This window comes from Aethalodelphis obliquidens, unplaced genomic scaffold (assembly GCF_003676395.1).
Source record: "Aethalodelphis obliquidens isolate GAN/ISIS:26980383/991018 unplaced genomic scaffold, ASM367639v1 scaffold72, whole genome shotgun sequence".
Lineage (NCBI taxonomy): Eukaryota > Metazoa > Chordata > Mammalia > Artiodactyla > Delphinidae > Aethalodelphis > Aethalodelphis obliquidens.
The window spans coordinates 9736350-9844416 of NW_020838016.1; the positions used below are offsets into that span (position 1 = coordinate 9736350).

At 38.7% G+C, this 108067-nt stretch overlaps 1 protein-coding gene across 1 annotated transcript; it reads left to right on the forward strand.

The window, feature by feature from the left end:
• The first annotated feature begins 224 nt into the window (after positions 1 to 224).
• On the forward strand, positions 225 to 105306 carry PLS1 (plastin 1). The gene is made up of 16 exons (XM_027091613.1): positions 225 to 302; positions 55339 to 55444; positions 60298 to 60461; positions 62292 to 62421; positions 67268 to 67400; positions 68839 to 68920; positions 76782 to 76947; positions 77029 to 77171; positions 78078 to 78173; positions 80879 to 81074; positions 85989 to 86067; positions 89169 to 89283; positions 96318 to 96451; positions 96896 to 97019; positions 104420 to 104544; positions 104779 to 105306. Exons 2-16 carry the CDS (start codon positions 55375 to 55377, stop codon positions 104912 to 104914), a joined length of 1893 nt encoding a protein of 630 aa, XP_026947414.1. The 5' UTR covers positions 225 to 302; positions 55339 to 55374; the 3' UTR covers positions 104915 to 105306.
• Positions 105307 to 108067: the final 2761 nt, after the last annotated feature.

Below are 108067 nucleotides of genomic sequence, written 5' to 3' on the forward strand. Positions count from 1 at the left end.
GGAGGAAGGTGCGTCCTGGGTAGCTTTGGGCAGTAAGGATAAGGTTGCCGCAGCGCCCCTCCACCACTCCCCGCCTCTCCTCTCCCAGCACCTGCAGCTCCACTTCAGCTCTTGGCCTCGGGTCCTTTCCGCTGGGAGCCGCAACCAAAACCCGGCAAGTGGATTTCAAGTTTGCTGACCCGGGTGCCGGCCGGGCATGCGTAGTGACGCGAGCGCAGCAGCTGGGCGGGCGCGGCCAGGTAGCCGCAGAACTGACCTGCGGGTGCCTGGATCGGGAGCGGAAGCTGCGGACTGGAGGGCAGGTAACGCGGCGCGGCGGTGGGGTCCGAGAGGAACCCTGAACCGACAGGCAGAAAAGAAAGCTTTACTTCCTCGCAGGCGCTCCGCGGCGGCTCCAGGAGAGTCTCTCCGGGTTTCCCTCGCTGGAGAGGTGGCTCCCGGAGCCCGCTGTGCAGTACGGCGCCCGCCGACCTCAGGGCGCGCTCCTGCTCAGTCTGGGCAGCGTGTAGTGCGGGCAGGTGTTAACTTGTGTATTTATGCTATTTACCCAGTAAGCCTGAGAACTGCATTATGATTCTCTGCATGAAGTTAGGCATTGCGTTAACTTTTCTATTTTCCTCTCTTTTAAACTTTGAGTGGCCGCTGGTGAGGCTTTCTGATCCAGCCTGTTTCGCTGGACTTCTGTGACTGGTTTATTTGCCTTTGGTCTTTTGGTGCATAGGATCAGTAGGACTAGAGTGAAATCAGCATCCGTGGTTTCTGGTTTTGGTGCCTTTCCTGGAGCAGGGGGCCCCTGGATGCGGCATAAAAAAAAAAAAAAAAAAAAAGCTAACTTTCAGGACATTTCAGTGCCCAAAACTTTCTGCATTTCAGCTGCATTTTTAAGTAGAGACTTCGTAAAGTTGAAGATCCCCCCCCTTACTTTTCTACATTACTGTTATTTCAGGCATCGTTTGGTCTTAAAAGGAAGTGGTCTTTTATTTTATTTTTTAAAATTTTTATTGGAGTATAGTTGATTTACAGTGTTGTGCTAGTTTCTGATGTACAGCAAAGTGAATCAGCTCCACATGTACATATATCCATTCTTTTTTAGATTCTTTTCCCACATAGGTCATTAAAGAGTACTGAGTAGAGTTCCCGGTGCTATACAGTAGGTTCTTATTAGTTATCTATTTTATATACAGTAGTGTGTATATGTCAGTCCCAATCTCCCAATTTATCTCTTCCCCCCTTACCACTTAGTAACCATAAGTTTGTTTTCTACATCTGTGACTCTATTTCTGTTTTGTAAATAAGTTCATTTGTACCAATTTTTTTAGATTCCGCATTTAAGTGATATCATATATTTGTCTTTCTCTGTCTGACTTCACTCAAAATGACAATCTCTAGATCCATCCATGTCGGGAAGCGGTCTTTTAGATGAGTAACAGAAGTCTCACTTTTCTCCCCTTTATTTACCCTGTCACATTTAATAGTTCACAGAGATATTTTACCCTGGGGCTGCGGTATTGGAAACACGTGTACGAGGTTAAGGTTATGCTGCACAAATTTCTTGGATAACCTGTAAGCCATAAACAAAATTTGGGGACCCCACACTGAACATTCTTTAAGTGTTAAATTTATGATGTGGGAGGCGTGTACATAGAATTAATAAGTTTAGGAAAAAAAATTTCTAGTTCAGGAGGAGAAACCTATATGGAAAGGGAATACAGATATCTGCCTTTTCCTTCACCCCCCTCCTGCCCCCGCCCATGATGAATGTTTTAATGGCAGAAATAATATACAGTTGGTTTAGTTTTGGCCTGTGGAGACCTTCGAGGTCAGCCAGTTCAGCTGCTTCAGTTTACAAATGAGAAAACTGAAACCAAGGAGGTTAAATGACTTGCTGTGGCTGCTGGAGCCCCTCCTTGGCAAAGCTGGGCCCAGGCCCCAGGTTTTCTGATTTGCAGGGCTCTTTTTACCATCCCCGGCCAATACTCTCCTCAGAGTTTGGTTAGATTATTACACTTTCTTTTTCTCTTCTACCTCCTTATACTTTGTAATCTGGCTTAGGCAGAAGATTAGCTATTCCTGCTACTAAGCTTGCTAGTACCTTGTAAACTCCTTTCAAAGAGTACCCTCTCATTCAAGCCCCACCTAACAATTGGCTGGTCTTGAAGACGCCCTCCTTCCTTGCCTCAGAATGCTTGTTTGCCTCCCTCCCTGTTGAAGTCCTGCGTATGCTGCAAGGTGTAGCTCACGTGTGCCTCTTCCTAGAAGGCTTCCTTGATTACTGCAGCCAGAAAGTAGCTCTCCCCCTTCTGAACCCTCTAACGTTTATTACTGTTGCCTGTGCTAGTATCCCTCGTCTTCAGTATCCAGGATTGTTGAATTTTAGTACATAACCCAACTTCCTGACCAGTGTGTGTAAGCTCTTGGAGCTTCAAGCCTATGACTTAGACAACCCACCCAGAACTAAGCACCAGTAATGTTCTTGGTACTGTTTGTGGGAGGGAGGAAGTGAAGTAGGGACGGTTTGGTAAAGGGATTTGATGTGGATGCTCTGTGAAATGAGGGAGGCCACCTTAGAGCTATAGCAAGACAGTGGCCAAGTCAAACCAGCCTGATGGGATGATTCTCATATCTTCGTGAGAGGTCATGATGGATCATTTAGGGCAGTTCTGGGGACAGGAATCAAATCATAACAGGGGAGAGTTGCCTAAGGCCTGGACTTAAGCATGTGATTCTAAATGCAGAGTGGAGGGCACAGATGTGAGAAGTGTTGTAAAGGGGAAAGCATTTGTAAGAGACTAGATGCTGGGACTTGCCTGGCAATCCAGTGGTTAAGACTTTGAGCTTCCACTGCAGGGGGCACTGGTTCAATCCCTGGTCGAGGAACTAAGATCCCGCATGCCGCGTTGCCAGAAACTAGATGCAGAGAAGAAAAGATACTCTGAAAGTTGCTTTAGCTTCAGGTTTGGGGTGTTGGTAATGTTCTTTTTATTTTATAAATAACCTCCAACGGTGACATTCTCTCTTTCTATTTCTTACAGTTGTTGATGTGGTTGTCTCATTTGCCATTCTAGATGATAAGTTCTTTGGGAGATGACCTTTAATCCCTCACAGTGCCAGGCACGTAGCTTTGCAGTATTAGATACTCAATAATTATTGCATTAATAAATAAACAAGTGTACTTTGACATGGGGAGGGTGGGAGTTTAGGATCTTAGAGCTATAAGGTAGCACTTTATCCAGACCATCCCTCATGATGTAGAGGTGGAGCTGAGATGTGCTTAGCTAAGCTAGTTAGTGGTTTAGCCAGAGCCTCTGCCCTAGTTTCATTGCTACTAGTCCTTAACTTTTCAAGGTTGATGACCCCAAGATTAATTTGAGTTGGAGATGTTCTGTGGATCAAAAGCCCTCAGAGACCTAATCTAAAGAGGGGAACTTGGTGGCCAATGGGAGGATGTCTGTGTCATTGGAAGAGATGACACACAAAGGATGACTGGCCAGTTCAAGGTTGAATGAGGGGCAAGGCTGCAGACCTGGGGATCTGGAGTCGAGGAGGAGTCTGGAAAGGGCATCGTGGCTTAGCTTGTCAGTGGCAGAAGATACAAACGGGTGGGCCCCCAAGTCCGTGGACTGAGAGTGTATTTGGGAGAGATATTTTACACTACGGGGAGGTAGTGAGTGATGGCCGTGGTGTTTATGACCCAGGAACGTGAGGTAAGCTTGAGAGAGAGAGAATTGTGATCAGACTCTCCACCTGGAAAAACAAGACAGAAGGCAGGGCTTCCAAACCCCAAATCCTGGAGCAAGAAGTAGTTTGGTATATTTGTTTACTTGGAACAGATGTTGCCAATAGCCGTTTTGCAAATCAAACACAACCTTTTCACTGAGCTGCACACAGCGTTGAGGGAGCTGTTGGAGGGCACACATCCTTTCTGTTGACAATCACACTGTAGTTGATCACCATCTTCAACTGGCAGTGATGCCTCTTCTTATGAGTCAAGAAGAGAGAACACTTGGGAGGAGATACGGAGTTTGAGAGATGATTACTGGGGGGGCAGGGAAGGGTTGGCTAAGTATAGAGCAATTACTTTTTTTTTCATCTTGACGTTAGTCCAAGTTGATTGGACAGTGAAATGCAAGATCAAGCAGTATGTTGAAGTTAATGTCACATACAGTTAACACCCAGGTATTAGATTCCAGAGTAATGTATCATAACCCTGTGTAAAATGACTGTACTATGTAACTTTCTCCAAATAATAATAGTAATATTAGTAGCTAGTATTTTAAAATGTTTTCCACGGATTAGACACTGTACTAAACACTTTACAAGCAATATGTCGTTGAATCTCTACAGACCATCCGATGAAGTTGGTGCAAATGTTATTCCCATTTTACAGCCTGGAAAACTGAGACTTAGGTAAAAATCACATTTCTGAGGTCACATCATGGACAAGTGGCTGAACTGACCTTGGATTCCAGACCCACCTGACTTCAGGCACTGAGAGCTAAAGTAACTTAATCAAATAGCTTAACAAAATGCAAAATGGATAGATGTGGTAACCCTAACAGATGCTTAGAATGGCTACAGATTTTATCTGGTGACACTCCCAACATTCTTTGAGCCAGACTTTCATAAGAGAAACAAAACAACCGTGATGAATCTTTCTGGGTTTTGTTTTTAAAATTATTCCACTCAGTCTTTATCTCCTTTTCACCCTTGAAGCCTTCCTGGAGGCAGAGACAGCAGCTCTTTCTCTGGGTGCGCCGTAAAGCTCTTTTGGGGTGATGGAGGTGAGTTGGTAGGGATCCAGGAGATGCCTCTGGAGTTGGGGGGTGAGACACTCACCTTGTGTATAAGCCTAAGGACTCTAGGGTGAACAGTTCATAAGGATTTTTTCACCTGGGGTGGCAGGATCCATCGTTGGGAGCTCCTGGAAGATCTGTGGGTCCTGACCCTAACCCTGATCTCAGATCTTTGAACTGTGGTCAGAACCCCCAGGCTGAATCCAAACCTGGACACTTCCGCTGGGATCCTTCAGTTCAGGGAGTTCTGACGTCAGTGTGGACACGTTGCAGTTGGAGGTGGGTGTCGATACCTCAGGGAAGGCCCCGGGGTCAGAGACAAGTGATTTAGGGTCAGGGCTGGCAGGCGTCAGCCTTGACCAGCTGACTTGGCTGTGAGAAAATGTCCCGTACCTCCCTGCTTGGTGTGCCACATTACTCTCTCATGGGAGTCTCAGAATAGAATCCAGCTGAGGATGTTCCTCTCCTCCCTGTGCTGCCTGAGCCCCTCTGTCCGTTTCCTGCTTCTGCCTCTGTGCTGGTTCTGTGCATTCTCAGGGCCTGTCTCTGGACGCGAAAGGAAAGGCCGCCGCCTGCTTCAGGCCCTTACCCATTACGTGTTTCAACATCCAAAAATCCAAATCAACCTTTTGATGAAAATCAGGGAGAAAGAGGCCTTTGTGATGCCTGCCGGTTTATTGGTTATAAAATGGTTATACAGTTTTGATTGCTGGAACTGTTGCTGACATATAAAATCACATGAGATGTGAGGCTGTGTTAACTTTGATCGTCTTATTTCTTTTCAGTACTACCATGTCTGAAAGTGCCTACTTACTTTTTCTGGTGAGAAACATGTAGCGTGGCTTCTGTGAAAATGAGTTGCTTTTTAGTAATACTGTGGGCACAGAAAGGGCGAGAGAGGACTGATTAGGAGAGTTTTTCTCATATTTAAAAACACTTGTTTCATCAGAAAGTATTTTCTCTTCTGAGAGTTATGTGTTATTTGTTCATAAAGTCCAGTTGTGAAGGAGACTTTAAACTTTATAATAAACTAGATTTTTCTTTTTGAGCAATTCAGAGCTATAAAACTACAAGAATATTTGGGTTACAACTCACTGCACAGAGACATGCCTTCTTCAGAAAACCCAAGCCAACCACAAAGAAAACACGAGAAACTCTGATAGTAAGGTGGATGGATATCTTAGTAAGGTGGAAGCAGAAGGTTTTGGGGAATGGTTGACAGGAGAAACTCAGTATTAGAGGAAACCAGAATTACTTCATTATTGAGAAACTCAATAAATTGTTTAAAGATCCAGTCCCAGGAAATAACATTTAAAAGAAAAATGATGAAAGCCCCTTCAATTTGTTAGAGAACCAAAAAACAAGAGATTTTAGCAGTACTGTCAAAATGGAATTTGGATTGAATTTGAGTTTAAAACATTGGTAATGGTAAATGTACGTAGAAGGATTTCATGTTAATTGCCCCCTACAATGAATTCCCACATGGGGCCTCTGCATTCCATGAATAAAAGAGTAAACCTATCTCCGTGGATCACAATTGTAAAACCCAAAGTGATGCATGACAGTCTTTGACCTAAAACTGATGTTGATCAAGGAAATTTGAATGCCTTAGACAGAAAGTACTGGCTGCACTCACACTTTGTTCCCATAGCTGTTGCTCAGAATCTAGATTAAATTGTTAAAATGAAAGAAAAACGGGTTCAGAACTGACTCGTTTACAGTGAATGATCAAAGGAACAAGTAGACTTTTTGTCTCATTTCACTTTGTCATCTTAAATGCCACCTTTTATGGCTATGTTGGTTTTTTTTTCTTTTTTTTGTCCTTGATGATATATACTGTGTACTGTTTATAGGTAAAAATCAATGCAAACTAGAATTCTGAGGTTTGATAAATGTCTCTGCTTAGGGTTTTAATGCTGTTCATCAATAATTTGGTGGAATGATAATATCAAATTAGTACATAATTGAACCTTCAGCTCAATAGCAAGTTAGTATTTATAACCATTGGGAACAAATCAAAAGTTCTCAAAGACTCCGTAATTCTTTCACTTGAAAGCTCTCTCAGCATTTTGTCCTGGTCAAGTCTCCCTTTTCCTTCCTCTCCCCTCAGAGGGTCATCGGGACACTCTTTTGGTCCAAGGGGTATTGCCAAGAGTGGCCCAGTTATTTCAGAGTTGAAGTGTTATTAGGTCAATGAGGTGCCAGGCATGAAACACAGCTCACAAAAACCGAATGATGTTTTTCAGCAAAAGTTCTCATGCCAAGTGAATTAATTTTGGGAAAACAGCACTAGCAGCAATTGGCCTGATTCATCTTCCTATCCTCAAACAGCCCAAGTTAAACCCAAGATCAGCATCCGTGGCAAAAAGGTAATCTGAGAATCTCTGAATGTTTATTGCTCAATCAAAATGAGCCCCGTAGGGTAATTAAAGTTTAGATATCTGAAATCAGTTGGCCTATGATCAGGGCCGTGGATGAGAAGTCAAAGTCTGTGATTCTGTTTCTGACCCCATGAGAAGAGAGGCCTTCTCTTCAGCTGGAGTTTTGATGATTAAACAAGTTAGTAAATGTGAAAGCAATTAGTAACCTATAAGGTGAGAAGGTAAGGTATTTATTGATACAATAATTTTCCAGCTTCGCTGCCTTTCATTGATAAGTGGCCAAGACTTTGAGAATGAATGACTTGCCTGCCTGAGGTTACCTGGCTTGGAAATGGCAGAGATGGAATTCACATCTGTGTCTTTTCATTTCAACATTTGACAGACTGTTAGGGCTCAGCATTGGGACTATAGTGATGGCCAAGACAGGTATAGGGTCCCTGTCCTCATGGAGCGTCAGTCTACCCCAAATACAGTTCTCTTTCAGTCAATCCATATTTCCTTCTTTTACTGACCAGAGGGAATAATTTCTCTATGAAATTGACATCTGGCTTTTAAAAAATCTTAAATGTGTTTATGGCTAAGCCTCGACTATGGAGCTCTTTAAGTGATGTCTCTGGTCCCAAAGGTGCCTTCAACAACTGCCCCCTAAACTTCAGATCTCACTTGACAGGGTATTTATTCATCTCCATTGTGGAGAGAGAGGAGTTGGATGCCTCTCAGCATCCTTCTCATGGTGAATCAGGGGCTTGTTGTAGAAGAATACGTTTCCCTCTTCCTCTGCAAAATCAAAGGGATTTGATTACCGAAAGGGAGCTGGGCTGCAACAGCACTATAAGTGAGGCACGGTCCATGTACTCACAGGTTCTCAGTCAGTTGGGGGAGGCAGACACACGGACAGCCTGGGACACAGGTGAGTACCAGGAGGAAGGGCAGAATGAGGCTTTGGGGGAGCCCGAATGGAGAGCAGTTCATTCTGTTCAGTGGGTTGACGAAGATGTCAAGACTTCTGAGCTGAGCCTTGAAAGAAAAGCACAAGTTCAATCTACAGAGAATACCTAGAGGAAAAAGCGTTCCTTGGGGAAGGGACAGCATGAGCAAAAGCACGGAGACAGGATGGAGCTGACCTGTTCAGGAAAATACGGGTACTTTAATGTGTTCTAACAGGTGATCGGGCCTAAGAATGAGTTGGAGAGCTTGTTAACAAACAGGTTGGTGGGTCCCAACTCCAAGTTTCTCATTCTTTAGGTCTGGGGTGGGGCTGGAGAATTTTTTTTTCTTTTGAGTTAGGTCTACATTTTAGTTTTTTTTTTTGAGCAGGGAAAGTTTAGTATAAAGAATTATTAACTATAATGGGGACTGGAGTAATGAGAGATTGGGTAATAAGTAGCAGAGAGAATATAGTAATATAGGCTGCTTCCTATGTCTGCTATTCCTATATTCTTTTGTTTTTAATTAATTAATTAATTTTATATTTATTTTTGGCTGTGTTGGGTCTTTGTTTATGTGCGAGGGCTTTCTCCAGTTGCGGCGAGCAGGGGCCACTCTTCGTCGTGGTGCGAGGGCCTCTCACTGTTGCGGCCTCTCCCGTTGCGGAGCACAGGCTCCAGACGCGCAGGCTCAGTAGTTGTGGCTCATGGGCCTAGTTGCTCCACGGCATGTGGGATCTTCCCAGACCAGGGCACAGGCCCGTATCCCCTGCATTGGCAGGCGACTCTCAACCACTGCGCCACCAGGGAAGCCCTTCCTATATTCTTTTTTTAAAATTTTTTATTGGAGTATAGTTGCTTTACGTGTTGTGTTAGTTTCTGCTGTACAGCAAAGTGAATCAGTTATACATATACGTATATCCGCTCCTTTTTAGATTTCCTTCTCATTTAGGTCACCGCAGAGCACTGAGTAGAGTTCCCGGTGCTATACAGTAGGTTCTCATTAGTTATCTATTTTATACATAGTGGTATACATATGTCAATCCCAATCTCCCAATTCATCCCACCACCACCTCTGGTCCCCCCTTGGTATTCATACTTTTGTTCTCTACATCTGTGTCTCTATTTCTGCTTTGCAAATAAGTTCATCTGGGCTGGAGAGTTTCATTTCAACAAGTTCCCAGGTGATGCTGAGGCTGATGATCTGGGAATCACACTTTGAGAGCCACTGGAGGAGAGTATAGTAATGTAGGTTAGATAGGAGAGCTAGAAACAAAGTGGTTTTCTTTTGAAACGGTACTAACTTCATAAAACTGTTGTTACAGGGTTTTTTAATTGTTATTTTCTTTTTAAATTAGTTTCATTTACCAAGTGGTTGCTGCCTTGTGCCCTTTGCTGCCCTCTGGAAGTTCCTTACCCGCTCCACCCCGACCCCAACCCCCCAGTTCTCCCAAGAAACCAGCCCTTTTCTTGTATTCCATATTTTTGAAATAACTGCGGTTCAGCCAGTATGACATTCCACCTATGGAGAGCTGAACAGCTGACATCAGCCAGAAGATGTTAGGAGTTGACCCAAACCAAGCGTGAATGACTAATAAACTCAAGCAGTATGTATTTGGATTTAATTTTGTTAATCTGGATGTAATGTTAAACTTCATTTTATAAGTATTTTTGGAATAGCTTGCAAGATCTGAGGTCAGAGGTAGGATGTACACAATTGCAGGAAGTTCCTTCCTTGCCCCTCAGAAAACGTGCAGTCTCGTAGGAAGGTTAAGATATATGAATTCCTGGCTCCAGTACAGGGCAGCTGGTGCTAAGTGCTATAAGAAAGATAGGAACCAACCGTGATAGGTCTGAGAAGGAGGAAGTTTCACTTTCCATTGGAATAATTAGGGCAGGCAGGGCAGAGTTGATGGGGTGATCATTTATGCTGTCTTCTGATGTTTTACCCATCTCTGTGAGCCAGCTGGTAAGAGGGCTTCCTTTTGTCTACATAAAGAAAATAGTGGAGGAGGAAGCATATGAAGTAGGCAGTAAAGGATGGGCAGGTGCTCACCAGGTAGAGTGGGCAGCGGGGGGAGTTATGGGGAGAGGTGTTCCAGACAAAGGAGCAACTGAACCTTCAAACAGAGGTGCAGCAGGGAAACGCGGGTTCAGCCAGTGCTGAGTTCTCCAGTTCATTACGGAAAGTACAGGGAGATAAGGCTGGAAAAGCATTTTGGGAAGATGGTGGAACCTCTTGAGTATGAGGTTGCGGGATTTGGACTTTATTCTTTAGGCAGTGTGAGTCAGGTTTATCTCGGCTTACTTTCACTTCCGGTTTACTCCTGACTCCCAACACATCGGAAGAGGAGGAACCCCATTTCTTGCTGTGTATTGACCTGTGGTTCATATTCTTTTGGAAAAACACCTAAAAATGCTTTTTTTTCTGGCTCTGGTTTTAATTCTTTTTTTTTTCTTTTTGCCGTGCCGCTTGGCTTGCAGGATCTTAATTACCCGACCAGGGAGTGAACCTGCGCCCTCAGCAGTGAAAGCACAGAGTCCTAACCACTGGACCGCCAGGGAAGTCCCTGATTTTAATATGTGTATTTCAGTCATCTTACAGACTTGCAAAAATTAATCCATCGTATTAAAGGCTTCTGTGTCTTTCAAAAATATGTAAAATATAAAAGGACAGCCAATTTCAATTTCTGAGAGACAGATTATAAAAAACGAGATAAAAATAAATCACCAAGTCAAGTGATTATAGTGCTTGTTCAGGGTTGTTCTGGGAAGAGAAGGGAATTCAAAAGGGAAGGCTAAGGCTGTAAGCATGGTGTTCTACAGATACTTTCAAGCTGACTTCAAGTGCTGAAGGATTACAGAGGTAAAAGTGAAAGACGACGTGGTGTCTCTTTGGGATGCTTTAGGTATACATTGGGAGATTCTACTGGTTGAGTACTGGTTTAGAAAAGCTTGTCTCTGGGGAATAGAAGGTACTAAGGCCTTCTGTTCATCTTTTTGGGGTGACGTCCACAGATGATAAAGACATTTGTGTCTCAGTGGAGATTTTGAGAATCTTCCGTGTGTGTCTCCTAAAAAGAATCCTGTGCTTAAAACTACAGTGTGGTGGGAAAAGCAAAAAAGGTGGATTCGTAAGTAGAAGTTGCCACCCTGCGTTGTCCCTTGCTAGCTGATTGATAGAGAGGTGGCTTCTATCAATAGAAGAGGTGAGTGAGTGGGACAGAGCTGAGTGACTCGACTCATTCATAGCTGAGAGGTTCAGTGGGTAGGAGAATCTCCAAGTCATTCAGCCTGTCTGAACCTTGGTTTTTGTTGTTGTTTGCGTTTTGTTTTTCTTTTTTGTTGTGGATTAAATAAGATAAAATAGGAATGATACAATATGCATGTTAGATCAAAATCTTCCAATACGAAGATTTATTTTGTTATACGTTCTGTGGCCACACTTGTGCCCATGCAGAGTGTGAGTTTCTTGAGGGCAGGATTGTGTCTTTTTTCACTTTGTATCCTCATTGCCTGAATGCAAGGAGGCACTTGATAAATTGTTGAATGAATGGAACATGAAAAGGAATGAATGATGGATGAATCTATACCCACCCCCACCCCACTCACATACCCAATATTTTCTCGCTTCTACTTGCCTGTAGAGACTTAAGATCCATGGTGCCTTAGTTTCAGACTGCTAACTCCAGGCCTGTGTTTTATTGACCGTAAATCTTGAGAGACTCCAGCTTTACCCAGAAGACAGCTGCATAGCTTGCATTCAAAGTATAAGAATGTTTGTAGATTCATATGTGTTCTAGACTAATTCCAGAAATGAATTAAATAATAATATGTAATAGTAATGTCTCACATGTAGATAACGCTTATACGTAAAACAGATTCACCTCTGAAAGAAACTGACATATATAAATTGAGGTTATATTCCTCTTGAAGTATTTCTTATTGTTTTAAGAGAAATCAGATTAGAGGTGAGTAGGACAGTAGTTTATAGAGATGCTCAAAGAAATGTATATTAATACACTAATCTACTAGAGGCTTGGATACCTGTTTTACCTGCAGTTAAATGAAACAAGAACTAAAAGTAACTTTATTCTACCTTAGGTTTTAGAGTTTCTCTAACGTTAACAGTAATTCAGTTCTAGATTAATGAAGTTAGACTTGATTAATATGGGAAAAATTTTGTCTCTTTCATTGTGAACAAAGTAGTTTGGTTTTTAAAATTATATTTCCTGTTAATATACATCTGGAATGTGTAGGATAAAAAAGATTAAACTTTCTAAATTTTCACTGAGTTATATCCTACCTATGTGATATATATTGTGCTGTGGGAGACTAAAGTTTAATTGACGTATTTCTGCAAGATGAGTATTACATTTCTCATAGGACCAGGACAATGAATAATGGAAGAACTGAAAGCATTGTAATTTTCTAGTAATTCAGAGGAAATGATTGCATTCAGAGGTAGCATTCTAAAAGAGTACACAATGATACGCATTTTTTGTAAGTTAATTTATTGTTAAATATCAGTGGGAATATTTTTTGCATCCTCTTTCACATCTCAGGCACACTTTAGGGAGGCCTTATATTTATATAGTTTGCTCATTTAATCTGAAAAGCCTCATTCAAACCGTCTGTGTGCACAGGTTCTTTTCATTATGTTATGCCCTTAGGCATTACACTAAGGGTATTACAAAATCAAACAGAACACTTCTCAGGGAAATGAAAGGTTTCCTATCAACCAGACAGTGTCAAAATATTTGCCTTGAATAGGATTGAATTGTTCCATCAGTATTCTTGGTGTACATGATGTTGTTTTTTAAGCTAACAACTTTATTTATTAAGATATAATTCACATACCATACAATCCACTCATTTAAAGTATAAGTCAGTTTTAGGGCATTTTCATCACCCTATATCCACTAGCGCTCCTCATTTCCTCATTTTTCTAAAAATATGGTGGACAGTACTTTGTTTGGAAATGTTTGCTCCTGTAATTCAAATCCTGTTAGTCATCCTGTACCTCTCCCCAGGGAATGACAAATCTACTTTCTGTCTCTATAGGTTTGCATATTCTTTTTTTTTTCTTTTTTGTGGTACGCGGGCCTCTCACTGTCGTGGCCTCTCCCGTTGCGGAGCACAGGCTCCGGATGCTCAGGCTCAGCGGCCGTGGCTCACGGGCCCAGCCGCTCTGCGGCATGTGGGATCTTCCCGGACTGGGGCACGAACCCGTGTCCCCTGCATCGGCAGGCGGACTCTCAACCACTGCGCCACCAGGGAAGCCCGATTTGCATATTCTTGACATTTTGTATATATGGGATCAGACACTGTGTGGCCTTTTGTGTCGGGCTTATTTCACTTAGCATAATGTTTTCAAGGCTCATCCATGTTGTAGCACCAATACTTCACATTTTTGTGGCTGAATAATAGTCCATTGTGTGGATCTACCACATTTTATTTATTCATTCATCAGTTGATGGACATTTGTTTCCACTTTTTGGCTACTATGAATAATTCTGCTATGAACATTTGTAAACAAGTTTTGGGGGGCCATACGTTTTCATTTCTCTTGGGTGTATACCTAGAAGTGGAATTGCTGGGTGGGTCCTATGGTGACTCAACATTTAACACTTTGAGGAACTGCCAGACTGTTTTCCAAAGTGACTGCACCATTTTACCTTCCTACCAGCAATGTATGAAAGTTCCAGTTTCTCCACATCCTCACCAGCACTTGTTATTATCTGTCTTTTTGACTATGACCATCTTGCTATGAAGTGGTGTCTCATTGTGCCGACTTTTTTTTTTAAATTAGTAAACTTCATTTTTTGTTAGAGCAAGTCTAGCTTTATGGAGAAAATAAGCAGATAGTACAGAGATTTTCCATGTGCCTCCACACTGATACACAGCTTACCCTATCATTAACATTTTACACTAGTACGGTACATTTGTTATAATTAATGAACCAATGTTGTTACATAATTGTTAACTATAGTCTACGGTTTATTCATATTTCCTTAGTTTTTGCCTAAAGTCCTTTTTCTGTTCCAGGATCCCATCTAGGAATCCTGATGGATTCCTGATGGATCCACATTGTATTTAATTGACATTTAGCTCCTTAGGCTCCTCTTGGCTGTGACAGTTTCTCAGACTTCCCTTGTTTTTCGTTGACCTTGAGGATTTTGAGGAGGAGTAGTCAGGTACATTGTTGGATGCCCCTCTGTTGGAATTTGTCTAATTTTTCATTCCTTTTTATGATTAGGCTGCATTGACATTGATTTTTAGCATAAAAAAATGACAGCAATTTACTTGGAGCATAAAAAATACATAATCAGAATTGGAAATCAGCAAAAGTATGGTAAATAGGAAATTCTTAGGAATTTAAAAGGTTCATTTGCCTCTGGAAAATGAGCAGAAATTTAACTCAAGATATATTTTCCTAGCAAGGGCTTGATCACATTGGAAGAGGATCAGATTAAGTAAGAGAATTAATTTTTGTGACTGTCATTAGACAGCATCTAATCTAAGGATAAAGCTGAAGGTATATTTTTCACTGCTTTAAATGTACCTGAGAATGTTGTTTTGCTTGTAATAAAACATAAAGGGAATAGAAATTCCCGTTGACTTTAAGAAGAATTCCACGGTTCAGAGGCAGCAAGGGTCCAACGTGCAGTGAGTATTTCAATCTACATCAGTTCCATTAATCCTTACAGATGCCTTGTGGAGGGGTCAGGGAACTGAGGCTCTGACAGGCTGTGTCTTTGTCTTTTGACCTGACTCACACAGCTGTCAGTTGTTGAGCTGAGATTTGGACCCAGGGCTGTGGAAGTTTATACCCTGCTGTTTGCCAGGCCAGGCTCCAGAGTTTCCAGTGGTTTTAAATCAGGAATGTATCAAAGGACACAGGATTGAGTCCTTATCTTTCTGGATGTTTTTATTGCCTGCTGGAGGAGATAGCATCTCTCTGTGTCCAAAGCCCCACCGAAATGAGTCTGTCCAATGAACAGCATACTTGTTCCTGCTGACAAAAGAGAACTGGGCCAGCTCTGCCCAGGGCCCTCCACCATCTTGTCCATGGTGCAGTAACCCCACTGCCAAATGTGTCTCCTGAAAATGAAGTCTGAGAGTCATAAAGCAAGACAAGAGCCATGCGGGAGAACAACAGATTCAGCTAAGGTTTGTCAGTGGTTACATCATTTGGTGAACATAGCTCAAGGTACATAGCTCAGTATATATCTCAGTAAGTTCTTAAGTTTTATTGATAAGTGAGTGGCATAGAGGATTTGGCTTTAAATACTCATCTTGGAATAGGAGTGGGTGTGGTAATAATCTATGAATGAACTTGAAATGAAATAATAAAGTTGCACAGATACCTGTCTGAGGAAGGTTTGGAAAATTTCCTTAATTCATCCTTGTAAATGTCTCAAATTGGTTGATCACAGGATACAAGGCTTCTTTCTGCTCAGACTTTCTGTATGAGTCAAGATAGAGTGGACTATATTACAGTAACAAATCAACCCTGATATTTCCATTGATTTCTTATTCACATAAATGTCAGTGAGCATTGGCTCTATTCCAGGGTAGCTGTTCTGCATACAGTGACTCAGAGTCAGGCTGCTGTGATTTTTGTGATTTTGCTGTTTTAACATGGGACTTCCAGATTGTCGCAGCAGAGAAAGGGGAGCTAGAGGATCACGTGGCTCTGAAATGCTTTGGAAGAGGGACACAAGTCACGTCTACTCACAGCCCATTGGCTGGAACTAACCACATGACCTGCTGGAAGTGAGGGGCAGCACATGGCTATTCAGTGAACAATACGTGTCTTTGCTTCACCACTTTAGAGTAAGAGAACAGGTTAGTTTGGGGTGGGGGTGGGGAAGAAACCTCCAATAAAGAGAGAGAAGTCTACTAAGATAGTGATAATTACCTGATAGTAATTTACGTATGGCTGATTCAGTGACTTGATACCATTTGTGGATATCAAGGCTACATCTTCCAAGGGGATAACAAAGTGTACTTCTTTCATATCATAATTCTTCAGGTGATGGCGCTGGTGATCGAAGCTTGTATTTACTGAGGTGTCCTAAGTGTTTTACATGAATTAAATTAATTCAGATTGAGGACTGTGATTTCATCTCCATGGTAAATCCTCTCCAGTTTTATCAGCTTGCCTTGTTGGAAATGGTGCCTAGATTAGACCCATCACCACGCTAACAGTTCTCCTCTAGAAACCAGATTGTCACTGTACTGTCTTAAAAACAGCCTCCTTAGGTTGAAGGTGGCACTCTGGATGTTGTCTAACTAGCGTGGGTTACAGTGAGACCCAGTGTTTACTGTGATTTGGATTCATACTTGTACATGTGCAACTTAAGACTCTGCAAACCTCTTTAGCAGCTGTATCTAGAAATAAGGCTTGTGGTGAACTAAGACTTAAGACCATAGGATTTTTGTTTTTTTGGATATATAAATGTTTTTCTTCCAAAGTAATCCTCTTTGATTGTGTTTTTGTGATGCCATTTTTTTTTTTCTTAACAACATACTGCCGGTAAATGCAGAACTCCTCTGTAGTTTGTCCTTATGATCTGCCCTTTCCCCATCCTCCATTGTGGCCTAAAATTCTACCATTAGAATTACAGGATATCAAGGACAGTAGCTGGGCCGCACAGACCGGAGCAGTCCTCTCTTGTTCTGTGTCTGAAAAAGGCTCTCTGTTGTTTGAGAACAACTCTCTTTACCACACCGAAGGAGCCCCACCTCAGGTTCTTTATGTTGATGCCATATTCATTCATCAAATATTTACTGAACACAGTTTGGGCCAGGCACTGAGCTAGGCCCTACAGTCTCCGCCCTCATAGAAACAACAGTCTAGACCAAAGGTTGGCAAACTTTGTCTGTAAAGGACCAGATGATAAGTATTTTAGGCATTATGGGTCATATGGTCTCTGTCTCAACTACCTAACTCCGCTCTTGTAGCACAAAAGTAGCTGTAGACAATATGTAAGTGAATGAGCTTGGATGTGTTCCAATGAACTTTATTTGTGGGCACTAACATTTTGATTCCTTAATGTCACATGTCACAAACTATGATTCTTTTGTTTTTTTAAAAAACTGTTTAAAAATGTAAAAACCATTCTTAGTTCATAGGTAGTATGCAAGCAGGCAGTGGGCCAGATTTAGCCTGAGGGCTGAGTTTGCTCATCCCTGGTGTAGAATCAGCTCTGTACGGTGGTTTTTTGTTTGTTTGTTTTTGTTTTTTCAAAACAGAATCTCTAAAAAAGAATCCATATAAGTGGTTTGAGTTTAGTTGTAAAGCTCTGTATATTTTTCTTCTCACAAGTAGATAGTGAACTGCCTTAATGATTACTTAAATTATTCAAGTTCAGTGTTTAAAGATAATTAACTTCATCCAGGCCTTTATTTAATAAATATGCCTCCTATCAGTTATTGGGGAATGTCGTTTCTGCAGACTGAGATGATTTTTCCATCCCTTCCTCCCTTTCCTCCAAATATATTATGTGTATACCTTCATGTACACATATATGTACGTGTACACATAATATACAAGTGTGTACACAACTGTATTACTTTTGAGGACCACTAATGCTATGAAGATCATGAATCACCAATATTTAAAATAATAGCTAACATCTATTGGGTACTTACTATATGTCAGACCCTTTTCTAAGCCCTTTGCTGTTTATTTTAATTAATCCTTCCCCAAGCTCTATGAAGTTGGAATTATCATCATCATCATCTTCATTTTTTGACTGTGTAGACCAAGACTCAGAATGACTCACCCGAGGTGAGATAGTTAATAGGAAGCAGAGTCTATATTCATTCTCAAGAATTCTGACTCCAGAGTCAGGGATTCTAATGATAAATTATGCCTTCCTTGGTACTGAAATACATGCGTGAAAGTAAACTGTGATTTTAAACTACAATGGAAGAAAATAGAAGTGGTGAATAAAGATTAAAACATTATTTTTTCTAAGAAGCAAGAATGTGATTGCAAAAGGAAACATTTAGGAAGCAAGTGTTCTAGTAGTTCTCACTGATTTAATTTTAACTTGTTTCTGTCCATGAATGAAGGTAATCAACTTAAGACTCTAACTTCAGGATAAGCAGTGTGCTGAGAACTTCCTCTTTCCTGAACTGAATTATCAGGGCAGGGCTGGATTTACAGTAGAATGGTGCATCATGTCCAGCTCAAAACTCATAGTACAGATACTTTATATTTGTATAAAGCACTTATAAAACACTCTCTTGTTTGTGACACACTAGGTGGAAGCACTTTGTAACCTGCAAATTGTATTCCATAGGGATTATTGTTAGTCGTTCCAGTGGACTATTCCACTATAGATATAGCCTTAGCCCTACTTTCATTGCTCCTTAAGTTGGATCAGTAGAAAAGGTTAGATCTCAAGGGAACATAAACTGTGAAAGATTCTTAGTGGACCATTTAACATTTCCCTCATTTACTTGTGGACCCGTTTTATGTTGAACCAGGAGGAAAAGGACTACAAAATCCATTCTTGTCCTGGGAAGTTTCTGAGAAGTAAGGCCTGACACATTTTATTTTCCCATTCAGATGCTGGCTGTAGAGGGAGAGAAGTGAGAAAGAGAAGGAAGAATTCTGAAAATCAAATTTTTACCTTGACACTGACTCACTCATCTAATCTTTTTTTAAAAAATTTATTTAATTAATTAATTTATTTTTGGTTGCATTGGGTCTTCGTTGCGGTGCGCGGGCTTCTCATTGTGTTGGCTTCTCTTGTTGCGGAGCACGGGCTCTAGAGCGCAGGCTCAGTAGTTGTGACACGTGAGCTCGGAAGCTGTGGCTCGCGGGCTGTAGAGCACAGGCTCAGTAGTTGTGGTGCATGGGTTTAGTTGCTCTATGGCATGCGGGATCTTCCCAGACCAGGGCTCGAACCCATGTCCCCTGCATTGGCAGGCGGATTCTTAACCACTGCACCACCAGGGAAGCTCCACTCATCTAATCTTATGGGCAAAGACCAGGAATTCAAAAGGTATGCAAAATTGTGCCACTCTGGGGCGAGTCTCTGGCTGTGGCACTGCAGTCATTTGGTGGTAGCACAGCTGTACTTTCAACCAGTTCATTGTGCGTGCAAATAACAGCTGATTTGAGATAAGAAAAGATCTTTGTATGCTTTTATGGCACAGTGATCATATCCTAATTAGATAATAATTCTCCTCTAAGTTTTTCTGTGGTCTAGCTTATTGCTAAATAAAAAGGGACATCAGGTGACAGGGTCTTTCTGAAAACAGTAAACTTTTATTTGCTTTATATAATTTATAATTAAATGGGCCATAAAGTTCTACGTCTGGCGACTTCGGATTATGGAATTTTTGTCCTGTAACAACACAGGTTATGGCTACTTTTGCTTTCAGTGAGTCCTCATCTTTTAAGGAGCTCGAGATGTTGGGAAAGGGATTGCCTTTTTATTTTGACTCCCTTTCCCCTCTTTCCCCTCACCCTCCACAAGTCTGGGCCACTTTGGGGTAAGCCCTTGCCCATTTGTTCATGATTCCTACAATTACGGCTTCATGACTGAGAATGGAAGCAACCAACAGCTGAAGAGAAAAAAAATACATATGTTTCTTTTTCTCATGATCACAGTACTTTAATTTGAATTTAAGGTTACCTGATGAAATCAGCAGTGGCAGGTAGTAGAGCTTGTGCTTAACCACTGTTGGTTCATGTATGTTCTGCGGAAGAAAGGCTGCGGGAGAATGGGGATGGCAGGGGATTGTAAGGATTGTGGTGAACTTGAACGTTTACCCTTTATCTAAAGGGCATGACTGTCACTGGCCTAGTCCAGTGTTACCATGTGGAAATGTGGGCTCAGTGTTGCCAGACATTCTGATCTGAAAAGAGAAAATAGGAATCTGGATTTTATGTTAACCTCCTCATTTTTATATATTTGCTCCAAAAGTTAATGAACACTCAGTGGGCCACAGAGGACACATGTCCAGGCAGGATTTGGCCCATGGTACCACTTTGTCCCTTTGGCAGCCAGAAGCTCTTGTAACTGCTTTTTCACTAAACTGAGATGGGTGCCCGGGAGTATGAAGGCCACAGAATGCAAGACCTGGCTTGGATTTCACCCTCTTCTTTCTTTTTTGTTTGGCTGATGAGGTTGTTTTGTAAATTTTCTGCTCTTCTTAAGGGAAACCTTGTGCTATCCAGATTTTTCTCCTGGAGAAGGAGGACCTGGGGTTGTTGAGCCCAGCTGGGGGGCTCCAGGAGCTGAGTGGGGCTGAGCAGAGGTGAGACAAGACTGGCTGCCCTGCAGGGTTTGAAACCAGGGTGCCATCTGCGAACTGAGACTCAAACGCATCTCTGCAGGATCTGGGTAGGTGAGCAGAGCATGGCATAGAAGTAGAGCTGCCAGGCCCAAGGATGGAAAGCGGGGCTTGAAAGGGTGGTGAGAGGTTCCCAGGGTGCTAAAGAATAGCCCAAGGGCTTGACTTAGCTGCAGGTGAGGAGGGAGTTGTTGAGCCAGCCAACCCGGTCTGGACGGTTGTTGATGATTGACCCAGAGAAGTAATCTAGGCTGAATTTCCTGAAGGCCCTGTATCTTCTTGTCTCCGTGTACACCACTTTGGTGATAACTACATGTTCTTCAAGAGCAGGAACATTAGTCCTTTATTTATTATATGCACAGTTGATGTGATATGGCTTCAGCATTACGGCTTAGACAAGACAGGGTTGCTCTGCTTCCAGATTGAGGCCACAGCCTTTGGAATTTCTAGTCATATTCCCGTCATTTCCATGATTGTTATGCTGGATGCTCGTGGGTTGAGGAAGCTGATAGTTCAGACTCTTCTCTTTATTCTCGGAACTGATTGAGAAATTGACAGAGGCCTCTTTCTTACATAGAGTTCAAAATATCAACTTGATTCCTGGTGCAGCTGGATCAGGATTGCAGGCTGGGCTGGCAGCCAGATGGTCTTCCTCATACCTTTCCTCCCATCGCAGGCAGACCTGCTGGACTTTTCCTTACCATGGGTTCTTTACCATGTGGAAGCAGAGGAGAGCTAGTGTCCTGAGGACAAGCTACTTCTATTAGGGAAGGGGCAAGCAATGGGAGGACAGTAACGTGGGACACTTTAGCCCCATTCACAATAGCAGTGTTTCTCAAAGTGTGGTCCTCAGTACCCAGCATCAGCATTCCCTAAAAGTTGTTAGAAATGCAGATTTGTGGTCTCCAACCTAGACAAACTGAATCAGAGACTCCAAGTTTTAACTAGTTCTGTGTAGACTCTGTGTTTTAACTAGTTCTCCTTGTGATTCTGTTGCAGTTAAAGTTTGAGAATCATTGCCGTGGAGGAAGGAGGTTTAGTGGACCCAAGACACTTAACCCTCTCACGAGTGAGAAAAATCATTCCCCTTCTTCGGAGGAGAGTAAGAAGGGAGTGCCGAGAAAGAGGCCAGAAGTGCTGCTTTAATAATAGGCCCTGGGCTTCCCTGGTGGCGCAGTGGTTGAGAGTCCGCCTGCCGATGCAGGGGATACGGGTTCATGCCCCGGTCCGGGAGGATCCCACATGCCGCGGAGCGGCTGGGCCCGTGAGCCATGGCCGCTGAGCCTGCGTGTCCGGAGCCTGTGCTCCACAACGGGAGAGGCCACAACAGTGAGAGGCCCGCGTACTGCAAAAAAAAAAAAAAAAAGTAATAATAATAATAGGCCCTTATGGAAACAAAGATTCCATGAATGGGTTTCCCCAACAGATAATCCTGCCCTCTATAGAGGACTATATATATAGTCTGAGAAGGACTAGCAGATGCAAACATGAAGATTTTCTTCAGATGCCCCTTTCTTATCTGTTAATCTTTCCTACCTTTTCTATAAAGAATAAAAGAGAGAAAAAGGAGTGATGAAGGACTAAATACAAGCAGAGAGAGGAAAAACACTAAAAGATATAAAAGCAAAGTAATAAATAGGTATTATATTGCTTCCAACATCATTCTTTACAGTTAATTCATCATTTATTTTGTATTTTATTATTTTAGTTTTTAGTCTCTGATTTATTTTTCTAGCTGTGACCCCAATTACAGGCCATTTGACTGTGGTAGAATCATCTGTCATTGGCATGGACTCAACGGTGCTGTGCTGTTTGCTTCCTATTTGTATCTATTCATTTTCACGTTATTGAATCTTGTGTATCGTTCAGTGACATGATTCTTTATGTCCTTCATAGTCAGTTGAGACTATGGCAGTTGAGATTATTTAACTTGCGTTGTAACCTTGAGCAGAAAATTGTTTCACTCTCAGCAGTCTTCAAATCAGAATGGAGGCCCGCTCAGCCACGAAAATACTCAGTGATGACAAGGAGTGATCTCAACAATCCATATGGTTGGCATTTCATATTCGAAAGTGAAAAAAGAGATACATTTCCTAAATGCCTGTGCTTGGGAAAAATGTCTTTTTGCCTTAGCCAACCTTTCTAGAGCATTGGTATGAAATTCTGTACAACCTCAAAGAGAAATGGGTATATGGTTCCCTTTATTTTTCTCCCACAACACAACCACTTATAAACACACCCAATTCCATGCAGTCTAGAGGAGAAGCTGTTTTCCATTAAATATTGAATCTTTCCAGATACTGTTACAGGAATGGAAATTGCTAAAGAATTTAAACTACCTTTGCTTATAAATATTTTGCTTAACTTTATCCAAAGATGGAATTATGGTGGTGTTAAAATCACGGTAACTGAATAGTTGCTTAATCCCAAGAACTGTGTTCAATCTGTCACAACAACCCTGTGGGTAGGTAGGTCATTCCCTTTGTACAAATGAGGAAATTGAGGTACAGAGAACTTAAGTGACTTGCTCCAGAATGCTCAAACACTCCCTCACTAAGAGGTAAAAGCAGAATCGAATCCAGGTTTGTTTCTATCAAAGCTATACCCTGAACCATCTGGTCTGCTAGATGGGCTACCTCCTGGGCTAACTCCCGATAAGAATTGTATTTTGGCCCTTGGTCAGAATAGCAGAGATCTCTGGTGTTTGGTGGGAGAAGTGGAGAATGCTTCAGCAATATTGGTCATTTGTTAGAGGACAGGATTCAGAAATTATTCATTTTGAGCCTATTCAGATTCCTGGGCCCTACCCTAAAACTTCAGAATGAGGATCCTTGGGGATGAGATCCACGAACCTGCATTTAATATAAGCTCCACAGGTTGTTCTTGTGACTACTGATGAGAACCACCGCACCTAATTTCTGGGTAGTGTTTAATGTCTACTGCAGGGATCTCCAGGCCCCAGTATTATTAGGTAGGGTTCAGACAAAGGCACTTCTGCTCACCATTACTGAATATTTTAAATTTTGTAATCTTTTTCTCTTTAAGCTGCTAAACCGAATATTTGACTTCCAATATGTGTGTACGTATATCCTGTGGGAGGGAACATTTATTTAAGGAGAATTGTAAAGCCAACATTGGCCTCTTCCCCCAAATATACTCTTCGTCTCTCTCTGCTTCTCCTAAATGATAACCGTTCTCTCTTGTGGGCAATCCAAGGCCAAGGTGATAAGAGCATCCTGTTTGGAATCAAACTGTCTAAGCTTGTATTAGTTTTTTTTTTTTTTTTTTTTTTGCGGTACGCGGGCCTCTCACTGTTGTGGCCTCTCCGGAGGCCACAGGCTCCGGACGTGCAAGCTCAGCGGCCATGGCTCATGGGCCCAGCTGCTCCGCGGCATGTGGGACACGAACCCGTGTCCCCTGCGTCGGCAGGCGGACTCTCAACCACTCTCAACCGCTGCGCCACAGGGAAGCCCCTGTATTAGTTTTTTATTGCTCCCATAACAGAATACCACACATTCAGCAGCTTAAACAACACAAATTTATTATCTTATAGTTCTATAGATCAGGAGTCCAATATGGGTCTCATTGGGCTAAAATTACAGTGTCACCAGGGCTGTGTTCCTCTCTGGAGGTCCTAGGGGAAAATCCTTTTCATGGCTCATTCAGTTTCTTGAGGTGGTGGGCCTGACAGCCCCGTTTTCTTTTTTTTAAATAAAGTTTTTTAAAATTTATTTTGTTTTTGGCTGTGTTGGGTCTTTGTTGCTGCGCGGGGGCTTTTCTCTGGTTGCGGCGAGTGGGAGCTACTCTTCGTTGCGGTGCGTGGGCTTCTCATTGTGGCGGCTTCTCTTGTTGCGGAGCACGGGCTCTAGGCGCGCGGGCTTCAGTAGTTGTGGCTCACGGGCTCAGTAGTTGTGGCTCACGGGCTCTAGAGCGCATGCTCAGTAGTTGTGGCGCATGGGCTTGGTTGCTCTGCGGCATGTGGGATCTTTCCCGACCAGGGCTCGAACCCGTGTTCCCTGCATTGGGAGGCGGATTCTTAACCACTGCTCCACCAGGGAAGCACCCCCATTTTCTACTGAATGTAAACTGAAGGCCATTCCCAGCTTCTAGAAGCCACCTGCATTCCTTGGCTGTGATCTCTTTCCTCCATCTTCAAAACCAGCAACCACGCCTCGCACTCTCCTCCTCTTTCTATTTCATCTCTCCTACCCAGCAGGGGAAAGTTCTCTGCTTTTAAGGACTCAGGTGATTAGATTGGGCCTATCTAGATAATCAGCCCTTTCCGAAGGCCCATTCAAACCCGTAGTCACATCTGCCGAGTCCCTTTTGCCATGTAAGGTAACAAGTTCACAGGTTCTGGGGATTAGGGCATGGGCCTCTTCTGGGGGAGGGGGAATTATCCTGCCTGTCACAGACACATTGTCTGCCTTGGTTGACAAATAAGACAGCAGTGGTTATCACTGCCAGTGGAGCTTCAGGAGTTCATGCTGATGTGTATGAGAAAATGTGACTGAACTGGCTCGTTTTCTCAATTGACATCATCTCAAGGCCAGATTCGTAAACAAGTAGTTTGGGCAAGGATGTTTCAGGACTTTAGTCCAGTCAAGCAGAGCTGCAGCATCACTTCTCTCTGTGTGTCACAAAGGAGGTAGTGCACAGACTGCCTGCTTCTCTGGTGATTTAGATTCAGAAAAAAATGATGATGTGAAATAGGCACAGTCATTCAGCCAGGATATTGGCTTTCAGTTAGTCATTATGCCACATGTTCTCATGCTTCCACAGGTTTGTTGAAACCCTTCCAATTGCCTGGTCTGCCCTTCTAGCCTTCTGCCCATTTATCTGTAATAGTACATATTTATGACAAATTTTGATACCTACTCATTCTAGGAAACACTTTCCAAGGTGCTAAAATGTATGGCATCTACTCATTTTTCCCAGTCGCTGAATTCAAATGATAAAAAGAATCCATGTTATCTCCCAGTCTTTCAGAGGCTCTTTTTGAGTCCTTCTCTGTGATGTCTTCCCCCATAAGTCTTTACAGCATTGAAAAATTCCCCGTTACATCTTGGGCGTAGTTGGTACTCAAAACTACTAATTGAATTGATTCAAAGTGCAAAACTTAAATGATCGTGATTATGTTATCTATACACCCCAATTCTGCAAAATATGTGTACTTAATATTTCCTTACAATGTTGTTAAGAAAAAGAACATTGCTAGGAATGTCCTGTGTAAGTGAGGAAAACTGGTATTGTTAGAGATGAAGTTTCCAATTCTCTTTTACTGAATATATTAATTCATATTCTGTCAGATTACCTAGCAGTGTATTGGGGGCAAGGGGACTTTTTTGGCATCTGTTTTTGAATATTCAATTGATGTATAGTATACATGCGGAAATATATACATATGGTAAGTGCATAACTTGATGAATTTTCACAAAATGATACTCCCACGAAATCAGCATCTCTATCAAGAAACCAGAATTATTACCAGCACCCCAGAAACCTTGCTTCCTTCCAGTGGTTACTACTCTCAAGGGTAATCACTAACCTGATGTTTTAGAAGTTTGAGAAATGGACTATTTTTAAGATACAGAAAAAATTCTTATAATTATTGTGAAAATACTTCTTTTGAACAAATTACTAAACAAGGGTATGTGGGTTTACAGAGATTTGAAAAATCTCTCCTGCCCTGAAGGTGCATTTAAACACGGAACAGTAAATTCTTTTCTAAATATTCTTGCTTTATCAAATAGTTTGAGTTACAAAAGCAACTTTGAGTCAGATTATTTCTCAATATTTTTTGAGTATTCGTAAGGGTTCAAACAATCCTCTTGCCTCGAATACTCACAAGTTGTTAAAACTGCACCAGGTACTTGGCAGTGATGTGACACCACATCCGTTTCTACATAGTTTTTATTGAGAACAAATTAGTATATTTTCTCTCGAATTTTGGTTGAGGTTCATAGTAGGTACTCAAGAAGAAAACTATTGTCAGCAAAGGTGGCAGCCACCATACCACATATTTTTAACTGTCTGCCACAACACTTCCTAGCTGAGTGGAAGTGAAATTGCTTGAAGCAAAATAAAGTGAATAAAATGTTAAGAGAAGCTGGATTCAGGGCTGTCTTTCCCTCATTCCCTATTCATTTTCTGTGTTCAAGGATATTGAAACATAATTTCTAAATATAAAACACTGGAAACCACTTTACCTACCAACATGAGTGCTTAAATGAATCATGGTATAGTTATAACGTGGACCATTATGAAAAACAAAAGGCATGTTTCCAAAGAAAATGCTTAATGATATGAGAAATTTCTTAGTAGAGTTAACTAAAACTATATATTGAAAACTACCAACTTTGTAAAAAAAAAAAAAAAGAAAAAGTGTATTCATGCACATGTGTGTAGAAGAAAGACTGGAAATTCATAACCTGTTGGCCCTAGTTGTTTTTGAATAATGTGCTTGAGTGCAACTTAGATTTTTTATTTTCCAAATATTTATATTTTCATTTTATATATTTATATATTTTCATTATATATATATATAACTTTTCAAAAATCAGAAAATAACCACACAGTATCCATTTTTTTGAAAAAAGGATGCATTGGGCAGATAATTAACTTTTCCTGGGCAGTGAAGTCTTTGGGGGAAATCAGAAATGGCAGATACATTGGTTAGCCAGGAAGTTAGCAGAACTCCACACCACAGCTGCACGGTCACAAACATCCATCAATGAATGGTCATCCTTGAAATAATGGAATTTTCAATGCAAGAAACATTAATGTTCACTTCATCCAATTTTCTATGTAAGAAGCCCCAAAACAACACCATCTGCCTAAAATGTACTCTGAGCCTGTATTCGGCAGGCCCAGTGAAGAGAACCTCTTCACTGTTCCAGAGGTAGCCTAGGTTGGCTCTGGACCACTTGGACAGAATATTTTTCCTTATGTTGATGTGGAATTTGTCTCTGGGTATTTCTGCTTAATGGACCTAGTTCTACCATCCTGTGGCCATATAGAGCAAGAGAAAGCCTTCTTCAACACAGGTGCCTTTTAACTATTTAAATACATGTATGTGTACTTTTAACAATCATTGAGGTGTAAGTTAGGTATAATAGGCTGTACCATTTAAAGTGGACATTGGTGTGTTTTGACAGAGTATACACCTATAAAATCATCGCCACAATCAAGATGCAGAACATTTTCATCACGCCTTAAAGTTTCCTCCTGTTCCTTTGCAGTGCATCCCTCCTTCTGCCTCTATTCCAGGCAACCATTGATCTACCTTCTGTTACCATTGATTAACTTGCATTTTCTAGAATTTCATATAAATGGGACCACACAGTAGGTACTTTCTTTTTAAAACTGGCTTGTAACATAACAAACCCTTAACTTTTTCTTTCACTTTATGAAGCATTTTTGTAAAAGCCATTCTTTACTTTTATGGAGCCGTCGTAAAAGGTGTTTCAGACTTCCTCTTCAGAGAACTCACCATTCAGTGAAAATGTATTATAGAGTTAATAAGTGAACCTTCCCTCACTTAAAAAGTAGAATTGGACTATAACCCTTGAGGGCACTTTCCAGCTTTAACACTGTTTAATTCTATGTAATGTTTCTAGTTACTAATCAAAGCTAATTTTGTGCATTTGATTGAAATGAGTCCAGGGACTATTTTTTAAAAAACTCAGTAGGGTGTAGGGTTTTTGTTGTTGTTTTTTAAAGTTTAACACAGTTTCCTAATCATTTTAGGAATCTCAATGTATACGTAATTGCTTAATGATTTTTCACATGGTGAAAAAGAAATTGCCATTTCAAAATTAAAGTGACAAAGGAATATTTATAAAATTCATATAAGACCTTATAGGGCAGGCAGTCCCATGTCATAGGAAGAAGACCCGTTTGAGTGGAACTGAAGGGTGAATATCCTGTTTTATATATATTTATATATATGGTGAATATCCTGGTGTATTTTAAGCACTACAGTCATAATCAAACAGATAAGGTGATGACATCCACATTTTTGCCTTTTTTTTTTTTGTAGTTCCAAGCCACACCCATTGCAGATTGGCCTTTCTACTCCAGACCAAGTTCTTTTGAGATTAAAATCTGTAGAAGTAGGCAGAACGCTAAGTCTGGAGTTAGTTGCTTGTTTTCTTTGGTCAGATGCTGACTTTGGCAGAAGATTATTTGAAAATAGACACAGTTTAAAAAAACTGAATTTTGAATCTTCTGAATTGTTCTCTTGGACCTCCAAATCTCAGGTGATAACACCAACAGAAACAGGCATGCAGAATTTTCCCTTATGTTAATAGCAATAATACAGCCTCAGATTCTAGAGCTGCCTTTTTATATGATTGTTAAATTGAGATAAACCCCCTCATGTTTTGGGGGTTTTTGTTTTGTTTTGTTTTAGTGCATTCTTGCTTTGGGGGTCTAGGTAGCTTTGCATAATCAATGCAAATAGTGACCATGGTGTGAGGGTCACATAATTTCTTATTCTCTTAATTTTTCTGTCTTAAAAATTCTTTCTTTCTTTCTTTCTTTTTTTTTTTTTTGCGGTACGTGGGCCTCTCACTGTTGTGGCCTCTCCCGTTGTGGAGCACAGGCTCCGGACACGCAGGCTCAGCAGCCATGGCTCACGGGCCCAAGCTGCTCCGTGGCACGTGGGTTCTTCCCGGACCGGGGCACAAACCCGTGTCCCCTGCATCGGCAGGCGGACTCTCAACCACTGAGCCACCAGGGAAGCCCAAAAATTATTTATTTCTTAAACAATACTTGTTAGGTAAGAAAGAACTGTTTTGGTTTATTCAGGGTTGGATAAAAAAATAAATTCCTAATTTTTGTTTTAGCCTCAATTTTCCCTTTAGAAAGATATATACAATTTTAGGAAAACGCTAAAGTGACTGAATATACTTTTGGTGTCATCTATAATGTATATGTATTATTGCTTCGAAGATTCTTTCAATTTGATCAAACAGCACTTCCTGTCCATAGTTTAGTCATGGAGAAGCAGAACTCCTCTTTTTTCTAAAGAGATTCCACAGATACATAAAACAAATGTTAGTAGAGGATATTGTCGGTGCTAAGGCTATGGCATGATTATATCCAGCCATCTGGAGTCTGAAGAAAACATCTTAATTGAAATACATTCTTTATCATTATTTTTGCTCGTCTATATTTTCAAGTCTTGGAGATAGCACTCCTGCTTCAAAGCTTTTTTCACTATTTCATTGAATTTGGGAAGAGGCTGCAGGCTTTCAGAAAGAGCTTCCTATAAACTGTGTTCAAATAAGCAAGTTCCCTTTCACAGTGAGCCTTTGTAATTGTTTCTGAAGTTGGCTGAAGAACCACGTATCTTCACCCTACACAGTCCTGGCATCTGTAGCTGCCTTACTTTAGCTCTTTTCTCAGTAAAGCAGAAAATGAACAGTTCCCAGCCCATGTAAAGCTGAGAAGCTCTTGAATGATACATGTCGAGGAAACCTGGATACTGATACCGCTCGCAATTTGCATAGGTCTTACTGCCAAAGAATGTAAGACTCTTGAGTTTTCTTGAGAGAGGCCAGCTTTTAAAAAGTTAAGTATGTTTCCTTTGTGCAATGACCTGAGCTCTCAAACCTAAGTAGAAAGTTAAGACTTATCTGCTCAGCTTTGTGGAGCAGTCAACCGTTTAAATTTATTCCTGGGCATAATAGAATAGAGTTACCTTGGCTCTTCTTAGAGAAACAAACACATCATGACCAATTAACTCTGGAAAGTGAGTGCCATGGACAAATTCCACATAATTCTTAAAATAACAAAAAACCCCACCATCCCTTTATGGTTTTCTTAGGAGCCAGAATTCCCGTTCCTGTATTATGCCCGGAGTCCAACAAAGGCTGTGCTCTTCTGCCAGTCCTTTCATAATGAACTAGCCAAATGCTCAATTGTGTTCTTACAGAGGAGGGGGATAACATTCCTTTATGATCCCCAGTTTAGATCAGCTTACCACCCAAAGCATGATATTTGATTACCCTTATTATGTTACTTTGCTTAGCTACAAATGTTGCTAATGGCGTGGCCTTATCTAGCCGTTTAAAAGTCCATGTTCATGCTGACTTACGGTCAATGTTGTAAAAGGCCCTATTGCTAAGGACCCCAGTAATACGAGCCTGTGGAAAGGGAGCAGCTCTTGGGGTTAGGTATGCACTGCAGGCGCATACATCTTGAACTCCTGAATACGTTCTACTGAGTACCTGATGCCTGTTTTTTCTTCTAAGTGCTGATTTTAATCTCCAACGCTTCGTGTGCCTGGGCCTGAATTACTTTGAGAATTATAAAAGTTTACTGACCTTTTCTGCCTACATCCTCTTTTAGCGTTGAGGTTTTTAGGGTTCCTTCTTTCTCTTTCCTTCCAAAAGTTTCCAACCCGGTTCTCAGTCTTGCAGGATAGGAGAGAGGCTGTCATTAACGAGTAGTAGAAAATTATCCCTTTACCTACTCCAGCAGAGGTGGGAAGTTGAGCTCTTTCTCCTTGGAGTAGTGGCCTTTAGGCTTTTTCTATTTCTTTAAATTTTTATTTTATATTAGACTATAGTTGATTTATGATGTTATGTTAGTTTCAGGTGAACATAGGCTTTTTTCATTGTTCTCCTCCCACCGGTAAATAAGCTTTGTGTGTTTTGTATAACAACACTTTCAAGGTATATATTTTAAATTTATTATTCTAGTCAAGTGCTACTTCATGTGTATGTTATATACACTAGAGCCTATATAAAAATAAATTTGAAAGAATAAGGTGATTTTTAAAAAATGTATTGTTAATTAGAAGGATTTTATGATACCCTTAACTAATATCTCATGATACAAGAGGCAGTGTGGTTTATTGAAAGGAACATGGGCCTGGAACTCAGGCACACTGAAAATAGTACCAGCTTTGACACTTAGCAGCGGATGACCTAGGTCATGTAGATTCACCTCTCTATTTCCTTATATGTAAAATGGGAATAAAATAATATGAGGAAGCAGATAATACTATTATAGTGTGTGTGTGTGTGTGTGTGTGTGTGTGTATGTATGTATATATGTATATATGATCATTGTAATAATATTTTCTGTTCTGCTTAACTCACTGGATTGATGTGAGAATCAAATGTCATAATATATGTGAAAGCGCTTTGTAAGTTAGAAAGCACTTATGTGTTAAGACTTAGTGCTCTTGCATATGACACATGTTCTTTATATCGTGGTGGTCTTCTTTAGTCTTTGGTTATAGGCCATTGAAGAATCAGTTTTGTACTTATTTTTTCTGTCACAAAGCTTAGATCTTTATTAGCTAAGAATAAAATCTCTAGGGAATTTGCCTGGGACACATACTAACTGAATAAACAGACTTACAGGAAAAACCTATCACATTAAAACACACAAACAAAAAATATGGGATCAGCCAATTAAATTAAGATACTGAAATTAATTTAATTAAAATTTTCTAAGATTGCAGAAGTTGGGTAGGGTCAGACTAACTTTGTAAGCAGAAGGATTAAATTCCCTTGGGGCAGGTCCAGAGTACCTTCCTGGAGTAGTGGGAACATGGACCTTGCCACCGCTGTTTGAATTATATGACTCTAGTGCTCACCAGCTGAGTGGTATTGAGCAAGTTACTTAACCTTAGAGAGCTTGAGTTTCTTTATCAATAAAAATAGATGTAACCATTACTTTTGTGGGTTGTTTTAAGGCTTAGAGATAATTTATATCAAGTGCTTGGCAGTAGATTCTCTTCATGTGTGCATAGTATCAACTGTAAAAAAAGAAAAAGAATTGCCCTATTCCATGTTTGTGCATTCCTGTGTCCAGGCAGGTCCGTTGTTATAAACCCCATTCATCATTTAGCCTTTCATTCCAGATGCTCTTTATTTAAGCTGAAGAACAAATCCTGGCACTCTTAAGCTTTTCCTCTGTATTCCCAAATTGAAATGTTAACTTAGGGGAGTTGCTACATAATCTGCTATAAAAACAGGCTTTCCGCTATATTTTCTTAAGACCAAATGAAGAGGATGATTAAGTAAAATGCTCTATGGAAAGAAGGCCCAACCGTACATATGGTTGTGGGATGTTCCCTAATATTATTCTGTTTAAATTTTCTTTCATAGTTTTAATAATAAAATAATGAAACATGCAGAAGAAGAGTGAGAATAATATACACTCATTTTCTCTACCCTGATTTAAGAAATGTCAGCAATTTGCCATTTATTTTATGCATCAGCTCTTTATTTTCTGTAAGAAATAAAACATTAATGATATGATTGAAGGCCCTCTCCCATTTTAATCCCTTTCCTCGCCTGAAATTGGCATGTGTTAATTATTCTTTCCACCCCATCTTACTATATTTTTCCATTAACACTGTCCATTAAAAGTACTATTTTAAATACTTTAAAAATTTTACAAATATCTGCTATATACCTTTCTCATTTAACATATAGGCCCAAGATCTTTTCATATTAAGACAGATATCTACTTCATTTTAACTGTTATGGAGTATTTCACTAAATGAATATTCTATAATTATCTAGCCTTCTGATGACGGACATTCACGTTGTTTCCAATTATTTTGGATACTATAAACAGTACTGTGCTTTTACCTGTACTTTGGTTTATTTGTACAAGAGTTCCTCTAGGATGAATTACTAGAAGTGAAATTCTGGGTCATAGAGTATGCATACCTTCACCTCTTTCCGATATACCACTTTGGAGAACAATGTAGCAGCAATAGCTTCTGATCTCTTATATCCTCTCTAGCACGTGGTGTTTCCATCAGTTTCATTTTTGGCAACCCGATGGGTTTAGGATGTTAGGTCATTGTTTTCATTTGCCTTTCTCATTTTATGTAGCTATTAAAATAATGTTTAAGATCTATGGCATAACTCCATTAAAAAATCATACATGTATCTAGGTACATATATATAAATGAATACTTGTAAATTAAAATAGTCCGGAAGGATACCTCCCAAGTACTGCAGTTGCTTTAGATTTTTCTACTGAACATGAAATATTTTCTAATTTATAAACATAAAATGTACAGTTTAAACTTTTGCTTCTGGCCGAGATGGAGTACCAGAGACTGAATTTACCCTCCTGACTGAAACAATGAAAAAAAAAGAAAAAGTCAAAAGACAAAATGGACAAAATATATGAAAAATATTTTTTTAAATACTGGAAATCAGGCAGAAAAGGACAGTGATCTTGGAGAGATGGGAAATAAAGAGGATGAGCCCTACAATTGCCACATTTACAGTCTCAAGAGAGTTTTCAGGTTGCAAGTCAAGGAGGGGATAAGTATTGAAGGTCTTCAGAGCTAAGAAGGTGGGGAGCAAAGGCAGCTGGAGTTCACAGTACAAACTACTGGAGAAAAGAGAACTACACAGAAAGGACTCCACAGATCTGCAGAGCGTCCCCCTCAAGCAGTCACCAGGTTCTGGTGTGAGGAAAGTAACGTGGAGACCTGGGAAAGAACCACCTGAAAGGATTAATAAGAAAAATAGTAGGCACTCAAACCAAGCCAGGAATAGTGCCTGTTCCCGTCAGCCAGACTGAAAAACAAGTAGTAATTTACAGGGTATTGGGTAGAATACTCAGAAGCATCTTACCTCAATATCAATAGTGGGAAATAATTAGCCCTTAGAGCATGGTTTCTCCACCTCAGCACTACAGAAATTTTGGACTGAATAACTCTTTGTTACAAGGGAATCCCCTGTGCCTTGTAGGGTAGTTAGCAGCCTCTCTGGCCTCAATACACTAGATGCCCGTAACACGTTTTCACTCATGAAATGTCTCTAGACATTGCCAGGTGTCCTCTGAGGAGCATAATCATCTCCTGCTGAGAACCACAGCCCAAGACTAAACTCTGCTCTGTCCTGCCTAACAGAGCTTAAATATAAGACCCCAAAGGATCAAACTCTTTCCAAGGAATTTTACTGCATCTGAAAACAAAGATCAAGAGTAGTTATAGGGCATTTTTTTGCAGAAATAGAAAAAAAAATAAAAGATTCAAACGGGATCTCGATGGATACTAAGTAGCCAAAACAATATTGAAAAAGAAGGACAACATGGGAAGCCTCACACTTCCTTATTTCCAGACTTACTACAAAACAACAATAATCAAGATGGTATTATACTGGAATATAGACCAATGGAACAGAATAGACAGCCCAGAAATTCACCCTTATGTATATGGCCAAGTGATTTTTTTTTTCTTTTTTTTTTTTTTTTTTTTGCGGTATCCGGACGCGCAGGCTCAGCGGCCATGGCTCACGGGCCCAGCCGCTCCGCGGCATGTGGGATCTTCTCGGACCGGGGCACGAACCCGCGTCCCCAGCATCGGCAGGCAGACCCTTAACCACTGCGCCACCAGGGAAGCCCTCTATTTGTGTCTTTTACATCCCCCTCAACTGGTACGTAAGCTCCTGGAGTGCCCAGGTCAGGGATTCAAAGTCTTGATGCTCTTCCCAGTGCTTAGCTTTGGGTGGAGTGCATAGCTGGTCCTCAGTAAATATTGGCTGAATGAATAAATGAATGAATTTAAACTTTTCGAGTACATAGAATTCATCTAATATTTCTTTTATATCTCCTATGATGCTTGACATAGTGTTGAACACTGAGCAATCCCAACGATTTACTTAATTTAATTGAATTGAGAGTCATAGTATGTTAACTCTTTCTACATGTATTTCCAGTGCCCAAAGAAGCCTAGAAAAGCCGTATCTGCTACGGACTGCTCATTGAAAATGACTTAAGGCAGCGGTCCCCAACGTTTTTGGCACCAGGGACCGGTTTTGTGGAAGACAATTTTTCCACGGCCGGGGTAGGGGGGGGGTTGGTTCAGGCGGTAACGCGAGCGATGGGGAGCGGCAGGTGAAGCTTCACTCGCTCGCCCGCAGCTCACCTCCTGCTGTGAGGCCGGGGTCCTAACAGGCTGCTGGTACCGGACTGGTACCGGTCCGTGGGCCTGGGGGTTGGGGACCCCTGATTTAAGGTATTGCTTTTAATCAGCTGGGAGAGTTTTATAGAATAAGGAAGGAAGGTAAAATGAGTGTGATTGCATACATGGTGCAGTCATTTCAGAAAAAGACCTGGCCAATACTATTTGTAATGGCAATTATTCAAGAGGATGTAAGCAGACAGTGGGTAGATGAATCCAGTTCACTTCTCTGAGGCTAAAGGAGAAAAACTGCACTGAGCAGATGATTCCCCTGAGTTTATTTTGGTAGGATTTTTTTTTTTTAATGGGGAGAATTTTTTTTTTTTTTTTTTGGCTGCATTGGGTCTTCGTTGCTGCGCGCGGCCTTTCTCTAGTTGCGATGAGTGGGGGCTTCTCTTCGTTGCATGCGTGGGCTTCTCATTGCGGTACCTTCTCTTGTTGCAGAGCACGGGCTCTAGGCGCACAGGCTTCAGTAGGTATGGCACGGAGGCTCAGTAGTTGTGGCTCGTGGGCTCTAGAGTGCAGGCTCAGTAGTTGTGGCACACAGCTTAGTTGCTCCGTGGCATGTGGGATCTTCCCAGACCAGGGCTCGAACCTGTGTCCCCTGCATTGGCAGGTGGATTCTTAACCACTGCACCACCAGGGAAGTCCTATTTTGTTAGGATTTTAATGATTTTCTGCACTTACATTCATACAGCAAATTTTCATTGAGCACCAACTATGGGTAAGTGATGTGTTGGACAGTCAGTATTCAGGGTTGATCTGAGAAAAGTTGTTTCTTACATCCCTAAATGCATAGTCCTTGATGGAGGTAGGATGGACAGAAAATACAGCGTGCAAAATGGCATTAACCAGAGTGTTGGATGACTTTCTTTGGCATTACTGAGTGATAGCTGCTCAGTGAGGAAGACTCCGCAGGGGAATGGTTACTAGGAATTTGCAGGTTGAGGAAAGGAAGAAGGGAATTCTAGGGAAAGGGCATGTGTAGAGGGTTGGTATTAAGGAAGAACTAATATGTACACGATCTGCTGGTGTGCTCAGTATGTTTGGGGCATGTGGTGTGGGCAGGTGTAGCATCTGATGATATGGGTTTGGCTGGTTGTAGGGGCATTCCATTAGATACCAGTTTGGATTCATTCTTGTAGTATTAACACATCAAGGTTTATCTCCTCCATTTTTCAAAATTCTTTTAAATTGTCATGTAGGAATGGTTAAATGTGAAACTTCACTTTTTTTTCTTCCTTTTCTTCCTTTCTTGTCTGTTATAAAAGTAATATTTGGTCATTGTGGAAAATATGCAACTATATAGAAAAAATTAAATCATCCATAATCTCACCACCATCACCCCCAAAATAGTTCCTGTTACTATTTTATGTACAATATCTCCTATTCATTTTTTAAAATATACTTTCTCTCTTTTTTTAAGATTGTCTTGTTTTTTACTTGTGAATGAATTCCTTCTTTTTATCTTTGAACATTTCAGACTTATTTATTTTAAAGTCTTTTTTAATGATTCCCAGTGTGGAAGTCTCTTCCTGACTTCTGTGGTGATGGGTTCTTACATGGTTTGTAATTTTTGTCTGTGAGCTCATCTTCAGAGCATTTTCTTCAGTTGGAGTTCACTGTATACTCTAGATGGTGGAGGTCTTCCTATGGGACAGTTTTGTTTCTGCCTCTGCCAGATCCATATGGTTTCATTGGTTTCTTGGGTTCTTATAGTGGGATGGTGTGAATTCAGCCCTATGCTCGCTCCCAGGGCAGATTGGGGGTTCTGACTTCTCATGGGTGCCTTTTTCCTACTCATAGTCCGTGGTGAGCATCCCGTTTTACAGAGAGGATTGCTCCTTCCTAGTTTCTGGCTTTGGGTTCCACTTCCAGCTTTCTGCTGTGTTCATGCCCTGAGGTTTCAACTCCTGTCCCTTGAGATGTGAACGTGGACCTGCTCTTGCTTGATTTCCCACTTCATTTCTGGCATCAGGAGATTTCTTTGGCTTGCTCAGGCTCAGATGCCTATTGTCAAAATTTAAAGGTTTATATTTTATCCAACAATCCTATGTATTTGAAGCAGAATCGGGGGAACTTACCTTATTGCCTATATCATCTGGTCTATCCACTCTTTTTTCTTTGCATAGATATATGCTTTAAACAAAGTTGGGAATGCATTACACATATTGATATTCTCCTTTGTTTAAACCTGATGATATATTGTTAATTTTTTCTCATACTCATTGAGAACATGATTTTTAATGACTGCCTAACATTCCTTTTTATAAGTATACCATATTTTATTAAATCCTCTATGTTTAGAAATTTAGGTTGTTTTAGTTTTTCCATTATTGTGATAATGATGAAGTGAACATATTTATACCATTATCTCTTTGCTCATTTCAGATTGTTCTGTAGAACAATTCCTAAAAGTGGAATTCTTTTATCAACATTTTTGAGACTTTTAATTCTGTTGTTGTTAAGTTGTCCTAGAGAAAACTTGTTTCAATTTGCACCCCACCAGTGCGGTGTCTTAGTTTGCACCCCATACAGTGGGTCTTTATGTTTCCTGGAACCATTGCTCCAACTGATTCTTATACTTTTTAAAATATGGCTGCTAATTTTCTGAGCAAAACAATGAAATTCCATTGTTTCAGCTTAATTTTCATTTGGCTTAATGGCCATTTAAAAAAGATATTTTCAGTAGGTCAGTGATTTTTCAGTTAAAAAAAATTTCTTAAACAATCATATGGAGCTTATGTTACTATTAACTTGTCCTCTTTTGTTACTTGCTATTCCCCTACTGTCTTCTAAGGAAGTTGGATCCTTAGGTGGAAGTTGTGTTGGGTGATGGGTGAAAGGATACAAATTGTAGAATCTGAGGCAAGAGTTGAATTGCTCAGTGTAAGAAAAGTGATTGGGATGGTTGAGGACAGGAGGCTGAAGCCCAGAGAGGGGACAGTTCAGGAGTCCCCTCTATCCCAGAAGGAGAGAAAGGAGGCTCTCTCAGAGAGGAGTTTTGGGGAAAGATGAGGTACTTAAAGGAAAACTTGCAGAGTTTTGCCCAATGGTGTGCAATGTAAATTTTCTTCTCTACCTCTCCGTAGAGTCTTAGGTAAAATATTTCTTATTAAATGCATTGTTAGATTGGCTTCACTTGAGGGGAATATGTTGAAGCTGATGGGCATAGGGTAAGAGCCAAAGACTGGATGGGGAGAGTCAGGGAGAGCAGAAATGAACCTCCTGAAGTAGCCCTAACAAGACACCAGGTTGCTGGACTAAGGCAGTGACAAGTAAAGAAGGAGAGGAGGGGAATATTCCAGAATTTGGTGGTAGGATTTGGTGGTAAGTTATGGGTTTTGGAAGGGAGAAAGTAATAGAGTCAAGATGACTTTGAGGCTTGCAGCTGGGGAGACTACAGATACAGGAGATGTTCTAAGTGACTGGGACTGACCTTGGGAGGAAAGGTCACTGTTTCTGCCTTGTCACTGGGACGGCGCTTTTGAATGTATGATATAAACCTGGAAGAGGAAGCCTCTCGCTCACTGATGACAAAAGGGATCTTCTCATTGTTTTATTCTCATATATTCTCTGAGGTCCTGGTATAACTCAGAGAATGGAGAGGGATCTATAAAACATTGGTGTTGGTCTTCTCAAGTGATACTGGATAGGCCTTAGAGCTAATGTTGATTTAATTTAGGAAAAGAAGGAGTATAATCTGAGGGTTGTAGAAAATATTATACCATTACAACTTATTAATTTTATTCAAATTCTTATATCCTTATTTGCTTTTGACTAATTAAACTGTCAGTACTTAACATCTTCTATAGTAGTAGTGCTCTTGTTAATTTCTTTATTTCTAAACTTGTACAACTCATGGCATATAAACATTAATGCCTGTGTATCTTAATTTTGACTGTATTTTTCTTTAGTGGTTTTTCCTTTGAATTCTCTTTTGATGTAAGCCCTCTCATCCAGCATTGTCGATGACTTGTTCTGGAATTCTGAGCACATCATTTTACCCCTCAGTCTAGGTGCCAGCTCTCTTGTCTCTGGAGAGAGGAGTGTGGCCTGGATTTTAAAAGTTTTATAAATCATTAAAATTGATTGTGTCTCGATTCCTTTATTGGGGTGCCTATGTCTAAGAATGAGGTAATCAATGTGGATCTGCTTTGGAAAGTATAAGATGCTTGGCAAATATATAGTGCTGCTATTAATTTTTGTAATGCCAAGATTCTGGTGAGAGAAAATTTCCAGAGCTTGTAGTGGGTACTGCTTTCTTCCCTTCCCTGATAGCAAAGGTACCTCATAGTTCTTGGGCAAATATCTAGTTGTACTATGAGGGTGTCCATCTCTTGGGAGTAGGAAAAAAACTCTAACCTGTTATGTTTGGCTGGTAGAACCCTTCATTGGTAGCAGGCAGGCTGTTAAAAGAATGATAAAACTGTAGATTTGTTATCTAGGGGTACTTTTAAAGAAAACTGTGTTAATAATTTGATAGTTGTTAGTTCTTTGTTATATGGTATCCTTTGCAATTGTTTGAGAATATTTTTCAGTACTAATGATTTTTATCCATAATTTATAGAAACTTAGGATTTAGGAAAGATTTCTGTGGATCCTTGAAAACACCCACATATAATGATAATTCCTTCTTTTGCTTGTTTTCTTAATAAAGAAATGTCAGAGTTGGATTCTGCAGGTTGTAATATAAAGTACCTCAGAGATTCAACTCCTGAAAATACTGGTTTAATTTTTCTGCATAAAACATGAAGACTTTAAGTGTGTTCAAAGCACAACCAGTGTGTGCTTTGGAGGTTAAAGTTCAAACACTGACATGGAAACACCTGGTAGGACTCCACTGCTTACTTGGACACGTTGGACCAGAATCTCTGTGTCGCTGTGAATCATTTACATAGACATTCTTGGCTAGAATCGGGGAGAAAGGGGGTTATAAACTAGGAGGTAATGCCCGGTTTATTCCAGAGCACTTAGAAATGACTCATGGCTTCCTGTTCCCTGACAGCACTTTGGTGTTGGTATTGAGTCATTCATTCTGAATAAGATATTTGGCAATATAGGCAGTAACAATCTAGGCAATTATCTCCCTGGTGTATACTTTCCTGTGACCAAATAATACATAGAAAAAAGGAGCAAAGTACTTTTCCAGAGACAAAAAAAAATGTGTTGTGAAATAATTCATATCACTTTCCCAAAGCTCATTCAAACTCTTCCGTCCATTGCCTGAGTTTCTATAAGACACATCACACTGTGTCCACACTACATCCTAACAGTTTATACTGACAAGAAGGGTTCTAGGGCAGCTTCTAACAGGAAAAGGCCACAGGGTGTATAACTTGAGATATAGGGATGAAAGGGGATGGATGGGCACCACCACTGAGAAGGCAATGTATAATTAAGGACCTGGACTTGGCAGACTCCCTGAGTTTGGATCCCAGCTCTGCCACTTATTGTGAAGCTTTTGGCCTCAATTGCTTTAACTGTAAAATGGGAATTGTATTATTACCAACCTGATAGTATTGCTATGAGGATTACACGAGACAATATGTGTACTGCTCAGAACAGTGCTTGGCCGGTAGTGAGCGCCCAAGTCTTCCTTGCCTTGTTCAGACTGCCATTGTGTATGAATGCTGTGTATTGTGGTTTTGGGGTGGGGAAATTGGGAGAGATTTTATGAGTCAGGTTTATATGACCTTCAGGTGTTTTTGGTTGGGTGAGATGAGTTCAGGTGGAGAGAAGACTGTTAGGATGGAATGCTTGCATTTGTTTTGGTGTCAGATTTAAACTTTTATCTTTGCTTCAGGCAAACACAGAGGCGTGCAGAAGGCAAATGAGATTCTCTACAGCCGTAGGCCTTGTCTTCCTGGTATCCTCTGAGCATAGGGATGGGCATGTGTCCTGAGCTCTGCCATCCTGGGAATGATACTGTCATCCACAGATGGTGGTGGTTGAAGCAACTGGAACTAGTGCCCAAAGTGGAACATTATAGTTTCCACCGTGGGTTTCCTTAGAGCTTCCTGGCACCCATCCTTCCAGAGCCTGCGTGTTTAGCCCTCTCTTGATTCTTTGAGCCAACCCCCAGTGCCCTTCCAGTGCGGGTCCTTTTTGGGCAAATTTTGCCAGAATCAGTTTTATTGCTAACAATCAAAATACCTTAATTGGCACAAATACCAAGTAGATAGATTAAATGTTTCTATTGTCAGTAGGTAAGGGGACACAGATGAGGCCAAGAGTCCTAGAAGTCATAGAAACGTCCTCTTTAGAAAGTATGGCTTGGAGGATAATGTCATTTGTTGTCTGAGGTGCAAAAGAAGTGAATTTTGGCCTACGTGAATGGAAAGAGGAAGTCTTCAGGCTGGCCAGCATTGGTCTGTTCCGAATACAAGATGTAGCATGCAGCCATCTTTGGAGACGGCGGGTTTTTTTTTTTCATATGTCAGAGATGGAAATTACCAATAGGCAAAAGAGCTAACAGAAAAGTTAAAGGCTTTCAAAGGAGTGACACCTTTTGAATAGGATCACTCACCATCATTGTCACCAAGAAGTTAAAAGTGGATTTTTAAAATAAGTATTTATATTGTATTGCATCATTTTATCACCCTGAAAATGTTTAAGTTTCTTGAGGGCAATGGTGTATCTTACATTTCTTCTGTAATTAAAAATTACATGGTGATAAGATGCTGTAATACAACATAGATACTTAGTTAAGAACTCCATTTTGTCAGACCCAGTGCTCTGTGGGGAGACCTCTAAGACTTTTCTCCCTTAACTGGGATTTGCATCTCTCTCTCTATGCTCGCTCATTTTTCAAGGTCTCAAAGGGTGCCTCTTCTGTAAAGTCTTCCTTGAATCTTCCAGTCAGAAGATTCTTCTTTTCCTGCTCATTTCATTCCAGTTTGTACTGCGGTGCTGGAGGTGACATTCAGTTGATTTTGAGGGCTGGCCCCCTGGTAGGGGCTGTGTGTGGGGCCATGCTGAAAAGGGAATCCTGAGGCAACTCCAGGCTCCGTGGGTTTGAACTGCTATTGGAGTGACGTCGGCAGTGGGTGAAGGAGTCCTGTGCGTTTGCCATTGCTGTCATCTGTGGTTTACTGACTCCCTTCCTAGGTTGTAAATTTTTGAGAGCAAGGTCTCGGTGTTAGTCACCATTTGATTGCCTCCAGATATTGGTACAATACCTAGTACCTCAGATCTTCGCAATAAACTCGTGCTAAAATGGAATGAGGGCAATGAAGGAAGTCATGGTGGCGTTTGAGCTGTGCTTAGTGACAGTAAGTGGCAGGAAGGAAAGTGATGAGACCATCAGAAAGGGACCTCTACAGAAAGAGAAGGCCCTTCTCAGGGTAGAGTGGGAAACAAGAATTATTCACAGAGAAAGAGTAGAGTCTAGAGGTGTAGGTTAGTAATGTCCTGATTTTAATGATTTGTTGATTTTGAATGTTCATTATTATAGCTAGATTGCCCTGCCCTGCCTCATACAAGAAATATCTGTTATTTCTCATACTATATTACTACTCAGTTTGTCATCTTTAGCTAGAGATGACTTAAGAGAGAAGTGGGGAGAACCTTTGTAGATGAAGGGAAGGAAAAAAAGGTACAAAGAAGCCATAGGCTAGGAAGCCTTTAGGCTATGAATATAATCTGTAACACTGTTGATTGCTATGGGAGCAACCATAAACTGACTGTTCGGTAGTTCACTGATACACTGAATTTCTGAGATTAGGTGTGGTGGTGGTAAATAACAAATTATGAAAAAAAAAATGCTTCTTGGGCTTCCCTGGTGGCGCAGTGGTTGAGAGTCCGCCTGCCAATGCAGAGGACACGGGTTCGTGCCCCGGTCCGGGAAGATCCCACATGCCACGGAGCGGCTGGGCCCGTGAGCCATGGCCGCTGAGCCTGCGCGTCCGGAGCCTGTGCTCCGCAACGGGAGAGGCCACAACAGCGAGAGGCCCGCGTACCGCAAAAAAAAAAAAAAAAAATGCTTCTTACTAGATGTAAATCTATTCAGAAAATATAATTATGGTTAATTTTCTTTCCCAATTCGGGATCTCCAAATACTCTCTATCCTTTGAGGAATTGACCCCCCGCCTTTTTCCATTTTCTTTTTGTAAATTATGTCTGTTTCTGCTCTTTGTTATCGGTTTGGACTCATTGTTGCAAGTAATAGAAACCCAGTTTACCTGGCTTTAAAAAACATTGTTTCACAATAAACAAATGGGACCTAATGAAACTTCAAAGCTTTTGCACAGCAAAAGAAACCATAAACAAGACCAAAAGAGAACCCTCAGAATGGGAGAAAATATTTGCAAATGAAGCAACTGACAAAGGATTAATCTCCAAAATTTACAAGCAGCTCATGCAGCTTAATAACAAAAAAACAAATAACCCAATCCAAAAATGGGCAGAGACCTAAATAGACATTTCTCCAAAGAAGATATACAGACTGCCAATAAACACATGAAAGAATGCTCAACATCATTAATCATTAGAGAAATGCAAATCAAAACTACAGTGAGATATCACCTCACACCAGTCAGAATGGCCATCATCAAAAAATCTAGAAACAATAAATGCTAGAGAGGGTGTGGAGAAAAGGGAACCCTCTTGCACTGTTGGTGGGAATGTAAATTGATACAGCCACTGCGGAGAACAGTATGGAGGTTCCTTAAAAAACTACAAATAGAACTACCATATGACCCAGCAATCCCACTACTGGGCATATACCCTGAGAAAACCATAATTCAAAAAGAGTCATGTACCAAAATGTTCATTGCAGCTCTATTTACAATAGCCCGGAGATGGAAACAACCTAAGTGTCCATCATCGGATGAATGGATAAAGAAGATGTGGCACGTGTATACAATGGAATATTACTCAGCCATAAAAAGAAATGAAATTGAGCTATTTGTAATGAGGTGGATAGACCTAGAGTCTGTCATACAGAGTGAAGTAAGTAAGAAAGAGAGACAAATACCGTATGCTAACACATATATATGGAATTTAAGAAAAAAGAAATGTCATGAAGAACCTAGGGGTAAGACAGGAATAAAGACACAGACCTACTAGAGAATGGACTTGAGGATATGGGGAGGGGGAAGGGTAAGCTGTGACAAAGCGAGAGAGAGGCATAGACATATACACACTACCAAACGTAAGGTAGATAGCTAGTGGGAAGCAGCCGCATAGCACAGGGAGATCAGCTTGGTGCTTTGTGATCGCCTGGAGGGGTGGGATAGGGAGGGTGGGAGGGAGGGAGATGCAAGAGGGAAGAGATATGAGAACATATGTATATATATAACTGATTCATTTGTTGTAAAGCAGAAACTAACACACCATTGTAAAGCAATTATACTCCAATAAAGATGTTAAAAAAAAATATTGTTTCAAGTAACGAAAGAAGCACAAGGGCGTTAGCACGGTGGGATTCAAGACTCAGCCCTGCCGGGTGTGGGGTTTTCTCTTCACTCATTGTCACTGTTTTCTGCTGAGTGTTGGTTTGGGCTTCTTTCTCAGCCCTGGGTTCTTTCCTCGTGGAGGCAAGATGGCTGCAGCTATTCTGGCCTCTACATCCTCATGAATATGGGTCAAGGGGAGTGTGTGGGACTCTCATCACAGAAAGCTCCACAAAAGCCTTCTGTTTTCTTGGCTCCAGCTGGGCGATATGGCCATCCCTAAACCAAATCACTATGGCCGGAGAGTGTGACGTGCTGATTGGCTTGGACAGGAGCTTCAGTCAAATGGCATGGATAGATTATAGGGAATGAGTAGAACCCCAAAACTAAAATTGGTGCTGTTACCAGAAGTATAGAAATAGGTGCTGGAGAAGAAAACAAAATATGTTGAGAAAATTATACTTGAAGTGTTGATGATATTGGAACATTATATGATAGGAACTTGGGTAACACTTGTGTGTTGAATTTTCTTAGTCAGAGAAGTCCAAAGTCGGGGTGGGGTTGGGGGAGAGTAGATGGGATGTAAATAATAAACGAGAAGAAAAAGATCCTGGGATGGTAGGCAGATCCAGTTACCTGAGCTAGGAATCTGATTGATGGGCTCTTGACCTGTTGGACCCTCTTCTTTCAGAGGAGCTGACACTTGGAAATGTCCCTCATTGAGATCATATGGTAAGAGGTGCATAACCGAGGTTGGGTTTTGACACATTAAGGGACTAAATATTTTCCTCCTGGCCCTTAGAATGAGCTAGTTTTCTTGAAGTGTTTCTAGAGAAACACAGCATTTCCTCCAAGACCCTTTGGGAGGCCAAGTGAAGTAACAAAATTAGAGAGGTACAGAACCAAAATTAATAGACTGGGATTCTAGTTAGACACCCCTGGTGTTTATAATAATTCAGATTGTTTTCCAGATTTAAAAATCAGATGGCACATAAAAGTATGGATTTCTGCTTCCATTTAAACATCAGAAGATCAGGCGACTTTGGCCTGATTCCTCTTGGCAACAGTCCATTGGAGCTCAGCCATGGCTTCCTCTTTTAGAGCCCTGATTGGCATCGTGGAAACATCAGGAAAAGAGGTGAAGGCTAGGGAGTCGGATATAGGGACCTCATCCCTCATCTAGGACTTTAGGGACCAGGAAGAATTTTCATGGCCTTCAGAGCAGAAGTGTTGCTGAGCTTGGGACCATGGGGTATCATGGGTCAGTAGGCCCTGAGAAGAACTGACTCCCACTTCATAGATTGTAATTTCCTCAGTTTACAAGTTAGTTATATTCATTTAATGTTGAACTTAGAGTGTGAGGCTTCAGGGGGGTACTGGGGACTAAGGCCTCTTTGTTTCACACTTCCAAATGGTTCCAATCACGGTCTCCTATGGATATTCTTGACTTAAGCTTGGATCAATAAACTCTACTTTGTATCTTTTAGGCATACATTTAATGTGGTTTCCTATTTCTCAACTCAAATAATATTATTAACCTTGGCTTCGCTAACAGAGGGGCAGAGGTTTCCCTGCCCCTTGGACAGGCTGCAGTGGAGGAGCTGTGTCTAACCATTGAGGTGTGGTGGATCCATTAGTGTACCCGTCCGGGTGGAGCTAAGGGCACAGGGTGGGAGGTGAGCTTTGCACATTGTCCCTCTGCCTAGGCCATCCCTTTATCACTTCTGCACTTGTACCTACTTTAAGTATTTGGGTTTCAAACCTGAGTCAGCACCTGTTTGGTGTTAGTCAGGGATAATGGGGAGAACTCTGGAGTAAGGGCCTTGTGAGAAGAGACCAATTTTTTTTTTACACGCTGATTTAACCATTCAGTGAGCAACTCTAACTCTTCACACCTATTCATTCAACTGCACAAGTCAAATGACATTTGAACCTCTGGGCTTGAGTGACCAAATCCCGTACACAAAGTAGGGAAGGTCAGAGTTGTCGTGCCAGCAGCTTCCAGTGTCTGTTCTTGGGAAAGTTATTTTTTCCAAGTCCTTCTGTATAATCTACTTTTTTTCTTTTTGTCTGAGTCCATTTTTGGACTCTAAATATTTGTTGACTCCCCACATGCTTTTACATAGGTATTCTGGTTGGGGTCTTGCCTACCTCTGACTTGCACTTTGCTTTAATGAAGAAAGAGAGTTACATGAATTTTTCACATGCTAAATGCTTTTCCAAAAACTTCTGTTTTTGTTTTCTTCAAAAGTCTTTGGTCCCTGTCTCTTTCTCCCATTCTTATTTTCTCTTCAGTGCATATGTTTGCTTGTGCATGTGTGTAGATACACGTGCGTGTGCACACAGACACAAACCCACACATGCACACCCCTTTTAGCCTTCTCATATTGCCATTCCATATACTACAATTGCCTTGGCTACAGTTAGAAACTTCCAACCCAGGATTATATATGATATACGCTGAATAACCCCTACAATAAGTGATATATAGTATACAAGGAGGTCCCTTTAAATCCAGATTAAAACAGCAAATGAATTAGGGGATGATTCTAATTTGTTGATTGAAGAGAAGTCATCGTAAGATTACTTTATATCATTTATCAAAAAAAATCAGTTTTAGTTAAACTTCTCAGGCATTTATAGTTGAACCTGGTCAGCATTGCATTGAATGTTGTTTTAGAAGAAACTAATTCTTATTCATCTTTAAATCTCCATGCTTAGTCCAGTCAAATAGTACGTTATTTGTTGAGTACTTGAATGAATGAATTTAAACTCCCTTACTAGCGGCTTCGTACTGGGGCTTTGAAGTAAATGGATGTAGAAAGGTCTTGGTGGAAACTCTAGCAGCCACTCAATGCTCAGAAGGCAACCCAAGTCAGAGCCCAAGTGTACAAATAAACAGGACTATGACGAATTTAACTGCAGCTGGTCATGGAGGTGACCATCGCGGTGGCCCATGCAGTGAGGCAGTGGGGACAAGATGTAGGCGAGTTCTCTCTGTTCTTCTCTACTTTGCCGGCGGATTTCTTTATTTCTGTATCTGGTGTTTGCAAGAGTAACACTTAAAGGTTCCCCTAGGGAAGAATCGGGGCTATATTATTTACTCCTTTGTGAAAGGATTAGGAAAAAGTTGACAAAAACTATTTTGCAAGATTTAGGGCAAAGATTATTTTGAAAGATTTTCAACCCATGTGAGTTCAAAAACTCCAGTGCCATCTTTGTGCCCCTAATACTCAGCACAGTGAACAAGTGTTCATAAGTTGTTGTTGAGTAAATAATGAGGTGAGTGAATGAAGAAGACTGATTATCGAGGTGTGGAAGCCCTCTCTCAGTCTTTTCACTCATCTGTTGGTGGCGCATTTCCCACTGACCATTGTTTTGTTTGGCCCTTTTTTGACCTAGTACTATCCCTGCTCTATGAAGGGAAATATCCCTGATAACGAATTTAACTAAACTTTCCCTATGTACATAATACAGTAAGGCCATGGGGAACATAAAAAGAAGAAAATATGTATCTTTTACCTGCAAAGAGCAAGCAATGAAGTTAGGAAGGTGAATAAGAATAAAATAGCAAAATGTGACGATTACAAGACAACACATAATCAAGAATACATTAGTGTATGTGAATAATACATGAGAGCCAAGGTAAAGACAGAGGCGATCTAATGCGGGTGAGAGGGGTTAAGGAGATGTGGGCATTAGTGAGTGGACTGTTGGATTGAGCATAGGTGGCAGAGAGCATGTTAACTTGGTAGTGTGGGGAGTAATGAGATGGTTAAGACTTGGAAAAACTGAAGCGGAAAAAAGCCCCAACGTTTAGATAACAGTATATTGTTACTTTTTGTTTTGTTTGTTTTTGCAGATTACCAGGCCTCCCTTTGAGAGGTCACAAATGAGTCAATTCGGAGCCAACTGTCCCTTCATCCCAGGTGTTAAACCTGTCTTAACTCTTCATAATGGTGCCTAATTATGTTTCTAGGATCGTGCAGGCACTTAGGAAATTATTTTGCTTATTTGAGAATAACGGGAACTCTTTTTAACATTACCTTTTAAAAAATAGTTTGGGGCTTGGAAAATCCTGGCTGTTGGCGATCAAATTGATCACTTTTTAGGAAACCTAGCATGGCTGCCCCTTGTAGAATGAATGAGAAAGCTGAGCTCCGTTCTGTCAGAGCAGAAAGATGCTCAGGGAAAATGTGAATTACACTGTACCCATTAATAACTTGCTTAGTCCAAAGGGCACTCCAGGCTGGTGTGTAGAATAGGAGACTAATATTTAACAAAGTCAATGGTATCCCAATTCATACTTATATTAGAGAGTCAGTGGACATTCCAGTTAACTAAAGAAAATCTGATTTGAAGAAATTAACAGATTGATATGGAATATGATGTTTGCTTTTTGCAAAATGAATGACACAGCTCTCTATTGTGAAATGTAATTGAAAAAGGAGATTGATGGAAATATTATAGATAGATAAAAATATTTTCCAGGTTTCCTTTAGATTAGAAAGAAAACTCTTCAATTGATTTGTATTTCTTAGCTGTTTATTTTTTCACATAGTGATTTATTCCAGTGACCCTGTGATCTATCTTCCTTCCTTCCTTCCTCCCTCCCTCCCTCCCTTCCTCCCTTCCTTTCTTTCTGTCTTTTTTTAAAAAATTTTTCACCTGTGATCTTTCAACTTGTAGTGGAGAGCTGAATATAGGATGTGAAAGGAAAAGAGGAGGGCTGTGGTGGGAGCTCAGTTTGTGAAGAAGGGAAGGAGGAGACAGGACACCAGTAGAACTGCTACTCACCAGAGGTACTGAAATGCTCTGGAACATCTGATCCTGGTCACTTCTCTAGAGAGACACCATCAAGGCTTTTGCCATAAAAAATCAGGTAGGAAAGAAATACCACATTTCTTTATGTTCTTTTTTTAAAAATTAATTTATTTATTGGCTGCGTTGGGTCTTCATTGCTGTGCACGGGCTTTCTCTAGTTGCGGTGAGCGGAGGCTACTCTTCGTTGCCGTGCGCCGGCGTCTCATTGCGGTGCCTTCTCTTGTTGCAGAGCACAGGCTCTAGGTGCACGGGATTCAGCAGTTGTGGCATGTGGGTTCAATAGCTGTGGCTCACAGGCTCTAGAGTGCAGGCTCAGTAGTTGTGGTGCATGGGCTTAGTTGCTCCGCGGCATGTGGGATCTTCCCGGACCAGGGTTTGAACCCATGTCCCCTGCATTGGCAGGCAGATTCTTAACCACTGCACCACCAGGGAAGCCCAACAGATTTGATTTTGAATCTTTTATTTTGTCTACCTTCCTTGGGCAGGTTACCTAATCTTTGTAGGCCTCTAATTTACATTTGAAGGGAGGATGCTTGTTCCATCAGAGGAACAGATAAATGGTGAGCTCATGTGTGTGAGGAAGGTGGCATAGTTCCAGCCCCACTGAAAGTCCTCTCTAAATATTTGCCATTATTGTTTTTAAGACTAGAGAAGGGGAAAGAAGGGAAGAAGGGAATTTTGGAGAATGGGCTGGGGGAAGGCTGCCTGCCCTGGGCCAGTGGTTCCCCGGAGAACTCAGAATCTCAGGTGTCCTGGTCTAGGACCACAGTGGGAGGAGGGAAAGCAGAATAGCCGGGAAGCCAAAAGGTACCAGGAAAGACAGCTTTGATCCCTCGAAATTGGGACCTTTGGGATTGGTAGAAAGGCAAAGTCTTGTTGGTCTCAGGGTTGTTTCTAATGCCTTTTTCTTTGAAACTGTCCTCAGAGCTTTAGATCCTGCCAATCGTAAAGGCTACTTAGACTAATTTTGGTAAAGATTTTAAAGGTTCAAGGAAGTTAGAAATTTGAGGGAGGAGAAAAGATGAGATCCAATTTCATCTAAATTAAAAAGTTCATTTTTAGAATATACTTTCTTAACTTTCCAATTTTATGTTTGGTTGTGTCAGGTACACTTGAGGATTAGGAGAGGGGAAAAAAGGGGCTTTAATTGGTGAAAGAAGGTTTTACTTAAAATTATATGGGCTAAAAAAAAAAGCAGAGGAGGAAAGCAGAGTTGAAATTATTGAAGATGTATAGGGCACATGTCAAAATCCATGGGAAGATGTACCTGTCTAGAGAATTCAGCATAACCTGCCCTGTTGGTGGATCTCTGGTCAGTGATCCTGGCCACCTCTGGGCTGCATCTTTCAGGACTGACTTTGGAAAACTATGCTCTGAGCTGTATCAGGCATCCAGGTATGTATGTTTCAGTGTTTGGGTACCTGTTAGTGATGTGTTCTTCATTTCTAAAACTACAAAGTGAATTCTAGTAACTGTGTATTCTACAGTGTTTCAGGACCGACAAGTTACGTGATAAATAAAAATGAGTTGATCTAGCTAGAATATTTTCCCCAAAACTTTATAAAGAATTTTACAGAAGCTGATTTCTTTTAAAATGCAAATTCTTATTTCACAGATATATAATATATGCTTCATATGTTGTGTAAGTTATTGTGTGATTATTGTACAAACACACATTGACATGTTTTTATGATTTGATGTCAGATTATATGGGGGAGGTGGCAGAGCATATTGGCCTAGAAGTAGGAATGAGACAGTCAGGTTCTGCCATAACTCAGTTAGGAGACAATGAGAGTTATTCACTTTGGGACCTTGAGAAAGTTACTCAATCCTATGAAGCATTCCTTTCTCAATTATAAAATGAGGACAGTACCTACCTCATGGAGTGGTGAGGAGTAAGTGAGAATGGACACAAAGCATTTAGGACAGTGCATTAATCACCTAAGTCTGGGAGTAGTAAGAAAAATAAATATGAGGATACTAGTTATAGGGTCATTGAGCTTTTATTCTAAAATTTTTTGGGGGCCTCTCACTGCCGTGGCCTCTCCCATTGCAGAGCACAGGCTCCGGACGCGCAGCCTCTGTGGCCATGGCTCACGGGCCCAGCCGCTCCGCGGCATGTGGGATCTTCCCGGACCGGGGCACGAACCGGTGTCCCCTGCATCGGCAGGCGGACTCTCAACCACTGCGCCACCAGGGAAGCTCTCTTCTAAAATTTTAACATAATACTTTGAAACTTTAATTCTCGTCCATAAAGTTTTTAAACGTCAGTGCTTCTTATCGTAGCAGAAACATTTTTCCATGGAAAAATATCATAGTAAGCAATTTATTTGGGGATCATGTAACAGTCTTTTACATATCAAATATTTTCTCAGCCAACAGTGTATATTGCTCCCGATAAGTTTATTGTGCTATGTAAAAATGCTTGTTGGGACTTCCCTGGTGATCCAGTGGTTAGGACTCCATGCTCTCAATGCAGGGGGTGCAGGTTCAATCCCTGATGAGGGAACTAAGATCCTGCATGCTGCGCAGAGCAGCCAAAAAAAACGTGCTTGTTAAGGCAGACTATATACTGTACTTAGTTTCTGAAGAATCCTAATATTATCATAATTTTGCAAAACCTTAGAAAAATATTGATATTGTATGTTTATGCAGAGTCTATACTTACAAAACAGGCAATATATTTTCCATTAACCATTCTACCGCTACATCGTCATGCCTTTGTGGAAGGCTATAAATTACTTTGCTATTTTAATCATAGTATTTTGCTTTGTAAGGAAATATAGGTGCTCTTACTTAAAATTGTAACATATAGATATAGGTACGTATATATTAATCTTATTATCTGTCAGTGTTCAATAGTGTATACTTTCAGACCACTAGTATTTATTTTTTTTTTTTCCAGTGTTTTACCACAATTACTTCTATTGTTTTTCAGTTATTTTTGATTTTGATAGGCTTATAGTCTAAAAAAATAAGTTAAAAATATACATAATGAAAAGTAAGCCCCTTTATCATTGTGCCTCCAATCCCCCATTTTCCCTCGAGAGGCAATCACTGTTACCTTTCTCTGTATCCTTCTGGTACAGCTCCCCTTCCGCCAACCATATTATTCTTCTGCATCTTGCTTTCTTCTTCTAAGAATATATCTTAACGATTGTTCTGTATTTTTCTCATTTAAATACTAAAGGACTTGTATAATGCTATAAACTTCTTTATCCTTATGAAATAATATCATTTGGGTAAATTGTTTTTTCACTGCGTTTATGTGCTGGTTTTGTCTGATTGTGGGAGAATAAAAATATTTTATGTAATTAACAAGTGACATACATTTGAACAGGCTTGAGCAAAGAATAGAACTCCAGGTATATTTATCATTTCAAATGCAAGGTCAACACAAGGACTGTTAATTTGCAGCCTTTCTGTGGAGTGTGAATGCTAAAATTGGAGCACTATTTTTAAAACTTTGAGACAAGGGATAGAAACCATTTTGAATATGGGAAAGGATATGCAGGATATCCAAAACCACAGAGAGTCAAAGCCAGCCATGACATAATTAGCATTTTGCAGACTGGGGGTTATCCTTAAAAATCCTAAAAGGATTGTGTCATCTCTTTCAACACAAAATAAGTATGCCTGTAAATAGTATTAAATACAGTAAAACATTGTAACAGTGAGAATTCAATAAAAATGTGGACATGTATTTAATGCTGACATGTAAGAAATTGCATCCAGGAAGTAAGAATTCCAGTTAAACCCAAAACAACCTAATTAAAAAATGAGCAGGGCTTCCCTGGTGGTGCAGTGGTTGGGAGTCTGCCTGTCGATGCAGGGGACACGGGTTCGTACCCCAGTCCGGGAAGATCCCACATGCTGCGGAGCGGCTGGGCCCGTGAGCCATGGCCGCTGAGCCTGTGCGTCCGGAGCCTGTGCTCCGCAACAGGAGAGGCCACAACAGTGAGAGGCCCGCGTACCGCCAAAAAAAAAAGAAAAAAAAAATTATGTGCTGGGACTTCTCTGGTGGCTCAGTGGTTAAGAATCCACCTGCCAATGCAGGGGACACGGGTTCAATTCCTGGTCTGGGAAGATCTCACATGCTGCGGAGCAAATAAGCCCGCAAGCCACAACTACTGAGCCCGCATGCCACAACTACTGAAGCCCATGCGCCTAGAGCCCATGCTCTGCAACAAGAGAAGCCAACGCAATGAGAAGCCTGCGCACCACAACAAAGAGTAGCCCCCACTCGCCGCAACTAGAGTAAGCCCTCGAGCAGCAACGAAGACCCAATGCACCCAGAAATAATAATAAAAAATAATAATAATAAAAAAATTGTGTGCTTAACCCCCAAATTAGGAACGTTCAGGGATGATGTTGAACCTCTTATATAAATATGTGTGTAAAAAAAGAGAATTTCCTGCTTAGCTTCAGTTCTTATTATCTTATAAAACTCTCATTTTCACTTACTTTCTGAAATATGTATAACTTTAATGTAATTAGGTGTGTTTAAGAGGAATACATGATTTGTATTCATCTATAACTTTACATTGAATAGTCAAACCATGAAGTCATTTTAAAAATGAGTTGTTCTGCTATATATTAGAAGCGTTAAAAATGTAAGTAATTCTTGGGAATTCCCTGGTGGTCCAGTGGCTAGGACTCGGCACTCTCACTGTCTCGGCCCGAGTTCAATCCCTGGTCAGGGAACTAAGATTCCCATAAGCCGTGCGGCACAGCCAAAAGAAAAAAAAGTAAGTAATTCCATCTTGAAATATTTATCTACAGCAATAAACATGGATCTGTACAGAGCTTTATCTGTAAGGATGTTCATTGTAGCATTTGTTTATAATGCAAAATTGGAAGCAATGCAAATACCATGAAACAAGGGATTTACCAAATAAGTTATGACATAGTACTATGTGGCCATTAAATATTATGTTGATACATACAATGTATTAGTACAAAAAATTATAATATACTCAGATTTTCACCCCCCAGTAAAGGTACAGGTGCATTTGAAAAGCAAAGAAAGATGCAGATAAAATGTACTAGTTGATATTTCTGGATAGTAGGATTGTGGCTAATTTAAAATTTCTGATTTGGGCCTTTGCTACCAATTATTTTCTATAATGAATATCACATGCTTTCTTTTCTTACAACCCAGTTTTACATCATTTTTGTTTGTTTGTTTGTTTTAGTTTGTCTCACCTGCTCAGAGTAAGAAGGGCCCTGCAGATCTGGGAAAGACCTAGCACAGGGAAAGGGAAAGGAGGTGGCAATGGTTGAATGCTGTAAAGTTAAACATTAGAGCCGCAAGCTCCATCCAAGATGATCCAGCTCTAACTTTATTCTTTTTGTGGACATTATTCATGTCCTAAAATTTTACTTTCCAACCACACCCTTTATATTTTTAAATGCTATACTTTCCTCAACTTGAAATGCTTCTTTTACTGAAACAGTGGGTCAAATGTAAATGAAAATTATACAAACCATTGAGAAATGCCTATGCCCTGGATAAGCACAGGGTGTGGAAAACTGGTGTTTCTTCCCTTTACTGAATCTCAGTTATTGTCTGGCTCACCTGTGCTGGGAAAGAGTATTATCAGGGGATCTATTCCTAGTTGTTTCTTGTCAGCCAGACCTCTCAGGTGATTTCTTCTAGATATTTTACTGCCTGTGTCCTCTGTTACTGCTTACGTAAATGTTTCCAGAGGGCTAACGTTCTTTTTCTCACATTGCTTTTCCTAGATATAAAGACCTGAAGGTAGTCTTTCCTACTCAGAGATGGAGAACAGCACCACCACCATTTCTCGGGAGGAGCTGGAAGAACTACAAGAAGCATTTAATAAAATAGGTATGCTTGAGAAAAACTAAATACACAGTTACTATTCTGTTTGATACCAGCCTTCCAGGAATGGAACAATACCTTCTATTGCTTCCACCACCACCCCTTAACCCCCAGATTTATTCCTTTTTTTTTTTCCCCATCTTGGTTTCACTGGATTCTTTCTTTCTTTCTGAAAGATAGACTAAGACTGGCTTGAATTTCTAGGAGAATTGGACTTTGAATTCTTTGATCATTTCTTTGCAGAGAATACACCAGGTTAATGAATGACAGTGTAACTAAATATGCTTAACATGATCTTCTCATTACAGAGAAAATATAGAAACACTTCCTTGTCTGTAAGCTGAACTCTGGCCTCCATATGTTTGTCACGAACAATAACACATTTTGCCTTCATGCAGAATATTTTAAAATCTTGATATAGTTTTTATTTTTTATTTTATTTTTTAAAAATCTTTTTAAAAATTTATTTATTTAATTTTTTTCTTTTTGGCTGCATTGGGTCTTTGTTGCTACGTGCAGGCTTTCTCTAGTTGTGGCGAGCGGGGGCTACTCTTCGTTGCAGTGCACAGGCTTCTCATTGCAGTGGCTTCTCGTTGCAGAGCATGGGCTCTAGGCACGCGGGCTTCAGTAGTTGTAGCATGTGGGCTCAGTAGTTGTGTCTCACGGGCTCTAGAGTGCAAGATCAGTAGTTGTGGTGCACAGGCTAAGCTGCTCTGCGGCATGTGGGATCTTCCCGGACCAGGGCTCGAACCCGTGTCCCCTGCATTGGCAGGCGGATTCTTAACCACTGTGCCACCAGGGAAGCCCTTGATATAATTTTTAAAGGCCATATGTCTTATTTTCCTTCTCCCTCATGCATAATTTAAAAAGCTTAGTGTTGCTTTTAAAGGCCACACCTCTTATATTTCTTCTTTCACTTTTAAAGCCATTCAGTGTTTTGTCTTTATGACATCATTTTGACAGCTTTGTCCTTTTCTTCCAAAAAATTCCCCCATCCTCTGTCAGATCACGATTCTTCTTCATTTTGCTTTTAGGAAACCCTTGAGAATATGAATACCATCTTTTGCTCTAGTCTGTACATGCGTGCAAGTGAAAGGTGAACCTAGGGAAATGTGAGTGTAGTGAATAGATATTGAGATGGTAACACCCTCAACCTTGCCCCTGCCTCAATGGGCTCCTTTGCTGGTGCATTAGAGCACTCTGGAAAGCAGAGTCAGAGGGTAGACCAGGGAGGATGGAATGATCACAGTTGGTCTTGTGCCTAGATTTCTCACAAACCTAGTGAATAATGACTAAAATTAATGTAGGTGAAATGCAGTGCAGAAGTTTCAGAGATCAAGATAAAGAAAGAAAGATTTAAGTTTTAAAAAATAAAGCTCTCTCTGAAAAAACAAATGAGTAAAGTTCTCAGGAAGCTCGTGACTTACAAACTGTTGTTATGAAATAAAGTGAATTCTACAAATCTCTGGGCCTTTCCACTTCTCCCTGCACAGCTGTTTCCAGAGTAACTTAGACCTTCAGAATACAGTCCACATGGTGGCCGCCTTAGGCTCGTTATTTTACAGGCAGTAGAGCATTGCATGATTTCTAAAAAGTTATTGTTAAAAATACATTTTATGGAGTATTGTATGCAGTGCACAGTGTCTTTCCAAGACAAAAATTGGGCAATTATTGAAATGTTCTGCTCATTTCGAGCATTGAAACAGAGGAAGTAATAAAAATATATCTCCTAGTTTGGTATTTTTCATTATTTTATAGGTACAGTTTGGCAGCTTGAATAAAAGTGCTACCTCGGTCTTAGTAAAACGAATGAATTAGTTCTATTTCACACACCAACTTTAATCTTTATATCTCATGGACATATAATCTTGCAATATTTATTTAATGATATTTTGAATAAATCATTGATGGAACAGTTCTGACAGCAAGATAATTTGCTCTGTGTGAGGGAAGTGCTAACACTAGCAGAATTTATACTTCCTTACTTTATGTATAAGATAAATTTTTACTCATGAACTCAGTAATCCTCTGCTAATTTGTACCAAACAACTTTTCTCAGAGGCAGAGGGACATGCCCATCCAACCTTGCTAGATGGGATATTTTTGGGTCCCTAGGGAGAAGTGAGAGGTTAAAATATTTGTCTTTTTTTTCCCAATTGTGGTAAAATATACATAACATAAAATTTACCATTTTAACCATTTTCAAATGTACAGTTTGTTGGCATTAAGTAGATTCACATTGTTATGCGACTTTCACCACCATCTATTTCTAGAACTTTTTCATCTTCCCAAACTGAAACTATACTCATTAAAAACTATTAAAGACTAACTCCTCAACAATCCTCCTCCCCCACATGCCTGCTCCCTGGGGTTACCACCATTCTACTTTGGTCTCTGTGAATTTGGCTACTCTAGGTAGCTCATATAAGTGGAATCATATAATATTTGTTTTTCTGTAACTGGCTTATTTCACTTAGCATAATGTCTTCAGGGTTCATCTATGTTGTAGCATGTGTCAGAATTTCCTTTTTAAGATGGAATAACATTCCACTGTATGTCTCTACTACATTTTGTTTATCCATTCATCTGTTGATGGGCTTCTGAGTTGTTTCTACCCTATTGGCTATTGTGAGTAATGTTACTATGAACATGGGTGTACAAATATCTGTTCAAGTCTCTCTCTTCAGTTATTTTTGGTATATACTCAGAAGTGAAATTGCTGGATAATTTAATTCTGTTTAATTTTTTTGAGGAACTACCAAACGGTTTCCAACAGTGGCTGTACCGTTTTAACTCCTACCAGCAATGCTCAAGGGTTCCAGTTTCTTCAAATCCGTGCCAATGATTATTACTTTCTGTTTTTGTTTGTTTGTTTGTTTTTGCAACAGCTATCCTCATGAGTATAAAATATCTCATTGTGGTTTTGATTTGCATTTCCCTGATGATTAGTGATGTTGAATATCTTTTCATGTGCTTACTGGCTATTTGTATGTCTTCTTTGGAGAAATGTCTATTCGAGTCTTTTGTCCATTTTTAAATCAGGTTGCTTGTTGTTTTGTTGTTGAGTTGTAGGAAAGCCTTGTCTCTTTTTAAACTGTGATTTTATGGCTATTTATCCTAAGGCTTGATTTCCTCATCTTTAAAATTAGAATAATATTATTAACTACCTCAAAGTTGTTGTAAGGATTTCATTAGATAAGTGAAGTTCTTAACAAATCACTTGGCACAGAATATGTGCTCATTAAGTGGTATCTATTATTTCTTGTCACCCAAACCACAGAGGTTGTAGGGATGGAGTTGAGATTTAAGCACACAGATCTGTCCATCTTCAGAGCCCTAACTCTTAATGATAGTTTAGCATGACGGATAGCATGTAAGTAACTTTTTCTTGATCTTGTTTATTTTTAAATACTCCCCACCACAGTGCTGGTAGGCAGTAAGTCTGCCTAGTCTATTTGTCTATTTCAGAATTATAGGAAACAATTCTGAACTGGTGATGTACTAAATAATGAGATTTTACTCTAAATTCAAAGAAAGCAATTATTGCAATTTCAAGCAATTTAGCTTCCTTTTGAGATTATAGCACTATTTTGGTTCTTGGTAGATTCTAGTTTAGAAATTTTTCATCATTCTGAACAATATTAATTCTAAAACTTGTGTATGAGAGTTTAAAAGAAAAGTTTCTGTCTTGTAATTCATTCAGTTTTAGTGTTGATAGCTCTTATACTGAGAGGAAAGAGAAATATAGGAAACAAAGCAACTACTACCAGATGGGTAAAGAGAGCCTATACAAGGTGGATCCAGGCAACTAACCAAACAATCCAAAGCCCTGTTGCCAACTCTGGCCAGAAGTGTTTTGTGTTGCCTTTGTTCTGTGTCAAGAATTGATATCCAGTCTCTAGGGAAAACCCAGGGAAGGGTATCTCAGTGATGACGTGAAAACACCTGGAAACCTATTTCCAAAAGTCCAAATGTAGGTGTGAAATTATTTCTCGAACACTTAATCTCAAAATGACATCAAACATCATTTGGCCTACATAATGGTATCATAAATACCTAATGAAGAAGCAGTGAATTATTGACAAGTGAAACAGAACTGTCACAAGTGAAATGTAGACCAGAAGTGCCTTATGTGTATTTTACATGATGCACACATTTTATATGGAATGTGGGACCAGATTTCCATTTCGTAAAGTACATAAAGAAGTCAAAGTCTGGGTGGGTGTTCCCCTATGACCGATGCTGCTATATTTCTTACTAGATATCTGAGACCTCTCCATGCTTAATTCTTTGAAACTTAGTCATGTGCTAAACCTGAGTTTTTCGTCTGTCAGCACAATGTCCTTATTATACACTTAAAATACATATGGTAGCCCTAAATCTATGGGGGTAAAGTTCATTAAATATGAATTTTTTTGGTAAAGTATATAGTATACCTTGTACAATTCAGGTGTAGGAGAGAAGATTACCGCCACTTGTGAAACAAACCTGAAATATTCTGCCTGCCTGTGAGTCTCCCAAACAGCCTTCTTTTTTTTTTTCTTTTAATATTTATTTATTTGGCTACGTTGGGTCTTAGTTGCAGCACGCAGGCTCTTCATTGCGGCATGCAGGCTTCTCTCTAGTTGTGGTTCGTGGGCTCCAGAGTGCGTGGGCTCAGTGGTTGCAGCACGCGGGCTTAGTTGTCCTGTGGCATGTGGGATCTTAGGTCCCCAAGCAGGGATCGAACGCGCATCCCCTGCACTGGAAGGCGGATTCTTAACCACTGGACCACCAGGGAAGTCCCCAAACAGCCTTCTGAGTGCAGATCTCCAACAGGGTACAAGTGATATTTGATAGCTCATAATTTATCTTTTTAGATATTGACAACAGTGGGTATGTCAGTGACTATGAACTCCAGGACCTGTTTAAGGAAGCAAGCCTTCCTCTGCCTGGCTACAAGGTTCGCGAAATTGTGGAGAAAATTCTAGCAGTTGCTGACAACAACAAAGATGGGAAAATCAGCTTTGAAGAGTTTGTGTCAGTAAGTAATCTAAATGCTCTCCTGGCTACTGATTGTTTTGCTTCAAGCAGAATTTAAGTAATGTCATTGCTCTCTTTGGTTAAATCTGGCTTCAGAGACCAGATAATGCACTGCTTTAAAGTGATGATGATGATGATAACAATAACAACAATAATTTCCACAGATAATTCATAAAACAAAGGAAAAAATTATTCTCGAATTGTTGGAATTGAAGTCAGGTTTAGATAATAATCTTTCATGCCCTACGAAAACTACAGTTGAATTTAAATGCTTATTGACTATCTCTGTATGCAGAATATTTTCGTATCTTAGTACTTGGTCTTGAGAAGTGGAATATTTTTTTGTAACTGAAATAGCTAAGGTATGGAAGATATACCTCCTAGAAACCAGTTGTTTCCTTGTGATTGGTTCTATCTTCAGTTTTGGTAAAGCCACCAGGTGAATTTTGATGCCAGCTATGGTTTCATTATTAAACTACCTTGAGACTCAGGGAACTGAAGAAGATGCAAAATAATATATGACTCCACCAATAAAAGAAAAATAGAACTGAATATTGTGTATCAGGTATTTCAAACCTCTCAGGCTGAGGGAGATGACTGAGTTGCCATTGCCAGCTGGCGGTTGAGGAAGAGCTGTCACTACCTTCCATCAACACCACCATGACTGTGTTTTTCATATGAAAATTAATGAACTAATTTATTCACTAATATAATTGAATAAATATTTATGAAATAGAAATTGTCTGCTTTTGCATTCTTTATTCATCTGGCAAATATCTGAGCTCCTTTCTTGCCAGGAACTCAGGCACTGTGAGTAATGTGATGAACAAAAAGAGATGTAGTGCCAGCTTTCATGGAGTTTACAGGTGGAGGGGAAGACGGAATCACACAGATGGATAAAAGATAACTGTGATAAATGCTGCGACAGAGCAGGACAGGTCCCTTGAAAGTTTGTAGTAGGAGGAAGTGAACTTGGTGGGGAGTTAGGGAACTCAGAGATTCAGGGAAATGGAAGACTGTCCCTGAAGCTGTGAAGACTGAATTGCGATCTGAAGGAACAGATAAAAGGGGCAGGTGGGGGAAATGAGTACTGTGCAAGGCAGGCAGAGGTAACAGCATGTGTAGAGCCTCTGTGCCTTTAGGGGTGGTGAATGCTCTCAAGCACTTGAAAAAAACATCAGTGTGGCTGGAGCTGAGATGCTAAGGGTTAGGAATGCGGCTAGAGAAGTGAGTCAGGTCGTCAGGGTCTTGTAGGATTTTTGTTTTTATCCTAAGAGCAGTAGGAAGCCAGTGGAATAGACTATGAATTGACATGATCAGATTTGCATTTTTTAAAACTCACTTTGTCTGCTGCATGGAGAACTGATTGAATTCAGTTTATCCAGGCTCTAGGGTAGCCAGTGACAGAGGGCCTGACAGAGGGCGTTTCTCTCTACGCCTGTGTAATTTCCAACAAAAGCTGACTTCTTGACTTTAACATGTATACGTTTGAGCTGTTCAGATGGGATAATATCTTTGTTAAGGCATTTTAAAATCTTCATCATGTAGCTAGTTATTCTTTAGTTTTTAGTACAAAAGACCATGGCAAGTCTAGGCGAACAGTTTCAGTGTGTACACTTTGAGTTTAATTATAGGTTGGGGTGCAAACATTTGTCCATTTTGTGTTGTTATAAAATGACATGAGAGTTATCTGTCTACACAAGCAATAAGTGCAAGAACAACTGATTAGTATTTATTTCGATGTCATTCCGAATAAATAACTATCCTTTACGTTGCACGGATTTTAATGGTTATTTAATCAAGAGTCAATTTTACTTCTCTCCCATTCCAGCTAATGCAAGAGTTAAAAAGCAAAGACATCAGCAAAACATTCAGAAAAATAATTAACAAGAGAGAAGGGATTACTGCTATTGGAGGAACTTCATCCATTTCCAGTGAGGGCACACAGCATTCTTATTCAGGTAACCGACCACCTGCTCCAAATTTAATCTTTCCGTCATTGGTTCATTCAACAAGTCCTGTATGTCATCAAATCTAAGATGCCATTTACTGTAATTTGCACCATTGTTTTATGTGTCCTTGAGGGAAAACAAGACTAAATTATAAAGTGCCATCAGATTTGAAATGTGTCATAATTTCAGAGGCGTCAGAATGCAAAATTCTAGAATTTATGGTAAGTAACAATAAATGAGTTTTTACTATGTGTCAGGAACAGTGGATAACAGAATTAGAAACAACAAAGTAGAAGTTATTTATATTTCAGCACTGAATGTGTTTAATCATGACCTTGGAATGGATTTTTCATCCTGACCCGTGAGATGAGTTTACTTTAGACCTATTTTAGGGATGGTGGAGAGGTTTATTGCAAGGACTTTCCATTTTGGGGAACTGAGATTCCTGATTCATCTTTTATCAAGCAACCAAATGACTGGTAGAGCACAGCACCTGATTTGCTTGATCTGATAGGATCACTGGATTGTTGCCCAGTGGGAAATCCAGAGTCGCATTAACTCCTAAGAGGAGATGGCTTGCCCCATGCTAAGCTTGCTTCTCAGGATCAAGATGCCTAAAAACCTTTGGCCAAGTTCCTTTTGTTCATGCTAACATAATTAGAACTATGCTTTTAAAATTTTTGATAAAAAACTCACTTTAACGTTCCCCCCTCTTTCTTCCTTTGAGATCTGAATTTGTTAATTATCCTCTTGGTTCTCTTCCTTTCTAAATGGATTTTCCTCTAACAGTATACTCACACTTCTCCTACGCATTGTATATATTTTCCTAACTTTTTCCCACCAGGGAAGTGTAGTGGGGAAGGCAGTGGTCTATAACTCCATTTCTTGAAAGGTACTTACTCCTTAACTCTATTTCTGCCTGTCCATTCTAATAAAATGGCTTCTCCATTAAAAAAAAAACAAAACTTTTTATTAAGGTATCGTATGCATTTAGCAAAGTACTGTGATCTTACATATACAGCTCAATGAGTTTTCACATGTGTATCCATCATGTAGCTGCATTCATGCAACTGCCAACCAGATCAAAACACAACATTTCTATCACCTGAGTGTCTCCCTCTTGCCTCTAACAGTAACTGTCCACTTTCTGATGTCTATCACCGTAGATTATTTTTTTAGCTTGTTTATTGAGGTACAAGATGCACAGAGTAAAGTGCATACAGTGCCCTATTCTTAAGTATAATGGGAGGATTTTTTTAACCTATGAATACACCCATGTAACCATTATTTAGAACCAGATACAGAACATTTAATGGCTTTTAAAAAAAGAACAGCTTGGGCTTTCCTGGTGGCGCAGTGGTTGGGAGTCCGCCTGACGATGCAGGGGACGCGGGTTTGTGCCCCAGCCCTGGAAGATCCCACATGCCGCAGAGTGGGTGGGCCCGTGAGTCACGGCCACTGAGTCTGTGCTCTGCAACGGGAGAGCCCACAGCAGTGACAGGCCCGAGAACCGCAAAAAAAAAAAAGAACAGCTTTATTTGAGATATAATTGAGATACCATAAATTCATCCTTTGAAAGTATAGTTCAGTAGTTTTTAATATATTCAGAGTTGTACAGTCATTAGCACCCTGTAATTTTAGAACACTTTCATTACTCCATAGAGAAACCCCATGCTCATTAGCAGCCACTCCCCCCAGGCTCTGGCAACCATTAATCTACTTTTTATTTGTATAGATTTGCCTATTCTGGAAATTTCATGTAAATGAAATTATACAGTAGTGGCCTTTCACTTGACGGGCTTCTTCCCTGACATAATATTTTCAAGTATCATTCATGTTGTGGCATGTATCGTACTTCATTCTTTTTTATTGCTGAATAATTTCTGTTCTATGGCTAATATCACATTTTGTTTATCCTTTCATCAGCTGATAGATTTTTGGGTTGTTTCCACTTTTTGGTTATTATGAATAATTCTGTATGAACACTAGTGTACACATTTTTTGTGTGGACATATGCTTTGAATTCTCTTAGGTATATACCTAGGAGTGGTCTTTTGGTAACTCTGTGTTTAACATTTTAAAGAACTGCCAAACTGTTTTCCAAAGTGGCCACACATTTACATTCCCATGAGCAAGGTATGACACTTGTTATTGTCTATTTTGTTTATTACAGCCATCCAGTAGTTGGGAAGTGGTGTCTCATTCCTGGTTCCTATACCTGGAACACATTTCCTTTCCTTGACCATCTCCACCTATTAAATATCTATCTTTCAAATAGTACCTTCTCCATAAAGCCTTTTCTTGATCAACCTAATGAGAAATGATTCTTTCCTTAAATTCCCTGAAACATTACTTGTATCACTCTTGTGGTATGTTCATTTCCCTTTAGTTGCATTTCTTCGTATATCTGTTTTATCTTATCACTACCCTAAAAATTCCTTGATGAGAGGTACAGTATCTTAGTGATCTTTAAATCCCTAGATTCTAAGTCCCTAAGCAGGTATGTATAGTGAGGTAAGAAGATAAGAAAGCAGATAATGATACCTACAGAAGTAAATGTTTGTGTCTTTATTGATTGTGTGTGTGTGTTGGATTGAATTTGGGGGTATCTACCAAATATGCCCTTAGGAAAATTACCTAGTTCTAGGAATTGGGGCAATAAAGAGAAAGGCCAGCTACCCTGTGATGGAAATGGGAATTATTTTCCTTTAAGTTTTATATTGTTAAATCATTTTTATATTTATATAATAATAATGAGGCAGTAGACCATTTTTCCTTTAAGTTCCTTCCTATTTTCCCCACTGCATAGCCCAACAATTTTTTCTGCCTAAAGATCACTGTTTTTATGCTGGAAGCCATGGATTGAGAAGTTGAGGATGAAGATGGCTGAGAGTAGGACTGGTATCTAGATGTGTCAGTTTTCTTTTCTTTTTTTTTTTACTTTTTATTATTATTTTTTTTTGCGGTACGCGGGCCTCTCTGTTGCGGCCTCTCCCACTGCGGAGCACAGGCTCCGGACGCGCAAGCTCAGCCGCTGCGCGGCATGTGGGAATCTTCCCGGACCGGGACACGAACCCGCGTCCGCTGCATCCGCAGGCGGACTCTCAACCACTGCGCCACCAGGGAAGCCCCTTTTTATTACTTTTTAAATAAATTTATTTATTTATTTTTGGCTGCGTTGGGTCTTCATTTCTTATAATAGAAATTCTACAGAAATGGAGCTATTTTATTCATTCAAATAACTTTTTTCTTTTTTGAAATTTATTTTTATAATGGGGTTTAGCTGATTTTCACTGCTATGTTTATGCCGCTCTACACACACTTGATTCTCTTGCGGAGACATACCAACACATAGGTTTTAAGATTCTTACTAGTCTGATATATTCCTCTGCAGTGAATAGGGGGTGTTGAGTCCAGTTCATTGAGCAAGGAGTAGGTCTTGTCTATTACATATTTGATTTATGGAACGGTATCTGTGCTAATTTCAAACTCTGGTTTTATGCATCACCCCACCTCACCTTTCCCCTTGAGCAGGCATAAGTGTGTTTTCTAAATGTGAGACTCTGTTCTGTTTTGTAATTCAGTTCATTGTAGCCATGTTTACATTCCCTCTATAAGTGATATCTCATGATAAGTTTCTTTTTCTGTGTGGCTTATTTCACTTAGAATCATCATACCTAAATCCACTCATGCTGCTACTGGCCTTATGACATTGATTTCATGGCTGAGTGATATTCCATTGTACATAAGTACCACAACTTCTTTATCCATTTTTCTCTTTCCTGGGATATTTAAGGTGCACCGAAGTCGAGGTTCTTGTAAACAGAGCAGCCCTAAACTTTGGGGTGGCTGTGTCTTGTTGATTTTTATTTTTCTCAAGATATACGCCCATGAGTGGAAGTGCCCTATGCCCTCTAGCTCTGTTTTTTAGATGTTTTAGGAAACACCATACACCTCCAGAGTGGCTGTTTGCAATTTACATCCCACCCATCAGGGTAACAAGGCTCCCTGTTCTCCATGGCCTGTCCTGCCTTTCTGGTTTTTACACTTTTTTCGGATGGCCCTTTTTAAATTTTTTTTTTTTACATCTTTATTGGAGTATAATTGCTTTACAATGGTGTGTTAGTTTCTGCTTTATAACAAAGTGAATCAGTTATACATATACATATGTTCCCATATCTCTGCCCTCTTGCGTCTCCCTCTCTCCCATCCTCCCTATCCCACCCCTCTAGGTGGTGACAAAGCACCGAGCTGATCTCCCTGTGCTATGCAGCTGCTTCCCACTAGCTATCTACCTTACGTTTGGTAGTGTATATATGTCCGTGCCTCTCTCTCGCTTTACATTCAAATAACACTTGATTAAAACTAGTATTTCTGTTGTAAGTTCCAAATCACAACTCTATGAAAGTTTTTTGGGGGGCAGGTGGAATTTATTGATGTGGTTATTTGTTTCTTGTATTTCCCCCCCTGGCATATATGAGTGTGTGTGTGTGTGTGTGTGTGTGTGTGTGTGTGTGTGTGTGTGTGTGTGTGTGTAACCTGACCGCTGGTGTTTGGTTCCTGATCCACTAGCTCTCAGAAGGAATATATATTTGGAAAGATTTTAGAATCAAACCGAATATTTATTGTGCTAACTTAAGGTATATGACTTACTCTTCCCTGATATATCAGATGAAAAAAGTGGAATGAATTCCCCTTTTTTCTTTAAACCTACGCCCTCTTAAACCCTTTATTGTTTCAGTAAGGTTTTAAAAATTGGCATTTATTATTTTTGAACAGAAATTTAAAATTATATTTTTGCAGTGCAATTAATTTTGTGAAATGAGGTATGCCAGCTAAGATTTTCTGTTTTCAGAGGAAGAAAAAGTGGCTTTTGTTAACTGGATAAACAAAGCCCTGGAGAATGACGCTGACTGTAAGCATCTCATACCTATGAATCCCAATGATGGCAGTCTTTTCAAATCACTTGCGGATGGCATCCTTCTTTGGTGAGTTGAGCATTGCGTTAAGGGAGCTATGTTCTTACTGTCCACTGAAGAGCATTCAGTGAAAACTACAATTCAGTGAATCCATTGTCTTTTGAAATTAGTCAACAAGTAGCTACATTAGTCTTGAAATTTTTATATTTTATATATATTATATAGAAAATCAAGTACTATATATTTTCCAACATTTTCTTTCAAATGCAATCTCTTATTTGGGATCTTTTTCATGTTTCCTTAACGATGCCAGGAAACTTTTGAGTTACTCCTCTGATGCATTTAATAATGTTCACAGGGTTTCTTTCTTTTCTTTTTTTTTTTTTTGGCCGTGCCATGCAGCTTGCAGGATCTTAGTTCCCCGACCAGGGATTGAACCTGGTCCTGCTGGCAGTGAAAGCGTGGAGTCCTAACCACTGGACTGCCAGGGAATTCCCCATTGTTTCTTTCTTCACTTCTCAGTGTGGGGCTGTTGATCATTGACTGGGACAGGAACATGAGGAAATATAATAGAACTATATATCTCATTTGTGCTTAAATCAGGTTAACATTTTAATTCAATCTTGTCATATCCATGGCTCTTTGCAATCTATTTCTGCTCACTAGATTGTAAACTCTCTAAGGGCATGTCTTTGTCCTTGTTGTGTGTACTAAAGTCCCAGCGTACTTCTTTGAACAAAGCAGATATCTCTTATTTTTTAAGTTTATAAAAAAACAGAAGACTTTCAAAGAAGAAAACCACAAATATTCTTAGCACCCATAAATAGCTATTATTGCTATTCTGGCACATTTCCTCAGTCTTTTTTCTATGTTTTTTAGTTAAAAATAAAAAACTATCCATGAGTACAGGATACTAGTTTTTAGGACATTACGTATACAATATACCTTGAATTCTACCTACAAGTCTGATCTGTTCCTCTGACCTTCAGAGGAAATTCCTATTATGAATTGAATGGGTATTTTCTTACCTTTATTAAAATACAGAGATAAAATTTATATTAGTTTCTTTTAAAATGTTTGAATTACCGAAATTTCAGACCAAGTCTCTGGCTCTTCATCTTTCTGCAGCAACAGTAATTTTATCGCTGTTCATATCACTTTATGAAATTAGCCTTCTTGAGGATTTTTTTATTCAACATTTCAGGCTGCTGAATGTTGATGATCATTAAAGGAAATAAAGGAAAGATTCACATAAAGAAAATGCAAGAGTGTTTGAAAACAGTTAGAAGGAAATGCTAAGATTACAATTGCAGTGAATGATGAATGTGTTTTAGGTTAGGGAATATTTCTTAGATTTTTAAAATTAAGTCCCTGACATGAATTATAGTATAATTTTCAAAGAAATGGATGGTTACTTTTCAAAATTTAACTTTATTGTCTACTTGCAAAAATAAACTGAAAACATTTCTGGGAGTCTTAAACTAAATTATTCCCATTTTCTCTTTAGTAAAATGATCAACTTATCTGAACCAGATACAATTGATGAAAGAGCCATTAATAAGAAGAAGCTCACCCCTTTCACTATTTCTGTAAGTATTTGTCCTTTGCTAGTAATCATGTTACTGTAAGGATCATGGGTCCCTTATTAATGGATCTTTAGGCCCAGGCAAATCCTTTGATTTAACATAATTTTGGTTTCCTATTAAAAACTAGGTTTTTACTAAGTAAAAATTCAGCTGCATTTTTTAATGAAGAAATTAAGATTCAAAGTACGTTGGATGAAATTTAAAGTAGTGTCCAGATTATGTTACTCAACTATTGTAGTTACTGAGTTATTTTTATTAATGAATATTCGCTTGATGCCAGTGTTTTTGTTGGTTGATTGAGACAAGAATACTCCATAGTTTTACCACATGTTTTACCATTTCACAAAATTTTCGCTATTCTTTCTGTACTAGATGGTTCTGTAGTCAGCTTCTCCATTCAGATCTTGTTAAAGTCCGGGAATTTATAGTCACCACACTTTTCCCCTCAAAATCTCTAGATCAATAGGGGAATATCAGTAACTACTAAGTACATACTAGGTACCAGTCACTGTTCTGAACACACCACATGAATTATCCCTTTGACTTCTCCCAGCAGCCTTAAAGTAAGGTGGATGCTGTGATTTTACAGATGAGGAAACCGAGGCACTGAGAGGTTGCACAGTGGCCGACGCAGGATCTGGTCCCAGTAGTCTAGCTCCAGAGCCCATCCTTTTAATCACCAAGCTATACTGCCACTCTCACGTGGTGGTAGTAATAAGCAGCTAAGTTAATGTGCTAGTCACAGCTGTAGCTATTAAAAGTGAGCTACTGCTAGGCTGTTTCCTTTATTTCTATTGGCAGGTATAATTCTTGATTTTGCTAAGGTTGTTAAGGCTCTTCTATAAGGAAGCTATGACCTTGGAGTAGTGGTATGTGGTTAGTCTCAGACTATCCAAGGGGTCCTCCCATTTCCCGTTATTCTTGAGTAGTACAGAATTTGCTGTTGACTAACATGGCTTTCTTGACCCCCATTTTCCAATAATGTTACATATTCCTAGCAGAAACTACCATTCTTGAAGAAGCCCCTTTCTGACTGCAATTGCCAGAAGTTTATTCTCCTTCATATCTTGTGTCAGGATGTTTCCTCTAATATCTATCATTGTTGAAAATATACATCTTATTTTTAGAATGCATGTGTCACACAATTTTTTATGGCCCTGAATCTGAAATGCAACATTTCTTACTATTGTATAAATTAATTGTACGGTTTTACTTTTAATACTTATATGCAGTGCATTGGAGAAAATGAAGAAAAATATTCTGTAACTATTTTTGCAATACTATAGGATGGGTCTGAGGGGCTAAGTTTTTTATACTTCTGTTTTTAGAGATAGCATTCTTCCAATATGAGTAGGGATAATAGTCGAGGTCTCTAAGATGCTTGAAAAAGTGTACTAATGTAGAATGAGAAAAGATAGCCCTCTGGGAAGGGGCAAAGTGTTACTGTGGTTATTAAATCTGTTTTGTTTATTCAGTAATTTTAGAGCTCTGGGAATAGATCTGCTAGACAGCTACCCGTTTCCCATGAAACTTTATCTCGAAGAAGCCTAATTCATTTGTAAAAGATTGTGATAATATAGTTTTTCGCCTCATGATGATAGGTTGGTAAAGTATCATGATGTATGAAAGAAGAGAAATATAAAAGGATGAAAATGACACATAATAACTATGAAAGCAAGGGAACGAGATCAGGTAGCTAAGAGCAGGACTCATTTATGATCTTGGATACTTGGTCATCTCTCTTTCTACCCAATGTGTTGCTGAGCTGCATTCTTTTGATTGTTTGTCATTATTGAAAGAAAAATAATTATATGAGTAAGAGTCAAACAGATGGCAATGATTTAGGGACCTAAAAGTCAGGAAATAACACAAGAGTAGGTATAGAAGATTGAATCTGTTCCTTATAAATGTAAAAAATCCATTGCAATTGATATACTCACATATATACAAGGTGTGTATGTATATACTTTACACTTACATATGTTTACAAATGTACACACACATATATGACCTTAATTTCAATTACACGTTAAGTAGGGAAAACATAAAGCTCATTTGGACATTACAAATGCAGTGAAAGTGATGGTATGTAAAATAAGGATGAAATCTGAATAACAAAGAATGCCTTTGTCCTTACCCGATAAGTGTTTAGCACAGCCCTCTAAAAAAAATCATTAACAAAATGGACTCATCTGGAATTGAAGCTTTATTGGAAGCGAAAATTTGCAAAGTGGTATGAATTAAAAGAAAGAAAACTTGCAATCCCTATTTGAGACTGTTAGTAAAGAGTTGGATAGTTAATCAAAATAGAAGGGACGTGAGAAACCATCTAACACAGCAGTGTAAATTTTTCTGCCTGGTAAAGTGGGCTCTATCTTAGACACAGACGATTCACTGATGCACAAAAAAGATGGGAGAGAATGGATGGCTTTCCAAGATAAACTGCCATGTTTGCTTGATTGTTTTGTTAGTATCTCTGTAAGGTAAGATATCCTATTTTACAGATTAGGACACTGAAACACAAGGAGGAACAACCTCTCTTATGTCTCCGTTGTTGAAGGTTCCCCATTGTTCTCGCCTATCCCCCCCAAAACAGGTCTTCAGGAAGGAAGGTTGAGCACTCAGGGCAGTTGTCCATGTTAGGACTTGGAGAGCAACCTCTGTATGGGGTTCTCCTGTTACTTCTTGTTCTTTAGAATTGGCTCTAGACAATAGTGGTCATCCCATTCCCTCATTTCCAGTAGGGCAATAATGTATTTAACCAATATTTATTTGAGGAAGCACATTTTAGCTCCTTATTTTCAATCCATTTTTAGCCAATTACTCAGAAGTCATTTACTATACTTGTAAAGCCAACATTTTTGAATAAAATTAACATCGAAAGCTGGTTCTCCATATATCACCAACATAACCTGTTAAGACAAAGCTGAGTTTTACTGCTTACAGCAGTAGGAGAAAACACCACCTGCAAATCTGTGGCAGTGTCTTCAAGCTGAGGTTAGAACTGATGATTTGGAATTGTGGTTTAAGGTGGGTCTTTCACTGTGGGAGAGGGGAAGAGAGGAGACTAATGACTGGGTAAGGATGATGATGCAACTGATGCAACAGTCAGAACTGGAGGAAATTGCAAGGGGAGGATTTCAAGGTGAGGGTGTCAAAGAATCTTTTAGAGTATTAACTGTCCATTGATACTTTCCACTGAGGAGTTGATAGGTCTTGCAAGTAGTGGCTGCAATGAACAATCAAATATTTTGCCTTCTTCTCCTGGAAGAATAAAGTCATGCCAGTGAAGACAGAGGAATAAGTGCAAAGTCACATTAAGGTGTGGTTTCCTTGTCACTGTCCAGGCTGAGAAAAGCAGTGGAAGGTTTTGGTTCTCACTAGTTATTACAGTCAATTTGGTGAAATTACATATTTCTTCTGGCCACAGTACCATGCTGTCAATGTAATGGGTCATTGCAAGATTAACACTATTACTGGAAAAATTTTCAGTCCAGTTCTTTCCCCAGCTAATGCATTCTGGGGAATCACAACCGGAGCAAACATTCTTTATGCTCTTGGAAATGAAGAGAGAAACATATTACTGGTCTAGCGTAAATTGACAGAGGCTGTCTCTTGAAAGTTATATTGATTTGATTTAAGGTAATTAAACATATCTGAAGGTAGGAAAAATCTTCTGAATATCTAGAAAATACTTGAAATTTACTGAAAATATTTTCACAATTATCATGTTTATTTAGGTTGTAAATATATTGAAGGATTCTCTGGTTCTGCCTTCTTTTGGGAGAACTGCATTTAAATGAATATTGCTTAATACCACTACAAAAATAATTTAATTCCAAATGCTTACTTCAGTTACCCTTGACTAAACCCCAAGAGATACAGCCACTTACTTGGAGCCCAGCAAGATAAATTGCTTCAGCATACTGTAAGAGGAAGCCATTGAAATAATCACTCTGCTTTGTAAACCTTTGTGTAACTTCTGGCTAGTAAACATAAAAATTTAAACAAACTGTGGGAGCAGGGGCCCCACCCAAACGTGGACTGTAGAAATAAAAGAGGAAAAGACAATCTCTACCTTTTCCCCAAAGCAAATCAAACACAATTAACAACAAATCCCCTAGCTCTTAAAGTTACCTCCTCTTATCTTTGGTAACTTAAAAGTCTGACTGTATTGATTATTTATCACCATTAAATGGCCAAAAAAAGTAGGCCAATAGCAAACAGGCCACCGTGCCTTTCCAAAAGGTGAAAAGTTGATCGGAAAAATGTCATCGGTACATAGTATGCATTTGTTATTTAGGGAAGAAATTTGAGGAGGAGGGAATGAAAAAAAAAAGTTAAAAGCCAAGGTAACTCTAAATTTTTCTAATTCAGTGTCTTTTCCAATTTGCTGCCTTGTGTTGTCCCAAACTGTTTTTTTGTTGTTTGGTGGCTCTTTTTTTGTACATTTGTGTTTCTGATCACTGGTATAGCATTGATAGATGACAGCTAAAGCAAAAATCAATTAATATTATTAAATAAATATTGCCCTCAAGTAAGCTTTTAGATTAAAATTAATGGCATGTTTGGATAAAAAAACTTTGAGTTACCCTTTTTTAGGTTTATTTGAAAATAATTTCAAACGTAGAGAAAGTTGCAAAACTAAAAACTATACAAAAACACTCATACATCCTTTACCTGGGTTCACCTGTTGTTAGTGGTTTATTGCCCTTTAATATTTGTGCTCTCTCCCTCATGTGTGCGTGTGTACACAACCTTTTTTCCTGGACCACTTGAGGATAAGTTACAGACCTTATCACTCCTTACCAGTGAATTCCTTAGCATATATTTACTCAGAACAAGGATTTTCTCTTATATTACCACAGTATAGTTATCAAGTTGATAAAATTGTATATTGAGAGGCACAAGATATCTGTATGTCTCTTATAGTTGATGTTAGTTTTTATCATCAGGTTAAGATGTTACCCAGTTTCTCCACTGTATAATTACTGTTTCCTTTTCTTTTTCTCCCTTGCAACTAATAAGCAGTCCATGAGGAAACACTTGAAGGCCATGCAGATATCCTGCTCCATACCAGAATTTTCCCCTAGATTTTAGATTCCCTAGATTGATGATTCTTTCCTAACAGGGTCTTTACCATGATGGTTGCAAAATTATGGGTTTTTTTCAACTCCAGCACTTCCTCCACATTTACTAGTCTTTTATTTTTTTATTTTTGTTTTGCGGTACGCGGGCCTCTCACTGTTGTGGCCTCTCCCGTTGCGGAGCACAGGCTCCAAACGCACAGGCTCAGCAGCCATGGCTCACGGGCCCAGCCGCTCCGCGGCATGTGGGATCTTCCCGGACCGGGACACGAAGCCGTGTCCCCTGCATCGGCAGGCGGACTCCCAACCACTGCGCCAACAGGGAAGCCCTAGTCTTTTATTATTTGGCATTCTTCTGTAACCCAGAGACCTCTCTTCTCTCTCTCTGTCATTGATGGGACTCAGGAATTCCTACTTTTTCCAGTGGCTTAATTCATTACTGTGCTTGATTATTTTGGTGTTTAACTTGTCCCAGATTTGGCCATAGAGAGCACCTTCAAGATGGCTCTGGGCCATTTTTCCTTTTTTTTCCATTGTTGTAAAATACACATAACATAAAATTGACCACTTTAACCAATTTAAGTGTACAGTTCTGTGGCATTAAATACATTCACATTGCTGTGGATTCATCAATACCATTCTTCTCCAAAACTCTTCTCATCCTCCCAAACTGAAACTCTATACCCATTAAATAATAGCTCCCTGGGACTTCCCTGGTGGCGCAATGGTTAAGAATCCTCCTGCCAACGCAGGGGACACGGGTTCAAGCCCTGGTCTGGGAAGATCCCACATGCTGCGAAGCAACTAAGCCCGTGTGCCACAACTACTGAGCCTGCGCTCTGGAGCCTGTGAGCCACAACTACTGAAGCCTGCGAGCCACAACTACTGAGCCCATGTGCCACAAATACTGAAGCCCGTGCGCCTAGAGTCCGTGCTCCGCAACAAGAGAGGCCACCGCAATGAGAAGCCCATGCACCGCAAAGAAGAGTAGCCCCCGCTCACCTCAGCTAAAGAAATCCGACGTGCAGTAACGAATACCCAATGCAGCCAAAAATAAATGAATGAATGAATGAATGAATTATTTTTTAAAAAAGCTCCCCATTGTCCACTCCCCCATCCCCTGGCTATCACCATTCCAGTTTCTGTCTCTATGAATTTGGCTACTCTGGGTACCTCATATAAATGGAATCATACAAGAGTTCTTTTTTATGGCCAGCTTATTTCACTTAGCATAATGTCTTCAGGATTCATCCATGTTGCAGCCTGTGCAGAATTCCCTTCCTTTCTAAAGCTGAATAATATTCTATTGTATGCCTATACTGTATTTTACTTATCTGTTTATCTGTGGCTGGACACTTGGGTTGTTTCCACCTTTTGGCTTTTGTGAATAATGCTGCTACACACATGGGAATACAAATATCTCTTTGAGTCCTAGCTTGCTTTTTTTTTTGAGTAAATATTCAGAAGTGGATTTGCTAAACTATATGGTACTTCTGTGTTTAATTTTTTGAAGAATAGCCATACTGTTTTCCACAGAAACTGCACCATTTTACGTTCCCACTAGCAATGCACAGGGTTCCAATTTATCTACATCCTCTCCAACACTTGTTATTTTATTTTGTTTTTTTTTTTTAATCATAGACATCCTGATGGGTGTGAAGTGGTACCTCATTGTGGTTTGGTTGACGTTTCCCTGATGATTAGTCATGTTGATCTGCTTTTCACTTGCTTACTGTTCATCTGATATCTTCTTTGGAGAAATGTCTGTTCATGTCGTCTGCCCATATTTTAATCAGGTTGTTTTATTGTTGTTGAGTTGTAGGAGTTCTTTCTCTCATCATAATTAGAGCTCATACTCTAATTGGGGGTGATATAAAAATAAATATATAACTATATAACATGTCGGAGAATGATACAGAGTAAAATAGAGAATAATGAGTGCGAGCAAAGGCTGTGGTGATGCTTGCTGTTTTGTGTAGGACAATTGGAGAAAGCCATTAGGTGCATTTGAGCAGTGTAAAGGAATTGTGGATATTTGAGGAAAGTGTGTTCCAGGCAGAGGGAATAGCAAGTTCAAAGGCCCTATAGAGCTGGAACAGAGTGAGTGAGAGGAGATAGTGGGAATGAGGGGGAACATTTGTAGGGTTTTAAAGCTAGGGAATGCCATCGGGTCCATATTTTAATAAGGTTACCAACAGCAGGGTACTATGGAAGGTGGGTTTTAGAGAGTAAGTCTGAGCATGGGTGTTAGGAAGGAATTAAGAAACTTGAAGAAAGGTACTGACAGTTTCCAGAGGTATTTAGAAGGTGGAATTGACAGAAATTGGTCACAGGATGTTAGAGGCAAGAAGAACAAGGATTCTGCTCAGGTTTCTGACTTAAGGAAGAAAGAAGCAAGAATGAAGGTTGGTCCTGTCAACCAAGACAGGAAATAAAGGAAAAGCCAGTTTTGGCAGAGGATTAGAGGAAGACTAGGGAAGCATGGCCAGAAAATTGCTTCAATTATGGACATGTTGAGTTTGAGATACTTGTGAAACATCCAGGTAGACATAACCAAATATGTATACAGGTGTAGAGCTTAGAGTGGGTGCTGGGAGGAAGTGTGGCCTGGAGATATGGCTTTGAAAGTCATTGGCATATAGAGGTGATATAAGTACTACTTATGTTAAAAAAAATGGGAAGTTTCACCATCCATTGTGTCTTATTTACCTTCACAACTTGTTGATAAGAGTTTAGAAAGTACTTTCTCACGTGTATTTTTCTTTGTGGCGATTCAGGAAAATTTAAACCTAGCCCTGAATTCTGCCTCAGCCATTGGTTGTACAGTGGTCAACATTGGTGCACAGGATCTCAAAGAAGGAAAACCTCACTTGGTCTTGGGACTTCTCTGGCAGATCATCAAAGTTGGTCTTTTTGCTGATATTGAGATTTCCAGAAATGAAGGTAAGGTCATCAAAAATATTTACTTTTCATTGATATATACTTACTGTGGGAAAAATTTATATTTCATTGTTTTCCTCTCAGCCCTGATTGCATTGCTAAATGAAGGTGAGGATCTAGAAGAGTTGATGAAGCTTTCTCCAGAGGAATTACTGCTGCGTTGGGTGAACTACCATCTGACCAATGCAGGATGGCGTACCATCAGCAACTTCAGCCAGGACATTAAGGTTCATATTTTAATGTTCAAGTTTGCGACATACAAAAAGGATGTAGATGCATGTCAGGAACAAAAGGAGTTCAGACTTAATTTGTATGTGTGTGTGTGTTATGGCTGTGATTTTTTAAACAAAGACAAAAAAGAACTTCAAACACAGACTTAAATTTGAATTGAAGTTTAATTCACAAGCACACAGTGTAGAAAATGAAATTTTTGCATTTCTCTGTGTGAGGTGGATCCCCCACTTATAATCACAAAATCTTTTACTAAAAAAAAACAAAAAAACTGGTTTATTGGCTTTTAAAAAGAAATACAACTGGTTGTGAGAGGAAAGAGATGCTAGCATTAGCAGATTAAAGTATCGTTTCCCTTTTTGTATGCCACGGATAGATTAGATTATAATGAGAATGTCAGTCTGTTAATTTGGACTGAGAATTACATCTGTTGCTAGACTAGAGGCCCTTGTGGGCTTGTCCAGTTTAATACTTACTTCCACTTTCTCAATAACCAGCTAAGAGGAAACCAAAGTATCAGAGGGCATAGGGAATCAGTAGACAAAAGGGGGTCTTCAGGTGTGTCTCTGAACCAAAGTAGCTTGAAACACTTCCCTCCCCACTGGAAGAGACTTGTCAAGGAAACTTGGCCCTAATCTTAACTGATGCTGATCCTTAGGAGTGTAAACAGATGAAAGAGGTGAGGAAGGGCCTTCCAGGTTTAGGAAACAGTGTTGCTAGAAGCTCTCAAGGGTGAAACAGCATAGTGCATTCAGGATCCTGTAAGCAATAAGTAAAGGTTACTAAGTTATTATTCCATTCTTTGAGATGAGGACAATTGCTTCAATTTGAGTACTTTTCCCCGTAAATCCAATGATGATTTTATTCATTTGAAAAATTCTGTTTTGTTTCCTTCCTTAAAGGATTCAAGAGCCTATTTTCATCTGCTTAATCAGATTGCACCTAAAGGTGACCGGGATGATGGACCTGCCATTGCCATTGACCTTTCAGGATTTAATGTGAGTAAGTTTTTAATTAAAATTTTTAAAAATTTTGATAAAATATGCATAGCATAAAAATGACAATTTTACGTGTACAGCTCAGTGGCGTTACATTTGCAGTACATGCAACCATCACCAGTATCCCTCTCCAAAAATTTTTCCTCATCACATAGTGAAGTCTGTATCCATTAAACAATAACTCCCCGTTCCCCTCTCTCCCAAGCTCCTGGTAACCACTATGCTACTTTGCGTCTCTATGAATTTGACTAGCGAGTACAGTCATATTTAAAGTACAGTTCGCTTCAGGCAGCATTCCCTGGTGGCGTCCTCAGCCCTTCATTAAACCTTGGCTCTTTGCTTTTCAGAAGTTATTTTTCATGCCCTAGGCTCTAAATTTCCATGCTAAGCCATCTGGCTGTCATGAGTGAGGAAGGGGAATTGCAGAATTCTGACCTTGAGTATGTGTGGAATCAACCCTACACTCACATTTCCCTGGTGCAACATCACTGGAACACACCAGGGTGCTTTTGCTGCTGTGCACAAGGAAAGGGAGCAACAAGCTGTTATTAGATTTCTAAGCAATTGATTATAAGTTCTTCCAACTTATATTTGACAATACACAAAATAAAAAATGGCAATTCCTAGTATTTATAGTGTAGGAAGAACTGATACAAATCCTGACCCATCTAACACATTTTATAGGAAGCCCATTCTTTTAGCATAAGTTCTAAGTACCAGGGGTGGTTCTATCGAAACCTTAAAGTATGGTCAGATTATAGTTTGTATGAAAATCTATTAAGTACTTAAAGTGTAATATCCAGAATATTTAGTTTTAAAGGCAACTTGAGTCATCACTAATTAATTATATTTTACATTATTATAAAATCTAAAAATCAGTATTGCAAAATTTACAAATTAGCTTGAGTACAAAAATTAGGAAGTTAAAAAAACTTACAGAAAGTTTCAAACCTATTCAAAAGTGGGCAAACTTAATATACTGAACTACCATGTGTTCCTCCCCCAAGTTCAACAACTATCAACTCATGGTCAGTCTTGTTTCTTCATTTATCACCTACCTATTTGCTTCCTCTTCCATATTATTTTGAAGCAAATCCTAGACATGGTATCATTTCATCAATATGTACTTCTAAAAGATAAAGACCCTTTAAAAATATAACCATAATACCGTACATAACTAAAAAATTAACAATAATCTGTAATATCAAAATAACTAGTCAGTGTTGACTTTCCTGTTGCCTCATAAATGTCAGGTTTTCTTTTTATAATTTATCTGAATTAAGATCTAAGTAAGGTCCACATATTGTGATCTGTTCACGTCTACCTGAGGAGCTTTTTATTGCTGTTTAATAGCATTGAACCTATTGCTTTCTCTGATTTCAATTACATTTTATTTACAACTCTGGTGCACAGAATTAGATAAGTCATAATCCTTGGTCATGATATACTCTCATCGTGGGTCCAGGCATGTCCCTCTTTTTATTTATTTTTGTCTGGTAGTTGTTTGTTTGTATTGAAATTGTAACAAGCTCATACAAACCCTCAATCCAACAAGAAAGCTAAGACTTTGACATCAGTTTACATTTAGCTGTGTAGTTCTTCCCTATGCCATCTCTCTGCGTCCCCTTAATGTGATAATCACCATCTTGAATCTTATGTTCATCGTTTTTTGCCTTTCTTTTGCTATAGTTTTCTTTCAACCAAATGTATTTCTTAAAAAATTAATTTTACTTTAAAAAAAATTTTTTATTGGAGTATAGTTGATTTACAATGTTGTGTTAGTTTCAGGTGTACCACAAAGTGAATCAGTTATACATATAGCCACTCTTTTTTAAGATTCTTTTACCATATAGGCCATTAGAGAGTATTGAGTAGAGTTCCCTGTGCTACACAGTAGGTCCTTATTACTTATCTATTTTATATATAGTAGTGTGTATATGTCAATCCCAATCTCCCAATTTATCCCTCCCCTATTTATCCCCTGGTAACCATAAGTTTGTTTTCTACAAAATTTATTTTACTTTTTAACTTCATATAAAATTTATCATATACTTAAATTTCTATACTTATTTTGAACATATTAATGAGTCACTCATATTGTTATATGTCATTGTGTGAATATAACACAGTTTCACAGTTTTCATCTGCTCTCCTGTTGGTAAGCATTTGGTTTGTTTCCAGGGTTTTGCAATTGTGAAAAGTGCTGTTCCTACTGACTTTAATATTTTTATATGTATCCCAGCTTGTTTTTCATTGAGGAAAGAATTTCATTGAGAAAATGAATTTCTCAATTTCATTGAGAAAAGTATTTCTACTGGAAATACCAGAGTAGAAAGGGTGAGATAGCTAAGCCTCTTAGCCAGAAAGCATTCTAGTATATGGCCTTGAGCAAGTTACCTATAATTCAGCCAGTAGAAGCTTACTGATACAATGTTTGAGAGTTTTGTTGAGTACTTCAGCAATGAGGGTGAAATATTCCACTGATCCCAGCAAGAAAACTCAGAGACTTGTTCTTACCGATTTAAAAGAAATGGGGAAGTTAATTTGGAATTCCTGCACATTCTGACCCTATTTTGAGCCATTATTTGATATATTTCCAGAAAAGTAGTTGCTTATAAATATGTATATGAATTAAAAATTATGCCAGTAAAAAGTTTAATCTTGAACATTTTTATTTCATTTCATTGTTTTATTTCATTGTTTAGGAGGAAAATGACTTGAAGCGTGCTGAATTCATGCTTCAGGAAGCAGATAAACTGGGCTGCAGACAGTTTGTTACTCCTGCAGATGTGGTTTCAGGCAATCCTAAACTTAATTTAGCTTTTGTAGCTAATCTGTTTAACACATACCCAAGCCTACACAAGCCTGATAATAATGACATCGATATGAATTTATTGGAAGGTATGCTCTCTCTGTCTTTAATTGATTCACTGTGTGTATCTTTTTGTGGTATTGTCCTACTTCACTGTCAGAGGTAGGGGATTGTGGTGGGAGATGAAGTTTACTGTGTGTAGGCATGTGCATTCATTAACAAGTTCAACTTAAAGTCGTTTTTCATTTTGGTTAAAAGAGAATGCTGAGGTAGATTTTACGTGTCTGTCATTTCTCCATAAGAGTTTAGTGAAAACCATCATACATTTAAAACGTTCTCTTAAATGACCACATAACATAATTACACCACCAATATGGACAATGAATTATAGCTATTGGAAAAAATAATTATTTGTAGCTTTTTTCTCCTTTGAAAGCTACAGTTTGACTCCAGTATTGTTCTCTTTTTAATGTGTTTAGTGTACATGAAAAAATTTACAATATTCATTACTTGTCTTGTGTGTGGGCTATTGTTATCTGTCTCATAATTTATAATACTTTCCTGTTTTGCTTCATGAAATGCAGATTTGACCCCTCCTAATGTAGGTACTGTATTTAGTACTTTTCTCTACTCTATAAATATATTCATTCTGAATGTTCTTTTTATTAGTACCATTTATTCTTTCTGTCTGGGTTGATATTTATTTTTTGCATTGTTCATGTTGTGTTTTTTTTTCTGTCTTAATATGCCTAAAGAATGAATGATGACAAGCAAGAAACACAAATGAAACCTGATTAGGATAGCAGAGCAAGACTTGATTATGTAAACTCTCCACCTAATTTGCCTTCTATAATGATGGAATAGTGTAGTTGTTAACACATTAGAAATCAATTTTGACAACTGATTTCATGATTTGATGTAAAGCCTTTATCCCTCTGCTGTGAATAAACAAACTTATCTTTTTTTTTAAGTTAAAAGTTTATTCTTTTTTTTTTAACATCTTTATTGGAGTATAATTGCTTTACAATGGTGTGTTAGTTTCTGCTGTATAACAAAGTGAATCAGTTATACATACACATATGTTCCCATATCTCTTCCCTCTTGCGTCTCCCTCTCTCCCACCCTCCCTATCCCACCCCACCCCTCTAGGTGGTCACAAAGCACCGAGCTGATCTCCCTGTGCTATGCGGGTTTTTATCTCAAGTAATCTTTGGCAGGATCTGTTTAGATTCTATAACATAGATCATTTTGTATTACTTAGCTACATTACATTTACTAAATGTCATTGAAGCTTACAATATATGAATCATCATAATGACAAAAACATTCTCGGTGTCTAGTTCTTTCTCCTTATCTGTTTCAGCCTCTCTCCTTTTCTTCTGCCAACCTCACACTCACTCACATGCATACTAAAACCACATTAGTACCAGAACTAAGAGTAAAAACAGTGGCAGCAATGGTGGCAGTTGTCAGAGGTTAGGGCCACTCCTAAAATAGTCTTCATGGTCGCCCTGGTTTGGAGAAGCTGGTCCTCAGGTGGGGATTCTTCCTGGTGGGGAGAACTTGATACTGCAATGTTCATTCTCCCACATCACCCACCTTCTTCCCTTCTTCTCCAGTAAGACAGAGTGAGAAATCAGCTTCATCATCTTTTTCTCTTTGACTGCCACAACCAGAGTTCCAAGGTCCTGGTCACTTTATGATTACAGCTTTTTGATTAATGAAAGAAGTTTCAGATTTAACAAATATGTTCTTTGAGGAATATGATTAATTCACTCTTTCAGAAGTTCACTAAAATAAAGATTGTGTTCTCTACATAGATATGTAACTGAGAGGTAAGATAGGTTAAAAAATGTTGATTTTTCAGCAGAGAAATTTAGGGTGAGGGATTAGAACTTTTAAAAAATTAAAAAGGGAGACTGCTGTGTTTTTTTCGGTCTGGGAAATTTCAAAATTCCTCTGTGTCTTACAGTAGAAGGCATTGTTTAGAGTGGCATATTAAAAATGATCTGCTTTTTATAGTCACTGAACTTTTGCTAGATACCTTTTCCAACTTGCTCGCTCTCCTATTTGTCACGTTTGAATTCTTTTGCTAGTGTTCAGCATGCTTTTGGAATTTTTCAGTGTGAATAGGATTGCTAAATATTTCCATTAGTATTTACTTTATTTATGTAAAAAGATACTTTGGGAAATATTTATCAGTCATCTTTATTTAGAACATATGTATGTCCTGATACATCTGCCAAAAATGAATTTGACTTTGACTGTCATTGGAATTTTTTCCTCTGTACATTTGTTTTTGTAGAGCCTTATGAAATTTGAAGCTTGACCGTATCACATCCCATATTCATATATTAGTATGTCCTCATTGGCAAAGAATTTTATCTGTATGGAATTAAAGAAAATTAAAAGCCCAGTTAAATATTAAATCTTTATATTAAATTGAGCCAAATATGTGGGCTACATATAGAGAGACAATCTCAGAATTCATTTGTGGTGATAGAAAATACAGAGACCATGGAAGTAGACTTTGTCCAAATCACGGCACCACCATTTAATAACTGAGTGATCTTTGTGAGCCTTGGTTTTCTCATATATAAAACAGGACTAATAATACTTATTTTGAAGAATTTCAGAGCAAGTTAAAATGACCTTTCATGAATGAATGAGTTTAGCATACAGTATGTGCTCAATAATGTTCAGGTCAGGAAGAGGAAAACACTTAATACATCACTTAGCACATGTAGTGAGTGTTCAGTATATGTTCCTTTTCTTTCCTCTTAGTAGCCTACTTTTAATATATTTGTTATTTTCTCTGAAACTTTTATCAATTGCAGTGTCAGTTTGGCCCTGAACGTGAAAAGAATGTTTTATAGTTCTTTCTCTCTTTTATGTCAGCAATTAAGATTTTACTTCTAAGATGGCTTCAGTTGTCTGAAATCCAGACAACATTTCCAGTCCGGAATACATATGTTTTTGTAATGCTTTACCATGGCTCTTGCGCAAATGCATAGTGCTTCTGGCTTTTAGCATTTATTTACCAAGACAATTTGAAATGGTATTAGATAAACAAATGCTCACTTGTAAAATCTGTTTTACTTTCCAGGTATCAAAAATTAAAATAATGATATAATTAGTTTAGAACAATAGGAAGAAACAGGAAACACTGAAGTTTGTAATAGTTTCAGAACTCAGTCAAAATACAACTTTAATGTCTTTTATCATCAGGTTCAGCAGAAATTGCATATTACTTTAAGTAAAAATTAAATGGTTGTTATACACTATCGATGTTTGTAATCTTAAAACATAATTTGGATTTTCCTAGATGGAAATAATGTAAAAATTCTCTAATTACCAGAAAAAAATTTATATACATAGCAAAATAATAGAATGTAATAGAGAAACACCTAAAAGGTGAACCCAAGTCACATGCATCAAGCTGTTGATCATAGTATGGTTATATTTATGTCACTTCCAGGAAAGTTCAGATAGTTAATTTGAAACCTGTTTAATAACTCCTAAAACAAGGCAAGCGTGGGTTCTAGGAGTATTTAGTTTAACTTGGTTCTTTTTAAAAAGGTTCTCATATCAGTTATATATTATAAAATGGCAGTGGCAGATACAACAGACTTATCAGTTACCTTTTACAGCCCAGCGGGAACAAAATTTAAGCCAGAAATTATATGGCTATGTAATTGAATAGAGCAAGAATTAAAGCAGATTCCGGGAAAGCCTTTAGGTAATGGTATTGAAAACCACATGAAAATACAGGGGGCAGATTATTTCCTGACCAGTCGGCACAAAAAAACAGAATCTTTTAGATTTTACAAGGTTTGGATTTCTGTTCTGGGTGTGCAGGTATACACTGTGTGTGGCACTCAGTCTGAAGATGACTGCAGGGATGACTGCATAGGGACTGGGCCCCTGGAGCTCAGGTGGTTAAATGTGCCAAATTGTCCTGGGGAGCCCACGTGAGCCAAAGTCCAGATGGTGATCTGGACTTGCCCATGGCTTAGAAGGGGTGAGAAGTGTAAATGTTTCAAATTTTCAAGAGTCTGGTGATGAGGTGTAGGCAAGGCCATTCCATTGTCTCCTAACTTGGCTGAAAAACAAACAGTAATATTTATAGATGGTCACTTAGGACAATCTGCAATCCAGGGGATGACCAGAAAGCAGACGTGGCAAAAAGAGCCCCCATCTCTCTCTGCCCACTTTGTGGCACACCAGAGTCCACATTTCCCTTATGGATGGGGTAAGCACTGCTGTGAAGGGACTGCTCAGGGAGCGTAGGTAATCACAGGTTCAATAATAGTGCCTGCAGGAGTTTGTTCTTGAGGTGATCTTTGAGGTCTAGTGACTTACCATGATGAAATGTGTCTTTGTCTTCGCACTCTGAATGGGGGCTGTGTCCCTTATGTATTTTCAGTAGGGACAATCTAAAGTAACTCAGGAAGCCTGTAAAATAGTTATAGCCCCTCGTTGCTTGTTTTTATATTACCTCTCCCCTTCATTGCTGTTTGATTAAAATGCAGGTTTGTGTGCTCAGACACTTTTCCTGGGTAAAACCATAATCTGTACAAATTTAGAGATACTGCGTTGGGGAAGGTACAGCTTTTCTATTTTTGTTTAATGTGCTAATGCTACCCTGAAAGGCTGCTTTATTAATTTTTAGCCAATCCCTTTTGCATGTAATCATTAACTACAGATAGGACCACATAAGTTTATCTGTTACTTTTCTGAACAGAGAAACCCATGGCTCAGTAATTCACAGACATCGAGTAAGGGATTCTAGATGGAGACATTTAGAAAGCAAATGGAGGCTTTCTAGACAGGGAAAACAAGGACTTTGGCAGTAAGAGATTTTTTCTCCCTAAAAAGATTGTAGTATCGTAGGAACCATGGCAAAGTATGTATGGCCAGTTTGTACCTGCCAGAATGGTTTAAAATATAGTTCTTTATTTCTTTTGTCCTGAATCATCAGTGTGAACTTGTGTCTACTCTAGGAGAAAGCAAGGAAGAGAGGACATTTCGGAACTGGATGAATTCCTTGGGAGTCAACCCATACATTAATCATTTGTACAGGTAAATATTTTATGAGATGCAGCTTTATGGCCAGGGTCCAACTTTTCTAGTTTCAAATTGTAGGTATGTTTACATGAGAACATTTTCTAAAAATCTCAAGAATTTTAGCCAACATTTAGAGTTTCAGAATGCTGGGGATTGGCAATACACTACATTTTAAAAGAAAAGTATTATTTGAAAAGATAAGATTATGATAATATTAGTTATAATTTGTGATGATATAAATAACCAATTTAGTAAAGATAATCAGTTCATCTTGCTTTTCAATAATTACTAATCAAGGAAATAATAAATTATTTCAACTTTAACAGATTAGAAGAACAGTAATATTTTATAAATTGCTCTTACCATTTTATCAGTATTTTTCATTATAATTCACATTCTTTCTATTTATTTTTGCCCAAAACTTCAACGGTCCCGTAATTTGTTCAGTATATTTTTTCTAATTTGTAGAAATAACTTGGTTTCCCTGAGTACTTGTTTATTTTGTTCTTTCTTGTTTAAAAATGACGACACGTTATTAACATTGGTTGGACTAAGAAAATATTTTTATTGAATCATTTCCTGTGCTCTCTGGTAGTGCTAACAAGGTGTCTTTCTAGGTGTAGATGAGAGGAAACCTTCCTTCTCTCTTTATAATAAGATCTACCAGCATGCCTTAAAAATGCAAAAGAACTCAACTTCAGCTAATTGTATATTTTTTAGGAAAAAGGTCTAATTAACTAAACCTATTAATAATTTACACACCAAGGAAACTCATTATTATTTAAAATATGAACTGAAGATTAATGCCACAAAAGACCACGTTCACTGGGTAACTGAGATTTATGGTGCAGTTATTTCTTGGTGTATATTCAAAATAGTCTTTAAAACCGGTATTGCCTGATTCTGGTAACTAGCGTTGATGTGACAGACTTAATTGAATAAAGTCTTTAATAGGAGTGTGTAAATCCTAGCTAGATGACGAGATATACATATTTAGACTGAAACTGCTGTTATAGTAGCAGGGCAGTAAAGGACTCAAATGCTGAAGGTAAAAGGGGGTTAGATCTTTATGGACTCATTTGAAAGAATGTCTATAATATATAATTGAGAGAAACTAATAATAGGACTACTGTGATATTATTATTTAAAAATTGAGTATATACATATGTGTATATGAATTTTAAAAAAATCTGGAGGGATGAATACCAAACTGTATGCAACCTAGAGAGGAGGGTAGGGTAGTAACGACACTTTTATTTTCAAACTTAGTAACTTAAATATGGGTTTTTTGGTTTTTTTTTTACAATGAGCATGTATTTTCTTTTTAAATTAAGAAATAAATTTAAAACTAGGGCATTAAGCTTTGTTGAAACTTCATGGTAACTTCATAAATGTCAGGAACACTAGAGTTCTCTGTGGTTGACAGTGGAGAGGAATTGACCAAATTTTTTTAGCTAAAGATTATTTTTAGTTATTTAGATCCTGAACTGCTTAGCACAGGGCTTCTGGGTGTATGTAATTTTTGGAGGTGGAAAGGGAATTCAGAAAATTCTCAAAAATAACATAACCTTAAAAAGAACCGTCGGGATATAGAAAAACAATAACCAGAGGTCTAGTTGGCACCAGAGCTGTGTGTCCATGAATTTGTGTCTGGCTCATATTTCTAAACCCACCTCTAAGTGATTTTAGCTCCCCACCTACTTACACCAAACCCAGACCAAAGCAAAATAAAAATTTATATTGATTTTAACTGAAAATTCTCTCCTCTCAACAGGTTATTAAATATATTTTAAGAACTACTAGTCCTAGAATTTTTCTATGACAAGTTGGTTCTGGAACACATCTTAAATTCTCTGGAAATCATTTTAACTCTCTGGGCATCAGCTTCCCTATTTGCAAGGCATGAGTAATAAACCATACTACATAGAAATAAGAATGAATTCCTTTAGAGTAAAAAAGAAAAAAATCATGAAATAGGTGAGATTTCAGAACCTATACAACTACTTCAGTGATTTATTTTTCATACAAAGTTCTCCATGTGCTGATAGATAACTTAGCTCTTGATTACCTTCATCAAAGGAGGACTTTCTCCCTCCTTCACTCAGCACAGGGCCCAGCCCCCTTCACGGCCATATGGTGTGTGCTCAGAGATGCAAAGCAACTTTAATATGAACCTTAGCAAAACATAACTCAATGAACAAGTTGTTGAGGGAGAAAAGTCAGGTAATTAATCACAGAGCTAGCAATTAAAAAAAATCAATCACTGTTGCATTATGTCCTTAGCATACAGAATTGAAAACAGACTCAATAGACATACTCTGTGCACCTTGGAAGAATGTGTTTTTCTGAATACAGAGTAGTAGTATTTTTACTTCAATAACGCCTACTTGCTCATAAATTCCTTCCTCTTAATGCTCGCTATTTAACATGAACAGCTTCCTACTGAGTAGCTATTGTAATTTTTATATAATTATTTTTTTAAAGTTTTAAAAACCGTACTACATAAGTAATAGATGAACTCATTCTCACTGCACAAGTTTCAGGAAGTATGTACGTTAAGTAGAACAAAATAAAATATGATAATCCCTTTTTACTCCTCCCATATTCCTTTTTCTCCTGACCAGAGGTAATTGCTATTAACAGTCCATATCACACAGAGGTATTTAAATACTACTAATTTTGAAAATATTTTTAATAGATAATAAACTGTACGCAGTGTTCTGCCTCTTTTTTAAACGTAATATGTTGTTTAAAGCTTTTCATGTTAGTACCTAGAGATCTACCTTATTGTGTCTTATGGTGACCCAGGAGTCTATGGTATGGATAATTTATTCAACAGCCCCTACTGCCAGGCCTTTAGATTGTTTGCAAATTAATAAATACTCTGGGAGTGAATATCCTTGTACATATATCTTTGTAAACATTTATGAAAAAAAATTTGGACAGATTCCTAGATTAGAATTTTTGGGTCAAATGATCTGTTCTGCCTGCCATTCTCTGAGCATTAAATGACCCTGTTGTATTTTTATAGATATAAGCCCATCTCCAGTGCGCTTAATAGAATCAGGTAGTACCAACATTTCCTTCTCCTTCATTTTCTTTTCCTCCTGTCTTAGTGACCTCGCAGATGCTTTAGTCATCTTTCAGCTCTACGAAATGATCCGCGTGCCAGTCGATTGGAGCCATGTCAACAAACCTCCGTATCCTGCTCTTGGAGGGAACATGAAGAAGGTGAATGAAATAATGACCATGGATATTTTCTTATTGTTCAGATAGAAAACAGAGGATTTAGAGTTTTATAAAGCTTAGTAAAGTGTGGTCTGTCCCCACAGATTCAACCCAAAATGTGTTAAGCTTAATAGACTTTTTACAAGTGAGCTTTAATGTTTGGAAAGATGAAGGCAGTCCCCCCCAGTCAGATACTTAATATAACTGTTTTTATCTTTAGCAAGTTGTAATACTTAATGTTCTTGGAGATGTATCATAAATGAATTCCTATTTTATAATCACCAGAACTTGACGATCTCTACTGGTTATTTGTTAATATTTTTCAACAAATATTTATCGATTAACTATGACCTGTACAGTGCAATGCCAGGATATAAGATAGTAAAAGGCATGGAGTTGGTCCTTAGGAAACCCTAAAGAAATTAGATATGTGTGCAAATAACTACATTACAGCACAGTGTATGCAAAAGTGAATATTATCAGTTTTAAGAAAGAAAAAGCCACAGGCTGCACTTATCAGAGGCTTCATGCAGGAGGTAGTTTCGAGTTATACTCTGAGAAATGGATAGAATTTTGGCAGAAGGAGACTGGAGAGGGGGCTGACGATTAAGAAGAATAGTTTGGCTATAGCAGAGGTTTCTGATAGGTAAGAAGTGAGTGTGAATGCCAAAAATTTGAATTGAAGCCAGATGTTGAGAGTCTTGAATGTCAGATTAAAGAGTTTGGGTTTTAAACTGCAAGCACTGGGAAGCCGTGAAACGTTTTTGAGCAGGAGAGTGACTTGATTACAGTTGGTGGGAGAATAGCTGGCAGATGAATGGTAAAGGAAGTGCTTGTCTCCAATATTCTCCTTCCTCACATAAGGGATCTGTGGTGTCCTTGGTGTACCTGCTTGTTCTGTTGAATTGCCGGTTTAATAGTCAACTTTTCCTTTCTACCTTCTATATCAGGTTCATTTGCTTTATAAAGTAAAAGTATGTAGGACTTTAAAATTGTTATACTTTCATTTAACTTTTTTTTAAGAAGTAGATTATTTATTTTAAAATATCTTTATTGGAGTATAATTGATTTACAATGTTGTGTTAGTTTCTGCTGTACAACAAAGTGAATCAGCTATATGTATACATATATCCCCATATCCCCTCCTGCTTGAGCCTCTCTCCCACTCTCTCTATCCCACCCCTCTAGGTCATCACAAAGCACTGAGCTGATCTCCCTGTGCTATGCGGCTGCTTCCCACCAGCTATCTATTTTACATTTGGGAGTGTATATATGTCCATGCCACTCTCTCACTTCATCGCAGCTTACCCTTCCCCCACTGTGTCCTCGAGTCCTTTCTCTCCGTCTGTGTCTTTATTCCTGCCCTGCCACTAGGTTCATCAGTACTAACTGGAGAGGATATGGAGAAAAGGGAACCCTTCTGCACTGTTGGTGGGAGTGTAAATTGATACAGCCACTATGGAGAACAGTATGGAGGTTCCTTATAAAACTAAAAATAGAACTACCATATGACCCAGCAATCCCACTACTGGGCATATACCCTGAGAAAACCATAATTCAAAAAGACACATGTACCACAGTGTTCATTGCAGCTCTATTTATAATAGCCAGGACATGGAAGCAACCTAAGTGTCCATCGATAGATGAATGGATAAAGAAGATGTGGTACATATATACAATGGAATATTACTCAGCCATAAAAAGGAACAAAATTGAGTTATTTGTAATTAGGTGGATGGACCTAGAGTCTGTCATACAGAGTGAAGTAAGTCAGAAGGAGGAAAACAAATACTGTATGCTAATGCACATATATGGAATCTTTCATTTAACTTTATCCTTTCATTTAAAATGATGTGTATATGGGAGTTCCCTGGTGGCACAGTGGTTAGGATTCTGGGTTTTCACTGCCGTGGCCTGGATTCAGTCCCTGGTTGGGGTACTGAGATCCTGTAAGCCGTGTAGCACAGCCAAAAAAATAATAAAATAAAATAAAATAAATGATGTGTATAATTTAAATATAAAATACAAATTAATGGGCTCAAATTGTTATAACTTATCAATATGGCTACTATGAAATCAACCTGCAGTCATATGACTTAATAACTGTCTCTAGTGGAATAAATGGAAATATAACCATATTCCCGGATAGAAAGACTAAATATCATAAAATTCTTGCAAATCAACTTACAGATGGAAAATAATTCCAGTTAGAATTAGAAGAAGTCTCCTCTTATGTATATGTGGGCGTGTGTGTGTGTGTGTGTGTGTGTGTGTGTGTGTGTATGTATGTTTGTGTGTGTTGAGGGATGGGATTTATAAAGTGATTCTAAAGTTCCATTGGAAGAAGAAATAGGCCTAAATCATCAAGAACATTTTCCAAGAATATTGAGGGAGGAGCTGTGAGAAAATATAAAAAACTTATAAAGCTGAAGTAATTGAAATAGTTTAATAGGTATATAAGAATAGAATGAAATAGAGTAGCCTAGAAACCTATCCTAGAATATAAGAACTTAATATATGACAAGGTGCTTACTAAATTCAGTAGGAAAAGAAAGGATCGTCCAAAACATGATATCAGAACAACTGGTTAACTATTTTGTTAGGGAAAAAAGTAATTTTCACCATGTGTCATCCACCAAAATAAATTCCAATGGAATGAAAGTAAAGGGGTAAATGTTTAATAAAACTTTAAGAAAATAGAAGTGAGTGATAATCTACTCTTAGAGTGATAAATTACAAAGGAAAAAATTGATACAGTAGATACATATAAATTTAAAACTTCTGTATGCAAAAATAAACACCATAAACAAAATTAAAAAGCAAATAAAAACAAACTTGGAAACATTTGCAACAAAATGACAAATGGTTAATATCCTTAACGTATAAATAGTTCATATGAGTCAATTACTAAAGCTAGATTACTATTACTAAAATTGTAATAGCAAAATGGGAGAGTGAACAATATGAGTGAAAAAATCACAGAAAAAGAAATAATGATGGATAATATACACATGAAAAACTTTTCACCCACAATAAAGAAATGCAATTTAAAATAAGAAACAATTGGATTGCACTGCATTCAGTGTTAGAGGGAGTGTTCATTCGTGTAACCTTTCTAGAACAGTTTAGTAATACATATCAATAATCTTCAAAAAGTCCTGACTTAATAATTTCACTTATTATCTATCAGAAAGTCAGACAAGAAGTTGTGTGCCAAAATGCTCACCATAGCAATGTTTATAGAACAAAAAAAAACAACTTAGTTGTTCAACAAAGGGGTAATAAATTGGGATACACCCATAAAATGAAGTAAAATGTATAAATTAAAAAATAGCGTTTTTAGTGTTTTAGTAATAGTGACATGGAAATGAGGATACAAAATTGTATATATACATATGAATCTAATTTGTTTAAAACACACATGCACACACATGCACACACGCATGCGCATACACACGCATTCCAAAAGGACTTCATACAAAGGGATCTAGGGATCCTCCAGATCCCTAGAATATGTATGTATTTATAGGCTTCGAGATTTTTTAAAAAGCCCTGTTTTCTTGAAAGAATGACAGAAAAGAAAGGCATCATAATATTAAAAGTAATTAAGTGGCTAGTATTATTACAAGAGATTTATATATATATTCATATTTTTCAGTATTTCTAGTGGTTGGACTGTCTACGTTTTATATTTTATTTGATATGCCCATAATTCTCAGGGGAGTAGAATTCAGGAAGTTTCGTTAGCTAATTTCACATAGGTTTTTTTTTTAACGTCTTTATTGGAGTATAATTGCTTTACGGTGGTGTGTTAGTTTCTGCTCTATAACAAAGCTAATCAGCTATACATATACCTGTATCCCCATATCTCCTCCCTCTTGCGTCTCCCTCCCACCCTCCCTATCCCACCCCTCTAGGTGGTCACAAAGCACTGAGCTGATCTCCCTGTGTATGACTCTTTTTTTTTTTTTTTGCGTTATGCGGGCCTCTCACTGTTCTGGCCTCTCCTATTGCGGAGCACAGGCTCCGGACGCGCAGGCTCAGCGGCCATGGCTCATGGGCCAAGCCGCTCCGCGGCATGTGGGATCTTCCCGGACCGGGGCACGAACCCGTGTCCCCTGCATCGGCAGGTGGACTCTCAACCTCTGCGCCACCAGGGAAGCCCTGTATGGCTCTTTTTGAATTATGGTTTTCTCAGGGTATATACCCAGTGGTGGGATTGCTGGATCGTATGGTATTTCTATTTTTTAGGTTTTTTTTTAAATTAATTAATTAATTAATTAATTTAGGGCTGTGTTGGGTCTTCGTTTCTGTAAGAGGGCTTTCTCTAGTTGCGGCAAGCAGGGGCCACTCTTCATCGCAGTGTGCGGACCTCTCACTATCGCGGCCTCTCCTGTTGCGGAGCACAGGCTCCAGACGCGCAGGCTCAGTAGTTGTGGCTCACGGGCCTAGTTGCTCCGCGGCATGTGGGATCCTCCCAGACCAGGGCTCGAACTTGTGTTCCCTGCATTAGCAGGCAGATTCTCAACCACTGCGTCACCAGGGAAGCCCCTATTTTTAGTTTTTTAAGGAACCTCCATACTGTTCTCCATAGTGGCTGTATCAATTTACATGTAACAGGAAAACAAAACTGAACCACTCATTCATTATATCTGGAATTTTCCGTTAATTATAAGATGTCTCAATCATATGTAGAATGCTTCCTTTCAGCAAATACTAGCTATTTATAGAATGAAACACAAGGCCTGAAATAAGTTCAAGATGTTTTAAAATTAAAGCAGCAGTACTTTCATGAAATGGTATCCAGGCAATTATTTTATGGACTTCGGGCATTCATCAGCGGATGTCACTTGCTTCATTTGTAAAGTTCACAAAGCTGCACCACGTGAATAGTTTTTCTTCATTATGTCTTCAGCATTTCTTTTCTCTTGGAACTCTGTATCCCATTATGTAATTTTTCTCATTTTCCAAATGATGTAAGCCTCACTTTTGAAGTGCTTGGTAATCATTTCTTCCATTAATTCTATGAGACTATATTCTGCAATTTTTTCGTGCTTTGTATTCATTCTTACCTTTCACAGGGTCTTAAACTTTTAGCCCGACAACTCTAGGAATTTCCAAGGCTCGGTTCTTGGCCTAATGCTCTTAACTTTCTGTATTTACATCCTCAGGGAGCAGATCCCTTGTTAGAGTGTTAAGTACTACCATAAATATGGTTACCTCTAGGAACCTAATTTCTTACTCTTTCTCTAGTTTGGTACCTCTCCAGATCTTAGAAGTATTTTGCCAAACTTGAAATCAAATGTTGCCGAAAAGTAGAACATATCTTTTCCCTTAACACTAGCATCCATTTCCAGTTTCTCTTTCATTGCTGGTCACATCATCTCAGCCCTCTAGACTATTAACCCTGAGCTCCTTTCTCACCGTCATTCCCCTCAGGAACTTTGGTCACACTAACCATAAAACAGATGGCCCTTCATTGAAACACACTTTACATGAGTGGTTATTACAATTTGCTAGAAAATTGTCCTGTTAAAATGAGTGGCAGTGGACAATATGCTGGTTTTTATCTCTCCTGTTCACACTATTACATAATCAGGGCTCTGCTATTTTCCATAAATTAGGAATTCATTTTTTAAATTATGTGCATATTTCTATTTGGAAGACTAAATCTATAATATTAAATGACTAGTAGGAAAGAGAATTTTAGAATATTATCCCCATGCATGTAAAAAAAATGAATACATATCAAAGATTTGATTTAACTTATTAAGGGAACCAGGCAGATATTACAGCAGGTTCAGAGTATCTTCTTGCATTTTTATTTGTAACAGGCTGACCTCTGGGAATTTGGATTCTCTTTTTGCAAGTACAGTATCCATTAATTTGTACAAATTCTGTTATTGTGGGGTCCTTTTCTCACCTTTCCTGGAAATATTTTCTTCTTAGAAAGAAGTGTATCTTTGTATCTCAGGTTTACTTGTTTTTTAATGAGGCCTTAACTAACTTGGGAAAGAAAATCAGGAGAAACCAGTTATACTGTTTTTCTTAACTAAATGTTTATTCTAAAAAAATATTTAATCACCTTTTATTACTGGTGATATTATGAGATCTTACAATTTCACTGGGGGAAAGGTAAATATATATATGTATGTGTGTATATATATGTACATACACACATTTATATATATATGTTCTGAGGTAAGAAGTATAGTACTAGATGACTGGGCATGATAAATTTCTGTAGAGCCCAGGATAGACAAAAAATTTTTAATTGTACTTATACCACTGGAAAGAAGTAGTTAGGTAGATAATTTACTTCGTGTTCATTCATCAGATTCTTACTGTAGACAGGGCACCGTGCTGAGTCCTGGGCTAGGGGTGGGGAGAGTATGATACAGATTTGTACACTTTATAGTTTTTGCCCTTTAAAAGGAGCTTATGTATGGTTGGCAAAAGAAAGTTCATAAAATGCTAAATATAAGATGGTACATAAGCATTATAAAATAACCATGATTGGCAGTTCATCAAGGGCTGCAGATGATACAGTTAAGCTTAATCCTTTGATGAAGAAAATTGGCTAAAAGCTTAATTTTAAAGGATGAGTGAGATCTAGAATATTGGAGATGAAGTTAGATTCTTAATGAAACAATTTCTCTATTCCTTAATTTTAAATGTAGACAAAACAACATTGATTACCTCTATTGATGGAATGCAGAAAACTGGGTTTTTCAGATTTGCCACTAATCAGCTGTGTAATCTTGGACAGTCAAGACTTTTTAGAGTAAGAGAGGATCTTTAAACTTTTCAGCCAGTTGTTTCTCTATCTAGCTTAACCCCTCAGTGCTTTGATATGTTCAACTATAAAATGGGAATAGTTATTTCCTTAATTTCACTGGTTATTAAGAGATGAAATTCTGTCATACAAATTTTCAGTGTCATCATAATTATTTTTCAGATGACTGAACTAGGCTGGCATATTTAAGAAATATATTAAAAAATCTGTTTTATACCAAAACTTTTACTATTATTTACAGATCGAAAACTGTAACTATGCAGTGGAACTTGGGAAGAATAAGGCCAAATTCTCCTTGGTTGGCATTGCTGGGCAGGACTTAAATGAAGGGAATTCCACACTTACTCTGGCATTGGTGTGGCAGCTGATGAGAAGGTAAAGGCTGGTTTGTTTGTGACATCACTGTCAGTCTCCTTCAACAAGTCACTGAACTAAAACTTTAGCTATTTTTGAAGAATAGCAAACACAGAAGAAACATACAATGTGAAATATATTAATTTTTAAATGATTTATTGTTGATAATAAATTTTTTACAAATTATATTTTGTTTTAAAAGTGTGTCAGTCTCTAGAAACACCATTACTTTTATTAATGCCTCTGAAACACTGCTTTGTAAGGAGTTGTTTTAATTTTTAAAAGTACCATATAGTAGTTTTTGCTTCTGATTACTAAGCTCTGTACTAGAGCTTACCAGACTAAAAGGAGAAATATTTATTAGAACTGAAATATTTCTTAAATATTCATCTTAATATTGATATAAATGATGTGAGAGCAAATTTTACCCCTTTCAGTCTTAAATATGCATCTCTTCTGTTACAGGTACACGTTGAACGTGTTATCGGATCTTGGAGAGGGTGAAAAAGTAAATGATGCAATTATCATTGAATGGGTCAATCAGACTCTTAAAAGTGCAAACAAAAATACTTTTATTTCCAGCTTCAAGGTAATCAAAAGCTATTTAAAAATTGGGGGGGGGGTAAGAAACTAAGTTTAAGAAGGAATTCTTATTGGGAATTACATTGGTTTAGGTTTAGAATTACATCAATGTTGTATCTCAGAAACACATAATTGATGAGCTTAGGCATACTAATTATTTGGCATGTGTAAACCAGAAATATTCAGTTTGAATTCTTATATTTTTGATTGGTTATCCTATTGAGTATAAATGCAGGTTAATATTATCGGACTTCAGTAATCTAATCTTAAAAAAGAAATTGAGCCAAAAATCCAATTGTCAAATGAAAAAAGAAAGATAAAAAGACATTGCTTATATAGGACCTATAATGTTTTGTGCTCCGTAGCAGCAGTCTCAGAATTGTATTGACATCATTTCCAAGGCATAACAGAGCCAGCCAAACCGATTCAAGTGGGAATTGAGAAAACTGGTAGGAAAAAAAAAATCTTGTCATCTGGCTTCATAATGACACTTAACACTCACTTCTGAGCATTTGTGGATGATTCATAAAGCACTCAAAATGTAGTCTGCACATACATACCGACTAATTCTCATGCATTTCCATTGTGTTTTGCTTTTGCATGCAAGCTGATATTAGCTACAAATAAGCATGTCTGCTTGTACACATTCATTCAGTGAACCTTGTGTTTGTGATTTTATTATGATATGTGAAAAATTACCCATCAATTTGTATTTTTTTAGTGAAATAAGAGTGCAGATAGATGAAACCCTAAGCTCTCGCAAGGGTTATCTAACCATCTTTATTTTCTTCTTTGCCTTTGCTATATATGTTTGACAACATGGTAGAGCAGAAGAAATGTCAGAAATTGATAAATTCAATCTTCTGTTCTTTACCAAAAACTGAGCCCCAAAGTGGACAGCTGGATGTTGGCAGAGATGTTGCCTGAGTCCTAGTTCAACTGTGTTTCTTTCTTTTCCATCTTGGAAGGAACTAATGACATTGAGTTTTTGTTGTTGCTTATTTTTTTTAAAAAAAGGAATTTTTAGTCCATGATTTGTCTTTATATATTTTAGATATAAAACACAACTTAAAATGTAAAACGGGAAAGGGGACATATAAAACTCTCTAATTGACAGTTACTCTTTAAAATTGTTATACTGAAATTATATACATTTGTACATTAATTTGTGAAAAATAACAAGCATGTATATCATTAAAGTAAATACAATGAGAAAATATTTAGAAGCACATTAATAAATATTTATCGAGCTCTAACTATTAAGTAACATTTTTGGTAAAGAAAAAGATGTAAGAAATTATTTTGGCTCTCAGAGTGTTTGCCATTTACTTCAAAGACAAAATTTGTATAACTGAGAAGGTAACAATCCTACAGGGTAAATGTTAAAATCCAAAGAAATAATACAACTAATATTATGGAAAAATCTAACTGATCATTTCCAACTGAATGGTTAGTGGAGACAGTTGGACTTTATTTGAGCATCAGAGATGGAGGCAGGATTTGAATTGGTGGAGAACAAGAGGGTAGTAATAAACTAGAAGGGGTCCACCTTGAATAAAGGCAAGTCTGAGAAGGTTAGGAGAAATAGTCTGGCTAGACAGGATTGTTCCTAAGGGATATAGTGCAAGATGTAGGCTGGGCCAAGACTGTGGAGGAATGTGGCCTTAAAAAGGATACTGGTGGGCTTCCCTGGTGGCGCAGTGGTTGAGAGTCCGCCTGCCGATGCAGGGGACACGGGTTCGTGCCCCGGTCCGGGAAGATCCCACGTGCCGCGGAGCGGCTGGGCCCGTGAGCCATGGCCGCTGAGCCTGCGCGTCTGGAGCCTGTGCTCCGCAACGGGAGAGGCCACAACAGTGAGAGGCCCGCGTACCAGGAAAAAAAAAAAAAAAGGATACTGGTAAGAGGAGTAACGTAAGCATAGGAATACTGTTCTGAAGGTAGGGGGCAGGACCGGTTGGAGCGAGAGTGGTGTAAGTGCGAGGAAAGCGCTGAGGCAGAACTCAAGGTGTGAGGTAATAAGGGTCCTGGGGGGGTGATGCAGATGGGCACTGGGAACTTTAAGAATGGATAGTCATTTGCAAAAGAACAGGTAGGGTTTGGCTTCTTGACTTAGGGAAGCGCAGGAAAGAGAGAGGAGTTAAAACTGGATGTTTGGGGCCCGGGTAACTGGAAAACTGATAACAAAAATGGGGATGTCTGAGGTGCAGCCGCTTTCTAAAAAGGCAATGAATTCAGTTTTAAGCTTATTGAATTTGAGGTAATTTTCAGGAAATGAAGAGTTGCATGAAAAGAGACATTAAAACTAGGATTACAAGCTTGGTGATCAGTTGAATACAAGAGAGAGTTGAAAAATGGGAGTACACAACCTATTTAAGGGAGAGAGCTCACAGAGAAAAGCAGACTTGAGACTGGTTTTACTAGAACTGAGGTGGTAGAAACAAATTGCACAAGTGCTTAGCATGTATATATGCTTGATAATAAAACCTTTAAACAGAATATAAATAAGAAATATAGCAGTGCATGCTAAAAAATAGTTGGGCTGGGGAGGTTTTTTCCAACTCAGTGTGTTATATTTGAAAGCTATGATAAGTGGTACTAGTAAGAACCTATTAATCATAATCAAGGCAGTGTTGTACCCAGAAATTTTAGAAAAGACAAATTTACCTGTTTTAGTTGCAAAGTAATTTTTCCTCACCAAGAAGATGAGGAGGTGGTATATCAGCTAATAACAATAATCATAATTACCATTTATTGAGTCCTATATGTGTCATTATGCTAAGCATTTTACACATTGTTGTTTCTTTTAATTCTCCCAACTCTATAAGCAAAAAGGTGAGCATTAGAAAAGTTAAATAACTTGTCCACTGTCATCAACTATTAAGCAGAAAGCTGGATTTCATATCCAGATCTAACTGCAGGTTGAAAGCCAAGCTATGGAGTTGTATGGCCCCGGGTTTGACGCAGGCTTAGCCACTTCTTAGCTATGTGACATACTGCTCATTCATTCCATAAATATTCAAAGCTTACTCCGTGTCAGGTACTTTGCTAGGTGCTGTGACTACAGAATGCCCTCAAAGAGCTCACTGTTTAGGAAAGGAGGCAAATAAGAAAACATGAATCACAGTATGGGGTGTTAGCAGTGCTATAGAAATCAGCAAGGAGAATAGGGAGCATGTGAGGAGGGCATGTGTTTTCCAGAAACCTTAGCAGTTTATACTAATAGCTGGGTTACATCTCTTGATGAATAAAACTGATTTTACCTCTGGCTCACATTTAGTTATCTATGTAACCTTGGGCAAATTATTAATTTCCCTATGCCTGAGTTTCCCCATATTTAAAAGGGAGGTATTAATAGTATCTATCTTCTGGGTCTGTTGTCAAGCTAAATAAGTTAACACATGTAAATAGCTCAGTCATACCTGGCACACATTAAGGGGTCAATAAATGGAGCTTACTACACTACACTACTGGTCCTGCCAATATATAAGGGCATCGTGGAGAGGTTCCTGTTGTGATTTTTTTAGGGAGTTTTGGCGGCCACAACACTGTGCATTTGTGGATGATTCATAAAGCACTCAAATTTATTTTCAAAAATGACGGGAAGAACAATGGAATGGAATGTCCTACTAGTAATATATATCAAATTAAGAGAAGAGATGGTACAACACACTAACTTGAAAATCAAGGGCTTCCCTGGGGGCTCAGTGGTTAAGAATCCACCTGCCAGTGCAGGAGACACAGGTTCGAGCCCTGGCCCAGGAAGATCCCACATGCAGTGGAGCAACTAGGCCTGTGCGCCACAACTACTGAGCCTGTGTGCGACAACTACTGAAACCTGTGCGCCTAGAGCCCGTGCTTCGCAACAAGAGAAGCCACAGCAATAAGCCTGCGCACCACAACAAAGAGTAGCCCCCGCTCGCCGCAACTAGAGAAAAGCCCACGTGCATCAATGAAGATGCAGTGCAGCCAAAAATAAATAAATAAATAAACTAAAAAAAAAAGAAAATCAAGCCAAACTCTAGACTAGTTATCTTTAATATTCTAGAAATTCTTTTTGCTTAAGTAATTTCTATATGATTAAGGAAAGTGAAAGAAAAACTATGAAAATGTATTTATATACTAAACCAAGGGTTTTACAATAACCCCTGCCCTTTTTGCAGTAAAAATGTCTTTCACTGATAATATGCAAATCAGGGGAGCTGGAAAGATAGGCCTGTTTTTTTGGAAACAGGAAGATAAGGGATCCAATATCATCTTTAGAAACTTAAATTTTTCATTCAACTCAGTAAAAGTTTTTCTCAAGGTGAATCAAAGGAAATAGGTGGGAAAATCCTTGTTTCCTAAATCTAAGTTAAGAAATATTTAAAATACCATAAAAGGATATAAACTTTCAGATGAATAAGCTCTGAGAATCTAATATATAACATGGTGCCTATAGTTAACACTCTTTTGTATAACTGAGATTTGCTAGGAGAGTAGAACTTAAATGTTTTGACACACACACACCCACACACCACAAAATACATAACTGAGGGTGATGGATGTATTAATTAGATGGGAGGGATCTTATCAAATCATCAAGATGTACATGTTAAGTATCTTACAATTTTATTTGTCAATTTTAACTCAATAAAGCTGAAAAAAAACAAAACAATTTTCCCCAAACTTAAAAAAACCCTCATAAATATGCAAATAATTAATCAAAATATAGCACAATTAAGCCACTTGTCTGACTGTGAATCACCATAGAAATATATGAAAAGTAAGCACATGGAAATTTTTAATTTATTATAGAATGACATGCATGTTAAGCTTTAATTTTAGAAAGTATAACGGTGTACATTAGAGTCTTCTAGAAAGCTTATTAAAAATGTAGATTCCTAGCCCCATCCACAAATAATCTGACATTACTTTGAGTGCAAGGATTAATTTGTGCTTTTACTAAGCACCTCAGGTGATTTTCATGTAGGCGGTCTGCAGGCTACACAGAGAACGTATGTGTGAGAGTTTTTCAGAAATAGAAAAGATGCCCCAAAACCAGATCTGGATTACCAGCATCATATAGACTTAAGGACCCTAATTATTTTTATCCCTCTATTTCTACTTCCCCCCCCAAAATCTGTTTCATAAAATGAACATTCCTGAAAATGAAGAATATAAATTTTTCTAAAATTAATAAATGTACTAGATCATGGCCCCAAAAAAGAACTTTGTACTCTTCACATGGCTTCAAATTGTTTTATCAAACATTTATTAAGAACCGCATTTGGGGGGCTTCCCTGGTGGCACGGTGGTTAAGAATCTGCCTGCCAATGCAGGGGACACGGGTTAGAGCCCTGGTCCTGGAAGATCCCACATCCCGCAGAGCAACTAAGCCCATGCGCCACAACTACTGAGCCTGCGCTCTAGAGCCCACAAGCCACAACTACTGAGCCCGTGCGCCTAGAGCCTGTGCTCTGCAACAAGAGAAGCCACTACAATGAGAAGCCCGCGCACCACAACTAGAGAAAGCCCGCACGCAGCAAAGACCCAATGCAGACAAAAATAAGTAAATAAATTTTAAAAAATAAAATAAAAAGAACCACTTTTGGCCAGGAACTGTACTAGATGTCGTCACTTATCTTAATATTCCCAAGAATCCTGTGACAGTTCGATTGTACTGATTAGGAATGGGTGCTTTTGGCTTCAAGTAACAGAAAAAGTGATTTAAACCAAAAGTAAAGGCATAGAACAATAGCAAAGATCCAGAGGTGGGGTAGACATTAGGATTGGTTGAGCCAGTAATTGAAGAATGTCAATCAGGTTTTGTTCATCTCTGCTTTGCCATCTAAAGTGCTTTTCTCTAAAGTTGGTTTTCCTCTTGCTCATTGAATAGCTGCTGGTTGTGCCAGGGGTTTCATCCTCTCATTCACAGTCAGGAGGGGGTGTTGCTAGCTTTCCATAGCTCTTCCTGGATAGTAAGGGCCTCACGTTAAATTAAATTAAGTTAAATTAAATTAGTGATTTAAATTAGCGATTGCCAAATAAATCACTGTGGCAATCAGATGGGATTCCTCCCTTTGGCTTTTTTAGACTATTTTTTCCAACCTTTTTTCATTATTGTTTGCCTAATGAGTCTTTTAGACATTTTCTTCCTAAATTCCCCTCCCCCATGAAATTTTAATGCCATAGATATTAGTATATCTGTTATTCACTGTATTGCTCTATACATATAAAGAATAAGTTTATCACCTTACCCGCAGAATAAATGGTCTACACTAATTCAGGGTCACTCTTGGAGCTGTGGATGGGGTTAATTTTCCTTGAAGCACAAGTCCATATATGGATACAGAGCAAACATGTGGGTTCTGGTAGGATGGAGAAAGTAGTAAGGAGTGGATTCTGGGTAGGCAAGTGACATTTGCTACTATTCATCCTGAGAGACCAAACAAATAATTTGTTCAAGTGCTGGTAAGTTGTACAATCAATTCAGACCAGGATTTCTGACTTCAGTAGCAGTGTTCTATCCACTAGAATTTCGTTGTCTATTTTTAGTTGCCTTGGAGGTAACTTCCAAAGTGGAGAGAATCTTGGGCGTTTAGAGTCTGACAGTCATGGGTTCAAATACTGGTTCTGTACGTACTGGTTGTGTGAACAGCTCTTTTTTTTTTTTGCGGTACGCGGGCCTCTCACTGCCGCGGCCTCTCCCGCTGCGGAGCACAGGCTCCGGACGCGCAGGCCCAGCGGCCACGGCTCACGGGCCCAGCCGCTCCGCGGCATTTGGGATCTTCCCGGACCGGGGCACGAACCCGTGTCCCCTGCATCGGCAGGAAGACTCTCAACCACTGCGCCACCAGGGAAGCCCTGAACAGCTCTTTTGAGCTTTCTGACCTTCATGTTCTTCATTTTAAAAGGAGAGATTATAATTTCTTTATTACCAGGCTGTTAGGATTAAACAAACTGAACACGTAAAGCAACAAGAATAATGCCTTTATAAATATTAGTTCCTTTCCACTATTATTTTAATTTTTCTTTCTGAAAAATATTAAGTGAAGGCTTAGGAGTCCATGGTCTAAGAAAAAGAATATTACTAGAATTTGCAAAACTATTCACTTAAAATTCATCTCCTATTCCCTTTCAAAAGTTGTTTATTTTTTACAGAATGGATACTGTAGTTAGCATACTTTAGGAATTGTCACATCCACAAACCTTATTCCAGGTATGATGACAATCCTCTATACTGTAAGGTCTGTAAGGATGAAAGGAAAAGCGTATTTTAAATGGTTTGTGATGTGTGTTGGTTGAAGAATAGCTGAATGTTAAGTATAATGAAAATTTATAAATTGGTTTTAGTTATATGGTTATGGTCTTCTGGTCTGACATTTACAAAAGATGTTTATGAATGTTCATCTATTCTTTCTTTTCTAGGACAAATCTATTACCACTAGTTTACCTGTCTTGGATTTAATAGATGCCATTGCACCAAATGCAGTTCGTCAAGAAATGATCAAGAGAGAAGACCTTTCTAATGAGGACAAGCTGAACAATGCTAAGTAAGCCTTTATGGTTTATATTAGAACATAGTGGCTCTTTTGTTCTTAATCCTTGCAGGTGAGGCTATGATGTCCTTAAAATTCACATTTTTAAGTACAATTTATGTGAGAAATATGACTTAAAGACTCACAAACAACTTTTTTGTAAAGTTAACCTTGTGAAAATGTTTCATTCTTCTGTTAACATATATTAAGTGAAAACAAATACCAAGATATTTTTCTTGTCTTTTCAAGATACGCCATTTCAGTTGCTCGGAAGATCGGTGCCCGGATATATGCCTTACCTGATGACCTCGTGGAAGTGAAACCCAAGATGGTTATGACAGTGTTTGCATGCTTAATGGGAAAAGGACTGAACAAAATAAAATAATGAAACATTTATTATGATTTTCTGCCACATTAAACACATTGAATGCCTCACAGTTTACAGATTTCTGAAATGTAGTGGGTATAAAACCAGAGATTATTTGTATGCTCAAAACAGTTGTATGAATCATTAATGAATTTAATATCCTGTTCATACTAGCTAGGATTTGTTGACAATTAATTTACCAGTCGATACTGATAAGAGTGTGTTCATTTTCAAGATGATATTTTATGATTAAATTATTGTTTCCTGAAAGTCTCTTTAAAACAAGACTAATTCATTCTTTTTCATGGTTCAGAAATGATCAATGCAAAACTTTTTCTGCATGTCCTGCTGTGAAATGTGTTTTGATTTTGTGTGTGTGTTGATTTTGATCATAATTGTATTCAAAGTCATAATCCAGTTTAATCCTTTTATTGTTTTTCCTCCAACTATGTGAAGTGGTCCAAAACTTTAACTTTTCTGTAAATTTCTATACTGTCTAAAATTTTTAAATGACAAGTATTGTTCATTAACATTAAACTTTTTTATATATAAGGACTAACTCATGAATAAACTTCAAAGTACATTCTCTTATATAAGTAGCAGGAGCTTTTTACTTAATACTTAATTTTAATTGCATCGATACTTTACATGTACTGGTTTGGTAATACAGCTTTAACTATGACCTGCAGCATATATATGTTGGTAAGATGTTATTAGAGAAATATGTGTGTACATATACATATTTTGCACCTGAATTACCCAGGTTTTCTTAAGTGGTATGTATACAGTCAACCCCCCATATCTGATGCATGCATATCCAATGGTTCCACATCCACAGATTCAACCAACCAGCGATCAAAGATATTTGAAAAAAAGAATTCCAGAAAGTTCCAAAAAGAAAAACTTAAATTTGCCAAGTGCCAGCAACTATTTCCATAGCATTTACATTATATTTACAACTATTTGCATAGTATATTAGGTATAAGTAATCTAGAGATGATTTAAAGTACACGCAAGGATGTGTGTAGGTTATATGCAAATACTAAGCTGTTTTATATAAAGGATTTGAGCATCTGCAGATTTTGGTATCCTTGGGGGGGTCCTGGAACCAGTCCTCTGGGTACTGAAGGATGACTATATTGGTCAGTTAACCAACATTAAGTAATAATTGTGCCCCCACTAGGTGCGTAACACTTTTCAGTTTGTAGCTATCTGGTACATGAAGATTTCTTTTAGAAATATTCATTTTGGATGTGCATATAGTTACTTTTCAACTGACTTCAAACACTGGCTACAGCTCTCAAGACATGTTGATACCATATTATTAGCTTCATATTACACATGCTAATTTTTGATATTCTAGCCCTAATTTAGAATATGCCCACTGAATATCTTTAGTAGAAAGTAACACAAAGCTAATATTCAACATATTTTCACGTTTTTCCCAGTTTCCTTCAAATTGGCAATGTTTGGTTAATGCTTATGTTACTTGGCAGTAGCTTTGCTTCAGACCTATTTTTGTCTGAATTTTTTAGCAGTAGACCAATTCTGCTAACAATTGAGTTCAGAAGTTTACTTCCTTCATCTTCCACTGTTAGTGCCAGTGACCAGTACTGCTGTGCAACAAAAAATGCTGTCACTTTATCTCACTGGGAATGAGTAGTCTAAACCCCCCTTCTACCATGGAGTAAAACATACGTGATGGTAAGAGTACGACTACTCATGTGCTTAGAAGAGAATTTTTTAAATGAGATCATCAACAGGTGGAACTTTGAAATATATTCTACAAAAGAGATTTCCTTTCCTTTTATCATTTGATACTTGTTTTCTTATATGAAGATTAAAATATGTTTTTGCTCTTTTGTGATATTATTTAAATCATTTCCTCTTGATTTTTTTCACCATTATATTCACTAAGTTATCTGATTTACATGCAATTTGGCACTTTAGAGTGTTCTTTCTCTCACAAAATATATTTAATAAAAATTCTGTGTATGTACAAATGTGTCAGTATTTATTTCATTTAAAGAAAAATATATAACTTGGAAAATTAATCTATCATAAACTTATTTTCCAGAAAAGAAAAGAGAAAAATTCCTACACTAATGAGTAAAACAGCAACAAAAATTTATTATTTTGGGAGGAGTGAAGATGGTTCTATGATTCTTTAACAGGAAGAATTTTAGGAAAGACCAAGTACATGATTTCTACAAATTTAGTTTGGGATGAAATAATTTGAGTTAATCAACATAAATTTGTCTATTACGATCCAGGTATGATACTAGACACTGGGGATTCAGCTGAGAAAAATATAGACAAAGTTTTCTGGCCTCATGAATCTTATTTTCTAGTGGAGAAAGACAGACAGTAAACAAATAGGATTTGTAGATGGTGATAAATGCACTAAGAGAAATAAAACAGGGAAATGTGATAGAGACTTAGGAACTGGGGTGAAGATGCTTTTAGTTTGGGTGGGTCAGGGAAGGTCTCTCTATCACAGGTCTCTGTGATAGTGAGGCTGAGGTATGCATGGTAGGAGGAGCAGCCAGATGCTAACTGTTCAGTAGAAGGAACAAGTGCAAAGGCTGTGAGGCAGGAAGAGTCTTGCAGGCATTTTAGGAAAAGAAATAGGCAAATTGGCCTAAGAGGGAGAGGTAGAGAGTTTGGAGATGAAGACAGGGTCTGTGACTTATAGGTCTAGATCTGAATCTGGATTTTCTCTTCTCCATCACAACTGGAGTTGGGATGGCTCTTCAGTATATGAGGTTCGGTGTGTTGCTTTAAGTAACATGCTGCTTCTGAATCTTGCATGCTTCTGAATCTTGCACCTTCATCATAGCTCTATCATCGGCTTCCATATCACAGATGAAAAATAAATCATATAGAGGATCTTAAAATACCCCAATTTACACTGGATGAAAAAGGATCTGAGAAACAGGAGAGAATAGTCTGTATCTGAGATGATTCAAAAAGACTTCTGAAGATACAGTTGAAACACTAGCTTACTTTGAAGGAGGAAAAACCCTCTAATACTTTGGAATGCCTCCTAGGATTATCTCCTAAAGTAAATTGGAATTCTCCTGAATCTAAGAAATCAGTCCAGCCCCTGTGGGAGCCTTATGGAAAAGGAATCACCTAAACCCAGAAGCTTGAAAAAACTTCAGATTAAAG

Excerpts from the sequence above, each read along its gene's own strand:
- PLS1 (XM_027091613.1), top strand. The coding sequence starts at position 55,375 with ATGGAGAACAGCACCACCACCATTTCTCGGGAGGAGCTGGAAGAACTA. Across the intron at positions 96,452-96,895 it reads GTGTGGCAGCTGATGAGAAG|GTACACGTTGAACGTGTTAT; the intron begins GTAAAGGCTGGT and ends CTTCTGTTACAG. Across the intron at positions 97,020-104,419 it reads CTTTTATTTCCAGCTTCAAG|GACAAATCTATTACCACTAG; the intron begins GTAATCAAAAGC and ends TTTCTTTTCTAG.